This window comes from Cricetulus griseus, assembly GCF_003668045.3.
Source record: "Cricetulus griseus strain 17A/GY chromosome 1 unlocalized genomic scaffold, alternate assembly CriGri-PICRH-1.0 chr1_0, whole genome shotgun sequence".
In the NCBI taxonomy this organism is placed as follows: domain Eukaryota; kingdom Metazoa; phylum Chordata; class Mammalia; order Rodentia; family Cricetidae; genus Cricetulus; species Cricetulus griseus.
This window is the reverse complement of record NW_023276806.1, coordinates 138,335,549-138,479,727: the sequence shown is the minus strand read 5'-3', so window position 1 is coordinate 138,479,727 and position 144,179 is coordinate 138,335,549. Positions and strand designations below refer to the sequence as shown.

Sequence of the window (144,179 nt, the reverse complement as noted above, 5' to 3'; positions counted from 1 at the left end):
TCACACCACACCTGGCTCAATTTTCTTTTCATACTTGAATAGTGCTTTCAGTTTTTCAGTTCAAGTCAATTCTCTCTCTCTCTCTCTCTCTCTCTCTCTCTCTCTCTCTCTCTGGGGATGAACTCACACACATGTGTGTGTGGGGGGGGAGTAGTAGAGGTGAGGACCAAGGGGACGTTCAGGCAATTTTCAATTTTCAATTGTCTTCAAATTTAAAATGCTAGGATAACTGAATCATTGGGTGGGTATGCTCCGGCTTTGTGTGCTTCTTGAGCTGTTGTTTTATGCAGGTCACGAGTAGGCTTATCTTTAAAAGGTCCCACTTGGATCTTTTGGAACTTTCTGTATTCACAGTAGCCATAAAGAATTTTTCTCTCTCCTGAGTTTTCACAGTGACTTACCTACTTAAAAACACTTGTGTGTGTGTGTTTTATCTTGCCTGTGTTTTGAGGACAGACATTCTGCTTTACCTGCCTTCTTATTCCATAGAGCTCAGCATGGTGTAGGTGCTTAATGAATATGTGTTAATTGAATAAAAACAAATGGATGAGAAAAATACCTTTGACCAAAACTCATACAAGATTTGCTATCACAATTAGAAATAAAATACAAAGAAAATGAATGGCACAGATAAGTCGGATTTGAGTGCAAAGTCCTATGGCCTTTGTATCATATATAATCCTCTGTGTTAGGAACTTCAGTTTCTTATTCATTATTATCATTATCTGTATGTGTTATATGCCATTGCAAGCTCTGGGGTTTGAGCAAGGATGCTTGTGCTCTTAATTAGCTTGTAATTAGTGAGGAATTGAAATCTTTGCAAAAGCACTTACAGTATTTGATTATGTCATGAGAAATGCTGTGAAGTGGTAAGACAGAGTGCAGTACAGGCACTGTAGTTTTAGCAGAAGACTTAGAACTGTTTCGGTAGACAGTTAATAAGGTTCTTCCCATCCACACTGCCATTCTCCTCTCCTAGATAAGAGTTCCAGCAGTTAACAACTGTTGAGAGAGGGAGAATTAGTCTTCCTCAGGGATGAACCCTTTAATTGGCTATCTAGTTCCAAATGGCCAGCCCTAAAAAATATACATATGAGCAACACTACATGGACCTAGCAGGATATATATGAATATGTATATTCACATGTCACACACATATATTCACATATCATATATGTATATAGTCATATACTCCATATAATAAATTCATATATTAGACATACACATTGTGTGCGTATATTTGTAACAATAGCAATTAGAGAAAAAGGGGCCATGAATTTGAGAGTGATTGAGGTGGGGGATGGCATGAGAGAGGTTAGAGGGAGGTAGAAATGATTTAAATGCAGTACACATATATGAAACTTAAAAATAAGTTTAATTTTTAAAAGTTGGAAAAAGTAACACACATTGAGTGTAGCTCAGTGATATACCACTTACATGCCTAACATGGGTCAAACGTTGAGGGTGCCATCGCCGGTTCTACAAGAGAAAAAACAAAAAACCAACCAAAGAAACAAACAAAAAAATAGGAGGATACAGAACATAACAACTGACCAGCATGGTGTGGGTCATGTTAAGCTGTGAGGTAGAAGGCACAAACATAACAAGTTCAAAGGCAGGAAGACATAGGCAGAGAAGTCCTCAGAAGAGGAGGGTTGGTTCAGTAGACCTTGCTTGAAAGATGGGTTGAATGCTGTACAGTTGTGTTGCGGGGAGGGTAAAGAAGATGTAGGAGAAAGTTCCAATGGCGTTCAAACAGGAAGTCTCCATCCAGGTGCCAGGGACCCAGTAGCCAGTACAGTATGATACTCTCTAGTACATATGGGGAGGAAGAGACCCAAGCAGGTCACGGAAAAGGATGCTGGATTCCTCCTCTACTATCACTGCAATTACCTTGATCTTGCTGCTCCAAGTTGCAGACACCTTTCAACTTGTCTCTGATTCTGGCTTCTTTTCCTCTGGAATCCAGTTGATGGCTCTTGCTATGGTGTATTCACAGAACACTATTCATTGGTGCTCACCTTACTCTCCAACTCTCAGTGAGTTCCTTTTCACTAATTCAACAAGTATTTGTTGGGGTCTACATCGAACGACAAATCATCAATCAGTGTCCGCCCGTGGTAAGTTCTAAGAACCCAAAACAAGGCAAGGTACCAGAAAGTAATGAAAGTATGGCTCATGGGGGAATGAGATTTGAGTGGATGGTGTCCTTTCACACATGAAATTTGACAAGTTGAGGTGATATGGGGAGAGCTTTTGAAAGCCAAGAAAAGTGTGAAGGCAGAATCTATGGAAGGAGAGTGTGCTTGTGTTCACAGACCAGGGGTGGGGGGTGGGGGATGGGGCCAGTGTGGCTGGAGCATGTGAGGGAAATGGATAGCAATAGCAAAGAGCTCAAGAGGGATGGGGGTGGGGGTGGGGGTGGGGTGGGTGGCAGCAGAAGAGGCAGCCCCTTGTAGTCCAGTCTTAGGGTTTTGCATGTTGCTCTGCATGAGATTAAGCTGTTTTGAGATGACAACAGGGAGTGCCATGCTCTGATTTAGATTACAGAAGGATCGTTATTGGCTGTTTAGTGGTCCACAGGGCAAGGGCCGCACAGGAATGTCCTAGGAGAAATGATGATGATGTGACATGACAATGTTTTTGGAAGACAAAACTGGAAGTGATCAAGGTGTAGGAAAAGGTCAGCTTCTTAATGTACCTTGTAGGACTCACAGAATTTGCCAAGTGAGGAGAGGAGTAAAAATTACTTCGATTGTTTTGACCTGAGCAACTGGAGGAGTGACATTACTGTTGATAGGGAGGGAGAAGATAGCCAGAATGAGCGGTTTGAAGTGAAGGAATCAATCACCATTTTAAAACTGTCTTCTTTCAGATGCCCTTTAGATGGCTATGTAGTAGGGCTCACTCTGTAGAGAAGCAATTGGATGTATGTTTTGAGAATTTAGAACACATCTCTATTTGAGATACAAATTTTAGAGTTGGTTGCATATGAGTGATACTGAAAGCCACATGCTTGGATGAGATCATGAAGGGAGTAAGAACAGGCAGAGAAGGGCAAACTTTGACCCTCCAATGGTTAGACATGGGACTACTAAAAAGGAAATAATCAAATGGCATAGTGGTGGTATATTACCCATAACCCCAGCATTTAGGAAACTGAGGCAGAAGGATTGCCTTGAATTAGAGGCCAGACTAGCCTAATATGCTGAGTTCCAGACCAGGCTGGAATACAGAATGAGATAGCCTAAAACCCATTATATAGTGAAGGAGCTAACCTGGGTGAGAGCATGTGGAGTTCATCCAACTACACACCAGTGTGTGGAGAGGAGATGGAGGCGGCTGAGGGATGTGGTTGGTGGATGTTGCCTTGGGAGTGTTTTGCAGTTCTTTTCTGATTGCTTGTTGTCTCTCAGCAAAACACTGAGACCCAGGAGCTAAGAAGGGTAATGGAAAACACAGGGAGCTTGAAGAAAAGCAGGAACGGCATATAAACTAGATGGTTGAAAAGGAGTGTGTGAAGACAATAAGCATCTTCCAAGATTTCCTTTTGTATTATTACAGCAGTCTAAGCTTCATGAAAGAAACTTTCCCAGGTCTCTCCACGACTCTGTTCTCCTTGACTGGTCAAGCCCTATCCATAGTTCTGTTTTGGCATCATCTGTCTGGGTGTAGTATAGCAGTCATGAGTGGGAACTCTGGCATGGGACTCACTCTTAGAATTCTAATCTTGGCTTCACTACTTTATCTGTCTTCTGGCCTGGGAAGATTATTAACTTTTCTGACTCACTCTTCTCATTTGCAAGCAAGAATTAGTAATTAGTAATTGTCCTTTCTTACTGTCGATGCCATGAAGAGTATGTAAGATAATGTATGTGAAGAGAACAGGAATTATTAGTCAGAGTTATTTTTATTTTAGTCATCATCTTCATCTTCCATGAGGACATAGGTTTCCCGAGGGAGAGGGTTATTTTATTAATCTTGTGGTCCTGATGATAAAGTAGGGACTTAATAAGTGTTTTGCTGAATAGAATTCAGATTCAAACAGTTCTCAGGGCATTTCAAATCACCTATTCCTGAAAAGCTGGGAACTCAGCATGCTCTCTTTGAAGGCATTGTCAAGGGTCAGGTAGGTGGTTTGAATGCTCCACTACCCTAAAAATAAATTCTCGGTGTAGTTTTCAGAAGTGTGTGTGTCCTACCCACCCAAATGCCACTTTTTTTTTTCTTTTTTCTTTTGATCGTGGCACTAGCTAGATTGGATCACACTGTTCCTAGATCTTCCCTGGGAGCTGGAGTTTTATGAAGCTGGCTGGAGACCTAGATGCCTGAGGAGATTCACAGCTGTGAAGCTGTCAGAACAGGCCTGGTTAGAACCATCATTCTGGGTCCTTCTGTATCGAATTCTTGTAACTGCTTTTCAATGCAGTGGTCAAAGAGAGGCACAGAAAGGATTGCATAGCCACTCATTTCTATTATTAGCCTAGAAAAGCCTATGAACTGGGTATTTGCTAAGTCAAATTGCTTTAAAGATAGGAAACTAAGGACTGTGAGTCAGTGGTATGGTAGATATATACATTGCGGGTGTAAGACTCTTGAGTTCAGCTGGACATGGTGATACTTGCCTTTAATCCCCACTGGGGAGGCAGAGGCAGGTGGATCTCTGAGTTGAGGCCAGCCTGGTCCACAAAGTGAGTTCCAGAAGAACCAGGGCTACACAGAGAAACCCTATTTCAACAAACAGCAAAACAAACAAGCAACCTGCATTTGAGCTGTACCACTGGAAAACAACACGATGCATTGTCTTCAATGGGAACAAGCTGGTAATGACTGTAGAAGTTATTTAGGGTTGACAGATCATCCCTTCTGTGGAGAGAGCAGACCTGACCATGTTATCAAGAAAACACTGTGATGATAAAACAACAATGAATCAAAAGAAATTAAGAGTGTAGTTAAGAATGACAGGGAGGCTTGGCTATGAACACACAGAGCAGATGAACTCATTCTAAGGGTAGCTGTAATAATTATGCAAAAATATTTGAATAATAACCACACTCCCCACATTATGTGAAAATTATACCCCTTTCAATTGCATAAAACAGTTTATATACCCATTACCAACTGAGCCAAGGAACATGTAATGGTGGGGAACCTGATATCTCCACAAAACACTTCTAGGGGGAAAAAAAAGACAGTCAACTTTCCTTTACTCACATTTATCTGTGAAATCCAAAGGAATCACATTTCGTTATATCACAGAAATAAAATATCTCAGAGGCACTGGCTCCTACTGGTTCCGTAAACTAACCTATATTTAGAAGCAATTTTGTAGCTTCTCGATAAATGTGTTTCCTTCAGGAAAAATAAATAAAAAGCACATCCCACAGATCAGCCTGGGGTGACTGAGCAGTGGCTGTTTCTAATGAAACTTAAGGAATTCGTGATGTCATCTCGCGTGTGCCAATCCCTCAATGAAGAGAGGATGGGACACAGCCCATGGTGATCCTGCACAAACGAAGGGTGTGTGTGTGTGTGTGTGTGTGTGTGTGTGTGTGTGTGTGTGTGTGTGTGTGTGTTCAAAGCACATCGCAGTTTGCCGCCAACACAATGGGCGTCTAGAAAGTGAAAGGGAGTGTTCTGTTTTATGTAACTTGCCTTTGGAAGCCCCATGACAAGCCACTCCTCTCTAAAGCCCCCTTTAGGAGTCAACTTGGAAACTCGTGGTTCCGCCCGACCCACCCCTCCCCCAGGCACTTCTCCTGGGGTTCCACTTTGTAAACGATTTTATTTTGGGTAAAAGTTAGGCTTTCCCAGCTCCAAAATACATGCAAACCTCCTGCTGTCTATTCGAACGCTGGAAGCTGCTTTAGCATTAAAAAAAAAAAAAAATCATCGTAATAGAATTGATGCATCATATGCGATAAGGCCGAGGAATGTTATTTTTTATTAAAGTTGGCACCAGGATTCCTCTCAGAAAGGGAAATGTATTTACTTTGAAAAACACCCGAGAGCTTGGAGAGGAGAAGAGAGCTCCTGAGGGGTTGGGGTGTGGGTGGAATGTTTCTGAGACAAAGGCCTTGATTTGGCAGAAACTTCAAGCGCGAGGAGGCAGGGGAGGAGGAGAGGGCTGAGCCAATGGGAGGGCGGGCCGGCACACAGCCCCCCACTCTCCTTCTCCACCCTCAAGTGACCCAACTCCCAAAATATTTGGTGCGAGTCATTTGTGTTGCTGTTGTTAGAGAGTCTAGGGCAGGGCCTGTGTCTCCATCAGCTGAGTGAATCCGGGGTGAGATGGGTGGACCTGACTACACGTAGGAAACGACCCCCAGGTTAGAAGTCAGCTTTGAGTTCAGACAGCGTGGGCTCCTAGATCCGAACACCAGGGTTTTCCTGAAACCGATGGGGCTGGATAGATCCGGATAGGTTTCTGGTTAAACCATCCCGGTTCAGGATGGAATCTCTGCTGTGTGTGTGGGTGGGAAGCTTCCTGGCATAGAGTCACATGTTGCTTTACTGTCAGGGACGTGGAAACAGGACTCCATAAACAGTAGGCGTCATAGCTGCTTTTGCAATCTTTGAATTGGTCAGACTCCAGTATTTTAATGTAAGAGGGTGGGTTGGTTGAAGACGAATCTTTAGTGCGATAACGAAGGAGCTTTAAGGTTCTAAATTTACATCTCGCAAACACCCAGTGACACATTGAAAATCCTTGAGGATGTGATATAACTTCCGACCCCAAAGGACGCCTCATATTTCCCAAAGGATACTTGGCCATCTGGGAAGTTAGGGCGAAAGAGAGGTTGGATCCGCATAGTAGACTTTGTGAAAAGGTTTTCATATCGGTGCTAGGGCCAAATCCGGTTTGTCAATGAAGGATAAAGATATATCAGATCGTGCATTCACTGTGTCTCAGATTTAGGGCATTTTAAAAAAGAAGAAGAAGAAGAAGAAGAAGAAGAAGAAGGAGAAGGAGAAGGAGAAGGAGAAGGAGAAGGAGAAGGAGAAGGAGAAGGAGAAGGAGAAGGAGAAGGAGAAGGAGAAGGAGAAGGAGAAGGAGAAGGAGAAGAAGAAGGAGAAGAAGAAGGAGAAGAAGAAGGAGAAGAAGAAGAAGAAGATATCATCTGCCAGAAAGACTCGATGTATGCTGGAATTCTTCAACCCAAAAGTTTTAGCTTCTGCCTCTCCTGCAAGCCTTTCATTACCATTAGTTATAAACTCCTCCCTGTCCATCCCCTTTTGATTTTTCTTTACCACTTGAAATGATGAGGAGATCAGGGTTAAAAACACAAACAAACAAACAGCTGGTTTGTACACTGCCTGCCAGCCATTGCTGTATGAGGCCAGAGAAGTGGCAAGTCATTGCTCACTGCCGCTTGCCTAGCTCTGCGATACCACCTGGCACGTAATCAGAGTTCAACAAATATTTGTTGAATCAGTTAATGAATTTCATTCCACATCTGATCCGTAGAGATTACCAAAATCCTCACAGGCCATCGGGAACCTAGTGTGTTGCTTTTATAAAGGAAACACAAACTGCAGATTCCAGGCTGGTATTTTGATCTAATTCTTTTTTATTATCAGCCTAATCTTGGATCATGTAAATGATGATCACACTATATCTGTCAGGATGCTTTGCAAGAAAAGATTCATAGTTATGGCTTATCTGAACTCAGAGTGAATCTAGAGATTCAATTAAATGATATTGCACAAGAGTTCAGTTCTAATATGGAGGGATGCTTTGATGTTCAATGTTTGTTTTAGGTTAATAGCATTGTTAGGTTGTATTAATGGATTATTAAAAGGATGACTTCACATCTCAATTTGAGAAGAAAATTCAGTTATGTAGTAATACCTATCGATATGATTTAGCAAAATTTCAGTTATTTGAAAATAATTATGAGCGGGGAATGTATGGATAAATGTATTTATAACAAGAACAAATGTTCTTTAGGGCCAGCTTTTGGATAATTAGAAGAAGGTATTTTAGGATGAATGCAAATGCATTGTTTTGGTGCAGTGCGGTTTATTTTCTATTTCCTATCTTAGTGCTTTTTTCGATGGTGCTATTTGAATGATTTTATACTTTGTCATAAATGCCTCGATTTAACTAATTAACTATCTTTGATACCTATCTCAGATTAGCCTCAAATATTTTGTGTAGCCTGGGATGACCTCTAACTCCTTTTGCTCCTGTCTCTGCCTTCCAAGGATTATAGATATGAACTACCATGCCTAGTAGGAGCCTTTATACAATTGTACTTTTTTTTTTTTTTACATATTTTTAATTTTAGACTCTGTGTATTAGATGGGAAAGAAACAGAAACACTGGCAAATTAAAAAGAAAGTTCCAGAAATAAAAGAGATTTCCTTTTTTGGACCTGGTGTGTGCATATTTTATCATTAATGGAGTTTAGAAAGATATGCTTTATGGTTGGTATACATAAATTGTTTTTTTTAATACAAAAGAGGCAAGTGTATTAGTTGTCTGTCTCCACATAACAAATTATTAGAAACTTTAGTCTTATCCTGTTGTGTCCAAACTCTGAACCCCAAAATCACCAAGAGACTCAATCCAATGCAAAAGCAAAGAGTCTTTAATTTTACAGTTAACTCAGTTCCCCCATCCATCATCCATCTGACACAGCGAGTGAAGCAGTTGGGACCAGACAGGGGAACTCGACCAGCAATGGGACAGGGAATATATTGGGGTAGAGCAAGGAGGGGTGGTGTCTGGGGTCTGAAACAGTCTCAAGATTGGTGCATTTCCCGGCTTGGGCAACCTGTCCTGATTTGATTGGTCAGCTGTAGTTGCCCCAAGGTTGTTATGCCTAGAGGCCCTCCCAGGGCTGTTGCTATGCTTTGCATTTCAGAGCCCGCTACCTAACTTCTGATTGGTTCCTTGACACATGGGGGGGGGTGGTTTATTCCAGTAATTAGGGCAAGATTGGGAGCTCAGCACATGTTGCTGAGTCAAAGGCCTGTGTCTTGCTGGGTCTTCTCTGCAGTCCATCATGGCTGCCAAAGCAGGGGCCTGGGTGAGGGTCTGGTCCCTTCAATCCCTCACAGCCTCTGTGAGGAATTGGGGAGCTTAGCTGGTCTGTTGTGTTGGGGATGTGCTAGAAGACCAGAATCAAGACTTTATGAGCTGGAGGAAAGACATTGTCCAGGGCTGAAATCACTATCAAGCTTTATTAGTGGGAGGACCTACCTTCAACACTGCACACCGCCATATTGGCATATGTCTCACAGTCAGTCAGTCAGGTTGTGGGCAGGAAGCCTTGGTTCCTCATAATGACCCCTACTTGAGCAAGTAGCCAGGTAAGTAGTAGGGAAGTTGCAATTTGTCTTATGATCTAACATTGAAAGGAGTATCTCATCACTTCTGCCATGTCTTCTGGCCACACAGGCCATTCCTGGCGGGGTGTGGGAAGGGGCTACCCGAGGACACGACCGAGAACCATGCTGGGAAGTTAATTACTAATGGCTGTTAGGACTCCTTCGGTTGGGTGGACTTGTCCAGCCTCGTTGTGATGACTTTTGTTTTATCTAATTATATTATGTTTTGTTTTGTTAAAAAATAAATAGAACAAAAAAGTCACTGATAATGAATTTTGAATTGATTAGCAATGTTCACTAAAATATTTTAAAAACTATAGGGTGATCATGGTGGGAAAAACTAACCTTTCAAAATTTTAAAAAAGAGCTTGATGACTGTGTTGTGGTTTGAACTCAAATGTTTAAGGCTTGGTCAATCTCCAGCTGGTGGCATGTAATGCCCTGGAAGGGTACATTAGGATCTCTCTTTTCCTGTGTGCTTCTTCTACACCATAAGATGAGCAATTTTACTCTATCACATGTTTCTCATCATGATACCCCCCCCCTTTTACCACAGTCCCAGAAATAATAAAGTTAAGTCACCGTGAATTAAAAAAAATCTCTGAAATTGTAAGCTGAAATAAATCACTGTACCTTTAAGTTGACTTTCTCAGGTCTCTTGTGATGGAAAGGTAATGCCCTGTGTGAACACCATGTCCCCTGACTATGAGAAATTATGCTCATTATGGCACTGGATAATGCTAATAAGTAATTAGCACACTTGTTTCATAAGATTATAAACATCTGCTTTGGGTGGAAAATGAAAAGATAGAGAAAAGCGAAATATTTTAAAAAGGAACAACTACAACAAAACCCCAAACTGAGCAACTGATCAGCCAGCCAGGAGCTAAAGAAAGAAAATAGAATACAGGATATGCAAGAAGGGAGCATCCTGGTGTGGTGGTGGGGACACATGTAATCCCAGCCCTTGGGTGATGAAGACTGGAGGATCAGTTCAAGGTCATGAAGGGAGTTCTGGGTTATCCTGGGCTACAAGACATTCTGTCTCAAAAATCAAGCAATCACTACAGTAACCAACCAACCAACCAACACAAAATGATATAAAACAAAACAAAACAAAACAAAAAGCTCAAATGGGAGGTATAATAGATAACAGAAAATACAGATAAGAAATGCAGACAATAGGCACGAAAAATGTAGGAAGGTGGTCCTAACACAAGAGAGAATAGAGGGAAAAATGACCCTGAGATGATGGGGGAAAGTTAGAACAAAGCAACAACAAAACCAAGCAAGCAACAACAACAACAACAAAACCAAGCAAACAACAACAAAAAACCTACCCACCACTACTGACAAAAGACCAAGAGAAGGGGTTAATTTTTTCTTTCCCCTGTAATTTCTGGGCATTGCTTCCCTGGAATAGGCTGGGGCTAGCTGCCCGTTCTTACATTCTCCTGGTGCTTTCTTAGCTTCTCTGGAATTTCCCCTTAATGACTGGTTCTCAGAATCCCGATTTCAGTTTGTGGCTCAGTCGAGTGGATGAGTTTCTGGAAAGGATTGTTGAATGGCTATTTTGTGATCCAACTTGCTCTTTTTAGGGACATGGTATCTTGTTGAATAAAAGTTTCTTGAAGTATTGGAAAAATATGATTTATCATAAAGACAAAACACAGACACACAAGCCAATGATTTTCTGGGAAATTTTGGCTGTGTGAAAAGTTATTACCATAGTTGGATTTAGTTCCTCCTGTGTTTCTGTAGATTAGCGTAGTTCATTTTGAATTCAATTCTTGACTCAAGATTTACTGCATTTCAGGTTCCTGCTTCAAGTCATGTGTCTGTGGTTGGTAAAAAGAAGTCTCAGCTGCCAGTGTCTTTGCCAGTGCTGCTACTAGGACAAGAATTTATTTCTTTGAGTTCTGGAGACTGAAGTCAGGGCCTCAGTTACACTCTCATTGCTTCCTTACCTTTTATACATGAGACTATTTCATAACCTTCGATTTTTGTAACCTTTACCTACATTTTCGAGGAGACTTGGATTAGCATTTTTCACGTATAGAATTACTAAGTAAAATGAGGTCATTTTGCATCAGGCTTTGGGAGCACAAGTTAACTTATAAAAGTAAATATAATTAAAGCAACCTACACAGTAGACACCATTCTTGGTCTGTTTTTGGAATTTATTTTTTTTTAATTTGGTCATAAAAAAAGAAAAAAAAACTACTTCGGTTATAACAAAATGAAGTTTAAAATTCACCTTGCTTGAGATTCTTTAGACCAGTGGTTCTCAACCTTCCTAGTACTTCGACTCTTTAATACAGTTTTTCATGTTGTGGTGACCCCCACCTGTAAAATTATTTTGTTGCCACTTTGCAGCTGAAATTTTGCTACTGTTATGAATCATAATGTAAATATCTGATATTTCTTATGGTCTTAGGGGCCCCCGTGATGGTCTTTTGACCTTAAAGGGGTCAAGATTCACATGTTGAGAACTTCTGCTTCAGACTGCATTTTGTGACCAGTGCCTCTCATCATTTGAAAGCATTCAGCTAGTAGGTTTTAATATTTGCATTTCTCATTGTTTTCTTTCCTGAAACTTTAATTAGACATATTTTGCCTTATTAGTCCATCTTCCAGGCTTTTTAACTTAAAAAGGTTATCATTTTTTAAAATTAACTTATTTTTGGTTGTGAGCCTAGCCTTTAATGGCTGAGCCATCTCTCAAGTACTCAGGAGGCAGAGGCAGGCAGATCTCTGTGAGTTCGAGACCAGCCTGGTCTACAAGAGCTAGTTCCAGGACAGCCTCCAAAGCCACAGAGCAACTCTGTCTCAAAACCTGCCCACCCCCAAATTACCTTACTTTTTATTTTATGTGATTTGGTGTTTTGCTTGGATGTATGTCTGTCTGAGGGTGTCAGATCTTGAGTTACAGACAGGTGTGAGCTGCCATGTGGGTACTGGGAATTGAACCCTGGTCCTCTGGAAGAGCACCCAGTGCGTTAAAAGTTGAGCCATCTCTCTAGTTCCATTATCTATCTTTTTAAGAAAGGAGTATCCTATGAACTCACAGAGGCTAAGGCAGCACACAGAGGCCTGCATGGGACTGTACAAGGTCCCTTGCATATGTTATGACTTCCAGTTTTGTGTTTTTATGGACTCCCTAAGCATTTGAAACATGGGTCTCTCTTTCTTGTGTCTTCTCTTGGGCTCTTTTTCTTCCCTTTGTTTGTTTTGTTCAATTTCAATGTGATAGCTTTTGCTTTATCTTGTAATATTTTATTTTATTACTAAAAATAACTTTAAAAAGAGAAAGACATATAAAGGACTGTGTCTGTATCAATATATTTCCTTATATTCTTCAATTATGTAAATATAGTAAAATGTTAAAATTTTAAGCTTTATTTTATGTTTATGAGTATTTTGCCTGCATGTATGTTCACCATGTGTGTCTAGGACCTGACAGAGCCAGAGGAGGGCACTGAGTCTCCTGGAACTGGAGTTACAAATTGTTGTAAACCACCATGTGGGTGCTGGGAATCAAACTGGAGTCCCCTGAAGAGCAACACATTCTTTGAACTGCTGAGCCACCACTCCAATCCTAAGCTTTAATATTTGAGGGAAATCAGTGGTGAACACCTGAGTGTCTAATTTATAGTATATTAAATATGTACACACATTTGAAGTATAACCTGGAAATATACAGTTATATGCTTGATATACCTCAGAAAAATCATATAATTCAAACCTTCTAACCAATGAGGAAGCTCAACACCAGGGACTATTCTAATTCATTGATTTAGTAAACTGAATGAGTAAATTGAAGGAAAATGTGTAAGAATATAGCAATAAGTAAACATAACATATAAAGCAAAATAACAAAAGCTTGCAATTTTATATGGAGCAAATATGGGAGCCATTATATTCTAAGGTAGCATAATTTGTGTGAGAGTAACCCGCCCTCTTCACGATGATGTGGAAACTTGATGAAATTTCAATGTTTTGGTTAGGCTGGCTGTCCAGGCTGCTTTCAGAAACTATCTCCTGCTGCCCTCTACCTCTCCCTGCCCCCAATTCTGGGGTTACAGGCATGCCATAGCAACATTCAGCTTTTTTACATGAGTGCCAGGAGTTCAAACTGGGTCCTCATGATCCAGAGTAAGAATTTCTAACCATTGAGCCATCTCTCCAGCCCAGTTTTGGTTTTGTAGCAGGATGTCACTGCATAGTCTAGGCTAAGCTAGAACTCAGGATTCTCCCACCCCGACGCTTAGCCTCCTGAGGGCTGGGATAGCATAGGTTTGTATTACCAGGCTCAATGTAGGAAGCATATTCTTAACCATTAGACATGAGAATAGTTTTAAGCATGATTTTAATGGGTATCTAATATTCTGGTATGTAGATATAATTATAGATTCTGCCAATAATTCACGTGCTAATGTTCTTGTTTTTAAGGTTGTTTGAATGTTCAGTGTAATAAATGTCATTGCAGTGGATTATCTGTGCACACATATCTAATGATTCCTTTAATATAGAGTTTTAGAAATGGAATTAACCTATCAAAAAGTCTAGACATCTTTAAAACTCCCTAGCACACTGAAAAAGTATTCTTATGAAGAGGCTCTGCCAATTTTATATCTTGCACGTGTGTATATGTGTGTAGCATGTGTGTGTGTGTGTGTGTGTGTGTGTGTGTGTGTGTGTGTGTGTCTGTGTGTGCATGTCATGGCTCTTGGCGTTGAGGTCGGAACATAGAGTAGGTTCTTCCTTTCTAGCACATGTGTCCTAGAGATGAAATTCAAGTCCTCAGGCTTGGCTTAGAGTGTCTGTCTGTCCCCAGAATTTCCAGCTCCCTCAAAAGAAAGCATTTCTGTGGAGCAGTGGTTCTCAACCTTTCTACCACTGTGATCCTTTAATACAGTTCCTCATGTTGTGGTGACCCCCAACCATAAAATTATTTTCACAGTCTTCCTATTATTATGAATCATAATGTAAATATATCTGATATTCGGCCCTTTGTGGGGTCGAGACCCACAAGTTGAGAACCGCTGTCGTGGAGGTTTCTGAAACATCGATGGCCATGTCAACTGAGCTGATTGATGTTGGGAACCTCTGGTCACTGTCACTAATTTAGATGTTGCTGTTGTATCCAGTTTGTCTATCTCTTGTTCTCTTCTTACAATTCACTCCTTCCTTTCTACTTTCCTTCCTTCCTCCCTCCCTCCCTCCCTCCCTTCCTTCTTCCCTTCCTTCCTTCCTTCCTTCCTTCCTTCCTTCCTTCCTTCCTTTTTTGGTTTTTCGAGACAGAGTTTCTCTGTGTAGCTTTGTAGACCAGGCTGGACTTGAAATCACAGAGATCTGCCTGCCTCTGCCTCTTGAGTGTTGGGATTAAAGGCGTGCACCACCAACGCCCGACAATTCACTTATTTCTTTGTGAGGTGTTTTCTAAAGTCTGGTAAACATGGCAACAACACCAAAACTGAAGAGAATTTCCTTAAACATTTTTTTTTTCAAATCACTTGATTCATTGGTTGTGTGCGCATTTGTGTGTGTATGGTATAAATGGTGTGTATGTTGTGTATGGTGTGTGTGTGTGACGTCAGCTTGTAGGAGTCAGTGCGCTCTTCTTCCACCATGTGGTTCTGGGAATTGAACTCAAGTTCTAGGGCTTGACCACAGGAGCCTTTACCCACTGAGCTGTTTCACTGGTCTGAGAATTTCTTAGATGAAATTGAGACAGCATGGGACTGACTTGTGAGAAGACTGAATGGATGCTTGCTTCAGGAACAATTCACTAGTAGCTGTTTTATAACTTTCAGAGTCGGGAGGAAGGAACAGATGAGCTAGGCTGAGCCATCATGCTAGGTTGAGCCATCACATTCCTATTTCAAGTGTTTCTAGAAACAGCACAATTCTGTGCATGTTTTAATTGGCTCACATTTTAAAAAATGATGATTAAACCTAGCAATGAGCTGTCCGATTTAAATGTGGCCCCTGACCTCATCTTATCCTTCTCTTAGCTAGGTCAAACAGTCATCCTTTTAGCTGTTTATCTCTGTGTATGTCTGTATTACTTCCTGGTTGACAGAGTTCTGGAGAAAGAGAGAGAGAGAGAAAGCGAGTGTGTGTGTGTGTGTGTGTGTGTGTGTGTGTGTGTGTGTGTGTGTGTGTGTTGTTTTATCTTTTTGTTTGTTTGTTTTGAGGCAGGGTTTCTATTGTAGCTCTGGCTGTCCTGGAACTTGCTCTGTAGACCATGCTGGCCTCAAACTCACTTAGAACTCTGTCTTTGCTTCTGGAGTGCTGGAACTGAAGGTGTGTGCCACCACTGTGGAGTGCTGGGACTGAAGGTGTGTGCCACCACTTCCCTACTAGAAAGAGACTTTTAATTTCTGCTATCTAGCAAGATCTTGAGGACAAAACTGGCACTATAGATGGAGAAGGGTATTCTGAGTCTAATAGTCATGGAAGAAATCCCAGAGGAGATTACTCAACCATTTAAGCAAGTGAAAATAAGAAAAATGCCTCTGTGCCCAGAACCTCCACAAACACTGAAGCTTAGAAACAAGCAACAAACCAAGCAGGGAAAATATTTCCAATTAACTTTACTGCAAGAGACCTAATACCTTGCACATACAAAAGAACTCATAAAAATCAGTGGGAAAAACGTAAGCTGTTTAATGACTAAATGGACAAAGAACACAAATGAATGCATCACCAAGAAAAGCAGAAGTGTGTGTGTGTGTGTGTGTGTGTGTGTGTGTGTGTGTGTGTGTGTGTGTATGTGTAATCCCACCTCCCCACCATGCTTCTGGGGATGTAACATGGAGCCTCACACATGCCAGGCAAGTACTCTGACTCTGAGCCACAGCTCTGTCCTTCCCAACTTTCCTTTTAATTATAGAAATGTAGAACAAAACAATGAAATACCATGTTTGATTACTAGATAAAAAAATTCCTTTTGGTAAAATGACAACAGAACTGCAACGATGGTGAGTGGGAATGCATTCTCGAGCCGCCTGGCAGGGTGCATTACGGGGTTCAAAGCTGCAGGCCCTCCTTGATGCAGGAGTCCCACTTCCAGCGACTTCCCTAAGCACACAATCTAAAATGGAAGGAGGGGCACTTTTCCTCCATGGTGTTTATCTTGACAAAACCATGGCAAAGTGATCCAGTAGTAAGGGATGACTCAATAATTTGAATGGTGAATCATCTAGATAATAGGCTGTTTATACTTCTTTTAACAATTGTGTTAAAGATATTCAAAATATAACATGGCAAAAATATTCAGGATAGAATTTGAATCGAAAAGGCTTTTGTAAAATAGACACTTATGTACATGGGTAGACACAGAGAAAGATTATTAGAAAGAGTATTTACCAATACATCAGCAAGAACTATTTCTGATCATAAATTTTTCATTCTGTTAACAATGATTATCTGCAAATATGACTTTAAGTTTACAGTGTGTTTATGTATTTTTTTCCCCCTCAGTCTCATTGTGCAACTCAGGCTTGCCTAGAACTCACACTGCCCAGGCTGGCCTCAAACTTTTGGCAAGACTACTGACTGCTGGGATTACAGGTGTGAGCCACCATACTTGGCTCAGTATAGTATGCATATGTTTTATTTATTTATCTATTTAAAAGACTTATTTATCTTATTTATGTGCATATCTGCTTGTCTGCATGTGTACCATGTGCATGCAAGTGCTCCAGGACTCCAAAAGAACTGGGGTTCCAGGTAGTTATGAACTTCCAGATGTGGCTGCTGGGGCAGATGTGGGCACTGGGGCTCAAACTCTGGTCCTCTGAAACAGCAGCACATGCCCTTAACCACTGAGCCATTTCCCCAGTCCATCAATATAATACATATGTACCAATATATCAGCAAGAACTATTTCTGATTTTTTTTTTTTTTTTTTTGGTTTTTCGAGACAGGGTTTCTCTGCTTTGGAACCTATCCTGGCACTTGCTCTGGAGACCAGGCTGGCCTCAAACTTACAGAGATCCACCTGCCTCTGCCTCCTGAGTGCTGGGATTAAAGGCGTGCGCCACCAATGGCCACCTGTAATTTTTTTTTTAAAAGAAACCTGTCTGTTCTAGAAAAGCAAGAGCAATCAACAGGCAGATGGTTCTTTGTGGTGATATATTATGATTTATTAAAGCCACTGGGGACCAAAATAGCAAAGCAGCCATACTGGTTAGCCACAGAAGCCAGGCACATACCTTTAATGCCAGGACTCAGGAGACAAAGGCAGTTGGATCTCTCTGAGTACAAGACCACCCAGGGCTACATGAGACTGAATGAGTCTAAAAGAGTAACAGAGCTCACAACTTTAATGCCAGCACGAGAAAGATATAAAAAATAGGAGCAGAGTCTTCAGTAGTTAGTCTCAGGAGTTTCCAGCCATGTTGAGGAAAACATAGCAGTCTGAGTGAATCTGAGGCGCTGTGACGTCGGGAGCAGTCTGAGGATTGCCCCATTTGATAGGAGCAGAGGTAGAGGTAAGAGCTAGTTGGCTGGTTGCTTTGCTTCTCTGATCTTCAACTCAAAGCCTGAACCCTAATGTCTGTCTCTGGGTCTTTTATTTTTTGTGCTACAGTTCTTAAGATGAGGGACATTTGGGATAGAGGAAGCAGAAGCCTCTTTTCAAAGAGGCTTTCTTTGGGACCTGAGGAATTGGAGACCAGATGTGGGGAGACCCAAGAAGAGTGCTCTGCCCATTAGGGCCTGAGGCAGGAGAAGCAGACAGGCTGGGGAGTGGAGATGAGGAGGTGATGAAATCTCTGTCCCACTGCTGTCTTCTCTGAGCTGAGCTTCCCCAAGCCCATGTAAAGCTCTGAGATAGACACGGAGCAGACAGCAAGGCCCTCTGGTGCCATTCTCCCTCCAAACTCGGTCCCATATTCTCATTCCTGTCATCAACAGCCAGCTAAGAAATTTTAGATAGAATAATAGTAGTGAATGCTAGCAAGGACTTACCATGTTATCATGCTAAGCACTTCTCATGCATGATCTGACTGAATTCTGATCACTTCCTATAAGTGTCATTTACTTTCTGTCAAGGAAGCTGAGACCCAGAGATCTTATTTCTCCCAAGATCCAACTACTGCACTGTTTTATAGCAGTTTTTATATATCAAGTAAGTATTTGTGTCTACTAAGGTCAATAAGACAGGCACATTAAAGCCATCCACATTTTTATTGATCAAGACAGGTTTGCTAATTCACCCCTGAAGTATCTTTACAGTCAATCACTTCTTAGTATCTTCTTGTTTGTGTAGATGAAGGATTTTAAAAACGACTTTTTATATTCTTGTCGGGCCCATCTCCCAGAACCTCATTAGGGGTTTTGTTATGACACCATTTAAAAGATTGATTACAGCGAGAATAAAATCCAAACTCCTCTGCAGGGTATGCACACTGCCACTCTTTGACCTGATGTTTGTGCATTTTCAACTTTATGTTTTTTTCCTCATTCGCTTCTACATCCCTTCCTTCCTTCCACCTTCTTTCCTCCCTTCTGTTTGTAAGTGCTTACAGCATGTGGGTAACTAGAGGTCCGGCATAAGTCATACATTGTATCTGTACAAGAAAAACTTGAAGATGTGTCGAGAGACGCAGACATACACAGACATTGGCACAGTGAACACTACAGTTATTCACATATGTGCAGGGTACAGTTGCTAAACAAAGGAGTAAATATCAGGTTTTCTCTGGCAGGGGTTGGGTGGAGAGATGGAGTCAGATAAAATTCACAGAGAGCATGACCCTTGAACTGAGCCCTGAAAAGGATGTACGTCATTTTTTTTTTTTCCTTTTCTTCCTCCTCCTTTTCTACCAGCCTCCCTGTTTTTAGGGAAAAGGTGGAGAGAGATGTTTCAGGTAGAGAGCTCAATGTGAGCAAAAGTGTGCAGCTTTATCACAGGGAGAGTGTGCATGGGTGTGCCATTTGGTGTGCAAAGCCCTGTGCGATATGCTATGAACCTTCAGTATTTCTCACAGGCTCTTATATGAGATTTATTTATTTTTTTATGTGTATAGGTGTTTTGCCTGCATGCGCTATGTGTGTAAAAGTGCTCTTGGAGGCCAGAGGCCAGAAGAGGGTGTTAGGGCCCCTGGAACTGGAGTTATAGATGACTGTGAGCCACCATGTGGGTGCTAAGAATCAGTCCTGGGACCTCTGGAAGAGCAGCCAGTGCTCCTAACCACTGAGCCACCTCTCCGGTCCCCTAGGCTCATGTTCTGAATGCTTGTTTCCATCTGGTTGTATTTTGGGAAAGTGGAAAGTGGTACCGGGAAACAGGCTTTTGAAAGTTGTTCTTAATCCTGCTGTCTGGTTTGCTGTAGTCCTGGTTTGCTTTCCTGTTGCTTGATAAAAAATATGACCAAAAGCAACTTGGAGATGAAAGGTTTATTTCAGCTTACAGCTATGGTCTGTCTTGAGGGAAGCCAGGGTAGGAACTAGAGGCAGGAACCTGGACGCAGGAATTACAGCAGTGATCCTGAAGAACTTGATTGGTTTGCTCAGCCTCCTTTCTTATACCATCCAGGACCATCTGCCCAGGGGTGGCACCACCAACACTCTGTGTGTGGTGTGTGTGTGTGAGTGTGTGTGTGTGTGTGTGTGTGTGTGGAGGGGCCATGTGGTAGGGGTGCAGGGCAGTGCATGAGGTCTGGATGTGGTGGTGTGAAGAAAGAGGCAAGCACCAGACTGCACAGTTCTAGGTTCTTTCCTAAAAGCCATAGACAATAATGGATAGGTTTCAGATGTTGAGTAACGTCATTCAGTTTGAGATCGAAAGATGTAGTTGGCTCTAAAGCAGACGTAGCCTGGAGGAGTGTAGGACTGGGAAGGCAGGAAGGCCATTTTGGAGGTTGTTGTTTATGGGAGAATTGATGAAGGCCTACAGGACTTGAACCAAAGAAAGAACTGGGGTGTTCTAGAGATGTTAAACGTACAAACAGTCCCTGGATTATGATGACTAATGATTATTTTTTAAAAACTTTACAATGATAGGAAAATAATATCCAGACAGGACAATTTTGGAGGCAGATCTTTCCCAGGCTAGTAATGTTGTACAATGGTGTCATATGGAGTTGGGGGTGCCAGCTCCCAGTAGGTCGGTCATGTGATCACAAGGGATGACAGACACAGCTACAGTGCCGTGTGTGGCTGAGCTTCTACACTTGGTAGGCTAGGGCTATCAACACACTTTTAACTTTTGCTATTTTCAATTGACAGTGGCTTTATCAGCCATGTTTCTCAAAGTGTGGTTAGCAGCCTCTTTGTCGGATAAACGCAACATTTGTAAGGTGTTAAAAACCTTTGTAACAAGTTCAAGTAGTGATTTTATAGTTGTCAAATATAATAATGGAAGAAATGGACCTGAGTTTGGAAGTCCTTGCTTTCCATCTCACTTTTCTAGCCATTCATTTTTATTGTGTTATCTAAGTATCGGGTGGTGTGGATAGGAAGCATAACAATGTCATTGCAGTTGACTGAAATGCTGTTTTGGGGACTTGGTGATTATTAAGTGACTAAGGGGTGAGTGGAAGGAAGGATTCTAAGATGAGTTTTGGGTTTCAGAAATAGGGTGTGGTAGTTACAGAATATGACACAAACAACACCCTTGTGCCCTTTGGCATAGGTGACAAATTCTCACTTGCCTATTATTTTAGGTAGGTTATATCATTCTAAAAAATATTCTGAGTGTTTGTTAGTTTGTTTTAAAACTAAATTTTTTAATTTTTGAGATAATACATCATTTTCCACTTCTGTTTCCTCCCTCCAAGTCCTCCCATATAGTCCTCCTTGCTCTCTTTCAAATTCATGGCCTCTTTTTCTTTAGCTATTATTATATATACACATTGATATGTATGTGTGTATATGTATTTTAAATACATAAATGCATCCTGCTTCAGTCTGTATAATGTTCTATGTATACATGTTTTCAGGGCTGAACATTTGGTACTGGTGGGCTCGTTCCTTGGGAAGACTGTTTCTCCTGCTCTCAGAATGGACTGTGCCACAGTTCTACAGCCTGCTATTCCTCATGGAGTTGAGGCTTCCTGAACTTTTTGCCTTTCCTATTAAATTGTCTATTGGTGTCATCCTTGTGTAGCTCACATTGGTAAGACTTTATTGTGTCATCTCATAGCAAACTCCTTGATCCCTTGGCTCTTACACTCTTCCTGCCCCTCTTCTGCAACGATCCCTGACAGTTAGGTGCAGGAGTCAATAGAACTGTAGGAATGAGCTTCAAAGAGAAGTGTCTAGGTTACAATAAACAGGAACAACTAAGTTAAATACACAGTATTCCAGCTCATCAACACAAAGAGGGTTTAAGAGGACTAAGTGAACGCATGAGACTGTTGTAGATTTTCCTCTTGCTGCAGTCCCATAGCATATGGGTGAAATCTACATTGAGAGTTGTGTATTTTTGAAAAAAGATACACTTATGAGTAATATATTCATTTGATATTTCAAAATCAAAGGCAAGGCTGTTCATTAAGAAAGGATGCTTCAAAAAAAAAAAAGAAAAAAGAAAGGATGCTTCAGCATTTCTCTTAATGTTAAATAGATATGAAAATCATCAACCTAATGTTACAAAAACAATGTTTAATGGTTTCAAATCATCTAGCACTCAAATCTAGAGATACTACAAAGGAAAATGTATGCCAATAAATTCACTTGGGGTCTTGAGAGATAGTTCAACTGGGCAAAGTTCTCGCTGTGCCAAATATGAGGGTTGCAATTCAGATCCCGAACCTACATAAATGCTGGGTGGGCATGGTAGCCCATCTGTAGTCCCAGTGCAGGTGAGATAGAAATGGGGAGTGTCCCTGGAGCAGGTTAGTTAGCTAGACTAGTGGAACTGGTGAGCTCTGAGTTGAAGAAACTGCACCTCAACTCACAAGGTGGAAAGCAATAGAAAGAGACACTTGGCCAGGTGGTGGTAATGCACACCTTTAGTCCCAGTACTCAGGAGGCAGAGGCAGGAGGATCTCTATTAGTTTGAGACCAGCCTGGTCTACAAGAGCTAGTTCCAGGACAGGCTCCGAAGCTACAGAGAAACGCTGTCTTGAAAAAAAGCAAAACAAAACAAAAAATAAAAGAAAGAAAATGACACCGGATGTGTCTTTGGCCTCCACTGGCATATGCATCACCCACACAATGCACCCCTACATACATGAACACAAGTATATTGCACACATGCAAAAACCATTCATTTGAAGGCTGGAGTGGGTGTATTTGGCAAAGAACTTGCTTTGCAAGCATAAAGATTTGAATTTAATCTCCAGAACCCAAGCAAAAATGTTCGGTGTGGTGTTGCACACCTGTGATCTCAGTGCTAGGAAGGCAGAGACAGAAGGATCCCTAGGGCTCTCTGGCCAGCTAGCCTGGCCTAACTGGTGATCTTCATGCCAATGAAGGACCTTGTATCAAAGGAAGTGGGCAAGGTCCTGAGACTGGCACTCAAGGTCGAGCTCTGCCCATTCCTCCACACATGTGTATGTACGTGCATGTAGTGATGTAAAACAATTCAGTTTTCTCAGTGACACAGATGAGAAGAATGAAAAAGGGCCTTGTTGGGATAGGCTTCACGCTCTTGACTGGAGGGAAACAACTGCTTGTATGCCATAACTAAGAAGTGGCAGGCACTTTCTAGTCTGGGAAAAAGTTTTCTCTTGAGAGAATGCATCAGGAGTTCACAGACACAGGACCTTGTCTCAACATAGGGATTTCAAGATTTGAGTTTAGAGTGATAACTGTGAAGTAATTTCACAAAGATGAAGAAGACTGTTTTCAGTACAAACAACATGCTTGGGAAATGTTAGGGTTCCTATTTATGTAGCCAGGCAAGAGCTGAGAACACCAACAACAACCAATGTGTGACAGATAATGGCCAGCATTTACATAGTGCCACTGAGCGTGTCCATTCTTCTTTAAATCACTACAGTCCTGTCCTATAGTTGAGGGTACCAAACACAGAAAGCACAACTGGGTATGGTAGCACACACTTGTAATTCTAGCACCTGGGAGCCTGAGGTAAGGGAATCTTAAGTTTGAGGCTAGCCTACATTGTATAGCAAGCGCCAGGCCAAATCGGTGACATAAAGAATAGGAGGGGTTCTGGAGAGATGGTAACAGTGCTTACTGCTCTTGCAGAAGACCTGAGTTCAGTTCCCAGCACCCACATCAGGCGACTCACAACCATCTGTAACTCCAGTTCCAAATGGGCTCCAAGGCCTTCAAAGGGCACCAGCACACATGATGCACATAAATACACACACACACACACACACACACACACACACACACACACACACAAATTAACAAAAAGTTAAATGTTTAAAAAAGGAAAAGAAACACACAGCACAAATCATACAGTTAAGTACCAGCACTTAGATCCACACCACATCAGTGTACCACAGAATGGAGTGTGTGTCTGTGTGTGGTACTGGGGGATGGAAGTCAAGCCCTTGTTTGTGGCTCTGTATCTCCCAGCTGCATCTCTAGCCTCCAGAGAGTTTTCTGTGATGTTTCTCCTCTCTACTAAGCAGAGCAATGCTACTGTTTTGCCATATCCTGTTATTCTAGTTGTTTCTACAGCCTGTGGCTGTAGAAAACCCAGGAGCTGGGCTGTTTAAAGGTCTACATCAGTGTGCTTGTGGAAGCTGGTAGCGAATTACGCCACGGAGCAGACACATTCCGTACTTCAGAGCATCAACTATGCCTCTTTTTAAAAAGGGGAAGTCACTAAACATATCCTACTTTAACATCTCATAAATAGCATTCAGTTTCAACTCAGAGGATTTGTAGCTTCATATACCAAGCTCATGTGCCAGAGGCAATGTGTTCCTCCTTGGAAATTTATACTATACTTTATTCCTTCCAGGGAATTGGGGATTTAGCTCACAGTTGCTGGATATGCCACATGATCCTATAAGCCATTTTTAAATTAAAGAGCCTTCCCTTGACTTTACTTTCAAAAGATCTTTGCAGGCACCTGAGCATATGGGTTGGAAAACTCTAGCACAATGGTTCTTAACCTATGGGTCACGATCCCTTTGGGGGTAGAAGGACCTTTTCTCAGAGGTTGCATATCAGATACCTTGCATGTCAGATATCCTCACTATGATTCATAGCAGTAGCCAACTTGCAGGTATGAAATAGCAATGAAATAATTTTATGGTTGGGGGCACCACGACATGGGGAGCTGTATTAAAGGGTCACAGCATTAGGAAGGTTGAGAACCACTGCTAGAATGTCATGACCAATTTCCTGTATATTTGAATATGCCATAAGAGTAATAAAATGAGACAAGGAGATGCCTACTTCTTCCTGGAGTGGTGTCAACCTCAGAGTATATTCATAAGTGTTGGATACTGAGAATTTCTGTAGAATTTGAATGATCTTGGAGGTGATAACTTCCTCTAGCCTCAGCAGCATCCTTCCCATGAGATGAAATTAATGACATCTATTGCAGAGGGTATTTCAGGGATTCAACATGATTTTAGGTATATATATATATATATATAATATATATATATATATATATATATATATATTAGAAGTGCTTAACAAAGACTAACATAGTAAATTCTTATTAAATCTTAGCTATTAATATTCTGTTTAAACTTTCTCTAATATAGGTCTAGGTAATTTCATAGTGATTTGGGGGCCCAATATAAACCCCCTTTAATTATTTATTTATTCACTTTTTAAGACAGGGTCTTATTTGGCCCCATAAGGCCTTGAACTTTTGACCCTCTTACCTCAGCCTATCAATTCTAGGATTACAGGCACGCGCCACCATACATAAGTTCTTTACTTTATTTATTTGTTTGTTTATTGCCTGTATATATGGAATGTGTGTTCTCTTGTATGTGTGTATGGGTGTGCAGACACCTGTGAGAATGCAAAGCTGATATCAGATGTTTTTCCTTGATCGCTCTCTACTTCATTTGTTGAAGCAAGGTCTGTCACTGAATCTAGAACTCACTAGTTCCAGCTTGTGCAGCTTAGGGATCCTCCGTCTCTACCTCCCAAGTGCTGGATTCCAAGCGTCCCTCAGGCATGCCGGGCTTTTATGAGGGTTAGTTAGCACTCACCCTTATGAAGCAATCAGTTTATCCACAGACCCATCTCTCCAGCCCCTATTTACTTATATATTGATAACAACATTTTTCCTTGGCTAGGGATGTAGCTCAATTGGTAGAGCACTTGAACAGCTTGCAGGAAGCCTTGAGTTTGAGCCTTAGGACAGCTGAAACCCAGTGCCCTTGGGCAGTGGAAGCAACAAAGAGGTCCCGAGTTGGTGGCCACACTCAGGCTACATGGTGTCAGGCCAGCCTGGACTGTGTGGGATAATGTCTCCAAAACCAACCAAACAAAACCTCAAATATAAATGGAAAAAAAAAAAAGCCTTAAAATCCCAAACAATAACACTTTACCTCTTTTTGTTTGCAGGTCATACTTTGGTAGGAGAATGAGATGTGTTGGTTTTTTACCGTACAGTGAAACATTTCTGTATTAATTATGCATTTAAAAAATAAACCTTGGAGAGATACATTGGTCTTTTTCCAAAGGTCCTTTTATACAGGGCTATTAAAAAAGGCACAAAAGAAACAAGGTTTATCCATTATTTAGGGCCTTGTAGCAGTGATTACATCATCTCAGTCGGGCCATCAGTTGTCTCCCAGAGCCCATACTTCAGCTGGGTTTCAGGGGGCAGACTAGGTGGTGAGAAGCCAAGGGCCCTGTCTCCTCCGGAGTCCTCTGTTCTTGCTACCTCAGCAGTCTTGAGCCACCCTCTGCTCCTTTCCCATTGACCTCTTTGCTCTGTCCACAGTGTGCTCAGATATTTTCAAGACCAAGAAATAAAAATTAATGCTTTTCTCCTCAAACCTGTTGCTCTCTTAGAACACTGTGATTCTCCCCTCCCCCGCCCCCTTCTCCCCTGATGACTAAACTTCTGGTAGAAGTGGTCTTTATCTCCCCCAATCTCCTTCTACTCTTCATTTCCCTCTGCCATGGTTTTCCAGAACCTAGCTTCAAAATTCAGAGTCTCCTCAGCAGGCTCTGGGATGTGGTAAAATATTGTTTGAAGGTGTGTGACTTTTGTTTATGCCACATTTGTTTAACTCTGTGAAGCTGTGATTCTTTGCCTGATGATCCTAATAAAGAGCTGAACGACCAATATGGGGCAGGAGCAAGGGTAGGCGGGGCTGGTATGCAGAGAGGAAAAATAGGAGAAACAAAGAAGAGAAGCAAGGAGAGAAAAAGAGGAGGAGGATGCTAGGGTAATCACTAGTTCCAGCTTGTGCCACCCAGCCACCCAGCCACGCATTGAGTAAGAGTGAAAGTAAGATATATAGAAGAAAAGGAAAAAGTCCAGAGGCAAAAGGTAGTTGTGATAATTTAAGATAAAGCTGACAAGAAACAAGCCAAGCTAAGGCCAGGCATTCATAACTAAGAATAAGCCTCCATGTGTGATTTATTTGGGAGCTGGGTGGCAGGCCTCTCAAAAAGGCCAAAGAGTAAAAAGAGTAAAACTTCGAACGACACTGGGATCTTTTCTTAGTCTTCATTCTTGCTCTGAAAATATGACATTACTGAAACCTTGGCAACCCGTAAAGACAGAAGTTCTCAACCTGTGAGTCATGGCCCCTTTGGGGGTCAAGTGACCCCTTTTACAAAGATTACCTAAGACCATCAGAAAACACAGATATTTACATTACGATTTCTAACAGTAGCAAAATTACAGTTATGAAGAAGCAACAAAAATAATTTTATGACTGGGGGTCAGCACAATGTGAGGAACTGTTAAAGGGTCACAGTGTGTTAGGAAGGTTGAAAACCACTGCTCTAAGATTTTGGGACATTATTATTGTTATTATTTGCCATTTGTGTCTTAGCTTGCTTATAGAAAGTGGTCATATATACTCTTGCTCACACATACATGTGTATAAACACACACACAAATACACACAAACAGACACATGTGTGCACACGTGAGCTTTCACACAAATTAGAACCCAAAGGCATGGAAGAGCTAATTGAAGAGTCTAGTCTAATATGGAGGAAGGACATCTCCCTTGCTAGTGAAGAGTTAGCCATTTTAATTTTTTTTATCTGTATTTATTTATTTTTTGGTGTAGTGATGAATTGGGATGACAAGGCTATTTATCAAGGGGTGTGTTTGTTGCTTTTCTTGCTGTCCTGATAAATACCCCACCAAAGCAGTTTGAGGAAAAAACAGTTCATTTTGGCTCATAGCTGAAAGTAAAAAAGGTCCCTCATGGCAGGGGGGGGTGTGGAGGCAGTAGCCCAGGTGGTTGGCCACATTGTATCCTTAGTCAGGATACAGATTGGTGGATGCCAGTGTTCAGTCCCTTTTCACCTTTTTACTCTGCCTGGGACCCCAGCCCATGGGATGGTGCAGCCACATTTGGGGTGGGTGTTCCCTCATTGTTAAACCTATCAGGAACTACCCTCCCAGGTGGCCAGGCATGCCCAGATCTTCACAAGTTAGTAATGAAGGTTAACCATCACTGGGGGGCCTGGAGCTGTCTGAACTAACTTTTTTACTTTCAGTGAGACAAGAAAACAAAAAGAATAGAGCAGTATTCAGAGCAGACAAAGGATTCTTGTAGGCAGAGATCTCTGTATTGCTTAGTTATCTCAGATCCCAATGGCATCTTAGAGAATGTCTGTAAAGAGAAAATGCATGAGTATACAATAAATATTTTTAACTGAAACTGTGTTAATACTGGCCCAAGGATAGAACGTTTCCTTGTGTCAAACACCATGAAACTTTTCCAGTTGTGGTATATGCAGTCACTATTGACATGTTTTTGCCGCCTGTGTTTTCAGCTGTTACAAATAGTTGCTGAGTATCACCTGCTAGTCTCTGTAAACTTGTAACTTTTAAATTATTTCCCTTACAATATGCATTTTGTGCAAAAATGGCAGATGAAGAAAAAAAGACAAAAGTCTTTTTGTTTCTGGAGCATTTCTCTGTATTTTTTTTTGGCTTCTTGTTGAAATCCTGCCTAAGAAATAGGTCGGTGATAAAGGCTAAGAATAATTTTGTTGCAGAGTTAAGATAAATGAGAAATTGGGCTAAGGGAAACTTTATTTCAGTTTCAGATATCTGACAAAATTGGGAAATTGGATAAAAGGAGTTTAGGAGACTATATTGGATGAAAACATCCAGGTATTTTGTATTTGTCCCAATGTAAAAGCATCTATTTCCCCCACACAGGAACGGCTATGTAATGGTCTCAGTTCTAATGGAAGTGCTCATTTCCAGGGTTATTGTAGTTCTGAAATGGATTTGTTTCAGGATTCTAGGTCCAATTTCATATTATTAGAGTCTGAAATTACAGCAGGCTCTCCACAGCAATACTCGGAGTCTGAGAATGGCTTCCTGGGGCACCCTGAGACTAGATGGCTGTATCCAGAGTTTGAAGGGCTTGTTTGCAACCTGAGTCTCCTTTGTGTAACACTGGGTGCTCTGGCCTTTCCCATGGGCTGTTTTTCTTCCTGTACTCAGTGTAAGAGTTCAGCCTGGGCCACAAAGTGACATGTTTTCACAGTTGATGATAGGGCAGAGGTGAGGAGTTCAGGGTTTGGAGATAGACTTGGGTTTGATTCCTAATTTTAACATCAGGTGTGTGGTCCCCAGTATGCTTATTCAGTCTCCTAAGCCTCATTAGCTCGTTGTACTCAGGGTCCTGTGAATGTTGATAGCTTAGCCGGGTCCCAGCAGCCAGCGCACCAGTTGAAATATAACCAATTAGTATTGTTAACAGAAATGATTGTTTTACTATAGGAAACAACTTTCTTTATTTGTTATACATGCATTGTAAATTACATATTCATCTAACCATGCTAATAAAAAAAAAACCTGATATTGTGGATGGGGCTTTTTAAAAAAATTTTTTTTAAAGATAGTTCTGGAGAATTTGGTGGCTGTGTATCTCATGATTAAAGGCCAGCTTTGCCACAGAGACAAATAAATTAGTGCCTCTAAATAGACTCACGAATGTTGCTGTGGGACCTCAGATATGGTCTATCGGATTCATTGTGGTCAGGAAGAAGGACTATTTTTAAGGAAAGGGAAAAAGAAGCCCAGAAACTGGTCATAGATAGGACTGGTCTTTATTCTTCCTCTGCCACATTCATCATCCGTAGTTCCCAGTAGCTTCTTGTTTTCCTGAAGTTCCTTTATCATCTCTGCTCCTTTCTCTCTCTGCCTTCTCTTTTCTAGACATGGAATGCTTTATGAAAGAGCAAATAACCTGATGACATCTCCAGAAAGCCAGCAGTGGGATAATGCATATTTAATCCTGAACACCTGGCTTCCTTTTATTTGGCTGCCGGGAGGAGGTTTCTTCATTATGCAAAACCAGTGTTCATACACTGGTACTAAAAGCCAGCTAAAAAGGTTAATAAATTTCAGGTTTGCTATGGAATCCGGGGTGGAGGGGGTGCAGAGCTCTGCAAACACAGGCTTTTCCTTCCAGGTTGAGGCTGACATTATGAAATGCTACCTTTGTCCTCCTACAAGATATTTACCCAAGCTTAAGCACTGAGTAGCAATTGTGGCCAGGGAGGCAACACTAACAGTGGACTCACTTTTCAGGTTATCTCATTTAATTGGCGTGACAGTCCCTCTATTGGAGCATCCTTATCCTAGCATTTCATAGGTAAGAATAGGTCCCAACATGCCAGTTTAGTGAGGCACTCATGCCAGGGCAGATTCCTTAAGCCCTGAAGACCCCTGCAAGGATAGACATTTTCTCTAGTGTCCCTGCAGTGGCAGCAAGCTGGATACTTTGATTACAAATGCCTCTTGGCTCACCATGCCATGTGAGATGTGGTACCTAATTCTAAACACATTCTGGCCAGACAGTGCATTGGAATATCCAATTGTGGAATCCACCATTGAGGAGAGGCAGCTGTGTAGATGATTTCCTTACCCCAGGATTACAACAACATGGGATTCCCCAACTCTCTTTCTCTGGTTCTGTTGATGCAGGCATGTGAGTTCCTTTATATGCTGGGGGTAGGATGGTGAGTGGTATATCCAGTTTCCTGGACTGGTACCACTGCAGGGGTCCACAACGGTGATTAAACACATATATATTAAAAACATATATATATATATGTTTTATATATACAATTTATATATATATATATATAAATATATATATATACAATTTGATCTACAGCATCACATTGAACCCTCAAAAAAAAATGGGAAAAGCTCTGGTATGCAGTGCCATAGTGACAAGTATGGGCTCTGGTTTAGATGACTGATGGCTCTGAAACTGTTGATGTGAAGATCAAACAAGGCCACTTGTGATCTGTGCCATCTCCCCTCTGATAACAGGATTCAGAGTAACTTACCTTGCACTGTTGTGAAAACCACATGAGTAACCTATCTGAATGAGGTTTGCGATGCCAGAGGCCCCACAGCTGACTGGTGACCTTGGAGCCCATGCACTTAGCCATTCCTCCAGGGTGGCATTTCTTTGACTTTTTCACATCTGTGTGCACATGGACAATTACATATCTCATTTGCAGCATCTAGGAGAGTGGATGGGATTACTCAAGGCTTGAGGGGAGGGTCCAGGGAGGCTCCTGATAGCCTCCTTCTGGTGTGCAGGGAGGGGGATGGATGATCTGGACTGCATTAGAACCAAGAATAGGACCTGGCTGTCCAGATCAGTGGTGCCAAGTAAATCTTCCTGAAGCAGATGAGGATTTGAGTGTCACCTGAAGAATTAGTAACATTTAGTAGGGAAAGCCATGGGGTGAGGGTGGGTGGGAGGAATTAATTTTATCTTCTGGAAAATGGATATCACAGTAGTAGCTATTTTACAGTACATTTGAAAACAAAACAAAGGAACATACATAGAAAGGCCTTGTAAAAACATGATGTGATGCTAGCTATTACTATTCTAGGGGAAAATAGAATACTTGAAATAAAAAGATGGAACTGGGCATAGTGCCACCTGAGATGGGCTATCAGAACTTTCATTTTTACAAATAATAATTGGACTTTAGAATTCATCACTGTTTTTTGTCACACACACACACACACACACACACACACACACACACACACACACACACCCCAAATAGGAATGAAATCAAGAACCTTTCAATTTGGGTGAAGATTGCTCATCTTGTAAAGGCGCTTGCTATCAAGCCTAATGACTTGAGTTCGAGCCTCAGAATCCACCTGGTGGAAGGAGAGAACAGACTCCTGCGCTTTGTCCTCTGACTTCTGTGTGTACTGTGGCATGAGAGAAGCTGGTCGTCAGACCCAGGTGTGTTTCTGAAGTCTAGACTAATGTAGCCTTACCTAGAGAAACAGCATGCCAAGTGATCCCTGTGTGACAAACCCAAGGCTTCTTGGATGAGTTCTTGCACAGAGATGTGAAGCAGCAAGAAGGCAGGAAGGTGGCCCCAGGAGCAAGTCTTTGGTATAGGAGGGACTTGTGACTCTCTAGATCTCTCTGTCTCAAGAACTGACGTGAGTTCTGTGGGATGTGGAGGCGGTGAGCTACAATTTGCACCGACAGTGACCCCGTTGTCTATCCGAAGGGCCCGAGGGCCTCTGCCTCTTCCTCTTTCTCTAGGAGGAGGTGAGCCGAGAAAGAAGGCCACTCAGCCAGTTTGCCTGACTGTTCAGGACAGTACGGGGAAGCCCTGGTCTCTAAGCGCTCCATAGCATCAGCTGTGGTGGAGATGCTAGTGGACAACAAAGGACAGATGCCACATGAGAGAAAAGAACAGGTGCCATGTGAGGTGCTGCCTCTTTGGAGAAAGTGGTTGGTAGCAATACACAGGTCACACACAGAACAAGTACTAAATAGTTAACTCTTGGGATTTTTCCTCAAGTCTTCCCTGTGATTTTGTTCCATTCCTCTCAGCTCTATGCATGTTGAAATTCAGGATGAATCTGCAGATTAGTTCATCTTTAGTGTTATCTGTTAAAAAAATATTTCTTTTTAAAGAGAGTTCATTTAACATTTGTTCAACTTTGACATTTTCTTTCCCGAGTTCACTGTACAATTCAAGCCAATGACTTTCACAGATGCATCAATATTTTAAAAGCTATATACCTTATACATGCAAAGAAGGCTCACACTCTTCAGTAATCTCTAATGTAACACTCATTCATTATATATGAGCCCACAAAGGAGACTCTTGGATTGTTCAGAATCCTAAGTGCTACCCAATGGCGGCTTTGGGATAGTTAAACACCACACATTTACTTTGTAAAACCATCCCTGACTGCCTTTAGCGGAGTAACCCTGAAAGTGATCAAGGCTATTACGTCTTTAATAACCTGGAGCAAAGCAAAGGAGAGAGGTTTCTCTGATGTGACGTTCTTATGGTCATAGATGTAACATGCTGTTCTCCTTGTAGTTTGACCCTGATGTTGGAATGCTCGTCAGTTCTTGAAGAAACTAACTCATCCTTTGTGGCTAAAGTCAAATGTCACTGCCTCTGTGAACTAGTTCCTAACACCTCAAAGAAGATTGATAGATCAGTACACTATCTCACCGTGTCTTAGTTATTCCCAGTTGTTGTGGAGTATTAACTAGGCAAAGATGTGTTGTATTTGAATATGCTGCAGAATAGTACTTTAACGGTGTAAAGGTGTGTTGCTTTTGTTTATGCTGCATTTGTTGGATGATGTAAAGATGTGTGTTTAATTAAAGATGTGCTTCAGCTGTTTTGCCTTGCCTGCCTAAGGCACCTGATTGGCCTAATAAAGATCTGAACAGCTAATTGATAGGCAGAGAAAGGATAGGCAGGGCTGGTGGGCAGAGAGAATAAATAGGAGATAGCTAGGCTAGAAAGGAATGGGAGAAGAAAAAAGGAGAGAACCAGGGACCTGCCCAGAGTGAGAAGCCAGGCAGCGCCAGCCAGCCAGACATAGAGACAGTAGGAAGTAAAAAAAGGTAAGAAGCCCTGAGGTGAAAGGTAAATAAACAGGTTAAGTTAAAAGAGTTAGGCTGAATGTTTAAAACTAAGTCTCTATGTCATGATTTGGGAGCTGATTCGTGGCCCCAAAGAAAAGCCTGATATAGCCGGTAAACTATGAACTCCTTGCGGGTCTCAATGGCCATCTGAGCAGAACTTAGAGGTCATGGAATTGGGCAGCATACCCATCATCATTTGGTACCCTGCTTGAAAAGGGGGATATATTTGCACATTTGTACACATCCACAGAAAAGATATTCAAAGAAATGTTGTCACCCAGCTATAGAACTGAAACTAGAATTTTTGGGATGCTGTCATCTTTAAATCCCCCCTCTGTCTCCCTCTCTCTCATCTTGCTTTGAAGACCAAGGTAGCCTTGAACTCATGATCTTCTTGCTTCTACCTTTTTGAGAGTACTGGGATAATAGGTATGAGCTACCACTTGAGTTTGTGGCCAGCCTGGGCTACAAAAACAAGATGAGTAAACAAATGAAGGAAGAGAAGAAGGAGAAGGAGAAGAAGGAGGAGGAGGAGGAGGAGGAGAAGGAGAAGGAGAAGAAGAAGGTCAACATTTTGCAGTGAACCAGCAAGTATTTTTTTTTTTTCTGTTTAGTGTGTGTTGATTTATACTATATTTAGAGCTGAAAGTCAGAGGGAAGGAGAAGGCAGGGTTTGATTTGTGTTTGGAAGTTTCCATCTCATAGATTTTGCCTCAGGGGCCACCTCCTTATGTCAGATCCTGTCAGTTCCTTTTGTAAAATGGGGAAAACAGGGCTTTTTGGAAGTTCAGAACTGGGGACAGAGTCATCTAGTAAATGAACCTGAATTCCAGCCAGGGGTTCTAAATACTTCTCTCCTGTATGTGTTAGCGTTCCAGTTTGCTTTCCTGTTGCTGTGATAAACACAATGACCCAGATCGTCCTGGGGAGGAAAGGGTTTATTTGGTTTACACCTGACTTTTCATCATCCATGACCTCAGGGCAGGAGCTCAAGGGAAGAATCCCAAAACAGGAACCGAAGCAGAGGCTACTTATGGCTTCCTCCTTATGGCTTGTTCAGTTTGCTTTCTTATATGACCTAGGTCCACCTGCCCTAAGATGGCACTGCCCACACAGTTGCTGGAGTCTTCTACAACAGTCATTAGTGGAGAAAATGCCCCCATAGACTTGCCCACATGCCAATCTGATGGAGGCAATTCCTCAACTGAGGTTCCTTCTTCCCAAATAAATCCAGTTTGGGACAGATGGAGAAGAACTAGTCAGTACAGTTAGGAACAAAGGGAGACTCTGTTACCTATGGGGATAACACTGAGGGGCAGCCCTTTTCCTGGAGTACCTTCCCATCCCTTCTTAAATGCCTGGCTAGGGAAAGAGGTCAGCCTGATGGGTGGGGAAGACACTTGAGTTAGGCAGTTCAATGGTTAAGCAAGTAGACTCAGGGGTCAAGACAATCAGGTTACAGAGGCTGACTCTCTTTAGTTTTGTGACCTCAGGTATATGCAAATTATTTATTCATTGTTTTTTCTTTTGTTGGTTTAGACAAAGGGTCCTGCTATATAAATCAGGCTGTTCTGGAACTTGCCATGTAGCCCCAGGGGTGACCTGAAACCTACCATTCTCCTGCCTCAGCAATTGGAGTGTTGGGACTGCAGGTGTGCACCATCCACTGTGCCTTGAACGTTTTCTTAATTCTCCACCTCTTTAAATGAGGAGGTCAGGCCTGTAATTGAAGCACTTGGGAGGCAGAGGCAGGAGGATCTCAGTGAGTTTGAGACCAGCCTGGTTTACAAAGTGAGTTCCAGGACAGCCAGGGATGTTATACAGAGAAACCCTGTCTCAAAAACCCCAAACAAACAAAAACCTGAGTAAGTCACCAGCAGCATTTGTGTCTCACAGGGTGTGTCTCACACCTCATCACAATTACTCTTGGACTCTTCGTTTATTGCCTGGAGTTGTAATTGCTCAACTCTCCTTAATATTAGTTGATCAACCGCAAAGCAGAGAAAGTCCACCGAGTGACTTCTTCCCTGTGAACTACAGACATGGCTTTTCAGTTTCTCTGAACTCAGTTCCATGTCTGTATAACCATGATCAGCTTTGCCTGACTTCACAATTCTGGCTGCATCCATTTGTCTTTTTTCTTTCGGAGACAAGGTTTCTCCTACATCATTTTAATCAGGTACGAATAGCTGATATTTAAACTGATTTCAGACCCCCCCATTTTATTGGTTTCACTTTCTTATATAAAAAATAAGAAATCTCTTTAAGTTTTTAAGATGAATGCTGTGCCTTTCTTTCTCTCTTTTTTTCTTTTTTTTTCTTTTTCTTTTAGACTGTGGTTACCTACATTTGGTGTGGAATTTCCCTTAAGGTATTCTTAGAAGATCAGGATTTGGCAGAGTTGTCAGTTATTTACTGGGTAATGTGAAAACCAAAATAATACAGAATGTAGAATTCTTTCATATGGAATGAGACAGTCTCCAGCTGAGTGTGTCTGAGAACACGCAAGTGAATCTTGCCTTTGATCTGAATTACTATTCCCTTGGAAAGGTGCATTAGCTTTCCCAGGTCACTGGGGTTTTCATTAGCATGCTGGGCTATAAATAGCTCCCTGGAGGTGAAAGGGAAATGATGTGGCTTCCTTCTTCCCTGGGGACTTAGGATATCAGAGAGTAGCACTCACTTGCAAGTGTTTGGCTCATTGTATGCTGGTATTGTTTATAAGGTCACATTTTAGATTAGCCTTTTGAGATGAAAAATAAAACAGCACACAAGGGCACTGTGAACATTCAGTTTTTCAGGGAAAATAATTTTGCATGGAATTTACCTAGTGCACTATGTAAAAATTCTTAACGCAGCATATCTAGTACAGTGCAAAAATGTATTTCCCTTGAGTTGCTTAAATGTCATCTTGCTTGGTATAAAATATGAAGTACCTCATTTCGTAAACAGTCTTGCCAGAGCCTCTCTGCCATGGTCTCCTATGTAAGTAATTATGGCATCTGTTTAGAAAGGGGTAATTGATTCATTTCCTGCTGAATTCAAACAACAGACAGCCACAGGAGGAAATGCAGAAAAATCTTTGTTTTGTTTTGTTATCTTTTAGAGAAAGCAATTTGTCTACGGAATTTAGAAAACAACTTGTACTTTTCCCATAGTATTTCATCTGATCTATTTCTTTAAGACCCACAGAATAGGCCTGGTGGGTGGGGAAGGGACTGGCTGTGCTGGCCTGGTTTGAGATCAGAATATAGCCTGTTTGTCTTCCAATCTTCCCATTGTCTTCCACATAGTAGGCCTTCTCTGAAAATTTATCAAATGTATTAAAATTTATTTTGCTGTGAAAATGATTCCTAGGCCTCATAGGACTCAGACAGTACTTGGAAAACATATTCCTTGGTATTTATCAGTTCAGCTGGTTTAGTTTTCCATGGGGGACCCATGTATGTTATTGAAACATGGGGCGTGTTTGTGGTAAGAAAGTATAGATAAGGAAAATGGCAGCAAAAAATTGGTGACATTGTCAAATATGGGTCAAATTAATTTTGTTTAATACAATAATCCAGAGTTTTAAAAAAATGTTTGGAGGGTTATTATATATATTACATGGCTTGGTTTTGTTCTTGAGACCGTTTTGTCATTAAGTAAGCAAGAAAAGTAGGATCATTCTCTGCTTCCCTCCCCAGTCTCACCACATAGTCCGGGCTGGCCTCAAGTGCTTGATCCTATGCTTCAGTCTTTCAAGCACTGGGATTACAAGTGTGAGCCACAGGCAGTTTTTAAATATCCATCAGCAATTTAATGTACTCCATAGTCCTTTGATATAATTGTCTTTTCTGTCTTCTAAGAATAATGAACTATGGTGGACATGTGGTACACACCTTTAATCCCAGCACCGAGGAAGCAGAGGCAGGGAGTCTCTGAGTTCCAGGCCAGCCTGGTCTACAGAGTGAGTTCCAGGACAGTCAGGGCTGTTACACAGAGAAGCTCTGTCTCAAACAAACCAACTGGGCCAATGAGATGTCTCTATATGTAAAGGTGCCTGCTGCCAACTGAGAACCTGGAGTTAGATGCCTGGTACCCACACTGTAGAAGGAGAGAACCAACTCCGACAAGTTGCCCTCTGATGCCTGTGCCAGGGTACGTGTGTGCCCCCCCATGCACAAAAAGTAAATCAATAATTTATTAAAAATTAAGATTAATACATTGATGTTCAGAGATGCCACAAACCTTGCAGAAGTTCACACAGTTAGTGGCAAATTAGTGTTCTCTCCCCAACTGACTTTGACACTGAACAGGCGCCTACACATGGTGTGTCTTGGTGTCTAAATGTCTTTTCCTTTCAGGATCTCTCTTGTCTGTAATTATTACCTGTAGAAACTTTCCTGAGTCTTAAGGCTAGATTAGGGTGTTGCTTACGTAGAACAATAAAAAACGATCCCATTTCAGTTCCTAGTACTGGCAACATTTCCTGGAAGTTAGGCTGGGTGACATTGAATTACTTTGACTGAAAGGAAAAACTGAAGCTAGAGTGGTTAATACTCCTTTCTCTCTCCCTTCCCCCTTTCTTCTCTCTACCTCTCTCTCCCTCCCTTTTCTTAATGTTGGATTTATTTATCCTTTGACCAAATGCAGGGAAGAGAAAGAAAGACTCCACCTCCCCCTGTCCAGTGTAGCGATTTCATAGAAAAGATGAAGTAAAAGCCAGGAGATTTTCACATCCAGACTTAACCCTGGGATAAGAGGTCAGTTCTGCTTAATGAGCAAAAGCAAAACCAGAAAGCCACAACAGAGAGGGTGGTATTTTGTGCATGTTGTTTGCCACCAGAAGGGGACAGAAAGCAATGTCCCTGGCTTTTCCATTGGCTTAGTACCTGGGATCTGAGTAAAATGAGTGGAGCTTCCAGAGCCATCTTGGACTATGAAGACAGGACGTACCCTAAGGATGATGGAGGAAAGTAGAGAGGAGGTCAGTGGCTTCCTGACTGTGCCGTACAAGTCCTAGTCATGAGCCTGCACACTTTTGTAATGTCAGGGTACAAATCTCCATGCATATCAGCTGCTGTCATGTGGGCTTACTGTCGTATGAGTTCAAATCTAATCAATAATTAGTCAGGGTTACTATTACTGTGCTGAAACACTATGACCCCAGCAGGTTCAGGAGGAAAGGGTTTGTTTAGATTATGCTTCCACACCATAGTCCATCACTGAAGGAAGCCAAGACAGAAACTCAAGCAGGGCTGGAACCTGGAGGCAGGAGCTGATGCAGAGTCGGATGCTGCTTACTGGCTTCCTTTCCCTGGCTTGCTCAGTATGTTTTCTTATAGATCCCAGGACCACCAGCCCGGGGTGGCCCCACCCGCAATGAGCTGACCCCATCAATCACTAATTAAGAAAACGCCCCACCAGCCGGCCTCCTCTCCAGTGACTCTGGACTGGCCAAGTTGGTACAAAACTAGTTAGCAGAGAGTTCTAAAGAACTGTGTGTCTTATCCACAGCTGAACAATAGCTCTCAGGGCAGGATTTGGACTTTTGCCTTCTCTTAATGTAACTAAGCAATCTGGATTCTGAGTAGAAAGAAACAAACGAAAACGTTATTTTGCCTTTCAAGCTATGGTGCATGATTGCATTTTTCTAGAATTTTCCCATCCAGGCAGTCACGGAAGGAGCGGCAGGTGAGAGAGCTTGAGAAGCATGCTCTGTTCTCTGGATATAGGAGTCTAGAGATGTTTTGTCTGGGGAGGACAAAAGTTCCTGCCTAGTTCCCAGGCAGTCTTCTTCACTCACAGGATAATTACACAGTTAAAATAAAGATAATTTACCTACCTGACATTTTGTGCAAGTGCTGCTGTATTTATTAGTAGTCAAAACAGAAGAAATAGGTTTGCTGGCAGCTGAAGTCCTGAGTTTCTTTACCATACGATGTGCCTAGTGCAGGGGTGAACAAAAGAGGCATAATTCTGGACCTGAGGAGTTTATAGCCTAAGACATAGAAGGATGATATTTTTCATGGGACTATCTGGGAAGACTAAACTTTTTTTTTTTTTTTTTTTTTTTTTGACACAGGGTTTCTCTGTGTAGCTTTGGAGCCTATCCTGGCACTCGCTCTGGAGACCAGGCTGGCCTCAAACTCACAGAGATCCGACTGCCTCTGCCTCCCGAGCCCTGGGATTAAAGGCGTGCGCCACCAACGCCTGGCTTAACTTCTTTTTTTTTTAAATTTTTATTTGTTTGTTTACTTATATATATATGAGTGCTCTGTCTGCATATATGCCTGCACGTCAGAAGAGGGCATCAGATCCCACTATAGGGGGTTGTGAGCCACCATGTGGTTGCTGGGAATTGAACTCAGGACCTCTGGAAGAACAGCTAGTGCTTTTAACCTCTGAGCCATCTCTCTCCAGCCCCAAGACTTAAAAACATTAGTTTTGTTATTTATGTATCTCTGTGTGTACATGTGTGCCGTGGCTCATAAGTGGAGGTCAGAGGACATCTTACAGCACCCAGTTCACTCTTTCCACTGTGTGGGTCCTGGGGATGGATTGAAATTAGGTTGTTAGACTTGGCGTCAACTGCCTGTAGCCACGGAGCCATCTTGCTAGCCCTTGGGACGACTTTTAAAGAGCTACCACAGCCTAAGGAAATGGTGCCACTCAGAAGAAGAAAATTGCTTCCAGAAGTCTTCTGAAACATGCACAGGGCTGGGAGTGTATGGGACTGTGGAAAGACAAGATATGAAGGAAACCTGACTGGAGTATAAATTACCTAGTTAAGGTTATCACTGATGTCCAGGGGTAACATACTGCACACTCTTTGTTGGGACCACTGTTGAGTTGGTATTAAAAGTTCTAACCATAATTATAGATAGTGGTTTTATGCCAGCCATTTTTTTTTTTTTTTTTATTCATTGGTGACTTGAAGCAGGTGTCTGTGAACTCTGGCAGTCAATCACATCTACTTTCTGGGAAGAGGCTTATTTTGATTAATTGAAGTAGCATGAAACTTGTTATTTAAAAGACCAACATTTCAGTTGTATTGAGCACATTCATAATGTGTGCAATGATCACTAATTAGATAATTGGATTGGCATGTCCTTTACCCCAAAAGGAAGCTGAATACTCACCAAATTGTTTCTTAATCCCCCTTCCCTTGGCCTCTTGTAAGGACAAACTGTTCTGTTTTTGTGGAATTAGTTATGAAGGATATTGAATGTAAATGGAATTACACTCTATAGCCCACTGTACCTGGTTTCTTGGACTTAGTGTGACGCTTGTGAGGATCATTCATGCTGTTCCCAAATTGGAACTTCATTCTTTCTATACTGTGCAGTACATTTGGTTGATGTAGTCATCCTGGTGGACGTTTGAGCCATTTCAACCTTTTTAGCTATGTGCTTTTTAACATGTGTGCACATACATTTTTTAAACTCCTCTTAGGGTAAACCCAAAATTGCTAATTCATAAGCAATATGCCTTAGTAATATATAATACATATAGCTTTTTGAGGAATATCAAACTATTTTCTATTGTGAACAAGAACTTGACACTTTCACCCATAGTGTAGGGGTCTACACATCCTTGCCAGGGCTTTTTATTTTCTATCTTTAATGCAGTCACCCTAGTGAGCATGAAGTGGTACCCTGTTGTACTTCAACTTGTATTTTTTTTAGAGCCAAAGATGGGCTTGTTGATCACTTCTATATCACCTTTGGAGGCTTAACTGCTCAAGTCCTTAGGCCACTTTTAGAATTGAGCTTTTTTTTTTTTTTTTTTTTTTTTTTCCTTCTCCTTGTTGAGTTGTTATAAAACTGTTTAGAGCATGTAGTTGAATTATGCTGTGTTACATATTGAATATCCATACCCATCTTAGGGGTGAATATATTGGTGAGGGGTGGGCAGGGAGAAGAAAAAGTAGAAAACAGAGGCTCAGGGAACTTGGAGAATGCCTTGAAAGTGTGAAACATCAATATTTGTCTTCTCTTGTCATTCAGAGAAGTTCAATGTCTATGCATTCCCAGAATCCATGGGCTCAACTTCCTGTTCAAGTTTACTGCCAGTGTCAAGCTCATAAAGGAGAACTACTTGTCCTGTCCCAGAGCTGGGGATGGAATCCAAAGGCCTCGTGCACACTAGGCATGCACTTTACCACTGAGCTACGTTTCCAGTCCAAGAGTGACTGGTTTTTCTTTTGCATGTGCTGTACACACATTCACTCACTAAGCCTCACCGCTGTGCCAGTTGGTAGTTTTATTCTAATGTTGCAGATGAGAGGACTGGAAAGTCAGGGAGACCAGTGACTGGCCCAAAAACCAGAAGGAAGCTGAAGGGATCGGGGGGTGGGATGGGGATGGGAATTCCTCCTTAGTAGATTCCTGTCCTTTTTTCTTATTCCATAGAAGGCTTAGGAAGCCCCCAACATTTTCTTTTCCTTTGTTATTTATGTCCCTCCAACAGTCCTTCCCAAGCTGACACACTTGTGTTTTATCTGATATGGAAATTTTATAAGCACATCCTGCTTGAAGTCTCTTAATGGCCTGTCATTCTTTAGGGCCCATCTTCCCTTTCATGTCACCATCTTTCGATCCCCTCATTTGTGCTCTACTTTTACAGCAGTGTCAGACAGCTTCTGATTCTGGGATCTGTCAAGATGTTACACAGCCTTGTGCTCACAACACAGATTGTTCACAATGGATTGAGGACCCCCCCCCACACACACCCTACCCACATTGTAGACCTTCCCCCATGCCACAAAATACACTAGTACTGGCGAAGAAAGGAATCAGGGACAGAGGATAGAAGCTGTCAGTATTTACGTACCTCACCTTGATTGCCTGAAGCAACCAAGGGAATCAAGCTAATGAGACAGCTCAGTAGTCAGTGCCAAGACATAGACACATCACTGAGTGGATCTCCTAATCACCCACAGTAACCAGTTAGAAAATGGAGTGGCAGGCCAAACTCTTACTGGTAAGAGCAACAAAAATGATAGAATGCCAGAAACAAGCTTGAAAATGTGCAAGCCACCATTATAAAACTTTCTGAAACATGACTGAAAGTCGAGGGAAGAACACCCAAATCCATGAAAACACACTCAATGTTTCTGTATAAAGGGTTTAATTTGGGATATTGTGAGCCCAAGGCTTGTGGGCTTGAAGATGCATTATTATCTCTACCAAGTTTCTCTGTGTTCTCTCAGGGAAGTTGTAACATACCTTCTTTGTTTGCAAAGTGCAGCTAGAACTATTAGGTGATCTATGTAGCAAATATGATATACAATGATGTGTTTGGCACACTCAGCCCAGTGTCAGACACATAATACCGAGTTTTGCTTATGATCTGAGTTGTGGGTGTTGCCCATCAGATGTGTTTTGGTTTTATTTAGTGTTTTGCTGTGTGTGGGTACTTACGACCTTCTTTCATCTGTTACCTTTTGGTTGTGCACAGATGACTCCACAATGATTTTACCTCTGTCCTAGTTGTTGCCAATACCCTGAAAGCTCCTCTTGTCCCACCTATAACCAACCTCTCCTGTTTTCTCCACGGCAATTGTACTTTAATGCTGTAGACTACTTTTTGCCAGTTTTTGGATTTTTGTTGTGTGCTTCTGACTTTATGTTTTAAAAATTAATCATTGTGTGTATGTTTGTGTGTAAAACGGTGTTGCTCTTGTTAATTTTGGCAATTCTGTTGGGTGGTTAGTTTTATTTCATTATGGATTTATTTTGCCTTTTTCAGTTGACACAAAATGTTTTCCCAAATGCCTTTGACCATTTGGATCATTGCAAGAGGTTCATTTCTAAGCTTTATCTATCTCTTTCATTTGCAGGAATTTTTTTCTGGATATGATTGATTGTTTGTGTGTGAATTAAAAGTTCTTCTCCCAGTGTGCCTTTTCATGTTTCTTCTCTCTCCTTCTTCCTTTCTTTTCTCTCTCCTCTCTTCCTTCCTAGAACTCACTATGTAGACTAGGCTGACCTCAAACTCCGAGATCTGCCTCCTTCTGCCTGCCAAGTGCTGGGCTTAAAGATGTGTGTCATGACCAGCTCTTGCTTTTCCATGATGTCGTTTGATGTACAGAAATTCTAAGTTTAATGAAATAAAATCCATTACATTTCCCCCCTTTTATGAGTGGTGGTTTTCAGTTGATTTAAGAGACTTTGAGCCACGTTCTCGTGTGGGGATTAAGGTGTTGATGTATGAATTTAGTGAAGATGTAATTTACACATAATGCAGTCTTAACATTGTGAAACCTAACAGAAACCCTAATTAATAAATTAATGAGCCAATTCTTCATCTGCTAGTCCATTTTTTTCTGTTTTTTTTAAACTTGGAAATATAAATACAATAGATTACTAAAGTGTTAATCCTGTAGTCCTTTTCATTATGGCTTTCATACATAATACCTGTTTGGTTAATATACTGTCCTTATGTTGATGCCACTCTTCCTTGAAATCTGATGGGAGAAAATTCCTCACCTTGGTCTTGAAGAGTGTTTTGACTAAATTTGGACTTTTTCTTTCTTACAGAGCTTAATAAATGAATTAATATTAATTAATTGTGTGTGCATATGTGTATTTGTTCTTGCGTTTATTCAGATGTGTGCTCGTGTGTGTGTGTGTGTGTGTGTGTGTGTGTGTGTGTGTGTGTTTTGTATGTGTGTGTGTTTGTGTGGGTATGTATGTATGTATGTATGTATGTATGTATGTATGTATGTATGTGTGGGTGTAGGCCAGAGGCCAATATCTAGTGTCTTTCCCCTTATTTTTTCAGACAGGGTTTCTTACTGAGCCTGAGATCACTGATTTGACAAGATGAGTTGGCCAGAGAGTTTCAGGGATCCTTCTGGCTCTATCCCACCATCTCTGGGATTATGGGTGCATGGTATAATGCCTGGTTTTTTATATGGGTGATGAGGATCCAGGCAGGTCCTCAATGGAGCTATCTTCCCAGCTCTCTTGTGTAATTTCAGAATTGGCTTATAAATTTCTCTATTCAAAATGATGCTGACATTGATTAGCATGGTGGTTCACATCTATAATATCAGCCACTGGGAAACAAAGGAGGGAGATTTGGTACAAGTTCAAGGCCAACCTGATTTACATAGTGAGTTCCAGACCAGTCAGGACTATAGAGTGAGAAGCTGTCTAAAACCCCAAAGCTGTGAAGTGAAAGGAGTCCAGGAATATGAGGGTGTAGTTCAGTGGTAGATAGGCTCTGCATTTGATCCTTAGCACTGGGCACAGGCAAAGGCTAAGGGACGTGCTGAACATTGAAATTTCACTGAATTTATAGTCAGTTTGGAAGACCAGGTCAGGAACCCTGGTAGATGATTTCCTACTGTTATATTGTTCTTTCACAGTATCTGCCATAATTAATTCTGAAATTAGTCATATGATTTGAGATGTTGAACTCTGTTTAGTCATGGATAGTCGGCTGCCAGAACCATGCACCTCATGTGCCTTTGGCCAAACAGTCATCAAAGCAACCAATGGTTCAGCTTTTAAAAGTTTGAGCATAGTATCTGGTTCCTTCAAGCCCTTCTATAAAACCATAGGAACCTGCGGCTCCTGGAGTGGGAAATACGAGTTCCTTCCCAGTTGCTTTGGTGACCACACAGGCTTGCAAAGTGCAGGCAGTGTGCTCTACAGTCCTCTGTACTTCCCTGTAGTCCTCCACACTTCCGCTGCAGTGTGCCCTGTAAGCCCCACCCCCACTTCCGCTGAGGTAGACTTTGTAGTCCCTTCACTTCTTTATCAGTGGGCTCTGTAGTCCTCTGCACTTCCTCACTTCCGATGCCATGGGTGGGCGGTGTAGTCCCGGCACTTTTGCTACCACTGGGAACACCGGCTATAAAATTCTCCACAATGACTACTGGAGTCTGTCAAGACCTCTGCCTGCCAACAGAAGAGTGTGTTAATAAACCTCTAAGGCAATTATTTCCTGAGCATAGAGCTATCCTGGAGACTCTCCCAGCATCCAAGGAGGCTTCCCATCCACACTTATTTCCAGCCCCCACCATCCCGCAGAACTTAGGTGCCATCGGCTCCTTTGTCCTCTTCCTGCAATTTCATCACTGGGCAATTTCCCATCCAGGAGCCCTGCTGTGTTGATGAGAGGAAGGGCTCACTCACTGTAAAACCGTGTATGACACTCATCTTTAAGCAGGGCCATGGTGACAGTCTCCTAATTTAACTTTTATGGACTTTTTCGAAAGTCAGACTAAAAGACACATTTTATTTTGCTTAGTTAAATGGTCAGAACTTTTTGATGTTGCATTTACACAAGAAATATGTTATGCACATGCTCACCACAGTTCAATGATCACAACTTTAGTCATAAAAAAAAATCAGCCATATTGAAACTCTTGCTCAATGATCCCTAGTAGAAACCCACCTTGTCATACCACTTTACAGTCAGGTTTCTTATCAATCCCCCCAATTCTTTGGAGTGATTTCTCAAATTTGTTCTTCAAATGTACCATCTTCAACTATCAAAGGTTGCTTTGTAATTGGACAGTTCACTATAGGAAATGGAGTTCTACTCTCAGGAAAAGAAGTGACAGTCGTCCGACTTTGCATATGTTTCCTTTTTGAGATACCAACCACAGAATTTGTTTATGACTATCTTTAGCACGAACAGGAAGCCTATGATGAAATGGATGAGGGAATTGAGTCAAAACGTTATAAAACTCAAGGGAAATATCTTCCAAATGATCCAGTGGCTTTAAAAAGTGTCCTGGAAAACCATGAATGTTGCAATATAGGCTTGTTTTCTCAGTAGCAGGGAGGCCATTGCATGCCAACTTCATTTTCTGTCCCTGATAGAAGGATCTGGGTGGGACTAGAGCTTTTCGTCTGCATACAGAAAGTGTTTCTCTGTGTAAAAATCTTCCTTGTTTGTACAAAGGTTGAGCTAGGACCATTGACTTCTTAGAAGTACCTGGACCTTAACCTTAACCACCTTTATGACTTTGATTTTTAACTAGGTGGTTTTATTAAGCAATCTGAGGAGAGAGATGGGTGTCCAGGGGTGGTTTTATATATTAATGCCACTCTCTATGGGAGTAGCAAGCACTCTTCACCTGTCATTCATTTCCTCCAAGTTCTACTTCTGTATCATGAGGTTTCCCCATCAGTCAGCATAGGCCAGGTTATGCTGCTGTGACAGCAAAAATGTAAGCCCCTGTCCTTGACTTAAGAATTGCTGATGGATAGTGACAAAACTATTACCACAGGCAGGACAAATGTTCTTTCTCTTCTTATGAAGGGCCAATGTTTGGCATGACAGCATCTCAGAGTGAGGTGGCCAGCACAGTCCCAGCTGACTTTCAGTGCAAATACACTTTGGTTCTTATAAACCGGTAAGATGTAACAGCGGGACTTATATTGTCATAATACACTAGTATACCAGTGAATTGATAAACAAACACCTGCACAGGTTAAGTAGTTGGTCCAAGACTAGTGGAGGGCTAGGGAAGCCATGCATGACTTCCAAGACATGAGTTTGACTCCTTATTTATGTTTGGCAGAACTCAAAAGACATGTTTGTTTTCATTCACTACTGAGTCCTCATTCAAATATTCTGTATGCAGGAGCTTATTGGAAGGAACTTGGCTCTTTTTGTTCCTTTTGGCAAAGAGAGCAATGTAACTTTATTTTAGAGGGGCCATTTGCATTGCAAATATCGTGACCAACCATCTTAGTTTCCTGGGGACTTGCGTGTTTCCAAGTCCAGTCTACCAAAAAAGACTCAGACAAATTGGGCCCCAAATCCTGGAATGCTATCTACTAGCAACGCTCTAGATTTTGACAGCTTAGAGTCACCCTGTTGCTTGCAATTCTTTCCATCATAGTATTTATCACATTGTGTTGCATGCTCAGTGTCTGTGTGAACACAAAACTCAACTCCAGAGACCAAGTACCATTCCATTTTCTACCCCTACTGCCTTGTGTGGTACCGACAACCTCAGAGGAGGGCAGAGATACTGAGTGGATGAACAGTTTCTCGGAAGTTATTGGCCTTCTCTCCCTTGAGGTTGTGATTGCCCCCACCCATGAGACTTTTTTTTAGTCATGATTTTACCCAGATGCCAATTTAATTATGAAGAAGGGTTGGGAATCTTTCTTGACTGCAGCTACTAGCTTGTGTGAAGCTTTCACTGGGCCCATAGTATAAAAATTACATAAACTAAGCACAGAGTTTCAGCCTAAACTTATTCCTTATTAGACCGAATGAATAATCGAATCTCCTTGTTTGGTATTTGTTTAAAGACACAAGGTCATGGGACCACTGGTTATTTGAAGCTGTAGAGACGTATGCTGTAAATTTGATTTAGCTGTTTCTGGTCACTGGGTAGGCTGTGATTGAAGACCCAGGCTTCCCAAGTCTGCCTCCCCCACCCCCCTTTGGGAATGCAGAGCAATGTGCCCTCCAAAACCAGAGGCAGGAAGAAAATCTCCACAGGGCACGCCTCTGCTGGGCGGCCTGCATGCCCAGTTAAGGACAGCAAGCAGCAGATGGGGTGATTTGCTCCAGAGACTCAGAACCAGATATCCTCCCATTGAATATTTGCACAGCAGCCTAAGAGGTATGCTGAGAAGGCGTCTGTGGTTCCTGACTCCTTAGACATCATCACTTCCATCCATCAATTTCTCCTAAATGATTAAGGTTTTCTGAGACGTACTTTAAAGTCTAAGAGCCCCTGAGGAGCTGTAGGGACATCACCGAACTTGTAGTCATGCCCATTTTCAGGTTCCTCGTCTAGAAGAATGTTCTCATTACATTTCTCTTTATTTCTTCTTATATCGATTCAACTTGTTCTTTGACAATTTCCGATGTGTACAGAGTGTATCCTGTTCACTTTTCCTCCCACTCTCTTGTCTCCCTCCTGCCCCTGAGAGGAGAGATGAAAATTAAATGCAGCATTAAAATAAATAGATGAATCACTTAGGAAAGATATTGGGCTTATGGCAGCAAAGAAGTGGCAACTAGGGTATGTTAATAGGTGCTTGAGTCATGACTGAATTTTAATAGAATGAAGCCATCCCAGACAACCAAGTGGGAATACATAGTTGTCACAACACTTTGTTCTTTACAGCAAATAGTCTAGGCCATTAGGAAATGTCAGTCATATTTATATCCCCTGTTAGAACATGCTGACCCTCAATTTGTATCAGTATTTACTGGGGTTATTACATGAGTCATTTGCTTACCCCACACTCCTCAAGAGGTCCTCTCATGTCACTGGCTGTCCTGGAACTTGCTCTGTAGATCAGGCTGGCCTTGAACTCACAGAGATCACCCAAACTTGTATAAAGCTCCAAAACAAAACAAAACAAAACAAAGCCAGCACACATACCCAGAGGGTAGAAACTGAATACATAAGATTTTTCAATGGAAAAAGTTCAACTTTCTTTTCAACATATGCTTACTCAAACTTCTCAAGTTTGTTCTCTGTGGCTGTACTAAGGATGAAAGCCAGGGAGCCAGTAACTGAATTTAAGGACACCTGAGGCTAAAAGTACAAAGAAAATGTTAACACATAACCAATGGGCCAGATACTCAGGATGCATAGTAATGAATTTAATTATCATCCCAGAGATTTTCATTGATGAGCAGGGCTCTGGGCACACTAAATTACCACACAAATTACGGCCATTTGAGGTGTTGGATGCTTGTGCAGTTTAACTTGCCAACAAATTTTATAGCAAGTTATTTTTTTGTTTTTATTTTATTTTAAGTGTATGGGTGTTTTTACTTGCACTGCTTGCATGCAGTGCCTAAGGAGGCTGGGAGAGTGTTAGGCACCACCGCTTTCCCTGTCCCCATACTGGAGCTACAGATGGTTGTGGTTGTGAGCCGCCATGTGGGTTCTGGGAATCTAACCTGGTCCTCTGGAAGAACAGTCAGAGCTCCTAACTGCTGAGTCATCTGTCTAGCCCCTATAACAAATGATTTTTCAAATAAACCATATCTTGAAAACAGGACCCATAGAAAACCCAGGGAACAGGGGTGTGGGGATGGAGAGGTGCCTTGGTCCTGCCTCAACAAGATGATGGGACAGACTTAGTAGACTTCGTAGGGGAGGCCTTACCCTCTCCGTGGAGCAGATAGGAGGAGGGGGAGTGAGGGGAGTGGAAAGAGAGGAGGGAGAGGGAACTGGGATTGGAATGTAAAAAATAAATTAATAAAAAAAATACTTCTAAAAAGAAAAGAAAAGAAAACCCAGAAGTACAGTGAACTCACCGAGGAAGGCCTTAAATTACACAGATACGGTAGAAAATACAGGAGTTGGAATACAAGTAAAAAACTATTGCAATATTATACTCACCTCTGTAGCTTCTACATCTACTCAAAACATGGTTTAAAAAACTAAGCCCATGTGTGATGACTAATCTTGGTTGTCAGCTTGACACACCTGCAGAGAGGGAAACTCAACTGCGGAGCTGCCTCCATAAGATTGGTCTTGATTGACATGGGAGAGTCCAGCCCACTCTGGGCGGTGCCATCCCTGGGCAGGAGGTTCTGGGTTGTGTAAGAAAACAAAAGCTGCACAAGTCAGTAATTGGCATTCCTTTGTGGTCTGCTCCACAGGTTCCTGCCTTGACATCTGACACACATGCATACATGCATACACTTACTCTCTCTCTAACCCCCACCCCCACCCCACTAGACAAGGTCTCCTGCTTGTGCTTCCCAATTGCTGAGATTAAAGGTTAAGATTAAAGGTGAGCGCCACCACCATGCCCAGCCCTTTGTAAGTCCAGGGAGTAGTTCACAGTGGTTTGCATATAGCTCAAAGACCAGCAGGTAGAGCATAGGTCTAACACCGGGTGTGGCTATCTCATGGCACCTGAATTCCTAATCCACCATAATACCACTCAGCGGCTAGCCCCCACCCCAGACCACTGTTGAATTTTGGATTGGACATACAAATTCACCTTAACCTTGATCGCAACGTTTTGATTTTGTGGATTCAGTTACTTGAGACTCAACCGATTGGTTCCATTTTCCCAACTGGCTCTTCATTTCCTGAAGTCTTGCCATTTAAAACAACAACAACAAAAATGTAGCCCTAGGTCTTCTGGAACTCCCTTTGTGTCAGTCCTCCAGCAATCTCCTGAGCTAGGATTACAGGTGTGTACCACCACACCTGGCCTGCTTTAAGCCCATTTTAACTGGGGCATTTCTTAGGAATAACAGGTTGATCTGCATGTAATAATCCAGGGACAGCAGGTGCTCAGTTTTGGGATACCAGGGCAGGATAATGGTTCCAGATATATTGCCAGTTCTCAGTAGGACGTCTGGTTGTCATTAGCTCTTTGGCTGAAGTAGGGCATTTCCAGTTGAATAATCCAATCTCCAGCTACAGTCAGTGGCCATGTGGTCACAGCCTTCAGGGAACACAGTGTCTTGAACTCTCTTAAGTGCATGCATTTGTTTATTCAACAAGTATTTTAAAATACTGTGCCAATGTCTATTTTGGTTCCTGTGGAGAACATGGAACAAAGGATCCAAGTCCCCAGCTGTGTGGAGTACGCTAGGTGGATGGTTGATACATACACAAATGGATTCTAGCTCAGGCAGTAAGCGATATGCAGAAAAAGCAAGCTTGGTAAACAGGAAAAACAAAGACTAAGATGAGGACATACCATTCTATACAGGTGGCCAAGGACATTCCTGAGAAGGTAACGTTTGAACACGAAGGAAACCAGTATTCAGGGAAGAATAATCTAGATCAGTGGTTCTCAACCTTCCTGATGCCCCGATCCTTTAACACAGTTCTTCATGTTGTGCTGACCCCCAACCATAAAATTATTTTCATTGCTACTTCATAGCTGAAATGTTGCTACTGTCATGAATTGTGATGTGAATATCTGTGTTTTCCAATGGTCTTAGGCGCCCCCTGGGAAAGGGATCTTGACCCACAGATTGAGAACCACCATTCTAGGCATCTAGAACAGCAAAGCAAAGGTTTGGGGAAGGTACCTGCCCTGTCTGAAGTATGTCTGCATAGGTACAGTGGCAAATCAAGAGTGAGGGGATTTTGGACAGATGTGGGAAGACGTTGAGGACAAAGTGCCAGGGTGGGAACACAGATCAATGGTAATGTGCTTGCCCAGTTAACACAAGGCTCTGGCTTCATCCTTAGTACTACAAACAACAAAAAACAAAAATAACCAAACAGGATCTAGAACAGGTAGATCATATACGGTCTTTTAAAATCATAGTTCTGACTGTGGGTTTTATTCACTGAGAAACAGGGAACCATCAGAGTGTCATGGGCTTCACAGCTCACTCTGTGGAGGATTTGGTGGGGGCAGGGAGGCCAGTTAGCAGATGCACAGAAAGGGGCAGTAGAGGTGTGGATCTGGGTAATGCCAGAGATGGGGGCAAAATGGGATTGGATCTTGGTTGTAGATAGCACAGGACAGAAAATAAAGAGAAGTACATTTAAAACCAAGGTGTTTAGCTTGGGAAACTGGAAGTATTGGATGGATGGAGTTGCCTATTACTGAGTTAAGGAAATATTGTCACAGGGGTGTTTGTGTGTGTGCATGTGACATGTGCATGAACTATGAACATACATTTCACATATGGTGATGGGAAACTAGGGCCTCTATTCAGATTAACCAAATGTTTAGATGTGTCATCTGAGTATAATGTGTCTGGGGAAGAGGGTAGTGTTAGGGTTCATATGAGTTTACACACACTGAAGACATTCAAAGTCTAGATGTCCTAGTGTTAAATGAGATCACCTAGATAGATAAATTAGGACTAATAAGGGATCACAGGACGGAACCCAGGAGCATTCCATCGTACCACTTAAACTTGAAGAGATATCTGGGTGTGGTGGTACATGCCTATAATCCCACCAATTAAGGGGGAACCTTGAGAACCAGGAATTCAAGGTCATTCTCTGCTGTACAGTGAGTTTGAGACTAGCCCAGGCTATGTGAGACCTTGTAGGATGACCGGAGGCTGCCCTTGCTTGAGAGAGGCAACAGGGCTTTCTTTCACATTTTCAAACTTGTATGAGTCCCTTTCTTGTGCCTATACATGTTGATTTTTTTTTTATGTTCTCTTAGTGTATCATTTTCTAAGAATTCATTGTATGCCACACCATCTGCTTTTCTGTGTCCTCACTGGACTGTGAGCCTTTTGAGAACAAACACCTAGTTATAATTGTCTGTAGATGTCACCTCTGGATGGTGCCTGGATCATGGCAATAATAATTATTTGTTATATCATAAAGGATGATAGCAGCATTCACTTTTGTACACGAAATATTTCATTACCTGTGAGTTACTGGATTAAGTAGAGCAGAGTGAACTGCCCTAGGCTAGAGACCCCCATCTGTCCAGCAGAAACTAAATGACAATAACTGTTCCCACCTATAGCATCTTCATATCTTTACTCTATTTCTTTCCTGTCAAATGACAGATTGAAGTCTATTTTCTCCAGAAAGCTTCTGCTGGTTATCCATCTCACAATCTGTTAGTCAGTTCCCTCCCTAAGACATTTCCTGTTAGCACTGGGACCGCAGCTGTACATGTGCATTCTTGGATTTTATAGTTCTCCCTTCACTGGGCACACTGAGTCCTTAGAAATCATGTCTTTCGTAAAAATGAAACATTTTGTACTTTGTGACAATGGTGCCATTAAAATGAAAGGCTGACCAGGAACTTAGTATCAAATAAAGTATAGTCTTGATCAATAACTTGTGAGAGCTTCAACTATAATCCTCTAAAGCACACACACACACACACACACACACACACAAACCGCCGAAAACTGGTACCAAGTTCTATATAAAATAGCCATAAACACACCCCAGTTATATTCAAGGACCCGGAATGCTATAAAATTATACCCAATGCTGTGGGTATCCCCCAAACCAAATACATATATTAAGACGAGTGTTTTCAGCCTTTTAATGAACAGTAGTGTATTCTGTCTGTAAAGTACTAATAGGTTATTGGAGGATTATCTGGGCCCTTTAACTAATCGAGTTGGAGGTGATTGCCTTGCACTGCATAGGCTGTTCTCCCCAGAGCAGAGGCTTAGTAAGTAATCCTGTTGATCCCTGATTGCATCCAAATTAGTAGGCTCAAGAAAGGTTCCCTATCTGTTGTTTAAGAAAAATCTGGCATTACTGTTCTCTAGAGGAATGGAACTGGGAGTCTGTGTGTTGGATTGAATTAGTAATGTGATCAGAGGCTTGGGGAGTTTGATAATAGCCATGTATATGCTGGAGGGGCACAGACTCAGTAGTTGGTTAGTGCCAAAATCAGAAAGGCACAGTAGTCCCAGTATGATGCCTCGAGGTCTGTGAGTCCATGAGGGAGGGTGAGGAAGATAAAGTCCAGAGTCCATGGGCAGTGGCACCAACAATAGACATATCTACTGTCTGGCTTTCTTCTGAAGCATATTTCATCCAGCTCTCCCACCATCCCATTGAGTCTTGTTTTCCCCACAGTTATTGTCCCATATGCAAATCTTCTCTAGAAATACCCCCACAGACCTTCATAATGTCTAGATATATCTGTCAATCCAGTTGGGAAGACCGAGCCACAAACCTCCTCTGAAAAGCCGTGCATCTGCTCCATTCTTCCTGGCAACGGATCTTCCTTGAGATTATTTTTATTGTGGGAGTAATAAGGCAATTGCCAACTAGAAGAAAACTACTACTACTACTACTACTACTACTACTACTACTACTACTACTACGACTACTATTACTATTTTCAGAGTATCTGTGCCAGGCTTTCTAACAGGTCTTGACTATGGTTGCATGAAAGTCAATAAGATAATGAACTTTGTTAAAGGCCTACTGCGTGCTGGTGGGCCAGACATGGAGCTCAGGAGACACCGAGAAAGTGCCTGACTTGGCCCTTTAGGGAGTGCTGTGAGGTGTGGGTGTCAAGGAGACAGTGCCCAAGACTAGTCATGTGCATTTTCTTTAGTTTGGTAGCAGTCTTTACGTCCTCCTTTTAGGTGCCTTTGGTCATGTGGTGAATGGCTTTGTGATCAATACTGACCTGGGGGAAAGGAAGGACATTTGGAGGTGGTTACACAAGATATCTATGTGTTTTCTACTGAAATCTAAACATTGGAAGTTACGTCATGTTTAATTAAGAAGAATCTCATAATCCCGTTGAAAATGTGAATGTGATAAGATGTTGGGTAAAGATAGAATCATATATATTAGGGAATCCAAGTAAAGAAATACCAGGCTGGGACAATAATGGTCTCCAAGGGTGGATCATATTGGAAGATCTTTCAAAGAGGAACCAGATTGAATATGCCCACTCAGATTTATATGGTTTAACTACTGTTGTCTCTCAGAGCTTTTAAGATGGTCTTTTTTTTTCCTACCAGGAGATGACAATTAACATATTTCCATGAAAATAGTGTGGATTTGCATGCATAGTAGTTTTGTGGGGGAACACCTAGCTTCAGGGATGTCCAAATAATTGCTCAAAAAAACAAAAACAAAAACAAAAACAAAACCCCGAAAAAAAAACCCCAAATGTACAAGCAAAGAATTAGTGGGCTCAATTCAGATGTTAACAATTACATGAAATTTGGAAAGTTGTTGCTGTGGAGCCAACTTGTCCTTGTCCACCTGTTCTGATTTAGACTGTGATTCCCATGTAACACTTTGATAAGTGTGAGTACAGTGAGAAACAAGATCCCAAAGCTTTATCTGAGATGATGAAATCCTGTGTTGAAATTATTAGTCTGAGCTTGTGTGTGTGTGCTTTTGTGTGTGTGTGTGTGTGTGTGTGTGTGTGTGTGTGTGCGCGCGCGCGCGCGCGTACTCGCGCTTTCAGTCTGAGCATGTATGTGTGTGGTCTGTTGCTAAAAATAAATTTCTAAAAAATAAGAAATGATCTTAGTGAAAAATTCAGCAAGCATGTGAGTTGTCTCTGTACCCATGGTGCTCCAGAAGCTGATGTGTTTCCAGACAATCAGAAGGATGCAGAAGCACGATGCCTGTGCTGCAGTGACTTTTGCCTTACTGCTGCCCTTCCCTCTAGTCATGAGGTTCGCTTTCACAGACTTCTCTTTTGCTAGACCTCCTTCCTCTGTGGCTCCCCATGGAGCTCAGTAGAAGCTAAACTTGTCTTATTTTGTGATGCTGGAAATAGAACCCAGGGTTTAGTGTATGCTGGGCATGGGCTTTACCCACTGGGCTGCATGTCCGGCCCCAGCCCCAGTCCCAGTCCCAGTCCCAGTCCCAGTCCCAGTCCAGTCCCAGCCCAGTCCCAGTCCCAGTCCCCCCAGCCCCAGCCCCAGCCCCAGCCCCAGCCACAGTCCCAGCCCCAGCCCCAGCCCCAGGGTGAACTCTTTGGCATGGCACTTGAGGTTCCTATAATAAATTGTGGCTTTCAGGCCTCATCTCCCAGCATTAGCCAGCTCACACCATGCAGTCTTGTGACACACTGTACTTCACAAAGTGTGTTAAGCATATAACTCCACCCTTCTGAGCAAAGGAGACCTTTGCCTGGGAAGTAGTTCAAATGTCACCATTAGAAATTCTTCCAAGGAAGTGGAAGTCTTCTCAAGATCCCTCATCATTATTTGTTGAAACAGAAGGCATTCATTGCACATATCAGTTGATGCTAAGAGTCCAATGTCTTAGAGTGAAAACCAGGTACCAAGTACATCCCCATTTCAAGGGCTACACACCAAGTGCTTGGGGTTGAAAGGAAAGGTGCTGGTCTGGTTTTGTGAGCTCGTGATTTACTTCAGGATAGAAAAAGATGGAAGAACCAGAAAGAGAGGATGTTTCTCTGACACTCTGTGCTGTACATTTCTCCTCTGCTGCCTGCCCACAAGGACAGAATGGGAGGAGAAACCTTCCTTTGTTCTCAAGTAAAGGAAGGGACCTTCAAGAGGGATAAAACCAGAAACCCCACCTGGATTGATAACCAATGGTTTTGCTCTTGAGAAGCCTGAAGGCAAAAGGCCAGAGCTGGGCCATCTACCTGTCCTCTGGCTGAGTAGAGGACAACCCCTCCTTTCCGGAAATGAACTGTATTTAGTTTCACAACAACTTGCAAGAGTTATGAATCCATCAGTTATGAGAATCAATGCAACAAAGTAACCCAGAGCCTTTTAAAGACAACTGTAGGTCTTTTTATGAAAAAACTTCTACATTTTGATCATATTCTTTCCCCTACCCATATTCCCGCTAGATCCTCCCTACCTCCACACTCCCTAACTTTATGTTTTCTCTCTGCCTCTGTCTCTCTCTCCCTGTCTCTCTCTTTCTCTGTTTCTCTTTCAAAAATTAAAACAGAAACCAAACTAAAACCCATAAAATGAAAAGTCAAAAAGCACACCACAACACAACAAATCAAAAAGCACCTAGGAAAACCATGGATTCTATTTTGTCTTGGCCAGCTACTCCTGGGCATGGGGCCTGCCCTGGACTGATACATACACCCAGTGACACTTCATTGAAGAAACCTGATTTTTCCCTCTTTCCAGCAGGTATGAATTACAAATAGCTTCCTGGTTAAGAGAGGGATCTTATGTCCACTTTCCCTTCTCAGTTCTGGATTTTGTCTGGTGTGGGGCTGGGCAGGTCTTGTGTGTGCTGTCAGTGTCTGAGAGAAAGCATGAGCATCAGCCCTGCTGTCTTGGGCCGGAAGATGCTGTTTCCTTGGTGTCATTTACCGCCTCTGGCCATTACCATCTTTTCATCTTCTCTTTTACAAGAATCGCTGAGCCCCGAGGGCAGGGGTTTGATAAAGACTTCCCACTTAGGGCTGAGTGCCTGGAACCATTTTTGAACCCTGCTCAAGCCTAGGAGACGGGAGCTGAGTTCTGGTTTGAAGGCGTCAAGACATGGTTTGGTGAAGGGGAGAATTAGAAGCCACAGGAGGGCCATTGCAAAGAGGCTATCCAGTAGGGTGCCTCTGAGGATGCTTCTCCAGCACCCCCACGGGTACAGTCACCTCCCAGATCCCCACAAAGGGACTGGCAGGCAGGAAACCTGACTGTATTTCCTGGCTCCCAGGTCTGGAGAACCCAGACAGTGTAGGAAAGACATGAGGCAGGGAGGTGTGAGAGAGATGGCCAACCTTATTCCTTTACTCCACCACTGCCTCTGTTTACACTGAGGTGGCCTCAAATGGGGACCCGAGGAGCATGGGCTTTGACATTTATAGTGTTCCATGGAGCTGAAAATCAGTCTGATCCCATGCTGGCTTTTGCTCTAAGAATATTCATGAGAAAATCAAGGGAATTTGTGCAAAGCTTTGGATTTCATTCACTCTTCACATAGTCCCACAAAATGGGATTGGATTAGTCCCTGAGAAGAGTAGGTCTCGGGTTAAGCAACTGCTTTTTCAAGGCCAAGTTTGTAGGTGGTAGAGTGTGCTTGCCTGTGTGTGAGGCCCTGGATTTAGTAACCAACACTGGGGAAAAGATTCAATCTTTGTTCAACAAAACATTGGAATCTGTTTATTAATTTACTGCTTCTTCCTGAGAACTCCTTGAGAGCATAGGTCATAGATTATAGTCCTCTTCGTCTTAGTTAGGGTTTCTATTACTGTATTAAAATGCCATGACCAAAAGCAGCTTGGGGAGGGAAGGGTTTATTTCAGTTTGCAGTTTGTAGTTCATCATGCAGGGAAGTCAGGGTAGAGACCTGGAGGTAGAAGCTGATGCAGAGGCCATGGAGGAATGCTGCTTACAGGTTTGCTTCTTGTAACTTGCTCAGCCTGCTTTCTTAAGTACCTAGGAATGGCACCACCCACTAATGTGGGCTAGGTACTCCCACATTAATCACTAATTAAGAAAAAGAAAATACCCAACAGGCTTTCCTACAGCCTAATCTTATGAAGGCATTTTCTCAGTTGAGGATCTCTTTTCTCATATGACTTTCTGTGTCAACTTGACAGAAAACTTGCCAGCACAATCTTTAATGAGGCAGTCAGTATTTGATTTATAGTAAATGTTTGTTGGGTGATTAAGTGAACAAATTAAGTGTGGGGAGCCGATGAAGTCCCGAGTGAATGTGTAATTCTGAGAGCACAGCCATGTCAAGGATTCCAATGCCTCAGACCTATAGGAATGGCAAAGCCCCTCCTCCCCCACATCCTGGTTCCAGGAAGGATGTTGACAGTGTGTGCAAAAAGTATTACCCCCCCCCCCAAGATGGTTGCCTCAATATGGCCGCAAGCTGAGATTATTTCCCTATGGAGACCGCCTCCTCCTGGCTTGTGCTGTGTACAAGAAACATGCTGTAGAGGAATACTCCCTGAGCCAAGACACACGGGGGTGGGCCTAGGCCCTATCCCAAAGGATACCATAGACTCTGAAGACACCCTATGGAAGGCCTCACCATCCAGGGGGAGCAGAAAGGATATGTGATAGGTAGGGTTTTAGTTGGGGGGGGTGGTAGGGGAGGACAGGAAGGAAAAGGGAACTGGATTTGTCATGTAAAACAATCTTGTTTCTAATTCAAATAAAAAAATCTGCAAAAGAAAGAAAGAAAGAAAGAAGAAAGAAAGAAAGAAAGAAAGGAAGGAAGGAAGGAAGATGCTGAGTTTCCAGGCCACTGCTGGTCTGTCTCCAAGTGTACATTGGAGTGACCTCAGCTTTTCCTTGTATGTGTCTAATGTTGTTACTTCATACACCCCAGTTAGATCAAGTCCTAAGCCACGTAGGCTGTGACAACTAAGATTAGTGAAAAAGGTATAATACAATGGCTCAGGTTCACACTTACTGGTATCTGGCAATTTAACCACTTACTTAACCCTGTAAATTTTAATTATTTTTGCCTTTTTTTGGTGACAAAACAAAAAGTTCTAACCTCATTGGAGTTATTTGAGGATTAGATAACTGTGCAAAATGCCTAGTCCAGGGCTAGAGCCTAATAGTGCTGATAACTAAGGGTTGTCAGTTAATTGTCATTAAAGTTGGATTGACCAGAACATACTGAACTCTCCCCAATGCCATCTGGGCCTGGTGTCCTTGATGTGAACAATATGTCCTTGACCCCATGTTGGCTTACTTTGACCTTGATGTCTGGGGATTTTCCCTGGGGGGCAGTGGAGGGGAGGTGTGTGGGGGGCTGGTTTTCTGCTGGTTTGAGCTGCTTTGCTTCCTCTGTACTAAGTTTTCTCCAAGGGAAAAACTGCTTTTTCCTGGACACTCACTGAAGCCTTCTGCTGTTGGAACCCCTGTCCCCTCACCCACAGAAGTGTCCAGGTGTCTTTCTTACTGGTGAGTCATTCTGGGGAATCCATGACCCAGGTCATCCAATGTCTGGAATTTTTCAAAGCTGTTTTTCAGCTTTGTTAAGCCATTCCTACTGACTGTCTCTACCTTCTAGTAATTTGCTGCTTTTTCTTTTTGGTCTTGTGCACGTTGCCTGAAGTAAAATTCCTTTCAGTATCATTTGTGCAACAGGCAATGGAGATTTCGGGAAAGCTACAGTGATGAGTGATCACATAGAATCTACATATGCTTCTCATTCATTTAAAAAATTTGATCTGAAAACAATTGATTTGGGGATATAAAATGTACCTGTTCATATTTTTATGGTTTGGATCATTTTCTATGTTTCCTGTGTTTCCCAGGCTGATCTTGAACTCACAGGCAAGGGTGCTATACTGGCTTTAGCTTTCCCAGTGGCTTCCCTAGTAGCTGGGACAGTAGGTGAGCACTACTCTATCCACCTCGTGCCCACATTTCCTGTGGTAATTTTAAAGAAAATGGCACCAAAGGGAGTGGCACTATTAGGAGGTTTGGCCTTGTTGGAGGAAGTGTGTCACTGTGCGGGCAGCCTTTGAGGTCTCTTTTGCTCAAGTTTCACTCAGTGTGACAGTCAGTCAACTTCCTGTTGCCTCTGAGTCAAGATGTAGCACTCTCATCTCCAGCACCATGTCTACCCGCACAATGCCGTGCTCCCCTTCATGATCATAATGGACGGAACCTCTGAAGCTGTAAGTGAGCCAGCCTCAATTAAATGTTTTACTTTATAACAGTTGCCATGGCCATGGTGTTTCTTCACAGCAATAGGAAACCCTAACTAAGACACCCCCATACATATAAAGTTAAAAGCTGTGAAGCTACACATGCCATTTTGCAAAGATGAGCATGCAGAAAGCAAGTACTTCAGTGTTTGGTAGTGATCAACAGGGGCTGATGTCATCAGAGAGGGCTCTGTGGTAGTGGTGGCAATTTTTCTAGGCTCTAAGTAATGCAATTTCTTAAAGACAGGAATCAGTTTCTATGTCATTTGTTTATCAGCAATCACACATGATATGACAGTATCATTTACTTTGAACTTCTCAACATATTTTTCCTTGTTATTCTCAAACGAAGCTAGTGTAAGAGAAGGAAGCAATTTGCAGAGGGAATTAATGACATAACGAGCCAGGTCAGCTGTATCTAAAGCCGGATGCCCCAAACTTCAACTGAAAGAGCCAACAACGTCCTTTCCCCACCACACATACCCCTTTGCCTTTTGTTACTGTTTGTTTGTTTGTATTTTTATCAGTTTTAGTAGAGTTTCTGTCACTTCTATCTGAAAAACTACTACATAAGAAGCTATGCTGACCTTAGACCTGAAGACGAACACTACAGGGAGCGGAGAGAGAACCCCAGGGAGAGATGATGGCCAATGATATTGAGCATATTTTAATCAGAACTCAAAATCAAAATGAGAGAGATACCATCTCATACCAGCTAGAAGGACTATTATTTTAAATCAAAATAGTGTACACACCTGTACCTTGGCACTTTAAGAGAGGCTGAGGCGTTGCAAATTGACTGCCAGAAATTGGCTCTAGGCAAGCTTGGGCTGTAGAGAGCCAACACCCTGTCTCTTACATGCCTCCGAATGGTGGAGAGGATATGGAGGGAAAGAAAACTCTTACACACCACTCCCGTGCATGTCAATTAGTACAGCCACTATGGAGATCAACATGGGAGGTTATTCAAAGAAGTGAAAATGGAGCCACCGTTTTATCTACCTTTCCCATTGCTGTGACCAGAGACCAGACAAAGGCAGCTTAAGGAACGGGTTTATTTTGGCTCATGATTTGAGGGTTCAGTCCATCATGGTGGGAAGACGTGGTGCCGGGAGCAGGAGAAGGCTGGACATCTTGCAGTAACACAGGAGGGAGGCGGGCACACTGCGAATGATGCTTTACTCTCATTTCCTTTTCTTTCCGTCCTTCAGGCCCCAGCCCACTGGCTGATTCCACCCAGTCAGAGTTGATCTTCCCTTAGTTCGGGCCTCGGGAAATACCATCACAGAGACATAACACGTTGAGAGTGGTGTCCTCTAGGTGAGTCTTAACTCCAGTCAAGATTAATCATTGCACCAGCAACACACTTCTAAGTATACATCCATAGGAACTGAAGTCAGAACGCTAAAAATATGCTTCGTGTTTATTATGATGCCGTTCTCAACTGTGGAGGTCAGGAGTCGGTGGAGGTAACTGATTATTGACAGATGAATGAATAATGACCATGTGGGAGATACACACGATGGAGTTTTATTTAGTCATAAAAAAAGAAAGGAAAAAGAAAAAAAAAAGAGAGAAATTGTTCCATTCATAGCAAAATGGAAAGTACTGGAAAGGACATGATATTTAGCATAACAAATCAGACAGAGAAAGACAAGCAGGACATCTTTTTTTCTCAAATAAGGAAGCTGAAAGTTGACCTGAAGGGTGATTATTAGTGATTGGAAAAGTATATACAAGGCAGGGAGGGAAGAGAATAGGAGGAGGGATTCGATCAGTGTACACAGTTCACATACATGGAAATAGCACAACGATCCTATTAATAGGAACAATTAATGTGATTTATTGAGAAAAGAGTCTAACTTGAAATTATGACCAGAAGGTTGTTTCTCATTAAGTTCACTGGTGCCAGATAACTCTTATCCTTTGACTCAAGGCAGAGTGGGAAGAGACCCATGTCTACATTTTCCCTTTGGAGCTTGTTATTTTTCCTCACAGCAGGTGAATTATTTGTAAGCAAAAATTAAAGATAAAAATCAGTTCCCATCATCTTAAAAAATGTGGTGAGCATGTCCCCAGAGTTATGAGAGCTGCAGAACAACTCATCTATTGAGTGCTAGTGTAAGGCGGAGCCCAAGGATTCCCCACAAGTCAGGGTTCAGGGAACGGATGCTTAGATGGATGTTTTTGCTGTGGAAGCTGAGGCAACATGATGGATCTTTAGATAACACAGCAACCTACTTCAGTATAGCTGATTAATAAATACATGGTGGGAGTGTTGTTGTCTTTAGAGGTTTTGATATATTAATTACCACAACCACATTCTAGAATTAGGTACTACGATTGTTATTGTTTATATTTGCCCACATGAAGAAATGAAGGCATGGAATTGTTAAGCCAGGATGCACACACAGACAGCTGGATCTGAGCACAGATGATCACAGTAGGTAGTTTAAGGTTATTGGTTAGCTTATAGATGTGTGTGTTGTGGTCTAGCAAATCTCACATCTCCACTGAAGAACCAGAGCATTAGCAATTAAGGCATGAGGTAAAAATACCCAGATACTAGATAATCAGGAAAAGGGAGGAAAATCAAGTTCTGCTTTTTTTTTTTTTTTGGTGGTGGCTACCTGGGCTGTTCTCGTGAAGTTTTAAATAATATAGTAAAAAGTTTTGCTATAAATATGAAAATCTGATAATGAAATCCATTCTTTTCTATGCTAATTAAAATTTAATAAAAGAGGGAAAGATGTTTTGAAAAGCAGCTTCAGTGAGGATGATACCCCTGAAGTTACTTACCTTGGTGATGTTGGGAGAGTTTCATCTGCTTGTTTGGTTTTGGTGTCACTCTCTGTCACTGTCTTGCAATTTCCCCTCCCCTCGCTTCCTTCAGCTCCATCCCCTTCTTTGTTAACAGGTCCTGCTTGTGTACAGCCATCAAGAGGCAGGATGCTGAGCACATGGTGGGCTCATGGGCTGGGAAATGAAACGAAAGGGGAGTCCTTGTCTATGTGGCCCTCAGTGACCACAAACCTTTAATGTCTGTCAGCCCTCTCCGGTGCTCATCAGAGTTAGTCTCTACCACCTTTTCAGCTTCCCTGGCTTCCAGTGGGGTTTGGAACATCTGGGAGCTGTTCCCCTTAGTGCTGGCTATTCTGTCTGGAATGAGTTCCCTCTAATAATTCCCAACCTCCTTTAAGACTTGGTTCAAAAATTCCTTTCTTGCAACTTCCCTGGTGCCTGCATTGTTTCCATCTTTTTTTTTTCCTACTCCCATGTTCTCATAGGCATGTTTTTTCTTCTCTGTTGCATAGCACTTGTTAATTTTTAGCACAGCTTGTAATTAACTTATTTATTATTCTTATGTATTTGTCACCTTTGCATGTCTGTTAGAATGTTGGCCTGATGAGAACAGAGATCTTTGTTTTGTTCATTAATCTGCCTCATGCACCTAGAAAACTATGTAGCAGGCATCAGCCAGGAAATAAGTATTTGTTAGAATCAACTAATAAACGAAAGGATAGTGGAGCTTCTGTGAATATCTTCCTTCTGTAAGGGGAAGAAAGAAAGTGAAACTGCCTGTTCTCACCTGCAGTTTATTTTCTGGCTGATATGTGAGTTGCTGGGACTCTCACCATGTGAGGAAAAGTTGCATCTAGGAGAATAAAGAGCTCCAGAGCTCTGCCTTGGTTTAACTTTAGAATCAACATCAGCAAAAATCTACTTCCAACTTCCTGCTTGCAGAAAACAAAACAAGAAACAAACTTTTCTTTAAAGCCAGTATTGGGGATGCTCTAATTTGCATCTAAATGTATCCTCAACAGATGTAGTCATTTATTTATTAAGTGATTTTTATATGATGATGATAACAACAATAATAACACGGTTCCTGGTACAGGATTCCTAAAACCCTTAAAATATTTGTTGAGCAGTAAAGGTGATGGGAACATCTTTGTTCTAATGGAATGACTCTTGCCATGGCCATAGACAGCTTCAGGATGGGACTGGTAGCATGTCTCCATGAGAACTTTGGTACTTTCCAATCTGCTCCCTAATCTCCCAGGAGGGAAGGGAACTGGAGGCTGAGTGAATCACCAGCGGTCACGATCACACCCAAGTGGTGAAAGCACCATAGAAACGTCTCCATTTTGGGGTTAGTGGACACATTTAAGTGCTTGGAGGTGCCGGATGGCGCCGGGAGTGGGGCATGGGAGCCCTCCCTACTCCCATCTGGCTGTTTCTGAACAGTGGCTTTTTATATAAAAAGCTGCTACTGTGAGTAAAGTACTTTCCTGGGTTTTTTAGGTTGTTGTAGTAAGTCACTGAGCCAAAGAAGAGGGGACCACGAACCCCTGATTTTGTAGGCATTCTGAGTGTGACTGACTACTGAAGTGGGTACCGTCTTGGGGAATGAATCTTTAACCTGTTCAGTCTGAGGTTGATTCCAGAAGTTAGTAGAATTGAACTGTTGGGAAAGATACCTCAGGTTTGGTGTCAGGACAAAAATCTTCCACTATTTTTGTGTCATAAAACCAAGGATTTAGTAGCACGATGGTGGCAGATGAGCACCCTTGATCCCCACGTCTGCACTGTGATCAGTTACAATTATAAAAGTTACCAAATGGAATTTGGAGACGCAGACAGACCTGACACCCAAGGATATTCGAGGAAATACAAAGCAATGCTAGACTTGCTAAGTGCTGCTCTTTCTTGATTACAGTTCTCAATGGCTAAGATGAAAGTGAAAGTCAGTTTTAGGCTGAGTGTCCACGACAGAGAACAGGCTCTGGTCTCAAAGCCACCCACAGAGGGGAAGATTATACCGAGACAAAAAAAGCACCTCTAAGGACTTTGTCACCAAGAAGGTAGGCCATATGAGGGAAAGGCAAAACCGGGAAATTAATTAAGCTGGGCATATTTATCAGGCTTTTTCTTTTGGGTCACCAACCAGCTCCCAAGTCATGACATGAAAATTTATTATTAGTTATGAATGCTTGGCCTAGCTTAGGCACGTTTCTGGCTGGCTCTTTTAGCTTAAATTAACCTGTTTCTCTTTATCTATCCTTTGCCTTGCAGCTTTTTACTTTTCCTACTTCTGTATATCTTGCTTCTTCTCTTTCCTGCTGGCTGGTATCTGCCTGGCTTCTGCCTCGTTCTCTCTTCCTCCTTCTCTCATTACTCCTCTTTTTGAGCCTTGATGCCTCCTATTCTTTATTCTCTCTGTCTGACAGCCCGGCCCATCCTTTCTCTAACTACTTATTGGCCACTCAGCTCTTTATTAGACCAATCAGGTCAATCACCCATAGGCAGGCAAGGTGAAACAGATACAACACATCTTTACATAATTAAATACACCCTTACATCATTAAGCAAAAGCAGCATGAAAAAGTAATACACCTTTACACAGTTAAAGTAATATTCCATAGCATAAACAAATAAACACAACTCAAAGATGAGAGTTAAGAGCAGATGCTGCTCTTGTAGAGGACCCAAGTTGGGGTCCCAGCACCCTTGCTGGGCTGTTCACAACCACTTGTCTCCAGCCCTAGAGGATCCAATACTGTTTTGGCCTCTACTGGCATCTGTGCTTACATGTGCACATGCCCACATATAGACACACATATATACACAAATTTAAAACAATTCCTTAGAACAGTATAATGAAATTAAAATTCTTTTGTTTGCATAATAACAACAGTATTATGTAGTTTCTTAGTTGCATACACTTACATTCTATTTAACTAAATATTCCCAACCTTGTGAGATATAAATTATGACTGTTACCACTTTAGACATGAGGAAATTATGGCTCAGGAAAGAAAGTCATATAATGTTTCCAAGATGCAGTTAGTGTTGTCGGAACCTGAGCTAGAGAGTCCCTACTGTAAATCTGAGCTGTAGAAAGGCACTAGTATCTGCCGGGTGTTGGTGGCACACGCCTTTAATCCCAGCACTCAAGAGGCAGAGGCAGGCAGATCTCGGTGAGTTTGAGGCCAGCCTGGTCTCCAGAGCAAGTGCCAGGATAGGCTCCAAAGCTACACAGAGAAGCCCTGTCTCAAAACAAAAAACAAAAAACAAAAAACAAAACAAACAAACAAACAAAAAAACAAAAAAACTCTAGTGTCCACTGGACCCAGGATTGCCTTTCCATTTTTTTTTTTAAGTAAATTATTGACCTTTTCAATCCCCAGTTTCCTCTTCTGTAAAATGTGTATAAAATGTTTACTTCCCTCAGCTTTTTGGTAAAGGAGATCTTTACTAAGAGAGAAATGCTTCATCCATATGTAGTGTGTATTTAGTGAATGATTTCTAGGAGTCCGGATAAAGGAAAAAAGGAGAAACAAAATGATGTAATGATGTCTTCTTATATGGAAGGATTAAAACAATAGTTCTCACCTGGGCCTAGTGACACAAATCTGTGATTCTAGTGGCTCAGGATGTCAAATCAGAAGCAGCACAGGTTCAAAGCCAGCCTGGGCCACTTCTTGAGCTCCTATTAAAATAAACACATGAAGAGGGTGGAGAGATGGCTCAGCAGTTAGGAGCATTAGCTGCTCTTCCAGAGGACCTGGGCTCAATTCCTAGCACCCACATGGTGGCTCACAAACTGTCTGTAACTCCAGCTCCAGGGAACCTCACTCAGACAATACATATAGTCAAAACACCAATGAACATGAAATAAGATAAAATAAACATGAAAATACAACTACAGTGGTTCTTAAATGGAACAACGGTATTCTTTCCCTCATCCCTGATGGAAGGCAACTGGGGAAGTGTTATCAGGGTCTAGAGAATAGAGAAGGAGGTGGCTAGCCCTCTTGCCATGCCCAGGACAGCCACTACTAGAGAACTGGATGATCCAAGTATCACCAATATGGATGTTGAATAATTGTATTAAAACAAGGATTAATCCAGTATAAATTCAATGATCCAGGTTTTAAAAAAAATCACTTCTCTGGGCAAATAATTTTGAAAATAAGAAGATAATGTATTACCTTTGGAAGAACAGGACACAAACACAAATTTTAGAAATAACATAGCTTATGTTGGACACACAGTGCAAGTTTTTAAGTGGAGGTTTTAAGTAGAAAGAACATTCGTCAGTTTTGGTACAGTTCCCTGTGGTATGAGGAGACAGTTTTCAACACTGTTTTCACATGATGACACTGTCCACAACAAATGCTTTGGCTGAGTTCCCATAATTCACTGAATATTTTTTGAACAATCAAGGATTTTTAGTGTTACCAGTAGAGTATGATTTGATAAAAAAATTATAGAAGTTTTATCTATGTGGCCAAGAGGATAATTTGGATTTATTAAGATAAAGACCGGAATGCAGTGTGCTCTCACTTTCAGATCAGATTCTCGGCTCTTTATGAAGCTTTAGTCTCCTTTAATTTGAATATTTCAAACTAATTATATTTCCCAGATTCCCACACACTGACTGGCTCACTTAGAGATTATTGATCATGATGAACTAATGTTTTTAGATTTATGATCTGAATAATTTATATCGCGCAGCCCACTTTGCATTAGCGGCTTCTTTGAAGGGATAGAGAAAAGCAATCTTGTGCCAGCTTCTATCCATGTTTGAAGAACTTCCTGTATGTACATTAAAATCCATCCCCATAGGCCCAGAGATGTCAAGTTTTATAACATGCAGATGTAGAGAACATTTATAAAGGGAGACCGTTTCTAAATGGAAAATATTACAGGAAGATACACTAATGCAGGGACAGCCCAACCTTGTCACTATGCCTCAGGCTCTGTTCCAGGAAGGATCCAAAGATGCTGGTCACACAGCCAATCAGGGACAGGACATGTGCTTCTCTGGTCCTACCAGGGTCAACTTTGCCACCATAGCTGGGGGTGAATATTGGGCATGGCATCAAAAGAGGGTGAGTTATGGAGATAGGAGGTGTTCATTCATTCCAAATGCATTTACTTATTTCTCTAATTTTAAAAAATATAAGATATACCTATCTCAGTTCATAATTTCGTGTTCAACTAGTACATGCCAGGCACCATTTTTGTGCTGGTGACAAAGCAGTGATGAAGGAAGAAGAGAAGTAGAGAGTAGAGCTTGAAGGGAAGCTACTCAAGTTTATAGGTTGGGGAGGGAAAGACTGTTAATTTTCTGAATTAATGATTAGACAAATGATACATTAGCCACAAACACAGTGGGTTCTGAGTATTATGAGAAAGAATAGTTGGATTTAACTCATGGGCCAGAAGGAACAGCTGCCACTTGCACAGTCTCCCTCAGTATGAAAAACCCAAGATGCCCTAAAAAATAAACCAAAGGCATGACTCCAGGCTGACAAGCCACATAAATTTAAATATAAAATGTATCCAATTAGATGGGAGGTTCCAGGCCTTTAGAAGATGTAGCATCCCATAGCAGGCAGTGGGTATGCCTCTATTAAGCAAACCAAAGTGGCTGGAACTGACAGGATGGATGTTGGGAGTCCAGACTGACACCACCTCCCCAGTGCGTCTGTGTATAAGGTGCTTTTATAAAATTAGGTGGTGTTTGGTGAGGTGGAGAAAAGGGAGCCACAGGTGAGGGGTGCTAGAGGGCAGCAGCCACCAGAAGCCTGGACAGGAAGCGATGGGCATCCCCTGAAGAGAAGGAAGGGGAGTCAGGAGGAGTGTCAGTTACTAACCTTCCATCCTGTCCGTAGCTTTGTTGGACTGATTTGCCTGTTGCAAAGAATTTTCCAGGGTTAGAAATGGAGAGAACAGAGATGGAGCCGTGGGAATTGCTGTGTGGCTCCGCCTGGCCTGGAGTCCCCTTTCAGTGACATAAGATAATACCTAAATTAGAAGAAAATAAATATATCTCATTTCTTCCCTTCCCCCATTCCTGGGCCTTTTGTGATGAAATGATCTTTTGTGTGACTTCTGGTTGAGATAAACCATGTTTTCATGGGGCCAAACACTGAGGAGTAGGTTAACAGTTAAGAAGTTGTTGACGATACTGACAATGCTACTAAACTTGAGGGTTATGCCTTATGTCTCAAGTCAGGTCCAGCCACCTATCTTCAATAAGCCAATTAAAAGTGGAAAGCAGAAAATGGAGATTTATTCAGTGTGGTCCTATTGGGAAGAGGAACAAAATGACCCAATGATCCTGAAAGTCCATGTTCATTCAGGGTCCTGAAGTAGGATCAAGGTTTAAGAGAGGGCCAAGGATGCATACATCTAAGCAGTTCTGGTAAAGGTGTGATCCCACCTGCCACTGACCTATCTTCTGGGCTTCACTCTTATCCTGTAAGGTGGGCTGACAAGTTGTTAGAGCTGTGTGGACACAAGTTCCCCGTTTCCTTCTTCCAGATCAAGATTCCTAGGGAATTCCATTTCTTTAGGGTCCCTTTTTTCAAAGGTCTGATGGATCTAGAGACACAAGTGTCTCTTTAGAGCTATGGTTGTCAACTTTCCTAATACTCTGACCCTTTAATGCAGTCCCTCACGTTGTGGTGACCCCAACCATAAAAGTATTTCATTGTTACTTCATACCTGTAATTTTGCTACTCTTATGAATTGCAATGAAAATATATGCAGGATATCTGATATGCAACTCCCAAAGGGGTGAGACCCACAGGTAGAGAACCACTGCTTTAGAAGTATTTCATTTCTGCTGGGCCGTGGTGGCCCACACCTATAATCCCAGCACTCGGGAGGCAGAGGCAGGTGGATCTCTGTGAGTTCGAGACCAGCCTGGTCTACAAGAGCTAGTTCCAGAACAGCCTCCAAAGCCACAGAGAAACCCCAAAAAAAAAAAAAAAAAAAAAAAGAAGAAACACTTCATTTCTTCTAGACTAGTTACAATGGTTCTTTCTGCTTCAGATTGGAGAAGAAAAATGATCATCAAAACCACCAAACAAAAACAGACTCATGGGAAAAAAAGACAAAAAGGACAGTGTGTGTGTTGGGGGGACACATACTGAAAAGCTAAAACGAAGAGGAGATGTCTGAATATACACGATTTGTTTGTTTGTTTTAAAACTCTCTGCAAAGAGTGTGGCAAGAGGCACAAAAATAAACAGCAGTAATTTAAGAGCATAATCACAGGAGCCAAAATAAGAGGTGAATTTGGCAAAGGACCCAGCTAACTTTAGAGGCAATTCCTTCAGACACTTCCTTTAAATCTTTCAGAACCTAATGAGATCCTAAATGCCTGTGTCTTAAATATACAGAGGTACATATTTCACTGGTGTGCATTTTCCTGTGGAGGGAACCGAGATGTGGAGATGTACTCTGTGGCTGTCACTGGAAGGACAGCTTCTAGTATGTTTTATTTGGCTGTTAAAGTTCAGGCGAACTGTGAGCAGATAGAAATTGGTCTACAGAAATAACATGGCTTCCTGGAACTTAAGGGGAAGGAAATGGGTGGTTTCTTTAATTACTATAGTATTTCTTTGTGTATGTGTTACACGAAAATAGATCTTTGCCTAATGTCCTCAGGAGGGAAGGTGAGTCTGGAAGTGAATGAATTCTGACGCTCTGTACAGTTGTGTTGAATGTACTTGGTTAGGACAACATTGCTCTTTGTTTGCAGTATCCTGGTTAGATCAGAGTGGGCTGAAATTTTTCCCTGATATTTAATCAGTTGAAATCCAAGGATGTCATTATTTACATATGGAGAGCTGATGAGATTAATGTAGGCAAGAAGGCTTATTTGTAACAAAGACGTGACGGAGGATGGCAAGATGAGTGTTGGTAGGAACTTAATTAGTTGATTTGCTAATTATTCTTTTCTGCTGAGTGTGAAGGCACTTTTCCTAATGAGCAGCAGAAACAAGAACCACGGAGAACAACTTTAACACAGTCGTAGGCCAGGGTCTCTTGGCCGTTTTCAGGTGTTTTGGGTCCCTTTGATGATGAAATTGTGGACTTGTGTGAAGTAAGAGGACTAAATATGCTTTTGTTTACCCATTAATGTGACTTCACTCAAGTCGGGACTAAATACATCTAATGGAATTGCCAAGAAACTAGATGACATCTGGGTTTAAAAAAAAATCAAAATATTTCTGCAAGAAAGGGTGGGGGTGGGGAATCAAGAGAAGGTTTCTTGGTTAAGAGCATTTTCCTGCTCTACAGGGGACCCAGGTTTGGTTCCCAGAGCCTTTGTCAGTCAGCTCTCAACCTCCTGTACCTCCAGATCTAGAGTATCTCATGTTCTGGCTTCCAAGGGCACCTGCACTCATACACACACACACACACACACACACACACACACACACACACACACAGGTGAAAATAAAAACAAATCTTATAAAAAGAAAAACCCAAGACCCCTGTAGCACCTGTGTTTCTTTGGACTTCTCGAGGATGCCAGTGATGGAGGACCGAGGAGATGACCTGGTTCTCAAAGTACCTTCCATGAAATCATGATAACCCAAATTTAAATCTCTGGCATAGACACACACCACACATCATGCCATGTTGTTGTAAGCCCAGCATTAGGGGATGGAGATGGGGACCCCTGAATCTCATTGGTCAATCAGCTTAACTTAATCGAGGAGCTCCAGGTTCTGTGGGAGGTCATGCCTCAAAAAATGAAGTGGAGATATTTAATATTGACCCTTGGACTCAACACACACACACACACACACACACACACACACACACACACACACACACACACGTACCTGGACACACTCATGCCCACACCCGTATATACACATATACATACCAGCTGCTCAGGGACAAACACACAAAGACATCAGTAGCAGACAAATCCCTACTAGTTGGCCTGGAAGCTTCACTCATTTTGTTCAGCTGGCCAGTACACTTGAAATTCTTATGTATTTGGAAGTCATGAAACAGAATAAAGATCTTAAAACCTCCAGGAGATTCCATGCCTACATAATAAGCGTAAACTCATTTTTACTTCCATGCATTCCCTCTAGAAATCCTGCCTCGAATCTTTGCTCTATCCAGGGTGTGTCACCTTTGCAGTTTCCTCCACAGCTAGATTCCCTCCTGACACCAAGCTCTTACTTAGGCTGTGCCCTTGCCCAGAATGCCATCTCCCTACCCCACCCCAAAATGTACATCTCCTCATCTCAGTTTAATCCACTTTCCTGACTGACTGAGAGTAGGCAGCAGGGGTGGGAGTGGGTAGGGGGGATGGCTGGTACTCAGCAGCCATCATGCTGAAGGGAGACACCCACCACACTGAAGGAACCCGCCTGGTATGAAAGTTCACTATTGAAAAACATCCCCACTTTACAGACGGTGGAGCAAAAGTTTAGAGAAACCCAGTCTTCTCAGTTACCAAGTGGCACAAAGCCATAATAGGAATCTAGGTCTTTCAGGTCACTCTGGATTGTATCTGGAGTGCCACAAATTTTTCTTCACAGCTGCATATACTAAGTCCCAATTCCCTAACCAGATGGTCTTTTGCTAGAAGGCAGAGCCTTGTCTTCTAGTCCCCACAGAGCATGCCCTAAATAGTTATAGCCTTCTGTTGAAAAGAAACATAATGTAACACCTTAAAGGATTCTGTAAGTATTTTCAACATTGGAAGAAAGAAACCAAGGAGATGGATTTTTCAAAATGACTGTGAACGCCACAAGATGCTGCAGTTCTTAGTGTGGTCAGAGAGCCCTCACAGGTTCTGGAAGTAGGGCAGGGGCTCCTGGGCTGTTCCTATACCGGAGGTGATGAACAGAAACATCTGCCACCATGTAGGACACAGATGGACTGGTCTTGCAAAATTGTCAGATCTCAAATGTCATTTGGACCCCAGATGAGAAGAAGGTCTCGGATTAGCACCCCACTGATGGGAAAGGAGGACCCAGAAGCCAGATTGGGTTCCATTTCAGATCTAGCTTTTACTAGTGCTGCAGTCCTTATCCTGAGAACTACATGCCTGTCACATAATAAAGGCTCAATAATGTCAGGTCTTTCTCATCAGCACCCAGAAAGCATCCTCCACAGAGCTGGGGAGATGGCTCCATCAGTAAAGTACTTTCAAGAGTGAAGAAACCCCTAGAGCTCCTGCTTACAAAAAGTTGGATGTAGGAAGCCTGTGAGATGGTTTAATGGGAAAAGGTTCTTGTTTGTAACCCTGTTGACCTGAGTTTGATCCCAGAACTCACATGGTAGAAAGAGCTGACTCATCAAAGTTGTCCTGTGATTTCTACATGAGTGCCATGGCCTATGTGCTGTGGCATGCCCCTCCACAGCCAAACCAAACCAAAATAATACAGAAAAGTGGGCAAGGCGGTGCACTTACATTCCCATTACTGGGGAAATGGGGTCTTTGTGTCTCCCTGGCTAGCCAACTTAGCCCATTTGGTGAGTTTCTAGTCAGTAAGAGAGACCCTGCTTTAAAGCAAAGCAAAACAAACAAACAAAACAAAACAAAAAAAAAAAAAAAGGAAAGAAAAGAAGGATTGGATGGCAACTGACATTACAGTAGTCCTTTGGCTTCGATATGCACATCTGTGCATATGCATCCTATCCACCTTCACACACACACACACACACACACACACACACACACACACTCACACACACACACACACACACACACACACACACACACACACACACCACATATAAAATCTCCAAAAAGTGTCCCTCATAGCAACACAGGATTTTTTGAGGAGCTACAGAGTTTACTAGACCAATAGCAACAGCATAAAAATAAGGGTGCCATCCAAGCCTTAAAATGTACTCATATCTTTCGGGAATCTTGTTAAAGTGTAACTTCTGACTGGAGGGAATAAAGGGTGTAAGGGTTTGTGTTTCTGACAACTCATAGTGCCCGTGCTGCTGTCTGTGGGCCATATGGTAAGCAGCAAGGCTATAAAGTGCCTTGGAGGAAAAGAAGTATCAATAAATCAAGCAACTCCACAATTAGTGCGTTTCTACTCCCAACTGGAAGCTATGGAGCTGGAGTAATGGAGGCTGGATATAGGAATATAGATGTTTGGATTTATTACAGAATGAGTTTTCATATTCTTCGCTGCTCCCCCTCCCGTGTGTGTGTGTGTGTGTGTGTGTGTGTGTTTGTGAGCGTGCGTGCGTGCACGCATGCCACGAATGTGCTCGAGAGAGAGACAGACACACAGAGAAAACACATTTCCCATAGATAACTATCTTTCTTGTGTGTTTGCTTATGAGACAAAAGGCCACTTTCCACCCCAAAACTGTCTCAGAGGAGATGCTCTAAGAAAAAAAAAAAAAAATCTGGGCAGCCATACTAGGATGCAAGGATGAGTAAGAGCTGAGCATTTTAGAACCCATGGGCACTACGTGTTTGGGTGTTTCTGTCCATGTGCCGTTGGAAAGTGTATCCGCCCTTCACTATCCAGTTGCTTTCTTCAGCCTCACTGGAGGAGAGAGCTGATATTGTCATCTATGAAGATTAAGGTTTCAAGGGCCAGGGGTTCCTAAGGCCCTGGTCTGGGGACTTTGCATATTATAGACAGAAGATGTTATTTGAATATAGTTATTGAGAGAGGAGACTACCCATCATCCACTTAAAGTACTTCCCGGCAACATAGTGGTGTTGTATGGAAGCCAAAGCAATCAGCTCTGCATTTGGCCACCTGACATTGCAGGGAAGCTTGCAAATTGTGCCTATGGTGCGATTTGGTTTGTTGGTGTTTTAAAACATGACATGCTTAACCCGGGGCTGGATTTTCCGCCTCATAGACCAAGCTCTAGTCAATTTTCCTCAGTCTTCATAGATGCTGAGGACACGGAACTGACCTTCTCGTGACCTCATGCTGAGTGTTTTGCTTTGAAACCACTCGCATAACGAAATAAGTTGGTGGTAAGCTTGGCCAGGGGGAGCTCCCGAAACTTCTTGGGTCTCTTTGCTCATGAGTTGCTTGAGCCACAAGTTCCTGTGGTTTGGGATTGCTTTTCTGGTGCTCTGCCTGGTGTTTTGAGGAGGAGCCAGAATCTAGGAGGGATGGTGAGAGGGGTCTGCTGGAGTGAAGTGTAAATCCTGGAGAGGCTGTGACAAGGGTTGGTGCCAGAATGTGTAGAGAGGGAACAGCTGGAGGCTGTGGCTCTCTCTAAGAGGAGAATTCTAAATTTGTCTCTTAGAAGCTGTCAGAAAATTCAAGCTATTTATCAATTGCATGGACCCCATTCCTGCTCAGGCCCTTGCAATAGAGACTGATCCTGACCTTTGCCACTGACTGTGTGCATGCCTGTGTTCCAGGTTTCTATCTGAATCATCACCTTTGTGTGTCATTCTCAGTGACCTTTTGGTTGTGCTTATTTTGGCTTTATGCAAGTGGCATTTTTGGATGCATGAATGAAGCAGATAAAATTCCCCAGGGTGACTGATCTGTCCTTCATCTATTTTTAGTACTGCAAGAATTTACCATAGCCCATAGTATAACTCAATCACTGGAAGCCAGAGAGCAAATTCTGAGGCTCTGCTGCTCCTTAACCCCCCAGCCCCAGGCATTTGGTGTAGGCTAAGCTTAAAGGCACGCGAGTCAATCACTGATTATTTAAGGCATGTCATGCTCAGGCTTCTATAATCATCAGAGTGTCACTGTCACACAGACAGTCATCTCTGGCCAGCACAGAACTGAGTGTGCCCCGTGTGTGTGTGTGTGTGTGTGTGTGTGTGTGTGTGTGTGTGTGTGTGTGTGTGTAGCAATACAGAAAAGAGCAGCAGGGAAGAATCTAGGATCTACTATAGGCCGATGACAATTAATTCACTGTCAGTCAAGGAATCTACTTAGGAGAACCCTTGGCTTGAAGCTTATTATTTCCAGGTGAAATGAGTTGCCTTGTCCTTTTTTCCACCATGGGAGGACACAGCACAGTGTGACTTTGAAGCAGAGGATGTACCTTTATCAGACACTAGAATTACACTGCCCTGATCTTAGCCCCTGCAGCTCTAGAACTTGAACAATAAATTTCTATTACTTAGCCTAAGCAGACTAAGACATCATTTTAACCCCAGAATTGACCATAATGCCTTGAGCTTTTCTTATCAAATGAGCTAGAGGGTGGCCGCCATTCCCTTTCTCTCTTATTTATTGGTTCATTTAATAAATGTTTGTTGATGAACACTAACATTCCAATTTATGGAAGGCATAGAGTGAAGTTCTTCATCTTTGATGATCTTGTTGGTTGCAACTGGCAAAAGCAACCGAAGTAAGAAAGGATTTATTTTGGCTCACAATGTGAGGGTTAAGTTTCTCATGGTAGAGGCATCTGGCCACATTGTATCCACAGTCAGGAAACAGATAGAGATGAGTGTTGTTTCTTCTTTTTGGTTAGTTCAGGATGTTTAGTTCATCCCATGTAAGGAGTGGCCCACATTTATATACACGCTCAGAGGTTGGTTTCCATGGAGGGTCCAAATCCAGCCAAGATGGCAGTGAAGCTTAACCATCTTAATAGGAATACACAGTTATCAAACACCTACCATTTGTCACAAGCTCTTTCAAGTCCTTTTCTCTTGGGGCCCTACCCTGGTAAGGATGTTGACTCTGCTTTCCTATGTGATGTAGATTCTCGTATTTCCTTTACCTTAGCAGGGTCAGGACTTCTGCCAGCAAACCAGCCCTTCTCACTAGCTTTTCTTAGCTTCTTTCCTTCGGGGCTATGGTAGTATGAATGTAATTGGTCCCCATAATCTCATAGGGAGTGGTACTATAAGGAGCTGTGGCTTTGTTGGAGTGGGTATGGCCTTGTTGGAGAAAGTATGGGGATGGGCTTTGAGGTTTCGTTTGCTCAGGACACCACTCAGTGTCTCAGTCGATTTCCTGTTGACTGCAAGATGTAGGACTTTCAGCTACTCCTCCAGTACCACATCTTGCCTCCATGCCACCATGCTCCCTGTTCAGGCCATAGTGATAATGGACTGAACCTCTGAAACTGTAAGCCACCTCAACTAAATGTTCTCCTTTATAAGAGTTGCCATGGCTATGGAGCCTCTTTACAGCATTAAAAACCATAACTAACACAAGGGTTAAGGACAGAGTTGTACTGTGGGGTGACCTGTGATGACTTTATGAAGTGTCCACTTGGCTAGGCTGAAGGGCATCCTCCAGGATGCTGGGGTGTGGGTGAGTTCCTGGCAGGGTGGTCTACAGGGAGATCCTAGCAACTCTTAATTATTTAATCAAACTCAACCTCAGGTGCAGCATTGAAGGGATTTGGGGGGCTGTAATGTCCCTGATGAGTTAAATTTAAGTTAGTCAAAAAAGGCTAGTATTCTGGCTGGAGATGTAGCTCAGTTGGAAGAATACATGAATAGAGTGCTGGATTCAGTCCCCAGCACCACAGAAGCCATGTATGGTGATGCATGCCTGGAATCCTGGCATTTAGGAAGTACAGAAAAATAGACCCTATTTTCAACTGGTTAAGGTCACCTCCCATTATTTCTTATTAATTAGTTATTTTTAAAAGATAAAGTGTCCTGTATCTCCACATTGCCTCTAACTCACTTTGTAGCTAAAGATGACCTTTGAACTTATGATCTTCTTAGGCAGTTTGTAAGGTAGATGGTCACTCAGGCTCATAACATTCATTGGTTTATAACTTGGTTCGTCAGCATTCTAGCATCAATACATGGCCATGTGGTGCCTGCCCTTAAAGAGTAGATTTTGTAACAGGAAAGCAGATTGTTACATGATGCTGACAAAGAGGATAAGGTTGGCACCGAGTGGTTACAAGTTGGGACTGGGAGATGGGATCAAAAGAAAGAAGGACCTGGAGGTAAAGGAGAGAGCCTGGCAAGTGAAAGACATTCAAGCTGTTCTGTGGGGGTGCTCTGGATGGCGGTAGGGGGGATGGGGCTTGGGAGAGGAACCATGTGGGCTATGCAAGTAAAGATAAGGATGCCTGACTACTCCAAGGGGTAAATATTTTGTATTTTTAAAAATCTTTGGACCCATTTATAGTGTCCCAATTTGTTTGCATTTTGAGCCTTTTAAGGTCCTGCAGCATTCGTGGTTTATTGTCTGTGGTTGCTCTTATTTCTTCCCAGCTTTTTCATGTAGCCCTCCCGGGTACCAGGCCCCCTGTATTGGGTGAGCATCAGCTAGCTATTGCCCTTCTCTTTTTAACCCATTCTCCTGCCATATGCTTTGAATTCTTACCTGTTGAGAGAAAACAAACCTTGCACCCTTCACATTAATTTGCCTGACAGTTTCCTGCCTTCAACATTTATTTTTGGTCTTATTAAGACTCTGAAGAGAAGGCTTCTGCTTGCTAGGAGGTTCCCCAGACTCATTATTCCTGGCCTTCTGTCACCACCTGAGGTGTGGGAGCGCAACCCTTCCTCGGGCTATTAACCCGTCCTGGCTGCTCTGCTCCCGATGCTCTCCGAATTAGTTCTTAATTAAGTAATGGAACTACGTGGCATCCTGAGAAAATGGGGCAATGGATGCCATCAGTTCTGTGGTGGAAGAGTGAAGAGGCAAGCATGAGACAGACAAAAGCAATCAGAAATCTAGTAGTTGAACTTGAATTCAGTCTGTGTCTTCCTTTGCTGTCATCCTTTCAAGATCTACCAGTGGGTTGCTGCTAGTTGTTTTGGGGAAGCAGTTAGTTATGGGGATGGAACTAAATTTGAAAGCCACGCTGACTTGGGTTGGGAGTCGGGTTCTACTGTTTATCTGTGGGTGAAATGAGGATGGCATTTCTACCTGTGAGACGATGAACGAAGCAGCTGGCTTGGTTCAGTAGATGGGGTGGGGCAAATTTGGGATATTAGGCCTTGTGATCATGAACAAGGTGACTTCTTGTAAAAGCAGAGGGACAGGGTGTAGCTATCCCTTACCGGATACATGTACCCCTCATTTTCATTCACACTGTGATAGAAGTATCAGTTGCTGTAAGAGACATAGCTGGTCTTTCAAGGTACACAAAAAAAGTCAAGATGGCCACATCTATGTGTGTGTAGGCAGCAATAATTGGACAAGGTAATTTTTTTAAAAAGGGACACAAAGTTGGAAAGCAGATGTGGGGGATTGGGAAAAGCTGGCGTAGGAAAGTGGGGGATGTGAATATGATCAAAATTCACTGTATGTATGTGTGACATTCCAAAAAATAAAATATTAATATTGCATATTAACTTTTCTTTAAGTTTGTTTTTGAGACAGGGTTTCTTTGTGTAACAGCACTGGCTGTCCTGGAACTCACTTTGTAGACCAGGCTGGCCTCAAACTCATAGAGATCTGCCTGCCTCTGTCTCCCGAGTGCTGGGATTAAAGGCGTGTGCTGCCACCGCCTGGCGTACATTAACTTTTTTTTAGAGTCATGAAGATAGTCAAGTTCTTGGGTTTGTAAATATCTGCAGCACTTGCCCAGACTCATTTGGAAGTGCAATGGAAGGGAGAACATTTTAGCAATAGACAGTTGTGCAGGTTGTGAGTTGTCATTGAACCTTAGATGAGTCCAAATGGTGAGTGTTAGGCTGTGTGTACTTTACCACAGTCAAGAAAATCCAAGTGGAAAGAGGCCATCTGCCTCCCCAATGTAGGCTAGCACAGTAATAACATGACCCACTTAAGAGCTACATGGGAGCAATTGACTGATTCTAAACAGTAAGTTAGACACCTGTGCCTAACCTGACAGACCAGGGTTTGGAGATCCCGAAAGTGTGACTCACTTAGCCAGGTGGTACCCAAAGAGAGGACAGCTTTGGCCCATGCCACACTGACCCCTTCAGTTTCTGGAACAGTCCAGGCTCTTTGGATGCTGAGGTGGGGCTTTTCTTCCATCCTGACTCCAGGTGAGAGTCCCAGAGCTCAGTGTTCGAAATCCACACAGGAAGGACGAAGGCTTTGGGCACAGGTGAGCAGGTACAGTCAGTGACCGTCGCCTGATGACTCCAGAACTTGATCACTGCCACTTCTGCCTGTGACCTGAACTGCATTGCCAACCCTCAAACCGGCCACAGGGCCACACTCGCCCTCGTGTTAGGGATCCCACATGCGCTGTCCCTGTGGTCTTCATCCCCTCCCCAACTTTCATAATCCTTAGTCATTTCTTGAGGTTTCCCGTTCAATGTCATATTCAGAAATCGTTTCTGGTGCTCCCAGCCTTGGGTAGCTTCGTCTGTCTTAGGGCGCTTCTTAGAAACCTGTACTTTGGCTATGTCTTACTTTTGGTGTCACTTGTAAACTCTGCGCTCGCTAGGGTGCATGGGAGCCAGGTTGCTCTGTCCTCGCCTCTGCTATGCCTCAAGAACTTGGCGTCATTAAAAAGAATACCTTAATGCCGCCTTCTCACAAGGTGAGAGTGGAGATTCTAAGTCTTTATTTGTGGTAACAAGAGGGAGTGGCTGGCGGAAGTAGGCAGACATCAGTCTCCATCCGCTGACCCAGGCACTAGCAGGTATTCGGATGAAACCTGCAGGTGGGTGTGGGGGAGTGCGGGGTGGGGTGGGCTGACTGTACACATTCGCTCGGGTTGCATGTGAGAATAGATGGCCAGTCAGCAGCACTGGGGATAGAGGTTTGACATAGGGGATGCTTTTGGTATGATATTAAGGTTTGTTAAAAATGGGCCGGGTAATAGAGGATGGTTGTGGAAAAGCTTCCCCAGGGGCTACCGAAAAGAGGCCAGAGTTCCATTTCAGCCGGTTATTTTAGGCTTACCCCAGGCAGCAGGGCAGACGAGGCATCCTCTTAGGGTCCGATTGTTCTCTTCCTCTGACCCATAATAAATGAAGTCGCACTCCTGTTGCCAATAAGCAGTCAAGCATGCGGACAAATGCGCTCGCTGCTGGCCAGTCCCGTGGCTGTAAATGTCGCTACCGAATGCTTTTGTCTAGAAAACTGCTTTGGTGGCTTAGCATGGCAAATCTTTTCCTGCAAAGGGTTTGTTCTACACAGCAATGTAAAGCAGTTTACCTCCTGTGTCAACATTCAACCTAAAGGAAGCGGAGAACACAAGGTGAGGCGAGAGGATTAAAATAATAGCCTGCTACTCTAATTCCCCCGAGTGCAAACCAAGCCACCTGGACTCTGTTACATCCTAATTCCCACCAGGCAGAGAGACATTTTCTTTCTCTGTTTTTAAAGTGGAAAAAAAAAAGGGGGGGGAATGGTCTTGAATATGCAAATGAATCTAACTTAATTAACTTTTATGACCACCGCTTCTTTGAGATAACCATGGGGGCCAATTAGATTCCATTAAAATTCAGTTGTTTCCCAAACGCTTCAGTGAGAGACCCCTGTTTTCTCCAAGAAACCGCAACAGAAATGTAAAAAGGGCCAATCAAGATCAACAGAGAGCTAGAGCCCTGCTTCTCAGTGCCCCAGAAGCTGCTGACTGAGTGACTGCTCCACTTTGTCATCGAGTCCCCAGGAGCCCGAAGCAGCAGCAGAGCCGAATCATTCCAGGTCAGCATGTAACAGCTGACCCAGAGTTACCATCAGTGCTGGGCGTGAAAAGACAAGGGTGGTGGTATCTCAGGCCTTTGAGCAGAAACGAACCTCTAGAGATCCTGGCCTTGACCTGCGGTGGGGTTGGCGGTGGGGGTGGGGTTGGGGTGGCGGTGGGGGTGGCGGTAGGGGTTTGAGAGGAGCTCAGGCCACTCACCCTTGACTGCCCATTTTACAGTATGTCTCTTTCTACTCATCAGAAATGTAGTGCACATTTATTATAGGAAAAGAAACAAAGCAAAAGGACAAAACAACAGGAGAGCACCACGAAGCGGCCGGGAGACGTTAACTGTTTCTAGGAAGAGCCTAGAAGGCTCTTTCATTTTGTTCCCTTCTTTCCCCCTGTGACTGAACTTTGAAGGACATAGTGGATAGTGGTAGTGGGAGTTGTGTGCATGTGTGTGCGCGTGAGCACACGTTTTAGTACAGAGCTCCAAGGTGAGAGTGTATTTACATAGCTGTCAACCATCATTACCACCTCTTAACAGAACTTTCCATCTTCCCCATGGAAACTCTGTTCCCACCAAATACTAATGCCCAGCCCTGGCAGCCCCCAGCATGGATCTGTCTCTACACACCTGAGTACTCTAGACACCTCACCTCACCTAAGTGGACTCTTAAGTCTATTTGCTGTTCTTCTGCTTCATTTAGCCTGATGTCCTCAAGGTTTATCAATGCTGTAACATGGGTCAGCATTTCCTTCCTTTTATGTCTGTCTGTTTGATTGTGTGCTTATAGTGCATTTGCCGAGTCATTCACTCTTTGATAGCTGTTACAATTGTTGCCTGTTGCAACCACTACTGCTGTGAACACCGGAGTGAAGTATCTCTCCTGCTTTTAATTCTTTTGGACAGGTGCCTAGGACCCCCCCCCCCCCCCATTTTTTAAAACCTCTTCCTACCATGACTCGCCTCTCCGGTTTTAACACCATGTAATGAGACAGCTGTCAGCATTTTTGCATCCTGGCCCCTGGATTGTTGTGTTTGGCTAGGGAAGTGTGTGACTGCCTCATCAATTATCTAGTTATCTAATCTACAGCCTTGAGACTGTTCAACAGCATGTATCAAAGTTTTAGGGTTTTGTGTTGCCCATGAGTTATGGAAACATCTAGTGGCACGTGACTACCATGCTGCAATTCATTTTATTATATCTGTAGGCAGTATTTCTTTCTTATGCCTCTGAACTGTGTCTAAAGCAAATGTGTGTCGAAGTGTAAAGTCAGTGGTCCCCTCAGGTGACTGTGCACTGTGCAGGCCGCTGGTTGGGAGACTTGTTCTGGGTATTGTTCTCATCAAGCAGATTTTAAAACAGGGTTATATTGTCACAGTAAGAATATAAAATGATGAAGAGCACTATTTAAAACTAATTAAAATAGATAATGAGGGCAATGCTCTTGTAATTGTGAGAAGGCTAAATCTTTTTTTAAAATTTATTTATTTATTGTATATACAGTTATCTGCATGCACACTTGCATACCAGAAGAGGGCACCAGATCTCATTACAGATGGTTGTGAGCCACCATGTGGTTGCTGGGAATTGAACTCGGGTCCTCTGGAAGAGCATTCAGTGTTCTTAACCTCTGAGCCATCTCTCCAGCCTGAGAAGGCTAAATCTTAAAGGTAAGGAAAATCAAACCACCAAACCCTGACTTTTTATTAAAGACAATAGTTTCGTCTTTCAGGCCAACTTAATTGGGTCTTACAGTTTTTCCTCTGCAGTGTTCATGATGAAGCATTTGGGCCTGGATTATTGTAACTTCAACAGCTATGGACACTCCCTGCATGCCAGGCTCTGTCAGACCAAACAATGTTTCAATTGTTCCCTCAAACAATCAAAGCAAGTGTACACTTAGTGTTTCTGCACCCCTGGCTTTGCTTACAGAACTCAACTTTTGTTTGGCGTCAAAGGTATTAATACTTTTCCAGCCTCTATTACTGCTAATGTGGCTTCTGTCACAAACAAATACTTTAAATTGTTCTTGATAAAATGAGTCAAGCAGTTTAAACTCTCAACTGGGGACTGGAGAGATGGCTCGGAGGTTAAAAGTGTATATTGCTCTTGCAGGGAACCTCAGTTTGATAGCCAGCTCCCAGCTCATAACTGCCTGGACCAGGTTCCAGAGGAACCTATGCACATAGACATATGCACATATAAAAATTAATAAAAAGTTTAAAACAAGACAACCCCTCTCAACTGTTTCCATTTCCTTCTGTTCCTATAGATACAAATGTGAGGGCTGGAGCTGTAGCAACTGTAGAAACCAGGTAATGAGCCAACATATTTAGAAAGTTAAAGTTGAAAGGTGGAAGAAACCTGAGGTCCAGAGGGTGTCTTGGAGTATCTGACCTGTCCCAGAAGCCACATTTTTCAGTCATGGGAGAAAGAGAAACTATTTAAGACATTGTGAGGTGGAAATTCAGAGACTTTCCAGCTAAAAATATCACATTTTCCAGGTAAGGGATCTGAAACGGCAAACAAGTTGTCACATTTCTAAACTATTTCAGGGTGCTCTGGGAATTTGGCCTTCCATAGTCTGACCCAGAGTAAGCAGCCTTCTCTCTTAGACATGCTAGATTGTAGGGCACACACACACACACACACACACACCAGTGATTACAGGAAAAGAGGCCATACATTTGAAAGTGGAAGGCATGGGAGGGCTTGGAGGGAGGGAAGAGAAGGGGAAAATGAAGTAACTATATTAAAATCTCAAAAAATTTAAATAACAAATCATTTGTGTTCATCCATTAGTTAGCTATTGCTGTGGGACAAATAGCCTCTTCTCTAACTAATGGCTAAAAACAATGATGCTTGTTTTTTTTACAGTGTTTCTAAGGATGAAGGGGTAGTTTGGCTGAATGATTCTGGCTCAGAGATTTTGTAGAGTGGCATTCAGGATGCTAGTGGGGCTTCTGCCCTCTGAGTAAGAGGCTGAAGCTAGATGCTTCACTGCTTAAAACTCACTTGGCTGTTGGCTGGTGTTTTAGTCCCTCCCCACATAGGTCTCCCTCCACAACTGTACTGTGTAGAGCAATATGGCAAGTGAGTGAGAGTAACCAAAACCATCGTGTCTCTTAGGACCTCAGCTTGGGAGTGGCACTCTCATTCTGTTGAACACACCTAGATACCTGATACAGTGTTGGAGGGGATGACACCAGGATGTGGGCACTCTGGGGTCCCAGGTGACTATGGTGGAGGCTACACCTATGGTAGGGATGATACAAAATATTGCCAGCTATGATTGAGCCCATTCATCCGTTAGCATGATGGGATATATAAGACCCGTGTTTGAGATTTTACCGTTTCTAAAATAAAGGCAGAAGCACAGAGTTCTAAGCTAGATATTATGATAGTAACTGTTGTTTCAGGATTGAAAAAAAATATCCTACATGGGCCAGATGAGATAAAGAGTCTACCATTTTTGGCCAATGAGCTGTCATTTCACAACCTCTCTGGCCTGTAGTATTCAGATATGTATGCTTCTAATTCCAATCTGTGTTGCTGTCTGGGGTGATATTTTAGCAGTTCTCACAGTGAGCCTAAACTTAGCAAATGACATGATCATTTAGTAATGGCTTCCACATACAGGTGCCTCAGCCTGATGCTCATGGCCATGTTATTGACTATCCAGAATAAGATACTTGGAATTCTTTTTATTTTACCCCTGCCCCGTGTGTGTGTGTGTGTGTGTGTGTGTGTGTGTGTGTGTGTGTGTGTGTGTGTAAATATGAGCACTGCAAGTCATCAGTTTTGTACAGCAAGAGCTTTCTTGTCGATCCCAGAACCAGATACTTTTGAGATTGAAGAGGGTGGTATAGTGACGATATTGATGACATACTGATCAAAAGTTGGAACAGACTGAAATAAGTCAGGTCACCACCCACAGAACCCTCAGGAAACAGCCCTATATCCCTTCTCTCTGTCTTTTGCTATCCATCCTCTAGTCTCAGAGCACACATACTTCCCCACCCTGCTGCCCACACGCCTGCTGTTCCCTGTGTGTTTTATCTTCTTTTTTATCTTCTTCTCTGATTTTTCCTGGACTTCAAGCACAAGTGTAAAAGTACTTTCTGTTTTGTGTCTTTACCTCCTTCCTCCCTCTCTCTCTGCTCTCTCTCTCTCTCTCTCTCTCTCTCTCTCTCTCTCTCTCTCTGTGTATGTGTGTATGTACATCCTCAGTCCAGTATTTGTTTAGCAGGGCTCTTGTCCCCACAAGCACTCTCTGTGGCTCTTAGTTACTTACTCTGTCACAAAGCAGGTACTTGGATTATCATTTATTGAAATTTTATTTTTGAATATTACCTCCCTTCTTTTCCTCTAATAGCCCTGTAGAAGATGACAACCAAGAATGCAAATGTTAGGTAGACAATATGGGGGGGGGAGGGAGGAAGTGCAGGAGCAGGAAGAATCCTTAACGTGGATAATTGGCTCTTGAGTAGCTGACCATTGACTTAGATAGGGGTGGCAGTAATTTAAAACCATTCTTTCCTTTTTTACTTTAAGTGAACACACTTTGTTTCAAATGAATTTCTATGTTGACAGAATGACCATCTCAGTAGAGACTGCGTGCTCTACAAAAGCCTTTTCCCTCAGAAGTTCATAACCAGGAAAATCAGTCCCAGACACAAACAGGACCCGTGGGAAGGTGTATCTCTCACATATGCGTCTAGCACTTCAAATGCTCTATGCATATCAGGGGGAAAGATGGGGCCTGATTGATAGCGATGCCTCAATGGATGCTCAGGAATGTAATCACACTGTAGGTTTGGCAACCGGGCCTCAGTGCACAAAGCAATCACTGTTCAAGCCTTCTCAGAACTCACATTAGGTGGAAGGAGAAAATGGACTTCAGAAAGTTGTCTTGTAACCTAAATATGTGCATGGTGGCATGTGTTCACGCCCTCCATCATATACATGGTGATGTTAAATTAAAGAATAAACTGTAAGATGAAAGCTAACGGGAGAGTTGTTTCAGAGAGAAATGTTTTTGTTGGTGGTAGATGGAATTAATGGTAGAAGACCATTAGAATACAATAAATTGTTGCTACTTTTGTGTGTATGTGTGTGCACACATATGCTTGAATGCACACTTACATGTTTGCATGTGCATGTAGAGGCCAGAAATGGATATCAGATGTCTTCCTCAGTTGCTGTCCACCTTATTTTTTGAGCCAGGGTATCTTGGTTAGCAACTCAACTTGACACAGCCTAGAATCATTTGAGAGCAGAGACTTGATTTAGGAATTGCCTAGGTCAGATTGGCCTGTTATTATATCTACTAGGAGAGGAGGGTCATCTTGACTGTTAATTGATATAGGAGGGCCCAGACCACTGTGGGTGGCACCATTCCATGGGCAGATGGTCCTGGGATGTATAAGAAAGCTTGCTGTGAAAAATTGGTTTGAAAAAAAATGGCCCCCAAAGGGAGTAGCACTAATGGGAGGTGCAGCCTTGCTGGAGTAGGTGTGGCCTTGTTGGAGGAAGTGTGTCACTGTGAGAGTAGTGGCCTTTGAGGTCTCCTATGCTTGAGCTATATACCCAGTGAGATGTTGCCTGTGAGTCAAGATGTAAGAACTCTCAGCTCCTTATCTAGAACCATACCTAGCCCCCAAATTATTATTAATTTTAATACAAATGTCAAACAGACAGATGGTGTAGAGCAAGGAATAACCATACAATGATTTCTCCTTGATGAGTTTTCCTTTTGGCTCTTTAATTGGAAAACCCAGAAAACCTGGACTCAGTTATGGCTCTGATCCTCCTTGGTGGTGTGATTCGGACTCGCTGTCTCTCTCTGTCTCTCTCCTTCCCTCCCTCTTAGCTGGATCCATCGTTTAGTTTAAGGTGGCTACTAGCCAGGTGTGGTAGCACACATGTAAACCTCAGGGGGTGAGGCAGGAGGATCATGAGTTCAAGGCAAGTATGGGTAATTTAACAGGATTTCATCTCAGAAGTAAAACCTAGCCCACAAAGTCAGATGAGGTATTCAAAAGACTGTGTGGACCCAGTGAAGTCTATAAATGGTAGTTAGGGCTATTATCAGGACAGTTTTCAGGCAGGGTGAGGGAGAGAGAGAGTAGGAGGGAGGGAGGAACAGAGAACCATAGTTAACCTGCCCCCAGCCCTCCTCTGACTGAAACCTTGGTTTATCCTGTGAAAGCCAAGCTAAGAATACCACCCAATAAACATGTGTACTTAGAAATTAGTCTGGGGGTAAGGTTGCGTCTGCTTGGGAGGTTGGTTCTGACATCACACGCTTTCAACCCGTGGTTGGCAGTCAGTCTGATGCTCTATTGTTGCTTGCTTTGGAAAGAGCAAATCTAAATCTAAGCTATTTCTTGTTTAAACTGCTTCTGCTGAGCCCCGTAGAGTTGATTATAGGTCTCGAATTCAGCAACTGGTTGTGTCATTCTTGACTCACCTCCAGACACATAAATAGCTCATAGAAAACACAGACATTTCAAAAGTTGCACTCTCTCTCTCTCTCTCTCTCTCTCTCTCTCTCTCTCTCTCTCTCTCCTCTTCCTTGTACCTTTGTGTGTCCTGGGAAGTAGCTGGTGCATACAGCATCTTCCCTGCCTTATTGTCCTAAAACCTTCATAAATTCCCTTTAGAATCTTCCAGAAAAGAGGCAAGAAAATTCAGAAGAACTTCTGTGTGTGACCTTGGTTGTTCTCACTGATACAGAACAAAGGACAATAATAACTGCTCCAGAGGCTGCCGGGAGCCTAAGCAGATGAAATGAAGAACACCTGGCATGTGGCAAGCGGCCAATAGACATAATTGCTCTTAGTGTTTTTATTAATAATAACATGAAAAGCACTCAGAACAAAATGACATTTGAACCAATTCCTGGAGAGATTGGTTTATACTTAATAGTCAAGAGGCTACCTGTCAGTGTTTCCCATGTGTTGATTCAGAAGAAAATCTCTGACTTGCAGGGAGAGACAAATGTCAGTTTGTAAAAATCTAAGTCCCAATGCCATCAATGGAGGACATTTCAATAAATCAAAAGCTACCGGACAAGATAATCCGAGCTGAACTGTGCCTGCACAGCTGTTATTATTGTTATCTAATTGAGTGGATGCCCTGCTGTCGCTCTGTAACATATTGCTAGGGATTAGTAGCCTTAGAAGCCATTGAGGATGGACCTCTGCCTCATGGAAGACTTTGGACTTCAACTCCCACCTTCCTGGTAACACTAAAAAGGAAAACGTCGAAGATGCCATCTCCCACAACCGCTTAAGCCTCCTGAATGAAACAAAACAAAATACATCGACAGCAAAACCTTTGGCTCTGAATGGAGGAGATGGGCCATTCTGCAAGGTTAGATCATCACATACCATTGTCTCCTCCCTTAAGAGTTAATACAGCTGGGTCTGTGAGTCACAGGACCAGGAGACCCCCTTCTTGGGAAATCTGATAGACCTGAAGAAGTATTAAGGGGCTGGGAGGAATAATTACCCCTTAATGAGACCATGCACTTCTACCCTCCTGGAAACCCCTCCCTTGGGGTACTAGTTTGTAGATCTTCCCTGCTGCATCTGCTGGATCTTTGAGTTCTAAATTCAAAGGGCATAATTTCCCATCTGTTTCTCTATCTCTTTCCAGTAGCCTAATGTTGCTTTCCTAACGCTTTTGCACTTGTCCTCTGAAGCCCTCCTTCCATGGTGCCTCTGGTCTCTGTTGCTGAACATCCTGGTTTTTTTGACCCCTAACTCAAAAGTTCGGTCTCTTTATTTCTCTCCTTCTAGCCACTACCAAGATTTACAGCTTGCCAGTTCTGCTGTTTTTCTTTCAAGCGCTAATAAAATGGCCCCTGAGGTCTCTTTTGAGTCTGTTTTTAAAGTCTTTTATTAATGAGACTAAGAACCCCAAAGAGAACCTAATGTCCCCTTTAGCAGTGTTGAAAACAGTGCCACTTTATATTGTTTTGTGATGATAGTGTATAGCAAGATCAGCTTTACATGGTTCCTGGGACCAGAAGACTGCAGATCAACGGCCAGGAGCTCTTCAGGCCAGTCAAATATATCCTCCTCCTGTCAGTCACGAGGCCTGGAGACCTATTCTTAGAATCTCAATTCTTACCCACCTTATTAAAATGGTAATATCCTTTGCTGTCATCAATCACTGACACATTTTGTATGGGAAACTTTGGTTCCTGATTGCAGATTTAGCTTTTCTGGAGGAGACGGTTCACTAGGAAGCTCCAAGAAGCAATAGCCATTCTACAGGGAGTTAAAGGGATGTGTGGAGATGGGAGGAGAGGGATGAGAAGGGCAGCCATTCTAAAACTCTCCTGTCAGAGGAAGTTGACAGAACCATGTGGTGTCCTGAATATCGTTTTGTCGTTGTCACCCTCTTTCCTGCTTGCCGGCAATGGTTGCAATGATGGAGATTTCTCCCTTATCCTTCTACAGCCATGATTGAACATTGGGGGTAATTTATGTGAAAGGCATCATTAAGCAGCCTGTGTCTGTGAGAGCATTCAAGAGTGTACGTCATACAAGTGGATTTATGTCCACTACATACCTGTGCTTCTGAGTGTGTGTGTGTGTGTGTGTGTGTGAGAGAGAGAGAGAGAGAGAGAGAGAGAGAGAGAGAGAGAGAGAGAGGGAGAGAGGGAGAGAGAGAGAGAGAGAGAGAGAGAGAGAGAGAGAGAGAGAGAGAGAGAATACCTATCACTCTTAGTGCCACAATGAGGAAAAATAGCACGAGATTAAATCAAGCACACACACACACACACACACACACACACACACACACACACACACACACACACACTACAGTCAAGAATAAGCATGTAGCCTGATTGGCCTCAAACTTGCTCTGTAGCTGAGGTTGGCATCTAACTCCCGATCTTCCTGCTTCTGCTTCCTGAGTGCTCAGATGCCAGGCATGTGGCACTATGCCCACTTAGTCCTTTACAGGTATTATCAAGTATAGCAGACTGTACAAAACTCTATGTGCTTCATTTTCAAACCAGTGGCAGTATAGTGAGTTTATCTAGTCCAACTTTATCACCAACGGTATCATGAAGGCCATGGTGCCACAAACCAGAAAGCGTTTAGCTCCATTATAATCTGTCCCACACTGACAGAAATGTTATGTGTGGCTTGTGGCTTATTTGTTCTAGGAACTAGAAAGAACAGATATTAAACTTACTAGTGAGAAAAAGTGTTAGTGTCGAGGATGGGAATGTCAGGCTATTTGTAAAGCCTTGTCTTTGAAGTTATAAATTATTTATAGGACTTTAAGTATGTTGCTAAAACAAATAAAAATGTAATACTTTAATAGCCTAAGGTAGGTAATACAGGTTCTTTGGGTGGGGAAATTAGAATATCATGTTAATTCACTCTTCATGAAGACAGATGGATTTGTGAAATGAATTGGTAACAAAGCCCACACTAAGGCAAACCTCTCAACCTTATTGTTTCAATAGAAGCTGAAATTGAGATTTCATAGATGCTAAATGGTTCAAGGAGCTATAATGTGAAAAGCGACAGTAGATTTTCTACTGCTCTTTATCATAGAAATTATTTCTTCTATTTATTTTGTATTTATTGTCACTTTCCCCCACTTCTTATAGTTTGGATCTTAAATATTCCTCAGAGGTGCTTATGTTAAAGGCTTGGCTGCCAGCCGGTAGTGCTACTGGAGTGATGGTAGGGTTATTGTTGGTGGACCTTGAGGAGGCCTGATGGGAGGAAGTTATGTAATTGGTGGTGTGCCCCTGAAGAGATGACTGGGTCTCTTTCTTTAGCTCTCTTTGCCTCTCTTTGCACAGAAAGGTTCCAACTGTGGGATGGGACACAGGCACTATTGGGTATCCTGCTTTTTCCAGGGCAGATATTGGTAGATATAGGTACTAGACTCAGGGATCCACTGGTCAAACTATGGTCCTGGAGCCATGAGCCAGCTAGTCCAAACCATGAACACAGTAAATCCTTTGTCTTTATAGATTGATTGATTTCAGGTATTTTACCAACATAATGGAAATCTGACTGATACATCCCTAGGGCGAAGGACACACCCATTTCTCCATTCTCTACTGTTTTTCCTACATCTTGCTCAGTGCTTAGTGTGATGGCCTAAACTCATGGGATGAAAATTTATAATCCAGTCTCATCAACTGGCTCAAAACTACCCTTTTCCTAAACTTATTTTAAGTACTAAAACAAGGCACCTGAACGTTTCTTTAAAACAAAAACTCAATCTTGGCATGATATTCATGATAGTCATGAAAATATACTCTCTGCTTGACATAGATTAGTGTAGCTCTATGTTTTCAACATCTGTCATTTTAAAATAAATTATTTAGTGCTGCTAGATTACATATAAATGGCATCAATCAATTAGAACTGTGCAGTTTGAGTCTTGAAGGATTAGATCTTTCTTTCTTTCTTTCTTTCTTTCTTTCTTTCTTTCTTTCTTTCTTTCTTTCTTTCCAAGATTGGTAAAGTTCTTAACTCTTCATCTTTCCTGGGAAGGATTAAAGCAATTTGGGCTCTCACCAAGCTCTTTCCTTTCCACCTCTATTGAAGGTTTAATTAATGTGCACATTATTGGGGTTGCTTATTTCAATACTGCTGGGCAGAGCCAGAGGAAAGGGCTTGAATAAGGAAAATGGGGATGAAGCCCCACCCCCACCCCCATCCTTGGAATAGTGAAGTCTCCTGCCCCAGCTTTTCCTGGCAATGAATAAAGACTCCTGGGCTGATGCTAAAGGCTTGCCTTTATGTAGAAGTCCCTACTAGGGCTTTACATATTGAAATGAATCATTGTCGCCTGTGTCAGGTTTGCTTTTCATTTGTTTGATGTATTTCATCTGCATTGGGAGGTGCTAAGAATCACTAATCTATTGTATTCATTGTCACAGATTTATACATTCGGTTTTCTGCAAGGCTACAAAAAATATGCTGTTTAAAGACATTAAAGGGTAATTAGCATCTTGCATTGTGGCAATGTTTGGTTCTAGGACACCTCTTAAAAGTTAAGAAAAGCTTTGCTTTTAAAAATGGATTTGATCAGTGCACGCTGTGTGCATATGTAGAAATACCACACCGGATACTGTTCTTACATATATAAAATTAATACCTGTTAGTAAAAAACAAAAACAAACCACTATTTTCCTAAGCCCCCCAAAAGTGCCTAGGTTTGGATGACTACCTTGCCATAGTTTGCTAGGGACTTTCCAGTTTTAAAGGTGAAATTTCCATATCCCAGGGACCTTTGCAGACCTGGGTAAGTAGAGTACATTGGTCACCCTGTCCCTTCTTATGTTGAGAGACTGTATCAGTATTTCTTGAAACCAGGGCATGCAATTGATTTTGAGTCCTTATTTCAAGGATAATGAATCGCAACCACAAGCCAAGAAACAACAGTGAATAGGGGCTCGTGTTTTAAGGAAATGCTTTATGCAGAGTTCTTAGAAGTAGCATTTTTTAGAAGCAGTTTAGGATTTAGATGTTTGTGAGTTGCTTCTTTTTGCCTCAAGAAACTCAGAGTCAAGCTCAGAGGCATTCGAGTCAGCGACCAATGAAGCAATGAAGAATCCTATGAGAATTCTAAACACATCTTGTACTTCAAGAGTCAGTCCAAAATAGCTGATGAGGATAGTGTTGGTATCTTTGTACCAGTGGGCAGCTGCAGAGATGGCTTATTCGTCAGGAGCACTGGCTGATCTTCCAGAGGACCAGGATTCAGTTCCCAGCACTCACAACTGGCTGTAAGCCAAGTTTTAGGGGGTTCAATGCCCTCTTCTGGCCTTCACAGGCACTACATGTGTGTGGTGCACAGACAGGCAGACACAACACCCAAACAAATTAGAAGCAGTAAAACCTTTCCCAGAATGAATGAATTTCTCTCTCCCAATAGTCTCCAAGCTGAGAACCAGCTTTCCACTCCAATTGATCGGGGCGTTGAAAAATGGCCCTGTCATTCCTTCTGCTGTGCCAGAGACACAGATGCAGAGGGCTGGAAGTCTTAGCCATGCTTTCAGGGTTGGAGGGGGATTGACTCCCTCCATTGCACCGGCCCCCTGACCTGGTTTGCATTCTCAACCCCTTCCTGTCATTATGTTCTACCTCTTACGTGTTGGGTCGATCTGTGTGACCCACAGAGGCGACACAAAGGTTCAGGTAAAGGGCTTGTTGTCTTCAGAGGTACTAGAAGTAGGGTAATATGGTATGTAGGGGTACATGGGAAGCCCCAGATGGGTTAGATGGCAGGGTGGGGCAGGAATGAGGGGAACGCATAGAGCAGGTGCTTTGCAGGTTTTCCTGGGAAAGGTAAGACAGGACAGAGTGAACCATTCAGGAGTGGTTAGTCTCCATAATTCTGGAAGGCTTTGTGCTGTAGGTGTTGTTTCCATGACTGTTCTTGGAATGACTAGGGGAGGGAGCTAAGATGATTGTGGCCTAGGGGATTGTGTGACTCAACCCTGGTCACACAGAGGAGGAATGGCTCTGCATTTGTCCCTTTTGTCCTTGAGTTTTTGCCACCCCTGAGAATTGACTAGGTCCAGGATGGTCAATGTCTTCTTAGCTAGATTCTCAAGATGTCAAAATACTACAATATGGCCAGTAAGATGGCTTAGTGGGTAAAGGCACTTTTGTCAAGCCTGACTACATGAATTCAATCCCTTGAACCCACTTGGTGGAATGAGAGAACTGACACGGGCAAGTTGCGTCTGAACTGCATATTGTATGTCATAGTACAGGGATACCCATACACATGTATGTCATGGCACACAGACACCCATACACATGTATGTCATGGCACACAGACACCCATACACATGTATGTCATGGCACACAGACACCCATACACATGTATATCATGGCACATGGACACCCATACACATGGTATGTAGACACCCACATGCACACACATATACAAAGTAAATAAGTGTTAAAAACACAGTATACAGAAAATTAAAAACACAAACAGTGTAGATTGGCGTTTATCTAACTTCCTGGAGAGTGGAAGAAGCATGGCATAGCAGGATGAGCAAGTGTTTGGAATCTGATGGACTCCAGGCTCGGCCCAGTACTAACATAAGGCACGGGTAAGTCTTTAGGAGTCAGTTTATCATGACCGAACAAGTGAGGATAAACAAGATAATACATGTAAAAAGTTCTTAGAAATAATGCTAAAAAGGGAAAATAAGCCCACTTTGTTATATGGGTATGTGTGGACTGTCTTTGGGTACCTGCAGGTCAAAAGGGATCTTAGCTGCTGGTAATTATTGGTATAAATTAGGAATCAAAGACTGTTGTAGAATATTATTTTAAGGTGTGTTACTTTTGTTTATGCTCTGGGACATTAGTTTAATGATGCAAAGATATGTTTGATTAAATAAAATTCACCTGCAGTCAGGAGACTGGGTCAGCAACTAGCTGACAGGAAGTTGTAGGGAGGAGCCAGGTGGAGAAGGCTTATAAGAGGGACGAGGAGGAGCAGAAAACAAGTGGAGGAGGAGATCAGGGGCCAGGCAGCCAGGCAGCCAGCCAGCCAGCCAGCCAATGACAGAGTAAGAGTGAAAGTAAGACATATAGAAGAAAAGGAAAAAGCCCAGAGGCAAATGGTAGTTGGGGATAATTTAATTTAAGAAAAGCTGGCAAGAAACAAGCCAAGCTAAGGCCGGGCATTCATAACTAAGAATAAGCCTCCGTGTGGCGGTGGGGCTCAGGCGGCTTTTGGTGGAAAGATTTATCATAACAGAATGGTGTCAGTAAGTGGGATGACCCCATGCCCCAAGGTTCCCAGAGAAAGAGGTAAACCTGCCGCCACAGCCTGCCCTGTCAGGCCGCTGAGAGGCATCGGAGCAGCTTCCATATGCTCGCACAGTCTTGGTGCTCTTGGGCGTTGGACTCGGCACTGCCGAGATGATAAAGACAGATCCAGATAAAGAAAAACCTCTAAAGGTTTACGCTACATTTAAAAATATATGTAGGCTTGTGAGAGAAAAAGTAACAGGAGGAAATAGAGTAGCCGGTTGTGGTGGTGCATGCCGGTAGGATTTGCTGAAGGAAGCAGAGGCAGGCGGATTTCCACGGAGAAACCCTGTCTCCGAAAACAAAAACAAAAACAAAAACAAAAAAAAAAGAAACAAAAGAAATTAAAAATAAACTAAGAAAAAAGCCACATAAAGATGGAAAATACACAGAGAATCTGGATACTATATGCAATATTGTTGTCTTTAAATTGTTTGATTGCCGAGGAAAGACTTACTGCTGCTAAAATACATTTGATTATAAATGCTGCTAAATTAATCCAACTTATAAATTTTAAAAATGCTTTGACTTCAAAATTTAAATTTAAGGACAGGCTACTTAGAAATAAAGGTTTTGCTTGTATTTCCACAGAAAATGAAAAGCTGTGGATTCCTTCCAGACTAATATGGTTTGATCAAGCAAGACCCCCTGAAGCTGAGACGATACAGCCTTACAGACTACAAAAACAAGGACTTGGTCAGATTTCTATGTTTTATCATGATCCTAATGGTATGAACATCGTCCCCAATCAGCAGGAAGCAGTTTGGAAAGAACGATGCCCATATTCCCAAATATTGTTTATAAATGTTTGTTTTCATTTAAATGGGGTTGGTTATAAATGATAATGAGCATAGTCAATTTTTTTTAAAGAAAAAAGGGGAATAGGATATAGGAATGAATACTTTGCATTGGTATAGATTTTCATTTATTGATATGACTTTAAGGTCAATTTTGTGATATGTATATGTCTCTTCTTATTTAGGTATTGTGTTTAAATACGGTAATATAATCACCTATGATAGTCAGAACTTATAATTAGGTTAGTTAGGTTTTCTAGATTTGCAGAGATGTATTTGAGATGGTTAGGTATTCTTCAAACCTTTCAAAGACCTACAGAAATATGGCATTTAAATGGTTTAGGGTTTTTCTTGGCAGTGAGACACAACTGCTCCTGGCACACCAATTACATCAGAAAGGAGGATGGGCATCGAAGAAACTCATTATGGAGTTTGCTTTCAATATGGCAAGATTAGCCATTTGGGCAAGAAACTGCTCTTGCCTCGACTGTTGCTGTATAAACTGGATATGCAGGACCCACAAGAAAATGACTGCTGAACTTATAAAACAAGACAGTACTGAAGGGTTCCTGTTGAAATGGAGAAGTGTGCCAGACACACTGTGGCCTATGGGCTGAAGATGGATGCCCCAACGTTACAGAGGAACTTTGGGTGACTGTCTAGGTATCTAGATGTCTCTGTCAATTCTAGAGTTTATATATTATCCTTCTGTGGTCTTTGATAGAGTTGAAGACAGATAGTTATGGTTATAGTTTTCTTCAGTTATTATAAAAGATAAGTTACCCTTCTTTTTATTTAGACAGAAAAGAGGAAATGATGGGTAATGTACTATGTATGTTTATCTTATTAATTGTTGAATAAAATACTGTTTGGCCAATGAGACAGCAAGTTAGACAGGACTAGGAGTCAAAGAGGATTCTGGGAAATGTAGTAGAGAAGTGGTGATCCAGGCAGGAAGTGACATAGCAAGGAGACGCATATTTAAAGAAGGAGAAACAGGAAGTGTGTCCTCCTTTTCCCCTCCGCACCTGCTCCAGCGGCACAATGTGATCCACTGGCAAGGAGGGACGCCAATAAGGCGTCCGATAGGATAAGTCTTATAAAATATATAGGTTTATGATAGTTAAGACTGAACTAACAGATGAGAGTCCTAGTCATTGGCCAAGCAGCTTTGAACCTAATACTAGTCTCCCTGTGCAATAATTTGGGCACCAACTCGGGCGGATGGCTGACGTAAAACTCACACGGGGCTGTGGGGCTCAGGCGGCTTTTGGCAGAAAGATTTATCGTAACACCTCTGTGTGTGATTTATTTGGGAGCTGGGTGACAGGCCCCTCAAAAAGGCCAAAGAGTAAAAAGAGTAAAGCTGCACATGACAAAAGTGTGTGAAACTCCTTTGGTGCCACGTGTACCTGCTAAGGGACTTTAGTCTCACGGGGCTAAAACATGAGAATGGTATCAAATGATTCCTAGATTCCATTATTTTTAAAATTCCATGAAAATCCGAGGCGTGCCTGTGTTCTAGGGCCACTACTGGGCCACTTATCCCACTGTATTCTCCTAACGCTACCCTTCCCTGCATCCTTTGCTACTCTGATTTGATGTGGAACATTGTTCCCATAGCCCCCAGACATAGCTAATTGAATTTGAGATATAATCCATGTGATAGACTTGCTATATTCTCTTGTTGGATAATTGGTATTAGAATATGGAAAATGTAGTTCATATGCAGTGGTGCTGGACCTGGGAGGCTAGGAAGTGGATGTTTAGAGATTGAGGGTACCGATTTGTGGGAGCCACGATGGATCACATGAAAGCAGAGCTAAGGAAGGCACTCCAAGCGTGGGAGAGAGACTAACAGACATTAGGTAATGATGGAGAAAGTGATTTATTTGATCGTTTTGTGTTTCATCTGGGCTGCTCTCTACAGCAGAGCTCTGTATTCTCTTTTGCCTCTGCACACTGGAGTAGTTTCTCTCTTCCCAGCATCACCCTGACACACATGATGGCATAAACTGGGGACAGATGGGAATTTTGTCTAGTTTTTTTTTTTTTTTTTTTGAACAAGCACTTGGGTCAGCATTCATGAACAAAAAACTCAACCCATTTTTATGGACTGACATGAAAGCCACTTATTTGTATATGCCAGTGCCACTGATGGCGTTTGTATAAAAAGGATTAGTTCTAATGGGTGATCCACTTCAAGAAGTAATTCCCTGGTTGTACCATATTCTACAAATAAATCTGAGGGTCATCTTAGCTGTATTTCCAGGACCAGCACAGAATCTAGCTCACCATAGGCTTTGTCTGAAAATGTATGTTGAACCGAATGGCCCCGATTACTATAATACTGTGGGGATATAAAAAGCAATATAAATTATGGTTGTTCTACATAAGCAGCTTGTAGTGCACTTGAGAAAATTCATGAAAAACAAACCACAAGGCACATGGTATTTTGCAGGAAGTTTCAAATAGCTGAGGAACAGAGGGTCAGTGAGGTCTTATTTAGAGAAGCTTCCTGGAGGAACAGGAAGTTCATTGACATTTTGAGTGCTGAGTGGGACTTGGTAAGGCAGAAGAAGGGGGAGAAGAAGGAGAGAAAGGCTGAAGCAAAGGCTTTAGGCAGAAAGAATTTTTAGTGCTCATGGATTACAATTTAGTGGTCCACAGGAAGGCATGGGAATACCGAATGATGGAGGAGAATGGGAAGACAGAATGATGGAGAATAGGAAGACAACGGTGGAATGGGGAGACAGAATGATGGAGAAGAGTGGGAAGACAGAATGTTGGAGGAGAATGGGGAGACAGAATGATGGAAAATGGGGAGACAGAATGGTGGAGAATGGGAAGCAAGAGAGGGCTGGCTCTGGAGTTAGATTTTCAGGATTCCAATACTAGCTCCCCGCATTTGCCTTACTAGCTTTGTACTATTGACAACTTAACCTTTCTGTGCCTCACTTTCTGCATTTGTGCAATTGGAGTTAAAGTGTTGTAAGGATTAAAAAGGATTTTTAAAAATAAAGTCTTTTAGATCAGCATCTGCAACTTTTTGAGCATGTACTCAATGTTAACTGTTATCATGGAAATCTAGTGGTAAGACCCACCTAAAAGCCATACTATTAATTTTGAATTGCCACACTGAAAGGGATGTTTCTTGGTTGTTAAGAATGCCAGTTGCTGCTGAATTTGTGGAGACCTGGAAGGGATTTGTTTATGGTAGGAAAGAATAATGAGTATTCAGGACTCCGTGGAAGGTTCCAGTGATAGAGAGGAGCTAGGACTAGGGAACAACTGCCAGGAATTGACAGATGAATGTGAGAGGAAGAGACAAGCATGGCCTAACAAGAAAGGACCTATCGTAATAACACAGGGGTTAGGTGATGGAAACCAAGAACAGGACTATGGCTTTATTGTGGGAATGGTATGAGAAGTCTGTGAGAACCTTCAAAGAAAGGTGTCAACCCTCGTCTAGGCCAACATCACCCATACTTGGGTTTGACAATCTTCTCTTGATTTCTCCTTGGCTTTACTGCCATCTTTATCTCAACATGGTCACTCCTTGGTTCATTCAGGCACAGCCTGATGACGGCTCTTACCCTACTCTGCCCAAGCTGCACTTTGCTGGATCCCTAAGACCTATACAATTGGAACCCAAAGCCAGCTGGCTTCCTTTCCAACTACACACCCACCTGTCCTTGGCATTTCACAAGGTTGTATCTCAGACACATCAGACTTAACCCCTGGAATGTCCTTTTGCCCACTCCTCCTGTAAAAATATGTCCAGGTAATTCCTTCATATCCTTTGGCTCTTGTTCAAATGCTGTCTTATTAATGCCGCTCTTCCTTAAACATTTAAAAAAAAACCAGCAGCCTCTCTCTATGTTAACTCTCCATCTTCCCCTTACCCTACCTGACCTTTACTCCATGGACTTTATTAATACTCAACATATGACCTATTTGTTCATTGTCTAATGTTCCCACTAGGTTGTAAGCCTTAGAAGCACAGATATTCTCTCTTGTTTTGCTCATGATGTATCTTCAGGACCTAAAGTAGTACCTGGTATAGCCAGTGATCAATACATGTGTTGGATAAATATATGACTCTAATAATCAGAATTACTGTGTCAAGCACAGTGCTGTCTCCCTTGCTGCTTCATTTGCTTTTTGCAATAGCCTCGTCACATGCCCATGGTTTTATAAACTGTGCCACTGAGGTACAGAGACATGAAGTGGAGGAGGCCACAGAGCTTGGTGACTGTCAATTGGGTTAGTTTGTCAGACTTTAGCTTTTGCATAGATATGATGAGGAGGAGTCAGTAAGATGCCAACACCTCTGGCTTCTAAGGAACAGGACACTTGCTGACCAGGGAGATGCCAGGGAGGCTGGTGGTGCAGAGAAGAAAGTAGGGCCAGGAAATAGAATATTTAGGGCAAAGGATAACTATCTGAGACTTCCCAAGAGTGGGAGTGGACACTAGTCATTATGAAGCTGGAGCCATAGGAATATGTGGCAGCTGTCCCAGAAGAGGGTGGCAGTTGAGCAGTCAGCCTTCCTGGTCATGGGGCTGGAAGGCTGGTGAAAGGCCCTGGCTGGAGATTTTCATGTCGTCTTTCTATTCATGTGCAGGGGAGCCATGGGACTGAGCCAGAAAATGTCAAGGCTGAACTTGAGTCTGCATAGATGACAGGAAGAGGGGACAGTGACAAGGGACACAGGGGTCAGGAGAGAGGTGGGCATCAAGGGACATGGAGGGAGGCCACATTTTCCCCAGCAACTTAAAAGCTGGACCACACAAAGCTGGTGACAGGGATTTGGGGAGTCACCTGATTTTTCATTTAGCAAGGAAATTCATTTATCTCAACAAAGTGCTAAAAGGGATTTAATTAGAGGAAATTAAAATTAAATTTTATTTGAGAATGTTTTCTTCTGCTCTTGCCTTTCTTATGTCTTGACTCCCCAAGGCTGAGTCAGGAATCCAAGTTTGGCATCTCAGTCTGACGTTTTCTTTGCTTCTCTGCATATGGCCCGAGGCATCAAGAGGTCCGATATTCAGTGTTCTTGATACAGATAGACTCTGGGGCCCTTAGAAGAGATAAAAGGGAGCCATCTGTGATTTATTTGGGGTCAGGAACATTAAAATGTGAGTTTCTGGGCCAACATGTAACAGCGATAGCAACTGATTTTCCTTGCTGAGGCACAGATTTTGTCAGTGTCATAATAAATAACAAGCTGTCATCTTCCTGTGGTGGCTTCTTAGCTCAAGGAGGGAAGGAGGTAGGTAGGAAGGTCAAGAGAGCAGGCCTTCTTCAAAACATAACTGAAATGTAAGTGTACTGAGATGCTGATCCACAGATCACACTCATCACCTGTGTTCTGCCTTGGAATTGCTGAGAGGTGGATACCAGATGGTAGTTATATTTACATCCCCTCTAGTCATGGTTAGCCACTGTGACTCCAGCCAGATGGGGTGATTTTCTGGCAGAGAGTTTGTGTGCATAATAGCACATGGGATTGTGTTCTCTCTAGACAATTAAGTGTCATGACCAGAGCCCTGGAGATGGAATCTCTCATCACATTCCCTAATGGCAAATCTTCAGAGTTGTGTTGGGCAGCAGTGTCGGGCTGAGGTCAGCTGAAGATCTTCCCATATTTTCTGTCACAGCAGAAACTTTACTGGGATGGAGTTACATTTATGCAACCGATCCTTGGAGGCCAAAAGGGTTCATATCTCACAGGGATTAAAAACTCAGGGTTACTGATGTTGGGTGAGACCTTCCAGCTTCTATCTCGGTTGTACCTTGGATCCAGGGGCTCCTTTGAGGTCGAGAATCTGAGACTCCTGGCTGGCCCTGCCCTGGTGCTCATATCAAGCTGCCTCCCATGTCCTACGATCAAGCAGTGTCCTGAGTCACCAAGGCTGACCTTGAACAGAAGGAGGAAGCTTGAGTTTGTGTTGGCACACCATACCCATCTGCCTTTCTCAACTGTTCCCCAAACAGACTTCTTCAAGCAAGCTTCCTGAAAGTTCCACACTGGGGATGGCAGTGTGCTAGAGGCAATTTAGATGTCCACTGTGGTCAGTACTTCCCGCCTTTCCTGTTTGTCAGCGTCTTCCCTCTCCCTCTCGTTCCCGTCTGTTTCCATGGCTTTCTTTTTCCTTCTTCACTTTACTTGACTGTTCTTTCTTTTCTGATGTATGAAATGAAGGTCAGGGAGAAAGGGAAAGGGGAGGGGAGGGAGAAGGAGAAGGGGGAGGAGAAGAGAGAGGGAAAGAGCCATCTGTGTTTTCTGCAGGTGGTGACTCTATAATGTTTGTTTGGTTGTATTGTTGATGTTTCTTCACCCCATGGAGTTGTTGGAAGGATCAAATATGGACCATTTATCCCAGAGCCTGGCACACTGTAAGGGCTCAGTACATTCTAGTTCTTAGTATTGAGGAGTTTGCCCTGAGAATAAACAACCTCAAATCTAGAATATTCCAGTTGAGTGACTTCCCCCATCCCTTTAAAAAAGTACCTTTACCCGAAGTTCCTTCAGGATGATTATCTGAATACAGAGACAACTCAGGGAAAGGCCAGGACTTCATCCTGATAGAGTGAAATACTTTTCAAACAACCTTGACACCGCAACTGCCACTTACACATACACCAAAAGAAAATGAAAACAAACTTTCAATAAACAATACTTGCCTTCAAAGCTTGGGATTTGTGTCACATTCCATTCTCTTTCATTAGAAAAAGTGCTGCTGAGCGGTGGTGGCGCACGCCTTTAGTTCCAGCACTCTGGAAGTAGAGGCAGGCTGATTTACAGAGTGAGTTCCGGGACAGCCAGGGCTGTTATACAGAGAAACCCTGTATGTTGGGGGGTGAGGTGCGGATGTCATATACTCCGATGACATACACTGTCGATGTCAGTCAGTGGGTTGTCACTGTCAAAAAGTAATGGGATTTGTCAGGCTTTTCTTCTCCTTGGCCTTCCATCCTGACTCCACACATATGCTGTATTCTCAATTCTCCCAGTTCCCCCTTTTGTCCACCAAGTTAAAAGCAAATTCAAATTATATCCTTTTGGACATTTCTTCATTTCTCCGTTTCTTTTTATTTAATTTTTTCATATATTTTGATCATGTTTTCCCCTCTCCCAATTCCTTCCAGATTCCCCCCTTTATATTTTTTATAATTATTTTTATTTGCTGTGTATGGGTGTCTTGTTTGCACTTATGTCTTTGCACCATGTGAATTCTTGGTGTCTGTATAGTCAGAAAACAACATTGGATACCTTGGTGAGTCACCATGAAGGTGCTGGGAATTGAACCCAGGTCCTCTGGAAGAACAACAAATGCTTCTAACCACTGAGCCATCTCTCCAGCCCCTTCCATTTCTTTTCTCTACTCCTTATATGCTCTTTCCTCCTTAAGCAAGAGATGATCTTTTTTCAGTGCGGTTTCCTGAATGAATAGTAATAACCAGAATGCTAACAACAGTCCTATTAACAATGACAGCTAAGGGGCTAGAGAGGAGCACTGACTGCTCTTCCAGACCAGAGGGCCTGGGTTCAATTCCCAGCACCCACATGGCAGCTCACAACTGTCTGTAACTTCAGTTCCAGGAAATCCAACATCCTCACAGACATACATACAGGCAAAACAACAATGTACATTAAAGCAAAAAGCAACAAAACCCGAAAAACAAAACAATGACAGCTAGGTAGCACCCTGTGGTGGTTTGAATGAAAATGGCCTCTACAGACTCATAGGGAGTGGCACTGTTGGAGGTGTGGCCTTGTTGAGGAAGTGTGTCACTAGGTGTGGGTTCTGAGGTTTCAGAAGCTCAAGCCAGGCCTACTGGCTCACTCTCTTTTCCTGCTGCCTGTGGATCTATGTGTAGAACTCTCAGCTACCTCTCTAGCACCATGTCTGCCCACACACCGCCAGGCTTCACAACCTGATGATAATGGACTAAATCTCTGAACTGTAAGCCAGCCCTAATTAAATGTTTACATTTATAGGAGTTGCCGTGGTCTTGGTGTCTTGTCAAGGCAATAGAAACCCCAAGTAAAGCACACCTGCTTTGTGTACACTCTGTGCCAAGCACCCATCTAGAGTGCTTAGAAATTTCAACTATCTGTATAGCTCCTCTTCTTGCTCCTTAGTCATTTAAACAATAAACTCTGGCCTAAACACTTAATTAAACAGAAACAGTAACATTCTGGAGCAATCTGTTACCAGTCCTGATGTGAAAACCAGATCTTGACAGTAACCACCACCCTGGTTGGGTAAACTGAGACTTTGCATGTGCTGTAATTAGCAGGCAGAGCTCAAATTGGAAAATGTGGAAGTTTTGTCACAAGTTAACATCTGCCCAGACAAAATTCATGGAACATCTCCTGTTTGATCCCTATTGTATATATATATATATATATATATATATATATATGTGTGTGTGTGTGTGTGTGTGTGTGTGTGTGTGTGTGTGTGTGTGTGTGTCTATAATTCACTATATATATATATATATATACATATATAATATATATATATATATATATATAATATATATTAGGAACACCTTGCTTCACAAGTCAATTCCTTCTCCCTCTCCCTCCCCTCCCCCAATCCTCCCCCTCAACCTCCCACCTGCCCCCCACCCCATCTACCCTCCATTCCCCAGGCTGGGTAGGGCCCTCAACAGGGCCTCCCAAAAGTCCACCACATCATCCTGGGCTAGGCCTAGGCCGTTCCCCATGTGTCCAGGCAGAGACATGGGATGGGCTCTCAAAGTCCTTTCTTACACCAGGGAAAAATACTAATCCACCACCAGGGGCCCCCTAGAGTGCAGAGGCCTCCTCATTGACATTCATGTTCAGGGGACTGGATCAGTCCTGTGCTGGCCTCCCAGACAGCAATCTGGGGTCCTTGTGCTCCCCCTTGTACAGGCCAGCTGTTTCTGTGGGTTTCACCAGCCTGGTACCTACCTCTTTGATCTTCATTCCTCCCTCTCTGCAACTAGGTTCCAGAGTTCAGCTCAGTGTACATCTGTGGGTGCCTGCCTCTGCTTCCATCAGCCACTGGATGAGGGCTCTAGGATGGCATAAAAAGTAGTCATCCGTCTCATCATAGGGGACACTTTAATATTTTCAACACGTAGTACTAGTGTTGTTTTCTGATTGCAGAAGCAATGACACACTCACCATTAGAATTCTAGAACTTGAAGACAAGTATAAGAGTGAAAATCAAATCGAGCCTGAAGCCTGCAGCAGCTGTCACATTTGGGGCAGTACGGAGTGTTCAGGTCCCAGACAGCTCTCCTCAGCCTATAGCCACTCTTGAAAGACAGAATGGGGGACTGAGCATGTTGAGAAAGGCAGCAGCTGTTGGGGCTGCATAGTAGCTGCCTTTCCCAGACAGGGTAGGGCAGGGTAGGGCTGGGTGGGTGTATTACGTCTGCCCCAACCCCCCTCCGCCCTTCTTCTTGTACTTAGTCACTTCATTTTATTGCTCCTCTTGAGTCCTTCCAGGAGACTGAGTTTTCTGTTAGTTAAGACACAATTCTTTGCCCAACAGTTTAGAGGCCTATCTATTTTTTTTGGGGGGGGTAGTGGTGACAAAGATGAGTGTTCCCTTAAGTCCTCTGTTCCTGTCTTCTATTCTCCCTTTCCTAGGCCATGTAGAATTTCAATGAGCTATCTTGAAGATTTATTTCTTTAAGCACACCTCAAACCTACCCTGTATATTATTTATTCAATGGTGGCCATATTTCTATGAGCCTGTAAATCTGAGTTCATTAAGAAAATACTTCTTAGGGGCTGGAGAGATGGCTCAGCCATTAAAGGTGTTTGCTGCTCTTTCAGAAGTCCTGGATTCTGTTCCAAAAACCCATGTTGGATAGCTTACAACTGCCTGTCATTCCAGCTCCAGGGGATCTAATGCTCTCTTCTGGGCTCTGGGGGTATTGCACACACCTGCTCCTACACCACCTCTCCCCACCCACCATTAAAAAGAAAGTAACTCTTTCTCCTGCTTTCACAATTGCCAAATAGTGAGGACAGCCATTCTTGCCCCAGATCATTTCCTCTTGATGCCTTGGTTTCTTTTAAGGACTAGGATTCTGCATTTGACCTGATCATATCCACTATAAATATTTCCCCATCAAAATGAGACATGGTGCTGGCTACTTGATCAGAAGGCAACAGGAAGTGAACTGTGACTCTGGACAGCATCTTGAGCATAGGAGACTTCAAAGCCCACCCCTTGTGACACACTTCCTGCAACAAAATCACACCAACTCCAACAGGGCCACACTTCCTCATAGTGCCACTCCCTTTGGGGGCCATTTTCTTGCAAACCATTCCAGTCACCAAACTAGACTTGGATGGGATAGTTTCTTGGTGTGTCATTGGTGTTATACTGGAGTAAACAGACGTTTGTTCATGTTTCCCTAGGAAAAGTCACACAACACAGTTGGTGCCTGAAGAGGAACAGAACCAAGAGTGAGTAGTTGCACAGCCCTTATGGTGGGTGATAAATCATTCAGATTAGGCTGATACATCTGAGGGCAGAGCACACCCAGGGGCATATCCAGTATGGCTGCCTTTCCCCGTGTGGTATGGAATTGTGTGCTTCTCTGCTGTAGTGGCAATTTGTGTGCACTCTGATGTGGCCGATAAGTCAATGTGGGCAAGACTGAGTCACCTGAGGGTGGGCATCTTTGTGGTAATACCGGGGTGGCCTCCTTCCTCTGTGTGACATGGCATGTCTTCTTGATGAATGTGTTCTACTGTTTGAGTGTGGACATGTGCCCAGGGGATGGCCTGGAGAATACACTATATCTGTTGGAAGTAGTATTGGATAGGATGGAGTCAGAAACAGCCATGATAACAAGAAGAAGACAGATGGATGCCATTCTTTGACTTATCCTTCTACCTGACAGGAAAAACAGCAAAAAGGGAGGATAAGATGGAGGCCCACATTTGGTTTTTCTTATAGCTGATAGGGTTCAAGAGAGAAAGAGAATGCAAACTAAGTGTGTGCCAGAAGCCCTTCTTGGAACCCCCAAACTTGCAATCTATGAGAAGAATCAGACAGCAAGGAGGAAGAGGGGGAGGCAGAAATGATAGACAATGCCTACAAGCCTGACATTTATCACAGAGGAAGAGAAAAATCCCATGACTCAGCACGCAGGCCGGAGATATAATTGTGACTCAGTACAGGAAACTATGATAATTGGGGCATTTTCTGCCTCTGAGCTGCTTGAGTTAGGAAGGACTTTTCAATAAATGAGAGAGTTCCTCAGAGCCCCCGTTCATGAGGCTGTGAGACACAGGAAGGGTGGGAGGAGGCCGAGTGCTGCAGGAGAGAAATGGAGGAATGTGACTACTCACCCATCCTTGGGACAAAGGCTGCACAACCCCAGGAAATATGAGGGACACAAGTCCCCTGTGGACTGTCTCCCATGTATCATTAACGATGCTTGGTTATCACTGGCTGAGATCCCCATGAATATCACGGACTTGAACATGATAGAGCGAGGACTGGTGTTAGTGCGGGAAATTGGGCCTTTAAGGAGAAGTGTCTGAGGCCCAGTAAACCAGGCCTGATTGAACTAGGTTCATGGGAGAGTTAAGAAGCTGATGCAGGATGGTGATGGGATCGTTATGAAAAAGAAAAGTCTGATGGATGTGAATGACCTAGATGGCTTACAAGTCAGGTTCATAAAGAGAGGATAGGAAGAAAAAAGAGCAGACTGAGGGGACTATCTGAACCACTCAAGAGTGAATAAGGCAAGATTTGCATGGAGCCCAAAGGTCTAGGTGAAAAAATGGACAGAAGGTCAGATTCGGTGCTTGTGAGACTCTGGATGGTTTTGAACTGTAACAACAGTTCACCAAAGACGAAGAAGGATGAGCGAATGACAGAGAAAGATGAAAACACTAAGTTTGGCTCATCGGTTGTGCGTGGGCAATGATGCCTAGAGTATGCTATGTGCATCATTTACCCTGGAGTGGAGGTTATTCATGCAGCCTAGGAGGTAGGTCCCTTTGGGCAGCGGGTGTGGCCAGTGAAAAGACAGCAGCTGGGCCAGCTGCAGAGCCATCCCAGAGACTGTCAGATGGGGGAAGCAGGGAGGTGAGAGTGCAAGTCACTCCCCCTTAGTTCCAGGTTGGCAGAGCACTGCAAACCGGCCCTGCTATGTGTTTTGGAGGGGAGGCAATACAGTGTGGCCATAAGGGATGAAGAAGTAGGGCGGCTGGTAGAGAATGACTTTATTATAGTCAAGTAAAGTAGTAATCCTCGCCCCCACCCCCCACCCCGTACACACCGTATCTGGGTAGCTGTACCTAACTTTTTTTTTTTTTTTTGATGAAACTACTGATACAAGAGATGGAATCAATTTAAGCACTCTCTCCTCTCTCACACACTCACTCACTCCCCCCTCTCTCTACCTCTCTCTCTCTCCCCTCCCTCTCTCCCTTTTTCTGTTAACCTGGCTGGATTTGGATTTGTGGTGATCCTCCTGCCTCTACCTCCCAAGTGCTGGACTGTAGGCACGCACAGTAGACTCAGCTTTTCCACATACACTTCTAACCCCCAAATACTGCCTAGATTCCCAAAATACAAAAGTACTGGTGTTTAGTGGAAACTTCTGTTGTGATTTTTGGCAGTCCTCTATCTGCTCAGTATCTTTTGGCAGTGACAGGAATATTTTCCTTTTGGGGACCTGCTTGTCTCTGATTGGTTACATTCTGGTGGCACTATTAATGAATGGAGATGTCCTGCTCGCCACTCTGCAGACAAGCTATAGGACTCACCCAAATGGATGCTGCCTTGGAACCTGTTCCCACTCGGTGACACAGAGACCAAAGAGAGTTCACTTACTCCAGTAGTAATAGCACAGAGACTGTTACACTACTTCTGTGACATGGGCCTCAAGGGGGTCTTACTTTTCTGTGCCCCCCTGGCCCTGATTCTCTAACCTTCTCTGATCTGAGCACTTCCATATCATTCTAGAAAATTTCTGTTTTATCAAGTTAGTCAAAGTATATTTCTAACTTTGACGGCCAGCAGCCTTGTATTTATTTACTTCTCCTGTTGCTGTGGGAAAGAAGGATTTATTTAGGTTCACCGCTCTGGGGGAAGCACAATTGTGGTGGGGGAAGGAACCCGAGGCTGCAGAGAGCCTTGAATATGCCAGCTCAACTCTTCTCTGCTTTGTGCAGTCTGGGATCCCAGCCATGGATCCGTGCTGCCTACGTTCGGGGAGGGTCTTCTCGCTTCCATTAACCCAGTTGAAAAAACACTTCACAGGCAAGCTCAGTGGCTGCCCCGATCTAGATAATCTCTCACAGACATTTCCTGAGACTTGTGCCTCAGTGATTCTAGATCTATTCAAATCGATCATATTAACCATTGCAAACCTTAATTGGCTTGATGGGCAGTCTTGCCTAGGCATGTCAATCAATTCTTCTCATCGAAACTATAGTAAGGAGCATATAGTAAACATTTGTTCATCACATGGTGCCAAGTAAATTGCCAGGAATTGTTATGAGGGCTATTCCTTTCAACACAAGGTAGGGACAGACAGCTGTTTCATTTTGGGTGGGAATACCAGGTGTTTCAGTCTGTCCAGGCAGCTAAGGAAACTTACAAACAACAGAAACTCATTCCTCATACTTCTAGAGGCCAGAAGTCCCAAGATCAAGGAATTTACAGAGACTGATCTGATGCTCCCCCAGACTCCGACCATGAACAGCTATCTTCCGCTGTCTAGGGTTGCATTGATCAGATACCAGCACATTCAGGATGACCCTGTCTCATGAATTTATCACCTTCCAGAGGTCCCAGCTCCAAATCCCACCACACACTGGAGAGTGGTCTTTGATGCAGAAGTTTTCACATCACAAACATTCTGCTAAGGGTTGGTAAACTGACCAAGTTCATTTTGTTTGCAATTGGCAGAGTTAGGGTTTGAATCCAGGTCCCGTGGCTTTTCAACATGTCTGTTACTGTTAGTTCCTTCTGTTTTCCCCCCACTGTAATGCTTCTTTTGGGAATCTAAAGGCATTCAATAAAGCTAAATGTATTCCTTAGAAAACATATTATAATCTATTCAGAAGATTTAGGATATATATCTATATATGTGATACTTTATATAATATATACTTATGATACTTTCAGTCAATATCATGGGAAGTATATATCTGAGCTATTACAGAGTCCCGAAAGATTTATAGAGTGATAGTGCTTGCTGACCATAGAGATTAATCAATTCAACTTTCTTGGCTTAATTGATAAGAAAATGGAGTTTAACAAATGTCTATATCGTCAAGCAATACCAAAGTTACTATGAGCAGATAATGAGGTTTAGATCCAAACCAATTTAGCTTAGTCACAAGACAGGTGGGACTGGTAAATTTACACAGCTCAATTAAGATCTTTGAGCGGAAAGGGGCCTCCAGGTTTCCTATAATAGCGTATCCATCTGCCTCTCTCAGGTGGAGTTGAGACAGTTTCAGTGTCTTGTCTGTCTTTACAGACTACAGAGAAGGAAATTCACCTCCTCTGTGAATCCCTGAGCATCACTTACACTTCACCCTAATGACACTTTTACCTATAAACATAGAGCATTTTAGATGTCTGTTTAAAAACTAATGTATTCTATTTAAAGGCATTTCAAACTGTTATTTGGAAACCAGAAGCCACTGTAAAAGCAAGCTGAAACATTGCGAGGTGAAAGAGAAGGGTGTAAAATATGACCCCGGGAGTATTTTCACAGTTAGAAATAATGCAAGTCCTAGGCTTCAGAAATAAGGAAATTGTGTGAGAGAGGGTTGGGTGATGGGAATGCTATCTTTAACTGGGAGAGTGGTTACAGGGGTTTCCACACCAGAGTGCGAAACTAGGTTCAGCTTGGGCTCCTTCCACAGTGGAACTCAATACAGAGAATTTTGTTTTTCAAGACAGGGTTTCCCTGTGTAGCCCTGGCTGTTCTGGAACTCATTCTGTAGATGAAGCTGGCCTTAAACTCAGAGAGACCCACTGGCCTCTGCCTCCCGAATGCTTCGATTAAAGGTGTGCTCTACCATGCCCTGATAACACAGTGAATATTTATGGAAAGTTTCTTGTATGTGATCTCCTGAGCTAAGACCTTGGAAATGAAGCTGCCCTTTAGTATTTGTAAGGATTAACTTCAGGACCCTTTGCGCATCCCCAAATGGACACATGCACAAGACCCTTACCTTATATAAAATGATGTTTCTGTCTAGTCTGTGCACATTCTCCTATAGTTTTAATCATCCCTCAGCTAAGTATAATACATAACACATTGTAAATTCTGTGTAAATGGTTGCTATGTGATAGTTTGGGGGAATGATAACAAGGGAAAAAAGTCCAATCATGGCCAGTATAATTTTTTTCCCAAATATTTTCATTCCACGGTTGTTTGTACCCTCTTATGTTCTCTCTCCAAAGCACCCTAGGCCAAAATGTTTAAGCTGTGTGTTATCCTCCATTTACCTTTATCAGTGCATTTGGTGTGTGTTTCCCTCCAGTCCTGGGTGCTGGAGACTTGCCCTATAGACTATGATCATGCAGCAACCTTTGCAGTTTGCCTTCCGGTTGACTGTTACTCAAGTGAGGGAGATGCTGAGGATGGGATGGAGGGATGGTATCCAAGTTTCATTGCTTCCCCCACCCCACCCCCAGGAGCACACTTGGTGATGGCCGTGTTCCTTTTAGATCTAGGATTCATCTTGGGGGTCAAACTTCCAAAACTGCAGCCTCCATAGTGCTGCTATTGATCACTTCAGGACATGCTCCCGAGGGCTCCTTCAGCCATGTTTTCCCCTTTGCCTGCCACACATCCGGAAACAGCCCTTTTATTTAACTTCCTTCCATTAAACTCTTCCAGTGTGTGATCTGCTTCTACTCAGGAACCTTGACAGATTCAACCTGAATCTAATCAGGCCAGTCTTTTTTTAACTAGACACTCAAACTAGAAAAACAAATTAAAGAATGACTTGGATAAAAGTCAGATGGTTAGGAATTTGGAACTTTTAAATTCTTTTTATTTTTTATTTATCTAACTTTTAAAATTTTTATCCGTGTAGTGTTTTCAAAGATCATCATTGTTTTAAAAAAGTAAGAAAACTCTTCTAGATTAAAATAAAGTAAGGGGATAAGGACTGGATACAGGATTTAGAGTCACTGTAGGAACACAGGAAGGTGTTTCCAGAAAGGTTTAACAGAGTGAGGAAGACTCATCCCAAATAAGGATGACTCTGTCCCAAGGGCTGGTGTCCCTGACTGAGTCAAAAGGAGGAAGATACAGTGTGACCAGTGACCCCAGCCTCCTGCTACTGTGACTTCTTCCCACAATGGACTGTATCTTCAAACTGTGTCCCAAAGTAAACCCCTTCTTTCTTATGTTGCCTTTGGCAAGGACTTTATTACATCTGCCAGAAAAATAACCAATACACACACACACACACACACACACACACACACACACACACACACACACACACACATTAATATTATTGGCTATATATGTATATTGATTGTGGGTGGGAGAAATGCTAGGAAAATTTTATGTTGAGTAGATTTTAGATTATGTTACATTTTTAAAAAAGATCTGATCAACATTGTGATGTTAGGCAAATGTCCCTTTTAAAAATATATTTTATTTCTATCTTATGCACATTGGTTTTTGACTGCATGAGGGTGTCAGAAGCCCTGGAACTGGAGTTATAGACAGGTGTGAGCTGTCATGTGGGTGCTGGGGATTGAACCGGGTTCTCTGGAAGAAAAACTAGGGTGTTCAACTGTAGGGTCATCGTTCCAGCCCCACAAATGACCCTTTTAAAGAGGTACATATCAAAGGCATTGAAATCCTAGTGTGAATATACCTTCCTTTGAAATGTCTAGCAAAGGGTCTGGAGAGATGGTGGCTCAGCAGTTGGAGCCCTGGCTGCTCTTGCAGAGGGATGGAGTTTGATTTCCAGCATCCACATGGCAGCTTGAAACTGTCTGTAACTCCAGTTTCAGGGGATCCAACATCTTTTTTGAGCCCCAAACCCAACAGATGTACATGTAGGTGGAAAGCCCATACACATAGAATAAAATCAAAACAAGTAGCAAAATAGTTAGAGAGCTAATGTGGCAAACTTAGCAGGAGTTTAATGAAACTGATAGCTTTTCAACTTTTGTGTATTTTTGAACATGCTTATACCAAAATTAAATCATGGAAAACATTAATAAAGAAAAGAAATTTCAAACATGCCCAAGGATGATTCCCCTGTTTCCTGAATGGCTGTGGTTTTTCTTTGTCCCAGAGAGAGGATTGCTCAAAGTGGCCAACACCTGGGCTCTGAATTATCTTTTATGGCCTATAAATACTTGCATGCATTAGTTTTTGATATTTAAGCTTAGCTCTTCGGGCCAAACATAGGCATTATGTGGGCAAAAGGCATGTTTTCATTCCTGGAAGGGAAAGGTCTGCAAAGCTAGATGGGATACAGACAAGGATGATTTAGATGCCATCTTGAAGTGACCAGAGTCATCTTGAGTTTCCTTCATGTGAGCAAGCCAGTGTAGACAGATGGTATGAGGTCTGGGACTTCACAGTACCCGGCTAACTTTGCAACCTCAGCTCAGCCTGCAGAGGAGTGCCTCCAGAAAAAGCCCGAGGTATGTTTGAGCTCACAGATAATATCCTGGCTGGAGAGAAAATCGGGTTAAGCCTGGATGGACAAAAATTAATTCACAGTCAGCCGCCTCATGAGCTCCAGACTTCTACTTATTTAGCTCAATTTAAACAGTATATGAGCACTTAAAAATTAAAGTAACTCACCGGGCATTGGTGGCGCATGCCTTTAATCCCAGAACTCGGGAAGCAGAAGAAGGCAGATTGCTGTGAGTTCAAGGCCAGCCTGGTCTCCAGAGTGAGTGCCAGAATAGGCTCCAAAGCTACACAGAGAAACCCTGTCCTGAAAAACAAAACAAAACCAAAAAAAGAAAAAAATTAAAGCTAACTCTCTTCCTGGATAACATTTAATCCTTTTAAATGCTTTATCATTTGTTGAAAGGCAAGAAAAAAATCTTTATTTTTTTCATACAGATGATTTTTGAAAGTTTTTAATTTGTACTTTTTTGGAGAATTTTCACATGAGTACTATATTACATTATTTTCCCCTTTCTCTCTCCATACCTCTGACTCCTTTTGCCATTTCTGTTGTCTTTTATTCGTAAGGTGAGGTTACTTACAGAGAGCTTAGCTGCCATAACCTGATCAGTTTAGGAACACTCCAGGACATCCAGAAACAGAAAGGCTGTCTCCACCTGTCTCCTAGCTATGAGAACGTGACAGTCAAGTATCAGGTGCACGTATACTTCAGAGAACTTGTCCTTCTATCCATTTGACAGTCTTTGACTAAAACATTGCACTGGGACACAGTCAGGCCAAGATGGCACCAGTATGTGGTAGTCTGTGAGGTTTTCAGAAAAATCTCTTCTCAGGCTGGAGAGATGTCTCAGTGGTTAAGAGCACTGGCTGCTCTTCTAGGGGGCCTAGGTTCGATTCCCAGCACCCACATGGCAGCTCACAACTGTCTGCAACTCCAGTTCCAGAGGATTCGACACCCTCACACAGACATACATGCAGGCAAAACAGCAATGCATGCACATGAAATAAAAGATGTGTTTGATAAAATGTTTTTCTGTCTCTATATGTTACCATGCCAAGATGCCAGGCAACAGTAGCCTGCTGTAAACCCACTTCCCCAAAATAAAAGCCCTGACTGTATCTCTCTATTTCCATTCCTGTGTCCTCTGCTCTCTCACTACGGCCAAGAACACCTGGCTGGCCAGACTCCTGAGCTGAGGGGTTGTTCTTAGGATCCTGTGGAGAAATCCCAGTCCTCTGCGGATCCATTAGGGCTGTTGCGCCCCCTCCCTGGAGAGTAGGCAACTCAGAGTAGCAGAGCAAGAAAGGGAAAGCAGGGGTCCCTCCTCACACCTGCAAGCTGCGGATTTAATAAAACTGGAGTCTTTGTACCTCTGGTTTTCTTGCTTTTAATAAATCCACTTAGCGTTGAAAGTGGGTGGAGTTTCTGTGTGGTGAATCTGAACTTGACTTTGTTTATTAGGTCTCTGAGAGTTCCCACGTAGCGCGGGGGTGGGGTGGGGTGTGGTGGGGTGTGTGTGTGCTGCACAAGGACCTAACGGAACACTGGAAAATGGAAATATTCAACTGGCGGCCAGGAGAAGAGTGGCAGTGTGGGAGCCTGAAGTACTTTCCGGTTTGGAAAAGGACTCTGACCTGTCACCCAAGGGAACAGGATGGTGGCTGAGAGCCAGCCGGGCTGCTGGTGCCCTTGCCAAGGAGGCTGAAGTTCAGGGAAGTGCTCCAGCAGGAATTGGCGCCCGCCTGCCTGAACGCAGGTCAGGAAGCCAGGCAGAAGCCTAGGCAGCGAGAAGATTGTGGGTCTATGAGACCCAGCAGGAAAGTTACAGAGAGGGGCTCACGGAAGGAAGAGGAAGTGCAGAGAGAGGCAATAGTACATCCCGGAGGTCTAGATTAGGTAGAGAATGATGCTGAGAAATGAAGGGAGCAGCCTTAGCCCGTTTTCTCGGTGTCGTTTTTTTAAATTTTTTATTTATTTTGTAGAATTGTGTACTTTTCTTCCTAAGCCTTCAACAGAAGCATCACCCCCTCCCACCACCACATCTGTATGCCCCAATCTCCGGTGTCCAGAAATCCCCTGTTGCTTGATCCTCTGAAAAGGGGCTCCTCCTCCTTCCTCATTCGAGAAAGGACCCTTGCCGGCCTGAGGCAGAATCAGTCTGGGTCCTGTGTGGAAGACCCACTTGCTATGTCACTTTTGTTACTCATTTACCCCTGTCTTTCTTTTCTTTCCTGGTTCATTTACCAAGTCATCCGTAGGCCGATTCTTCGGACTCTTGTAATTGGATTGTCTGGAGGAGGTAGCTTCAGAAAGAAGCAAAACTGATGTGGCAGCCGCATTCTCTGGGGGCCCTCAGAGCATTCATTTCTCTCTGTTCCAGCCAGGAAGCCAAGCGGCAGGAAGCCTGTCTTCCTTCGGACTCTGACTGCCGAGGTCATGAGGAATGATTTTAATGTGTTCAGCCGGCTGAGCTCTGTGGCAGTCTCAGCACCAGAGAGCAGCTAGTGATGATGTCAAATAAAGGGAGAAACCTCCAAGAATGAAGTTCCTCCGGGGTGGTGCTTCATTTCTCCTTGTCTAATAAGGTTCGACTTGTTTCACCAGCACCTCCATTCAGAGCGATGCTCCAGAAAGTGAATAAAGGGGATGCTTTTCTGCCATGCAAAAAGTAACCCGGACTGGAGAGATGACTTGACAGGCCGCTAAGGGTGTTTCCTGTTCTGACAGAGGATTCGATTTCGGTTCTCAGCATCCACATCAGTGGGCTCACAACCACACAATACTTCAATTGCAGGGGTTCTGACACCCCCTTCTGGCCTCTGTGGGCACTCGCACCTATGCACAACACACACACACACACACACACACACACACACACACACACACACACACACACAGTACATCTTTAAAAAGGCCATTACAAAGTCATTAGATAAATTTAAAATCAGAAAACATTCACCATTTATTTAATGAACAAGATCTCATCTTCTTTTTGTATAGAATGTTCTCATCGGTCAGTAAGAAAAAGACCACCAGCCTGATGAAAAATGTGCAAAGTAAAATTCGTAGAAAAGAGGATGTATTTGTTAAGCATATTAAAAAATAGCTAGCTTTATAATACTGCAGATAAGAATTGAGCGGATACCATTTTAATGTTGTAGGGCAGCAGTTCTCACCCTTCCTGATGCTGTGACCCTTTAATACAACTCCTCATGTTGTGGTGACCCCCAGCCATAAAGTTATTTTCATTGCTACTTCCTTCGTAACCAATTTTGCTACTGTTATGAATTGTAATGTAAATGTCTCATATGTGATCTCTATAAAAGGGTCAGGTGGCCCCAGAGGGCTCATGACCCGAGTGTTGAGAACCATCGTGGTTGGGTGATAAGGAAATCAAGAGTGCACAAAGGTGAGAGATGGATCCTCTCACATGTTGCCAGTGGGATAATAAATTTGTATAACTTCATGAAGAGTAATTTGGGAATAACCTTCAAAATTGCAATGCTTTAATTTAATGTTTTAACTTATGAAAGTCAATGGTAGGACTTTATTCTATAGACTTATTTATATAGGGAGACTGAAGTGCTCACAGTGTTGCAGAAAGCATAAGACTTGAAACGATGTAAACATTTGTCAACAAGGAATTAATTAATTATCACACCCTATACAATGAAATCTGATGTAGTCATAAAAATGGCAATACTTTTTATGTATACATATCGAAATATAACCAAGATATTTTACTAGGTTAAAAAAATACAAGATGCAGAAGATGAGGTAACAAAAGAAAAGAATGTATTTATTTCTATATGTGGATTATTAAAGGAAAATGGCCAAGAGAGTGATACTATTTAGCATCTTGGTGGAGAGGACTTTGGTATCTGGACTTAGGATACAAGAATGGAATCTGTGTCCCTGCCCCAAGGGGATGAATTGCCAATCCAATTCAGTCAACATTTTTTTTTTTAAATAATAGAAATTATCTGACTCGTTCTGTCTGAAAAGATCCAAATTCATCCTATCTGCACTATGTCCTCACTTTCCCTTTTCTGCCTGTTTCATTGTTGACTTTAGTGGCTGTATTTCTCTTTCTTCAGGCTGCATGTTTTCCACTTTTAACCTTGTTTTCCTTCTTGACAATTCTATAGGTGTGCAGTAGCAACCCTTCTAACCTCATGTGATCCCCAGATCTCTTCTATGTGTCAGGTTGGAGGTGTTCGCTCTTTAATCCCTGACCCAGCACCTCATCCCCAGGAGCAGAAAAGGGTTGTGATTGAGAGCTCAGCAGGCAGCTTGTTATCTATTTATAGGAACCTATGAGATGCATGCTGACCATGGTGTCCAACGTAATTTTAAGAGCTGGGATTGTAAGAAAGGGTGACACGTTATACGGAGCAGCAGGGCTTCAAATCTTTGCTCTGCAACTTACTGGGCATGTGATTTGGGCAAGTTTGCCCAGTGTAGCTTCCCTGTAAGGTGGGCTCTGTAATAGTACATATGGCTTGGTTTCCTCTTGTGGAACTAGATATGGAGTAGGGCACATGGCCACTGACATTTCCTAGTCATTCTTGCTGCTGTGTGTTGCCAAATGTGAGCAGAAGTCTTGTGTGTGTCACATTTGGCTCTGGGTCATGAGACTCTTCCATGGTCCTTCCTTTGGCTATGAGTTAGGTAGGGCACACAAGTGACCATGGAGATGAGAGCAAACACTGGGCTAACACAGTGATCACTGAGAAGAAGCAGGGGTCTAAATAAACATGAAGAACAGAGTAACATATCTGAACACCCACCCAGGCCTGATCACCCACCCACCTGCACCTGAACACCAGCTGATGCCTGAACACTGGCTGATGGCAGAACACCCTCTCACACCTGACCACCCACCCTCAGTTTCACCAAGGAGGAATGAAGTCTGACCTTGTGTCATTATGGTTGGGTGTCAATGTTGTGGCTTCCCAGCCTTACCAGAGGGCTTGGATAATAAAACATTACTGAGATTTAGATGTGATCTTCTCCCTCAGGGTTTGTGTGCTGGGAGCACCATCTTCAGTGTGGTGATGTCTAAGCAGAGGAACCTGTAAGAGCTGGAGACTTCTGGGAGGTTATTAGGTCACTGGAGCATGTATCCTTGGAAGGGATGAATAGCTCTCATGTGATTCCCAGTGCTTCTTTAGTTTCCCATTGTGATCTCTGCCTCATGCTTATGACATTGTAATGCCGTCCTTCATGAGGATTCACCAGAGCTGAGCCAATGCTAGAACTGTGCATGCCGTTGGCCTTCCCAAGCAATGAGCTAAATAGTTCTTTATTCTTGATAAGCTGCCTAGCCTCAGATAGGCTGTTACAGTAACAGAAAATGGGCTTGCTATATGCCAAGCAAGCTCACAATCATTGATAAACAGTATCAATTTCTCCCATGTAAGAGAAAATTTAAGGATCAAGAGGGAAACTCTAGGGTCACTTGATTCAATGTTTAGTGACATCTTCAAAGAATCAGTTCCTCCTTATCCCTTTGCTTTGCCCTTCGTAAGTTAGCATCAACCTAAAGGTGAAAAAATGGCCTGCAGTTTCAGGTTTGCTACACCTTCCAGGAGGGTGAAGGAGAGTTACTTTCATTATCCCCAGAAAAATTATTGGCCTTATCTTGTCATCAATGCTTCCTTTGTGACTAGAAAATGGGCTTATACTGAGCAGTTTTAACCCAAGGTATTTATCCTCCCTCAGCACAAAATCAAGGCAGGTTTTACAGACTGTATATGTGGATGTCAGGAAAGCATACCCTATCCCCGGGACAAGGGGATTGTTTGAAGTATTAAACGGAAAGAAAAAACTTACAAATGGGCTCTGCACAATGCTGGCACATAGCAGGTAGCAATCATTGCTCCTTTGTTCTTCCTTGTTGGAAGCTGAGCTACACAGTATTATGGCTCTAGAGATCTCTCCTCTAGGTGTCACAAGGCTATGTCTCTACAGGGTGAATAAAACAGGATTGAGTTGTGAATACAGAAGACACCTCTCAAATTCAAGTTTCCTCTCACCCACAGCAATTGTTGGTGCTCATGGCCCAGGAAGCACTCAGCTTCTAGTAGAACAGATGAAAGAAGCTTTACAAAGAGTCCCTTCCTTAGCCGTCGAGCACTGTGGGCTAGCCACTCTTTAAACACTCAAAGTTCAGGAGTCCAGAAGGGTTGCCTGCAAAGGATCTCATGTTTCCTAGGTGGCTTCACACACAATGTTTGTGTCAAGAGATGCCTTAGGGCTAGCTTGCTGGCTTGGCTGCCTCCATTCCCTTGCTAGAATGCAATGAAAAGTTTTGCCCTTGAGCCTGGGCCCTCACGTTGCTGTCATTATGATCTTACATAAATGATTTAATTCTCATATATGTGTCTGTGAATATGTGTGTATGGCACATACATGTGTTTATGCATGTGAGCAAACATGTGCACACAGATGTACATGTGTGTACATGAATGTGGAGGCCAGGGGTCAACATCTGCTATTTTCTTCTATGACTTCCCACCTTACTTTTTGAGACAAGGTCTCTCCCTGAGGCCAGAGCACACTGATTGGCTACGCTGGATGGCTGGGGAGCTCTGAGGATCCACCTGCCTCTGTTGCAGCTCCCTCCACCACCACTAGACTTCTAGACCCAGGCAGCCATTCCTGGCTTTCTATGTGGGTGCTGGGTTTCTGAACTCATATTCATCCTCATGCTTACATTGGCAGGTATTTCACCACCATACTGTCTTCCCAGCCCCAGGAATTTAATTGTCTAGGTATCAAGTTCCTTATCTGTAAGATAGTTCTTGAGTCTGCTACCATCCACTTATGGGTCTTATGAATCTCAAGGGTATGACGTCTTTGAGAGCACTTTTGGAATGGAAAATAAATTTTAAGTAAAAGGGGTTAGCCAACAGAAGAGTACAAGTAGATTGAGTTTCTCCACAGTAAACTTGGGGTATATGAGACAAGACTGGCCAAGAGAGAACAGGTCACATGGTTGCTTCTTGTTGATGACAACAGACATGCTTAGCTTTCATAAGCAATCCTGTACTGATTGTCCATGTGTGCTAGTTACTGGTACTTTAAGGTATCTAATTCGATCCTTTTAATAAGCCTATAAAAGTTTGGGACAATGGTTAAGCAGCTGGACCCATGCCATGCATTGGAGAAGTGACTGGCCAGGATTTGACAGTCATATCCATTCATCCTCAAGGCAGTGGATATGGAAGACAGTGAGATGATTCAGTAAAGTAGTGGCCACCCAGGACGGAGTGGTTCATAAGACAAGGAAGCCTTCACCCAGGAGCTTGTAATCAATCACTCTTTCATTTGCCTATTCACCCTTCTAATCCACACACATCCACAGAGAGCCTCCCATGTAACAGGAGCTATGCTCCTTGTAGAATAAGACAATAAATAAAGCAGAGTCCCCGGTGGGCTCAGGAAATAACCATACAGCGGAGTAGCTTGTCAGACATCTCGTTTATCCTCAGCTCAATCCTGTTAGGAAAATTGCTCCTATTGCCTGGCCACTATTAAAGCTTTAAACATTATTGTTCTACTGAAACGATCTGCTTACACAGCTTCCTGCCAGGGAATGGCACGGGTCCATAATAGCTGAAGATGATCTACCCAATGATTTCATTTCAGCGGCAACCACACAGTGGCTCTGAAATGGCAATAATTGCCCATTGCTCTGGGGATTATCTTATTGTCTGGCTACAGCTATGGAGACAGTGGGGCTTTAAGAGGCCATTCAGTAAGAGTGGCAGATGAACTAATTTTTATTTTTCTCTGAATGACTCTTAAAGTGAGCATGTAATTCAGAGCCCATAAAGGTCTGAAAGAACTTCTGTGATAAAAATCTACATCTTTAATGCCAAAGAGAGATGGAGTTACAGAATAATTCAGAAAGCCAAAGGTGGGGTAGCTTCTTAAGTGGGGTGTGTGTTTTAGGCGATGAGTGTTATGAGACCCAAAATGAAAACAGCCACAGAAATGATGCTTGCATCTGAATTTAAACAAGCTGTACCTTTTTACCTTGCCAAGAATTGTGAAAATAACTATTTGAACATCACACTCTTCTATACCAATGTTGTTTGATCTAAGTTTCTCCTGGGGGAGGGGAGACCACACTTTGTTAAGAACCTGCTAAAGATCAGACAAACTGTCTGCTTTGTTCATTTAACACGAGCAGAGACGTCCAAGTGAAGCTGGGTTTTCATCACTTTGCAAAGTGCTTCTCTCTCCTCGTATACAGATCCATCAACCATTTTCAAAGGTACTACTCTGTGCCAGGTGTGCTCTGAGTGCTGAGATACAGCAGTGTGTGTGTGTGTGTGTGTGTGTGTGTGTGTGTGTGTGTGTGTGTGTGTGTGTGTGTGCTGGCTAGTTGTTATCTTGGCAGACTCTAGAATCATCTTGGGAAATGGGCCTTTGGTTATCTCTGTGAGAGATTGTCTTATCAGGATAATTGATGTAGGAAGACCCATGTTCATTATAGGTGCGACCATTCCCAGGACAGGGTATCCTGGACTGTATGATGTGGAAAAAGCAAGCAGAGCACTAGCATGCGTCCACTCACTGTTCTTTCCCCCGGACTGTAGATGCAACATAACCAGCCTCTTCAAGCTTTTGCTGTGCCCTCACCATAAAGGTCTGTTCTTTGGACTGCAGAGGCAAAATAAACCTTTTTTCTCTTACATTGCTTTTGTCAGGGTATTTTCTCACAGCAACAGGAAAGGAACCAAGCCAGATGGGGATGGAACTAAACCAACAACCATAGCGTGCTATAGTTTGGAGATGGTGCCAGGCAGAAAGCAATGGTCATTTAATTAGGGATAGTTTCTTTGTGTTGCCAATGTGGTCTTTCTGCTTGAGGTTTTCTCAGGAAGTTGCATTTGGCGTGGAAGAGTCATCAGGCTTCTGGTGATGGCTGGCTGTTGGGCAAAGAGAACTCAGTGCCTTGTTGACTGTTGGCTGGGTGCCTTCCACCATGGCTAGCCATGCTGATCTCTATTTGGTCACATGAGGGATGGTTGGTATCCCTCACAATCAGAAAGCAAGGAAGAAAATGAAACAATGTTCCTAAGACAGAAAGCTAATTTGCAAAGTAGAGCGCCATCATTTATTGCATCATTTATTTACTAGAAGCAACCTGACATCTGCTACACGAGAGTTGGGGACTGCATGATGGTGTGAGATCCAGGAGGGTAGGGGCTGTTGGGGATCATCTGAGATGAAGTCCTACTATAGTCAGTAAGCACTTGATTGAGATGGCATTTGACCAGAAGCCTAAAAGAAAAAGGGAGTATGAATGTGGCTGCCTGGGAGAAGAGCATTTGTGGCCAAGGATGAAGACTCAAGGGAGACTAGTCCAAGAGTTGGTCATGGAGGCAGTACTGGACGAGGCAGGGTAGATGCAAATCAGTGTGAGCAATTTGGATATTTGACTTCCAATGAGATGTGAGGGCTTTAGGAGATTGTAAAGCATGGTCTGATTCAACTTTTGCTTTAAAGGGGGATTGGAGGAGTGCAGGCCAGCAGAAGCAACGGGAATCGGGAGTCTTCTTGCAGCAGTCCATCTGAGGGATGACCAGAAAGGGCCATAGTAGCAGGAGTAAAGAGGAGTGCATGGAATTTGGAAATATTTCTTCAGGATCTGAAAGAATGTGTGATGGTTTCTGTGTTGACTGTACAGATACCAGTAAGTAGCAAGTAGAACAACACAGTTGCCCTTTATTACACTGGGATATACTGCTGGAGGACAAAGCTTCAAGAGGAAACAATGAGAGGTGTTACACGTGAATCTTCCTAGTAGATGTTGTTGGTCATGAAGTCTTGGTTTCCCAAGCCTTTTGGCTTCTAGAGATGGTGGGTCTGTTTTTTCCTGCTTGCTTGGATGGGGGGGTCAGTTGGCTGGCTATTCCCTGAAGCAAAGATCCCTGTTCAGGAGGATATGGAGACTGCTCCTTCCAGCCCCTGGCTTCAGTTCTAGGAACAGAATAGCAATACAGTATGGGAAGTATACAAGCATGAGAAATATAAACCTTTTGTCCCTGTGCAGAAGACAGACTTCACAGGGCTAAGAGGCAGCTGTCCCTCACTTCTTGGTCCCCCCTTTTTTTTCTGTCTCTTGTAAGACATACAGATGGATTCCCATGTCTTCTCTGTTGAAATAGCTTCCATTTCTCACAAGCTATGGCTGCACCCTATGGGCCTTTATTGTACCTTGCAACCTCTGGGATCCTGATATCAATGGAGGTTCTCTCTGCTTATATCCCACAGGGTGGGATATAATCTCTTTAACAAGGGTACCAATCCCAGTCTTCTAGGTAGGGGGTCTGGCTACTGCTTCCTCCCTAGTGTACTTAAGTGGAAAGAGACATTGGCCATGCTTTTCTTGATAGAATAACAAAGATGGCTGTTAGCCAAGGGTGGCTAACAAGAATGAACTGAAGCTATACTCCAATTACTCTCATGTATTTTACCAGTTGTGGCTAAGGATTATAAAATATGGAAGAGGCTGATGAGACTCATTGTGAAAATATTGCCCCTTTGACTATCCTTGTGGGTGTATGTCTAAATACAAATTCTTCAAAATGACCACAATGGGCCAAAGCTCTATTTGTAACCAGATAATAAGCGAACAAAAATAAACATAAACTGGAAAACCCCGCAAACCCAACAGTTCCCAGACAAACATTAGCAGTTGTTCTCCATCCTAAAATTGTAACCATGAAAAAATGTGAGGGAGATAAAGGCTGATAAAGGGTTTCTTTGTGTTCAGTAAAGGCAGACAAGCATGAGGCAAGTCCCAGAAGGTATGAGGACATAGACAAGAGCAGGAAGCCCTCACAAAGATGTCTTCACAAGGCTGCAAGTGGCCAGCTGAGCAGACCACCAAACTCATCATGATGGGTGTAAGAACTGGGGGCTCAAGCATGCAGGCAACGGATTGTAACATTGATGTGGGAGTCACTTGTGGACAGGTGTGTATCATTGTTGAGAGGAAGTATGCATGCAGACTGAAAGGCAGTCTGTAATTCACCATTTTTCTACAACTTTGGGCAATTTCTTTTCCCCCATAACACTTGTTCCTTTCTTTGGGAAAATATCCAGGAAGATTTATGATCTCTGAGGTTGATTTTAGTGTACCACTTAGCAGCTGATGGTATCAGTGGGTAGTCTGTACACATACATACATACACATACACACACACACACACACATACACACACACACACACACACACACACAGACACATACCCTGTTTCAAAGAATAGCAATAACAAGCTCTCACCACATGGCCCAGGTTGGCCCTGTACTCATAATCCTACTTCACTGTCTTCACCATCTTGAGTGCTGGGATTATAGGTGACCATTTGAAGCTTTGGTTATCAATATGAACTCATGTTTGCTTTACATTGACCATAGTTTAGCTCTGAAGTGTCTTACAAAGGTTTGCATTAAAGGCTCAGTTCCCAGCCTGGTGGTTTTGGTACAAGGTAGAGCCTTTCAGAGATGAGGCCTGGTGGGAGTGTTTCACATCAATGTGAGCACGTACTTGAAGGGGACTCTGGGTATCCAGCACCCCACCCTCTCTTTCTTTTTGTCTGTCTCAGAGGATCTTGCTATGTGGCTCAGGCTGGCCTTAGAACTCTCGTTCTTCCTGACTCAGTTTCCTCAGTGCTGCAAGCACCATGCTCAGCTTTTCTCTTCCTCCTGTTAGCTTACAGGCTGGGACTTCTGATGGGGAATGTACTTCTGTATATGTTCATTTTATTGATTGTTGAATAAAGTACTGTTTGGCCAATGAGGCAGAAAGTTAGACGGGACTAGGAGTCAAGGAGAATTCTAGGAAATGTAGTAAAGTGGTGATCCAGACAGGAAGTGACATAGCAGAGAGACTCATATTTAAGTAAGGACAAGCAGGAAGTGGTCCCTTTCCCCTTTGCTCTTCCTCCTGCTCTCTGCTCTGAGACACCATGTGATCCCGGGGATGAGGACGCCAGCGGAAGGTGTCCGATAAGATAAGTCTTATAGATTTATGACAATTAAGACTGAGCTAGCAGATGAGAAATCCTAGTCATTGGCCAAGCAGCATTTGTGCCTAATATAATATAAATGTATTATTTTGGCCATCCACATGGTGGGCAGAACTCAAGTGGTTGGCGGAAAGATTTATCAAAACAGACTTCTGCCACATGCTCCTGCCGTGATGGCCTGCTTCCCCATAGGCTAAGGAGCAATAGGGCTAAGCTGTCATGGACTAGGACATCCAAAACTATAAACCAAAACAAACCTCCTCTCTTTGTAAGTTGATCATCTTGGTCTTTGTTACAGCGAAGGGATGCTGACTAACACAGTGTTTGAACCAAGTGCTGCTTTGAGGCAGAATGCAAATTCCTGCAAGCAGTGAGCCACTTAACATGACATGGGTACTTAACAACCATAGAAAGGCAGGGCTAGAATGCTGGTTTTAATCAACGAGAATCTGTGAGATCTTGGAGTGATTTCTTCGCTTGATAATTATTCAGTGCATGTATTTATATCAAATGAGTTCAACTGATTTCTTTTAATAAGATAAGTGATTAAAAAACAACCTTGGACAAGCTTTGGTGCAGAGGGTAGGAGTGCAAGACTGACTACCAGAGTTCAATCCCCAGAAGCTCCGATGGAAGGAGAGATCTGAGCCTTCAGCGTGTCTTCTGATCTACAGATGTGCCACAGCGCACCCTTCCCACTCCAATATCACTCACACACACACATACCCTCCACACCATCAGGAGCAGCAGCAACAATGAAAAACAGAACAGAAAGTGCCCCACAAATTCAGCCAGATGTGGTAATGTACATTTTATAATTGAAATACCTAGCTCTCGGAAGACTGATACTGGAGTATTAATGCAAATTAAACGCCAGCCTGGTCTACCTATCAAGTTCCAGGCCATCTTGGGCTACAGAGTGAGGCCATGTCCCAAAGCTTCATAAAACTGGGGCTGGAGAAATAGATTAGCAGTTAAGAACATTTAACTGCTTAGACAGAGGCCCTGGGTTCAGTTCACAGCACCCATGTTGGGGGTTCACAACCATCTGTAACTCCTGTTCCAAGGGACCCAGCATCCTCTTCTGGACTCACCGAACACTAGGCATACATGTGGTGTAGAGATACACATGCAGGCAAATCACTCATACAAATTATTTAAAAAAGCCACAGAAACATATAAAACCAAACCAAACAAAGAAATACACAAAATTCTAAACTTTTCTTTCCTTTTTTCTTTTGAGTGAGTTTTGGCAACTATTTCCCAAATGCAGTTTTTCTCTTAAAAGATGCAGCCTTGGCACTGAGCTAACAGCAACTGGGTGTAATGAATTCGTAGCAGGTGGACCTGCACTTCAGTTTGGAGTTCCTGCTCCTTAGTCCTCAACTGCCTTGCCTTGTCACTGTCCCACCCACCACATTTCCCACTGCCTGAGGAACACACGCACACACACACACACACACACACACACACACACACACACACACACACACACACACACACCTCTCAATATAGTAGACACAAGTTGATTTTGCCCTTGAGAGCAGCTCTTAAATACAGAGGGCTGAGGCAAAAGCCAGACACTCTTGGCTAAATGTGTGTTGCCTACATTTGTTCTCCCCTAAACCTCATTCTTGACGCTTTGAACCTCTGTAGTCCCGCACTTTCTCTAGTTTCTGTACCCATCCAATGCCCACTGTTCATTTTACTCAACTCTGAGCTAGTTTTCAAGCCAGTGAGGGCACCCCAGTCAAAGGCTATCAAAGACTTTGTTTTCTTTCCCTTCCAACCCTGCCCTGGAACTAATCTTATATATACCATATGTTTTCCAAGATACTAGTGGCTAGCCTTTGGTTAACTTCTCTGTGTATCTCCTAGGCTTGGGTTTCCTTTGTTCACTACAGACAATATCGCAGGGTAGGGATGAGATGATAGGGGACTAAAGCAAACCTTTCCTGCTTCCCAGGGAGGGCCCCCTCACTCCACTTGCTCATGCCAACAGGGGTGCGGCATGAGCTGCCTTCCCCATCAAGTCACACCTTAGTTTGGAGGGTTTCTTGGTGGTGTCCTAACTTCTTTTGTATTTTTCTATCTCATGTCAACATTTTTTTTAAATATAGATTGCAAGTAAATTATTTGCCTGTAACTAGCTAAAAATTAGCTGTAGGCAACTCACATAATATGCTAGTGCTCTCTTTCTCTTTCTCTCTCATTTGTTAGAGAGTTATGTTATAAAGACAGGGTCTCAGGACATAGCCCCAAAACTCACAACCTTCCCTTCTACCTCGGCCTCCTGAGTGCTGGGATTCTAGGCTCTAGATTAAATAAATGTCAATGTTTCATTTAGCACAGATGTTCCCTTACAGAAGGAAGAGATAAAATGGTTTGGGAGAAGGATCTGGGTGAACTCTGAGCCTTGCCTTTGCTCAGCAGGACATAGACGTGAATGCCTACTGAAACAGCTACTGATTGCTGAGCCCCCACTGTGTACATGGGTGTTCTGTCCATTGTTTCCATACGAATGGCTTTGTTGACTTCCCAAAGCAATTCCTGGAGTTAGATATTGGTTATTATTACTAAGCCCATTTTGTACAGGAGGATGGTAGCCCCAGGGACGTTAGTTACTCTTGAAAGATGTAAGGAAATTAGAGCACCTGAATTTTGGTCGCCTAGCTCATACTGTTAACCACTCTGCTGTGTTACTCCCCAAATCACCTGCTGTGAATTCTACAGCTGCCATCTTGGAACCAGAAAATGTGAGGCCCATTCTCCCCTCTACTGTTTAGAGTTTTTATCCAAATTTTGTCACCCCTTTGAATCTCAGTCTTCTTATCTGAAAAAGGGTTTATCACCTGTCTGCCATAGTCTGAATGTCTGTGTTCCTCTCACAGCCACTGGTTGAAGTATTTATTCCCAAGGCAATGGTGGGTCATAAACATGGAGCCCTCATGAGTAGGATTAATGCTTCTGTAATAGAGCCCTGAGAAATCCTCACCCCATCCTCTGGGTGAAAGTAGACTGAGATGACAGCTGTGTATGAGAACGCGGGCCCTTATCCCAGACTACATCTGCTGGTACCTCCATCTTGTATGAGAAATCTGTCTCTGTTATTTACGGTGTGTCTACGGTGTGTTGCTATAGCAGCTCTAGCAGACTGAGACACTACTCAACAGAACTAATAGTGAAGACAAAAAAGCACAAGATAAGAGGGATCTCTTTCCATTCTGCTTGTGTCTATGTGGCCATCATCTAATTGTCACCAACAACCCCAGCCCCAGCCCCAGCCCCAGCCCCAGCCCCAGCCTCCACAGTCAGTTGGTTCTCTGAAAAAAAAAAAAAAGGGTGTTAAAGACCTTTGCTCACAGCTATTCGGCATCAGCCCTGGCTCCAGCTGGTGATAATGCCTTAGCCGTCCTAAGTAGTCTGCTGTCCTAATTCCAGCCTGGAAAGCTGTTGATAGACACTGGCACCATGCCATCTGGGTTTTAATCGAAGCACCCCCCCTTTTTTGTCAAGGTTTGATTGCTTATTTGTTACTCTTAAAGACTCTTATTTTTGTCTGAACTCAGACTTGTAGAAGTGTGCAGTGAGGACAGATAGCCTATGTGTCTTGGCAATCTGTTCCTGGTGTTTTTTTTTTTTTTTCCCTTTGGTTTCCTTCATTTGATTGCCCAAAAGTTTAGCATATTCTGCAGCCTCCTCATTTTTCTTAGTGTGTTGTTTGTTCAGAGCAGCATGCTGGTGTTTGCATTGCAGGACACGTGGAATACTAAATCTTGGATGCTTTGGTCTTTAGCTTCTTACCTTCAGCAGTTGGTTTTTAACCTGTGGGTCATGACCCCTTTGAAGGCTGACCAACCCTTTCACAGGGGTTACCTAAGACCTTTGGGGAAACAAATAAAATATTTATATTATGATTCATAACATTAGCAAAAGTACAGTTATGAAGAAGCAACAAAAATTTATTTTATGGTTTGACGGTCACCACAACATGAGGAACTGTATTAAAGGTTGAGAATGTTAAACTTTAAGGGTTTTTTGACTGCTTGGAGTTTCTGATCCTGCTGGCTCTTTTGGGTCCCACCCACTGAGGCGTAGTAGTATCTGTCAGCCCAGGAATATCCTCTCTCTCTCTCTCTCTCTCTCTCTCTCTCTCTCTCTCTCTCTCATAATAAGCAAGCTGGGATTAGCATCCGCAATGGAACTATGAACAGACTTGCATATCCCCTTTGCACGTCTCCTTGGTCTTCCACTCTTCATTCAGAACATCACCATCAGCGGCTATTTCTATGGCCATGCAATGTGGCAGGCTATCTTGTTAGACTGTCTTTGAATCGCCAGCCCCCAAATAATGACATGGAGACTTAGTCTTAATTGTTAAAGCTTGGCCGTTAGCTTAGGCTTGTTTCCAACCACCTCTTATAACTTAATTAACCCACATTTTAAAATCTATGTTTTGCCACATGGCTTGGTTACCTCTCCTCAGTATGGAATGTCTGACTTGCTCTGAGTCTGCTGGCAAAATTGGCACACCTAGATTCCTTCTCTGCCTATCCTCTCCTGCGCAGCTATTGGCCATTCAGATCTTTATTAAGCCAATCAGAAGGTTCATCAGGCAGAGACACAATTTTATGGTGTACACAACTATTCCATAACAACACACTTCTCATAGAAAGTACAAAGTTTGCCTTCATGTCTGCTCCAATGAGTTTCTGACAGTAGGTTGCTGGGAAGGAGATACCCATCTTTCATCTTGATGCAGCTGCCCTCCTAGGAGGTACCATGGTAAAGAGAAGCTCTGCCCCTCATTAATGACTTGGATGAGTTGCTTCATCTTCCTTTCACTTAGTCCTCATTGACAAAATGAAGAAAATAAGAGTAGCTGTTGAATATAGGGTTATTGTGTAGGCACCAGAAGTTTAAAAAGTAAACTATGGATGACTTGTTAACTGTGATAGAAATGACCCAGATGCCACATTATATTGTGATTTCTAAGTGACATAATTACATATGAATTATTAATGCTAATCTCATCCCTGTGCCGTTGCTTTAGGTTCTTCTTTGAACTCGCCTAGTTTCTCTGAGGATGCAGCCTCACTGCAGTCATGTACTGAGTGTGGTACCCTTGCCAGTGGAGCTTTGCGGTGTATGGAGGTCTCTCTTGTTGGCCCCCTTATCGTATCTCTGAATGACACTTGCTCTGGTCTTCTCAAGATGGTCTGTGCTTATGTGTGTCATTCTGAGGGGTGCAGAGCCCCAGCTGTCCTCCTGTCCTTGCCTCCCATTACTGAGATGATGAATACACATTGTGTGTCAAAATGGCCAGCTTATGTGGTTGCTGGTGACTGAAGTCAGGTCTTCACTCTTGTGTGAACACTTTGCTAATGGGGCCTCTCTCCAGCTCCTAACATTTCACCCCATGGTGCATCGGCAGCCAGCATCAATCAGGTCCTGCTGTGTCCTTGGGGATATGAGAGAATACATGAGATCTTGGAGTCTGATTCCTCCACCAATTCAGAGTTTTATTTTAGAAAAGAGGTGTTCTTCCCTCAGGTTGAACTGGAGCCTACTGTTATTTTAGTCTTCTGAAAACAAGGGACAGGGATTCCAATCTCAAGCTTTCCCAGAGTGAGAAGAACACATCTCAAGAGGGAAAAACAGATGGGGAATTATGTTAATGCCAAAAAGTTATCTTGCTTTTGAGTTCAGTTCTCATCATTCAAATCTCCACACCAGTGTAGTTTCATAATCTAGCTGAACATTTTTATATCAGTATTATCTTTTCTTAAATCCAGGCCAGTGACTGTGACCCTTTCATGAGTCACAAATACCTGTCACTCTTTTCTGATGGCTTTAAAGTTCTCTTTAATGTGTGGCCGAGAAGGCTGCAAGGTTTTTACAGACACATTTGCGTTGGTCTGGCATGACATGTTGACTTTGTCGGAGTATATGGAGGGAATCTGGCATCACAGGGGTGTTTTGGAAAGGGCCTACTATGTTAGTGGCCCTCTTGGGTAATTCTGTCTGCTATCCAAACCCCAGCTAGAAGTAGTTTCATAAACATGAGTCCACATTTTTTTTTGTAGTGACAAACTCACTTTGTTCATTTTTAAGCAGATGCATGATAAATTGGAACAGGATTTCTTTAAAGCACAAGTAACATTTCAGTGTTGTGACATAAATCACAACACAATTATTTCCCTGGGAACAACTGTAATAGTCTGCATGCAGGAGAAGTGCTGTATACATGCTTTCTGGTTTGTCACATGAGGGCATGGTAGAGAGCCATAAAGGCCTGTTGAGGTTTAGTCAAACTGGCGACTTCATGCTTCATCAGGAGCATGCTCCAGTAAATCTGTATGGAGGAAAATGCCCAGGTTGATGAACACAGTCTTCTTAAGCCCCTTTCCCCGCTCTGTCTCAGCAGGGTCTTGCTATGTAGTCCAGTTTGACCTCAAATTCATGATCTTCCTGCCTCATCGTCCTGAGGGCTGGGATCACAGAAGTGTGTTAAAACACAGGTACTCCCTTCCATCTTCTCCTTTGTCTCCCTTCTTCCTTCTCTCTCTTTCCTCCATTCACTTACTATGAATACAATGGTGATGAGAGAGATGCTTCCTGACATATTGCTAAGACAATATGTCCTACAAGTGTCCTAGCATCTGCCCATTGTCTTCTTTTGTCCTGACCACCCTGATTTGTGCGATCCCAGGGAATGTCTTGGGGAGCTCCGACACTGAGCAGGGAGCTTTCTTTGCTTCATCACCAGCTCTTGTAGACTGTTTCTGCAGAGGGAGGTGAGGGAGGTCCTGATGTTCTAGGTTGGCCATGGGAACAGCCTGCAGGACAGCCTTTCCTTAGCCCTGCCATGGGCAAACCTGTGTGGAATCTTTGAACTGTGAGTATATGGGGCTTTCTTCAAAACTCCCGAGGGCTTATCTGTATAAAAACGTGTCAGCCTGAACTGAATGTCCAATTCCTTGACATGGTCCTATATTGAGGCCAAAGAGGGTGTGCAAGAAAAAAAAAACCCACTTATCCATGAGAATGGGTAACCAATGGGATAAGTATATTTGGTAAGCTCTAAGTTAACTATGCTAGTATAAGCCTTTTATCCACACCTAAAATTCTGTTTGTGTTCTGTAGATTTTAGAAGAATTGTTTCAGAACCATAAGCTTTGGCAGATTCCTAAGAGTGTCCAGGCCTAGCGGTTCTCTTCAGAAGTTTATCTGTTTATTAAAAACACTATTTACCAGGGACCTCCAATGATCCAATAGTGTTCAAGGCCTGGGGATGGAGCAGTGAATAAAATGGATGCAGCCCCTGTATGTATACATGAAGCTTCTAGTCCAAAAGAAAAAAAATAATGGAATGCATTATGGAATGTTAAATTAACTTTGATATTTTAAGTAAAAAGAGCTGAAAATTGCTTGTCATGTGACTCTGGTTTAGATTAAGGCTGAAGCATCCTCCCTGGACTTAATTTCTGCCTGTTATTTATTTCACTTGAGAGTACCAAGGATGCTCAATGTTATCATGCTCCAAACTAAGTCCTTCATCTTTCCCTCCTCCATCTCCTTCTCCCAATCATGTTTTTCTGGATTCTATTTGTAACAGTGACATTGCTATTCTTTTGACTTATTCAAGAACTCAAGGTGCCACTGTAGAGAATTTTGTCTCCTTCACTTTACTTTTTATCAACAACACTTAGTGGCTTCTCTTTTTGAATCTATTCTGTCTCCTTTGCGCTGGGTCATCAGTATCTCACCTATGTTCTCTGGCCTGCTCTTGAAAAACCTACCTCTGTAGCTGGAGTGAAAGAGTCTCCTAAGATGAACTGTCCAGCTCTTATTCAGGTGAAGACCTGGCTGGCTCTCCTCCAGCGTTCCAATCGCAATGATGTCCTGAAGTTGAATCTATTTTTAGAGTCTTAGGCTGAGTTGACATACACAGTACTGTTACTTCAGGAATTCACAGAGCCTACAGTTATGTCAACGTGTGCACGCAGAACATTAAGAGGGGATGGTAGTTAAGATGGTAGTTAAGCTATTATTTTGAGGGAAGCTGAGGAGCATCGTATGACGTATCTCTAGAAAGTACTAAGACCTGGTTTATGAAGTTTGATCTACAGAAAGGAATTGGTTGCTCACACCGTGTCCTATCGGGCCTCCTATGACCCAGTAGTCACCTTCCTTAGAAGCCTCAAATGACCTTTCCCCATCATGAACTTCATGTCTCAAAACAGAAAGCCACATCCTGTTCCCTTGTGCAGTGTGCCCCTCCCCATGATTCTGCTCAAGCTGTTTCCTGTGTCATACCTCTCTCTCTTTGGCTAGCTGGGCTCATTACTCTGGGCTCAAGGACCGAGAATCCTACATGGAGCTAAATGCATGTCTTCTGAAGTCCAGCTACAGTAGCACAAAAATGACCGTCATCTGTATGTGTTTCTTTTCTCCCTACTTTACCTGGGGAAAGAAGTACAAGCAACCCTGCTGTGGCATTGGTAGTTGTGGTAGCGATGGTAGTGATGGTAGTGGTGATTGTTAAGCTACTGTAGAAGAAGCAGGTAGGGCTGAGGGAGGCGAGGAACCTGTTGGATGTTTATGAGTAGGTGGTGAGTGGGGGTGAGCTGGGGTATGAATTCAGACAGCTCACTCCTAAGGCTGCACCTGTCCATCTGACACCAGCATGGCATCTGGTAATGGACACTTTTGAAGTGCTCATGGATCTAAACTCAGTGGATGTTCCCTGCATTTCCAAGAACTTCTAGCATTGAGGAATTCGAGCATGTTGTAGCAAAGAGAATCATTTGTTGTTGAGTTTTACTTCTGGCAAGACTGGTCATTGAGGAAATGGAGGTGCTGAGGATTGCCGGCTCATTTACCATATTACCACCAGCATGCTTGTTCTCTTTGACATGTGCTGCAGGGGTGGGCAACCCTGGCTCTCCATCTGTGTTAGCCTCTGCAGGATAGAAGCAGACTGGTGTTCTATGGGAACTCTCTGTCTTTCCACCTATCTTTTCACTCAAAGCCCAGTGGGAATTTCTTGTTGGCAGTAACTGTGAGAAATTTTCTGCCTCAGAGATACTGTCATAAATGAAGAGGTATGGGTTTGCAAGTGATGCTAACAGTTCATTTAAATGCTGTATGAGCATAGTGCTGCTTCTGGGACTACAGAACTCGATTTTCAGAGTTACAGATGAGTTGACGATAGTTTCTGTACTTTAAAATATTGCTGGGTGGCTTGTGAATAATTGAAGTGTCTTCAAGTAGGTCTCTAAATTGGTATTTTTAATTTTAAAAAGTTCAAATTTATTGTTTTTGTTATGGTCTGTGAAGGTATCACAAAAGTCATCATGGCCTGATTATACTTTTGAATTATAAATGAGAATCGTGGGGTCAGGATCTCTGTATGCCTTTTCTTTGGTTCTTAATTGAAATTCTTACATGAAAGAAAACACTGAAAACAGTACTGGCTCATAAATGATAAAAAGATGCTAGCTTCCATGGTATGTACTGAAGGAATTTAAGAGTCTGTTTTGTAATAGATCAAATAATCCATTGTTTAAAATAAAGACCTATATAACTTGCTATTCCAAACTAAACAATGGAATTCTTACAGGTGTCTGGATGCTTGCTTGATTGTTTAATGATGTCACTTGGTATCAATTATTCAATCCCCTGTGTTACAACTCTTCCATCTTAAAGGGTAAAAATTTAACTAGTTCCTATTTTTCCTCTCACATAATTCAGGAGCTATTTATTCTCTCATATCTACGAAAGACATAGCTTGGGATTGTCCTTACATTCTCATTGTGATCACATTCTTTCCTCACTTCAACTTTCTTTGCTTTCATGACATACTTCGGAGAGAGAGTTCCAGACATCACCCAAGTCAGCAACCCACTAGAGTTATCTCATTTTTCAATTTAGCTATTGTTGGGCTAATCCATGAGCACTTGTTTGAACCACATCTTTAGAAAAAACACCCACAGAAGTGTTCTCTTTATTCTTGAGAGTCTACTGTGAATGACAAACATGGGCAATGCTGTGCTTCTTGGGAGGAAAAGAAAAACATTTTTTTAAAGCCCACTATGATAAAACCTTAAAGCCAAACTTGGAATGCTCACTGAAAACGGGTTACAAAATGTGCCCTAACTCACAGTATTTTTCTGTTTCTATTTAATAGTAAATTACAGAAGCCACAAAGAGGGAGGTACTCTAGGATCAGGCAGGAAATCTGGGTGAGGTTTACAAGGTGACCTTTCCTTTTCTCCTCCTGTCCAGAGTATTTTTAGGCCCTGGGTCTCTGAACCCAAGGTGATCTGCTTTACTGTTTCCTCCAAAGGCAGTGGTCTGGCTTCTTGCCCTCCCTGCCTTGTGGGCATATGTCTGTGTGGCAAGTCAATTCTACTTTCTGTTTAAACTGTGCAAAGGAGCCATCTAGGTCTGAGTCTAGCTCTTGCAAATATGTGCTTGGAAGACATTCTCCTCATTAGTGGGTGCACATCTCGTGGGCTGACCATATTGGGTCATCTCATTGACCTTGGCTGTGGAGAAGCGACTTATTGAGGTTCGGCTTCCCTGCGAGCGTGTGGTTCTGATGTGCTCATACGTGGAGCATGTGGAGCTTTGGAGGGGTGGAATTGTGTGACTTAGGTGAGCCACTGGCCATTCCTGGCCCTTTGCTGACATTTGCAATACCAAATGAGGAAGTTAAGCTTTTAGGGTTCCAGCCTCTCCCAGAGCAAAGCATAAGTTTACAACAGCTTTCTGGCCAACAGAGAAATGCCAAGTTCTGCTTTGGAGTGTTTGCAGGGTTTTTTTTTTTTTATTTCCAGATCCAGGGGCTGGGAGCTGTTGGCACTGTTCTCTCCACTCCATTTAGTCTTGGACATAGCCATGCCATCTGCAGCTACCGTACTCATCTTGCAACTTTGAGACAATAGAGTCATCCAAAAATGCTAGCACACACCAACTATGTGTGGTGGCTTATGCCTGTAATCCCCATACTTAAAAGACCAAGGCAGGAGGAGCCCAAGTTCCAGGTCCAGCTGGGATACATAATGAGACGCTTTTCTTAAAATCAAACACAACAAAACCCTGCAAGCCAATCAACAGATAGTTACAGAAGACCATACTTCCCATATCATGGAGTCCCACATTCTGCAGGACCACTTTCCCCTTCATTGCATTGCCACAAATTATTTGGTTTTCTTTCATTGAAAAATAATAACTCTGGTCTCTTCTCTGGAACACAGGCCAGCTCCTCCGGCTTTCATTCAGCAAACAGAATCCAGTGGACACAACACTGAATGAATCTAGCGCTGGGTCTTCCCAGGTGACAGTCTCTGCCTCATCCTTTTCTTTTACATGTGTCCTGGGATCCTTGATCTGACATGCTAGAAGTTAGATTACATGGAAATTGGAAGTTGGAGAAACCATGTGGGGCCACAGAGAGGTAGAGGTGGCAGAGGAGCACCAGCTGTACCAGTATCCATCCCTCTGAGGCTTCCTAGTGAGAACTGTCAAACTGGAGTGTGCTAGCCTGCAGAGAATGCCAATCCCTGGACTTCAAGGTACCCTCATGGATGCAAAGGGAAACAGAAAAGCAGTCTTTCTCAAAGACCTTCCCCCATTATAGGCCCATGAACATAATAAATGTTATTTCAAGCTGGTAAGCCACAGCTCATTGGATGTTTTTGTTGCTTGCAGTCTGAAGCATCTCTACCTGGACCAGTTAGCAGAGATGAAAAGAAATAGCTCCAAAGCAGCTCTACCTGGACCAGTTAACAGAGATGAAAAGAAAAAGCATCATTGGTCCATTTGAGTCCTGTGTGTTGATTATTTATCTTGCCCCTCTTATCCTGTTGAAGGGAACAGTGTTTTGCACAAGACATTTCAAGGCCAAGTTCTCAGCACAAAGGAGATTTACTTGCCCCAGAGGAACAGAGGGCAGGGAAAAAGAGACAGAGACAAGAGATAGAGGACAAGGGAGAAGGGGAAAGGAACAGGGGAGATGGAGAAGGGGTGTTTGTCCTGAAGGACAAAGGATTGCCTCTGGATAGAGAGGAGACAGATGTGGCCCACAGGAAAACGGTGGTTTATAAAGGTAAATGAGGAAACCCTGTGTTAGGATGAGGTGCCTAATTTTGATTAGACAGGTTAATTAGGGTGACCACAAGGGGGCTTTTGATTGCTAGACTTCAGTTCTTTTAGCTGGACCTTGGCAGTCAGTCTCAGGGGGAGGAAGTGGCCAGACAGGGGAGCAGACCTTGCAGGCTAGCTTTAGGAATGCAATTTAATATTTTTCTCAAGGAAGAAGGAATAGGGGAGAAAGGCAAGACCTGCCAGAGCCATTTTTGCCATGGCCAGGCCACGAGTCCCTGCCAAGTACATGGTGATCCTTAATGTCAGCACTCGGGAGGCAGAGGCAAGCATATCTCTGATTTCAAAGCCAGCTTGGCCTACGAAATGAGTTCCAGGCTAGCCAGGGCAGCATGATGAGGTCTGTCCAAATATAAAATAAAATTAAAGTCAAGGCAGGAATGCATGAACACCATTCTCTTTCTCGCCCCTATGGCATTTCAGTAATAATAAACCGTAATTATTACCAGTAGGCAAAGCTTGGGAGTCTGCTTCTTCTGATTCACCTTGGGGTTCGAAGACGTTTTCTTCGCAGAGCCCTCCTAGCATTTGATGGCTTTGTTCTTTCCTTGACATTTTCAGCTTTTTAAATAGATGAATATTTAATGTCATGTTCCATAGGCCAGATTCTTTGAAGCCAAATATCATGGGTTAGTTCTCACTTTTTAAAGGGGTGGTGGTCACTCATTACTGGTAAAATTTATCTGAAGCCTCTGCATATGCTTTTAATAATAAATTTATCAATAAGCCGACATGCTAGCAAGTCTGTTTTAGATGAAATATTATTGATACCCTTCCATGGAATCTGCAGCACACATGAGCAATTCTTTCAAATGCTGCTTAGTAGTGGGAATTCACAAAACAGCTGTGCAGTACAGTTTGGGCTGTTCTCCCATTGTGCTGAAGTTTTCAGAATGAACAGAACTGTCACTCCCAAGAGACAGCTTCCTCAAGGTCATCTGCATTTAAGGGTGTCTATTCACTCAGCGTCCACATCCTCAAATCCACACTGGGGTGGAGTAAAGTCAGCATCTGGTGATCTGGGGAGGGGCAGGAAGGGCAAAGAGATGTCACACAAATGCTATCACACTCTGAAGCCTTTGGGATTGAAAAATAGCTGGGCGGGGAGTTGATTTACCATCTTTAAGATCACACTTATATTCCTGGGTGGGCTGGGAAATCTGTGTAAGGGCACGGCAATTTAAATTTAAAGAGCCTGGGAATACTTTTTTTTTTTTTTTTTTTTGTGCTAAGCAGGAAGATGCCATATGCAAAAGCTGAGCTGATAGCTCACTGAGACGCCAAAGCAGGGCAGATGTTCCTTGCTGGGCCTCAAATGAGGTTGCTTCCAGCACGATTTCCTTCAATGAGCAGGAAACACAGGGAAACAGAAGAGACAATTGCTTTCCACAGCAGCCCTGAGAGCTGATAAAAACAAGCACACATTTCTCAGCCAGTCCTTCTACCCACCCATCTCTTTTAAGGAAACTGAATTATGGATGCTTTGTACCAACGCTACCTGATATTTTTACCTTGCAGCCTGTGGGAATAAGCTGTCCTGCATCTCCATCTCGATGTCATAGATTCTTTAGAATTGGTGCCATACTTTGATTCATCACCAAGCTCCCTTTCATCTCCTGGGGAGGGGAGTATATACGCCAGTCATGTAAGATTGTAGTGGTGGTGGAAGAAGGGATGAAATATAACTAAGTTCAGAAACAATGGATACATGGGCCTTGTGCTACCTGCCTAGGGTGGCCCTATTCTTGAGCCTCCGTATCTGTCCAGTATCATTTGAGACCTTCTTGTAATTAGAGGACATCAGGGGCTCTGAATCTTACTTGGGGGCATCCTTTGGATTATAGCCGTTACCCTTAGTCTGAGCCTTCTTGATGTGCTCTCTCTCTCTCTCTCTCTCTCTCTCTCTCTCTCTCTCTCTTCCTCTTTCTTCTCCCCCCATCTCTCTCAGCTAATGCACATACAGATGTTCAGAGAGCCATCTAATTTTATTCCTATAACATGTGAGCTGCAGGTTTCCCTTTAGGACTGAAAATTCCTTTTCACACTCTGAGTTTGGAAACCTTAGAGAAAGGTTTCTTAATCTTAAACCTTAATCTAAGGTTTCCAAACTCATCCATTCTAGCTACTTGAACATCACCGGACCCTTCATCTTGCAGTTATCTCAAAATGAACGCAAGTATGATTCCTGTGAGAAAGCCAAGGCCGAAAGAGCTACCCATCCTCACCCTCAACTGTGACAAGCCTTCTCCAAAACAGGGACGGTCTCTGCATGACACCTGTGCACTGCTATACTCTCCCATGCCTCTTATGTCAATTTGTGCTTCATGCTCCTTTCACAGACCCCAGTTCTTACACCTGTTCCCTCTATCTTCTAAGTTTCTGGTAAATCCAGGCCTCTGCTGAGCATTGTCCCTCATTGGGAAGCCCCCCACCCCCGCCCCGTTGTCCTCACAAATGCCAGCTTCCCCTATTCACTTTTCACAGTGCCACTATAAACCACACAGACCCAGGTGGCAAGGGACAGAGAGTAAAGATGGGAACGGCAAATGTTTACTGTAAGCTTCTCAGCATCTCAACTGTGGGTAATTGAATGTGGAACTCAAAAAATAGTTTGGCAACAGTAAAAGTTTTCTGAACAAGCAACAACTAAAAACTGGTTGACTATTGAGCGCATAATGAATCCAAGTTACCTTGGTAGCGTTCATCCAAGTCGAATAACTTAACTGGGGAGCAACCTTGGCCTTGAATGCACAGCACTCACTTGTGCGGTAGTGCATGATGTCACACTGGAAACACCAAGTGCTGCCTGAAACATCTCGGCTCAGATCCGAGACTATCTTGTGTGTTATGAATTGAAGTGTTCTTACTGGACCTAAAAAGTTTTCTGCTCTTATAGAAGCATATTGGTTTAATTATGGCAGACAAAGACCTTAGTGTTTTCTACCTTTGTCCCTTAGTGTGTAAGTTAGTGTGTCTTTGGATTGTTTGCATTACAATGTTTGATTTCAAAAATTGCTGTATGGTTTGTTGCTGAATTTTATTTAAAAAATGTTAAATGAAAAATTTGGCTTTGGAATTTGGACAGATTACCAACAATTTTGAAACAGCCCTGAATATATTCCTGTCATTTTTCACTCCATGTTTACGTGAAGTGGCAGCATTTTCAGGACCTATAAAATAAAAACATTAGTCAACCCAAAAAAACATCGTCAAGGCCCTGCATTCTGCACTATCAAATATTCAGCCAGTATTTAATTATTTATGTAAAAATGAAGAAACGCATCCATCTTATTAGCATGCACATTTGCTTTTGACCCTAGGAAATGGTAAAATTATATGTATACCAAAGAATTATTCTCAGTGTCTTGGACCATCAAGATAGCTCTGGAGGTGAAGGCACTTGTCCTGTAATTGTGGTGACCTGAGTTCAATCCCTAGAACATACCTACAGGTAGATAGAACTAACTCAACAAAATTGTCCTCTGAATGCCAAACACCAACACTGTGCTCTGTGGGCCCACTCACACACATATATCTCCAGATGTGTACACACACACACACAAAAAAAAAAAACACACACTGAAATATTAAAAAACAAGTCTTTATGATTATTATCAGTGAATATTTGACATATGATATGTATGTATGTGTAGTGTAAAGCTTTCTCAGAAATAAAGAGGTCACAAATAGAAAAAGTAAAGACACCCCGATGTAGCAAACACTAAACACCTCTGTGGGTTGTACAGTTTGTTGTTCTGACTTGGGCCTGACATTGTAGTGCAAATGTACACCACAGATAATGAATGGGTACCTCAATGAATGTGTTTGAATAATACTTTATGCACTTTGAAATGTGAATTTCATGTCATTTTTGCATGTCATCAAAGAGTATTGTTTTACTGGAAATGTCTAGTCATTTAAAAATTCAAAAACCATTTTTATCTTTTAGGCCATTCAAAAATATGGGGTGAATTGGATTTGCCCTGTGGGCTGTGGACTCCTGTGGTCAAAACTGGTGCACTCTAACTTTACTAAATATGTACAATACAAACCGTCCTGTGACGATGTCAGCCAGGTGTGGTGGCACATATCTATTATCCCAGCACTTGGAAGGCTGATGCAGGAGCGTGAGTTGGGGCCATTCTGGGCTACATAGTAAGATCTTGCATGCAGAGCCCCCAAAGAACACCGGAATCAAAAAAGATTCAGGCTAACTTGTAGTGTCTTGGATAGAAAACTGAGAGCTTACATTTTTAACATGCTTCCAGTGTTCTGGGGGAGTGCTCCTGTTAGTTGGAATGGCAAGCACTGCAGTTGCTTGGGAAAGATAGGCTAATGGTGTAGGTGAATGGCCTTCTGTAATCCACTGGAAAGCCAGGCTGTGGAAGAGCAGGTTTGCAAGGCAAACTAATCCTTTCTTCCCAGACGTGTGAGTCGGGGCATGTGTCTCAACCCTTTCCAGTTTCTGTCTGTTCAGCTGTAAAACAGGCAAGGATCTCTGCATCAGATGGTGATATTGGAACTTAACTTAGCCATGTGAGCCTCAGCAGGTGCTCCGTCTGAGCTCTGATTTTTAAATTAAAAATCGAGACACGAAACTGTGTATAACGAATTAAGGTGAACTTTAATTTTGAGTGCATCAGGGGATTTCCTTCCGTTCTTCCTTAGATCACATTTGCAAGGGTCCTGCCCATTCATTCACTCAGGAAATATTTGCTGAGCTCTCAGCTTCAGTCAGGTAACCTGCTTTGCCAGATAGTTTAATTTGAGTGAACTGTAAGCCAGGGGTGGGGTGGGGTGGTGGAAACAAACCAACAAATAATAATAATAATAATAATAATAATAATAATAATAATAATAATAATAATACCCAAGTCAGCATAGAACAAGAGCACAGCAGAGTGTTGGGGCCTTCACCTTGCTGTGAGGAGAGACCAGAGGGATGCCACACAGAAGGGGACTGAGCTGGCCTTCCAGTCAGGAATGTGGGTCCATTTGGTGGAGGAAAAGGGGGCAGTTTGCAACAGCCATGGAAATGCCAGGGGAGGCCAAGAGCCTAGACCCTCAGAGTGTATAGCCATTACCAGGGCAAGGTTCCAACCAGTCAGGCAGATGGAGACCTGCTGGGTATCAGCCCTGGGTGGACCATCATCCCTTCCTAGGAAATGCCTCAACAATAATTGTAAATGATACCACCACGGGCCCAGAAGAGACTGTGCCAGAAAACCTGGAGCCATTTCTCACTTATATAAGGAGCCTTCCAACTGGGCCTTGGGGTGCTACACCCTATATAATCTTGATATTCAGGAGGTTGAGACAAAGAGGGTCACAAGTTCAAGGCCAGCCTGGTCAACAATTTCAAAGGAAAACGTACAGAGAGGGCTGGGCATAGCTCAGCTAGAGAGCATCGGCTTTAGGATTAGTCAGGCCCTAAGGGTTTAATGCCCAGTGATGCTGAAAGAGGGGGAGAAAGGGTGACGGGAGAGAGAGGGAGAGGGAGGGAGAGAGAGAGAGAGTGAGAGAGAGAGAGAGAGAGAGAGAGAGAGAGAGAGAGAGAGAGAGAGAGGAGAGGAGAATATTTCTGCATCTCTGCTTGGCTCAGCTGTTGCCCCTTAGTGTCTGTTAGCGGAGGGAAAATGTGAGAATGGACTGCTCAGGCTACTGAGATAAACCGTGGCATTGCTTATATTCCAGTGCAAGCCATGGGTGCCCCATCACGGAACAACAGGGTGAAGACAGGCATCAACAGTCTTGTAGAACTCTATGTGAAGACAGAGTAGTGCTAGGGAGGCTGCATGCTGAGATAGAAGCTCTGAAAGAGGTTCCTGGTGGGACTGACTTAGTGCTGAGAAGGTCCTGTCCTGAAGGGTTCCTGGCAGCGTATCTCTTCTGTCCTCCAGGCCTTGCCGCTGAATGATGGGTGTGTTGGAGATGTAGTTAGCAACAAGAGAATGAGAGAGGAGGTGTTCCTCAT

The 144,179-nt window shown here is 42.9% G+C and overlaps 2 long non-coding RNA genes across 7 annotated transcripts; one reads left to right on the top strand and one right to left on the bottom strand.

Annotated features, from left to right (window-relative positions):
• Window positions 1-61,384: 61,384 nt before the first annotated feature.
• On the bottom strand, window positions 61,385-63,569 carry LOC118238226. The gene is made up of 2 exons (XR_004771570.1): window positions 63,143-63,569; window positions 61,385-61,816 (listed from the first exon to the last, which is right to left on the bottom strand). It is a non-coding gene; the product is annotated as an uncharacterized LOC118238226 (long non-coding RNA).
• An 886-nt stretch (window positions 63,570-64,455) lies between these two features.
• On the top strand, window positions 64,456-138,724 carry LOC103158872. Of its 6 annotated transcripts, XR_004771785.1 has the most exons (6): window positions 64,456-64,618; window positions 65,064-65,208; window positions 106,746-106,793; window positions 124,777-124,978; window positions 137,444-137,616; window positions 137,753-138,724. It is a non-coding gene; the product is annotated as an uncharacterized LOC103158872 (long non-coding RNA). The 6 variants fall into 6 exon arrangements; XR_003480504.2 differs by lacking the exon at window positions 137,753-138,724 and having other exon boundaries at window positions 64,458-64,618; window positions 137,444-137,718; XR_003480503.2 differs by lacking the exons at window positions 124,777-124,978; window positions 137,444-137,616; window positions 137,753-138,724 and adding an exon at window positions 116,365-116,744 and having other exon boundaries at window positions 64,468-64,618.
• The last annotated feature ends 5,455 nt before the right edge of the window (window positions 138,725-144,179 follow it).